This window comes from Nomascus leucogenys, chromosome 10 (genome assembly GCF_006542625.1).
Source record: "Nomascus leucogenys isolate Asia chromosome 10, Asia_NLE_v1, whole genome shotgun sequence".
Classification (NCBI taxonomy): domain Eukaryota; kingdom Metazoa; phylum Chordata; class Mammalia; order Primates; family Hylobatidae; genus Nomascus; species Nomascus leucogenys.
The window spans coordinates 36,497,259-36,604,204 of NC_044390.1; the positions used below are offsets into that span (position 1 = coordinate 36,497,259).

At 41.4% G+C, this 106,946-nt stretch overlaps 2 protein-coding genes and 1 pseudogene across 5 annotated transcripts; all 3 read right to left on the reverse strand.

The window, feature by feature from the left end:
• Positions 1–20,987: 20,987 nt before the first annotated feature.
• On the reverse strand, positions 20,988–41,180 carry SLC35E3 (solute carrier family 35 member E3). Its single transcript, XM_003259792.4, has 5 exons — positions 40,507–41,180; positions 39,269–39,379; positions 35,126–35,284; positions 27,734–27,816; positions 20,988–22,288 (listed from the first exon to the last, which is right to left on the reverse strand). The coding sequence occupies exons 1-5, from the start codon at positions 40,906–40,908 to the stop codon at positions 22,102–22,104; spliced, it is 942 nt and encodes a 313-aa protein (XP_003259840.1). The 5' UTR covers positions 40,909–41,180; the 3' UTR covers positions 20,988–22,101.
• Positions 41,181–44,598: 3,418 nt separating this feature from the next.
• NUP107 (nucleoporin 107) lies at positions 44,599–102,970 on the reverse strand. 4 transcript variants are annotated; one of them, XM_030820016.1, is made up of 28 exons: positions 102,848–102,970; positions 100,895–100,986; positions 100,032–100,118; positions 98,909–99,024; positions 97,545–97,689; positions 92,752–92,855; positions 88,809–88,936; positions 87,028–87,076; positions 80,200–80,271; positions 79,099–79,187; positions 75,206–75,284; positions 73,259–73,372; positions 69,334–69,424; positions 69,111–69,187; positions 67,594–67,653; positions 66,466–66,611; positions 66,303–66,351; positions 62,374–62,443; positions 61,551–61,669; positions 60,781–60,819; positions 56,278–56,428; positions 55,819–55,931; positions 54,472–54,574; positions 53,603–53,763; positions 52,385–52,510; positions 51,875–51,988; positions 45,294–45,461; positions 44,599–44,923 (listed from the first exon to the last, which is right to left on the reverse strand). In XM_030820016.1, exons 1-28 carry the CDS (start codon positions 102,853–102,855, stop codon positions 44,816–44,818), a joined length of 2,778 nt encoding a protein of 925 aa, XP_030675876.1. In that variant the 5' UTR covers positions 102,856–102,970; the 3' UTR covers positions 44,599–44,815. The 4 variants fall into 4 exon arrangements, with proteins under 4 accessions (XP_030675876.1, XP_030675880.1, XP_030675877.1 ...); XM_030820020.1 differs by having other exon boundaries at positions 92,752–92,823; positions 102,848–102,959; XM_030820017.1 differs by having other exon boundaries at positions 98,909–99,052; positions 102,848–102,949.
• Positions 82,441–84,017, reverse strand: LOC105738354 (annotated as a pseudogene).
• Positions 102,971–106,946: the final 3,976 nt, after the last annotated feature.

The following is a 106,946-nucleotide window of genomic DNA, read 5'->3' on the forward strand; positions in this document are numbered from 1 at the left end:
TGTGAGCCACCGCGCCCAGCCAATAATCATAATTTTTAAAAGAAACTGTCCCAGCTACTCAGGAGGCTGAAGTAGGAGGATCAGTTGAGCCAGGGAGTTCGAGGTTGCAGTGAGCCGTGATGGTGCCACTGCACTCCAGCCTCGGTGACAGCAAGACCTTGTTTCAAAAAACAAAACAAAACAAAAACTATAGTTCCTTTTTTTTTTGTTTTGAGACAGAGTCTCACTCTGTCACCCAGGCACATGCCACCGCGCCTGACTAATTTGTTTTTTTTGTATTTTTAGTAGAGACGGGGTTGCACCATATTGATCAGGCTGGTCTCAAACTCTTGACTTCAGGTGATCCACCCGCTTCGGCCTCACAAAGTGCTGGGATTACAGGCGTTAGCCACCGTGCCCAGCCCAAAAACTATAGTTCTTACAGTGGAAGGTGGAAGGAGTTGCAATTGAAAATAATTAGATGTTCTAAGCAGCATGTTGATAAAGGTGGGGAAACCAAGCTGTGTGTACTTAGAAATGGGAGAAGACTAGTAATCATTAACTAGAGAGGTCTACTGATCTCTAGGGCCTCACTCATCCAGCAGAGGTTTAGGTGGCAAGCATAAGGTTAAAAATCCCAGGCCTTTCCAGAAGACTGGTGAGTCACACGGACGGGTGGACCAAGAACTGTTGGACATTTAGTTGCTTTCCCATTTTTTTGCTATTATCAATAATGTTGTTTCTCGGCATGATGGTGCACACCTACTTAGGAGACTGAGGCAAGAGGATTGCTTTAGCCCAGGAGCTGGAGGTTGCAGTGAGCTATACTCGCACCACTGCACTCCAGCCTGGGCAACACAGCAAGACCCTGTCTCTAAAAATGATAATAATAATGCTGTGATAAACTTCTCTGCACAAAAATCTTTATGCAGGGCTGGACGTGGTGGCTTACACCTGTAATCCCAGTACTTCAGGTGGCTGAGGCCAGAGAATCACTTGAGACCAAGAGCTCAAGACTAGCCTGGGCAACAGAGATCTTGTCTTTACAAAAAAATTAAAAGAAAAACTTAGGCAGACTCAGTGTCATAAGCCTGTAGTCTCAGCTACTCAGAAGATGGCTTGACCATGGAAGATGGCTTGACCATGGAAGATGGCTTGACCATGGAAGTTTGAGGCTGCAATGAGCTATGATTTTTCCACTGCACTCCAGCCAGGGTGACAGTGAGACCCCATCTACAAAGAAAATCTTTTTGCACATCTTTACTTTCTTAGGATAAACTCCTGAAAGTGGATTTTCTGGGTTACAGGGCATGAGCATTTTTATGGCTGTGCAATTTATGGTCTCTTGATGAATGTAAGAGGGTACTTGTTTTCCCATACCCTCGACAGGACTAAATTTGGGAAAACATGGATTTATAGGTCTCTATGAAAATTAAAATGTTTCCCAATTTTATATGTTTAAAAATTTCAGTTAAAACAATTTCAATCCATTGGAAAGAGCTGTAGAAAACGGAATTTTTAGTAAAAGGAATTTGCTTTGTGTTGTACTTCAGCGAGTGCTGGGTCTTTTTTTTGTATTAATATTCCTGAGTTGAAGTAGAAGTGTTCATCAATGCTTTAACTTGTGGGCTTAATGGAGAGGTGTGATACAAGGAAAAAGGGGTGGTGGAAAATATTTTTTAAAAAAATTTAACAGGCCGGTTGTGATGGCTCACACCTGTAATCCAAGCACTTTGGGAAGCCGAGGCAGGTGGATCACTTGAGGTCAGGAGTTCGAGACCAGCTGGCCAACATGGTGAAACCCCGTGCCTACTAAAAATACAAAAATTAGCCAGGCATGGTGACTCTCCCTGTAATCCCAGCTACTTGGGAGGCTGGGGCAGAAGAATTACTTGAACCAGGGAGGAGGAGTTTACAGTGAGCCAAGATCGTGCCACTACGTTAACAGTCTGGGTGACAGAGCGAAATTCCGTCTCAAAAAAAAAAAAAAAGGAACATGGTAAGAAATCAAGGCGAAAGGAACAAACATGGGAAAGGAAAATGATGGGAAAGCAGGTGGGCCCGGACTCTGGCCGCCACACGGGCTTTTGCCTGGACTTGCCGATTTTCCTGTGTCATTGCTGTCCCATGTTTTCAGTTCACAAGTTGAGCAACTGCAGCTTCCTTTATCATTAGAAGAGGAAATGAAAGAGCAAGGGTACAAGTAATTACTAGGGCCAGCACAGAATGTTTTTTGTTTGGTTTTTTTTTTTTTTTTTTAGCCTGGCTTGTTTTGTTTTTTTAGAGGGAAAACTCATGTGTCGCAACTTGTTCAATCACCAGGATTTTAGTCCTCTGACCTTCAGACGTTAGTCATTCCTTCCTCTTAAATAGTTCCCTCCCTAGTTTTTGAACTGGTCTTTGGGTTAAACACAACAGGGCCCTTCTGACCTCTCAGAAAAGTCTGAGAAATAAATTCAAATTCTAATAAGCAGCATTTCTGAATGTTAAAAATGTGTATGAATTGGCTACATATTTTATATGTTTGGTTCTCTCAGGATCTTTCCTATTTAGTGAAATTCACTGAGCTAAAATGTAATGTTAAATACTTACGAGAGGCTTTGGTTATAAAATGACTGAAGAGGAATTTCTCTATAAATAGGTTTAGGTTTAGGAAACCTGCAATAGCAGTGGCTCCACCTAAGGACCAGAAAATGACACAGTCTAACTGTGATGTTTTCAAGCTCAGAGGCGGTCATTGACTTTAAAAGTAAAGCAATATGGTTTTTATCTCTCACCGCCTTACTTAAAAGTGATGCAGATAACTTAAAAAGTGATTTAAAAACATAAATTCAGCACATAAAACACATAATCCATGAAACACAGCACATAAAAGTATGATAGAAAATTATTTAATAATTTTAAAAAGTAAATTGTAGTTATTCTTAAAAGAAGACTAGAGTCTTTGCCATAGTTAAAAAGTAAGTAAGGTTAGGCTGGGCGCAGTGGCTCATGCCCGTAATCCCAGCACTTTGGGAGCCCAAGGTGGGCGGATCACGAGGTCAGGAGTTCGAGACCAGCCTGGCCAATATGGTGAAACCCCATCTCTACTAAAAATAAAAAAATTAGCCGGGCGTGGTGGCGGGTGCCTGTAGTCCCAGCTACTTGGAAGGCTGAGGCAGGAGAATCGCTTGAATCTGGGAGGTGGAGGTTGCAGTGAGCCGAGATCGTGCCACTGCACTCCAGCCTGGGTGACAGAGCGAGACTACGTTTCAAAAAATAAAATGAAAAGTAAGTAAGGTTAAAAAGAAAGAAAAGTAAACTAGAGTCCAGACCAAACTAGACCAGAACTTTTCTAACAAAATTGAAAACAGTTATTTAGCTGAGTGTGGAAAGGTAAATCCTATGCATCATGTCACAAGTACACACATCATTGCCAGGCGGGATGGCTCAGGCCTGTAATCCCAGTGCTTTGGGAGGCTGAGGCAGGAGGATTGCTGGAGCCCAGGAGGGTGGCTTGAGACTGCAATGAGCTGTGATTGTGCCACTGCACTCCAACCTGGGGGTCAGAGACCCTGTCTCAAAAAATAAAAAAAACAAAAAAACCCCGCAACAACAACAAAAAAGAAGTTCACCATCAACCAGTTTATTGATTTACCACCACTATCCTCTTGGCCAAGTATGAAAATATTTTAAGCATGAATTCGGCTGTGACCCTTAATTCATTAATTAATTCATTTACTTTTAGAGATAGGGTCTCGCTATGTTGGCGAGGTTGGAGTGCAATGTCTATTCGAGGCATGACTGTAGTGCACTACATCCTTGAACTCCTGGGCTGAAGCGATCCTCCTACCTCAGCCTTTCAAGTAGCTGGCACCACAGGCTCACACCATCATACCCAGCAATTCATATATTTAACGAATATTTACTGGCAGAGTGCAAGGCATTTAAAATATAGCCTGATTAAAACATATATAACCTTTGCCTTTTTTGAGCTTGCAGTATGGTAAAGGAGAAATACAAGAAGCAAATAAATATATAATTGCAAACTGGGATGAGGCATTAGAAGGAAAAGAACTGAGTTCCTAAAAGAGAGACTAGCAAGGCTGATCTTGCTAGTCTGAAATCTGACTGAGATACCATGAGTAATGATCACTTGATTACTCAGAGAACTGCAGCATTTTGGTACAGCTGGTGGTATGTCAATATTTTCTTGTTCATATCTGTGTCCTTGCATAACCTTTTAATATTTGGCCATGCTCTTTGGCCTCTCAATTGAAAGCTCTGTGGTGAAAGGCACTGTCTTCCACTTCTTCCTAATTTTCAGAGTATAATACAGGGTGCTGTATGCAGGACACACGCTCCTGACTGAATAAAAGACTATTTCTTTGAGTCTAATTAGTTGGGAAAGTCCCCTTGGTTAGATTGCTTTGCCTAAGAATTTTGTATTCCTAGCATCTCAGAGTGCCTGACAGCCGGGTGCAGTGGCTCATGCCTGTAATCCCAGCACTTTGGGAGGCTAAGGTGGGCAGATCATCTGTGGTCAGGAGTTTGAGACCAGCCTGGCCAACATGGTGAAACCCCATCTCTATTAAAAATACAAAAATTAGCCGGGCATGTTTGTAGGTACCTGTAATCCCAGCTACTTGGGAGGCTGAGACAGGAGAATCACTTGAACCCAGGAGGCGGAGGTAGCAGTGAGTTGAGATCACACCACTGCACTCCAGCCTGAGTGACAGAGCGAGACTATCTAAAAAAAAGAAAAGAGTGCGTAACATAATCAGTGCTCAATAAATATCTGTGGAATAGTGAATAAAAGACCAAATGGATGATTAATTTTTTCACTATACTGACATACCTATTTTATTTCATTTGGGATGAGGTCTTACTGTGTCAGCCAGGCTGGAGTGCAGTGGCACGATCATGGCTCACTGCATCCTTGACCTCTCCAGGCTCAGGTGATCCTCCCACCTCAACCTCCTGAGTAGCTGGGACCACAAGTGCATGCCACCATGCCCAGGTAATTTTTGTATTTTTTGTAGAGACAGGATTTTGCCATGTTGCCCAGGCTGGTCTTGAACTTTTGGGCTCAAGTGACCTTCCCATTTTAGCCTCCCAAAGTGCTGGGATTACAGGTGTGCGCCACTGCGCCCAGCTGATATGCCTGTTTTTGTGTCCGGTTAAATCACTCATTTAATCATTTATTCAACAGATAATTATTGAACACATACTAAGAACCAGGCATTGTGCCAGTACTGGGGATACAAAGGTAAACAGAAACAGACAAGATCCTGCCCTTGTGGAACTTATACTCTAGTAAGTACTTTAAAGTCAGAGGTAGACTATTGATCAAGCAGATATAGTACCCTTTTTGGTGTCGAGAGAGAAAAGGAATGTGTCCATACCTTAATGCAACCATATAATTCCCAGCATTTAGAGCAGGGCTCCTTCATGAGCAGAAGGTACAGTCTGTAATTAGGGCTGAGATGCAGGTGGCTACGCCCTGGACTAGGGTTAGTCTCCTGGGTTTAGTCTCTTAGAAAGCAATGTGGTTTGCAGTTCTGTTGCAATCCAGACGATGGAATGCCTACCACGAACGAGCAAGCCCGACCTCAAGCGATAGAGACCTTTTGAGCTAAGTTCCGTCCTTCACCCAGTGCCTGTGGATTGGAATGGTTGGAGTGGGTGAGAGCGGCCTGAGAGGAAGCAAAGCCGTGGAGATGCCACAATGTTAAGATTAAAGAGAAGGATCAGCACAAACACCTCAAGAATGTGACGTGGTGGGTGGTCTTATTTTCCTTGTTCCAGAGAAGGTTGCATTTTCCCACCAAAGCTGACAGCTGGGTTCCCTCACCCGTGAGGGTGATTGATGTTTATTCTTAGAGACAGAATTACATTCTTCTTGCCTGTCTGTGTAGATCTGACAATAGCCATCATACCCTTGTAACCCCCTTTTCGGACCATAATGGAAGTTAGAAAAGTCACACAATATCCAACCTATATAAAGGAACTTGTCACAGAGTGGACTGTTCAGTTCCACAGTTCATTGTTGTTTGTTTATAACTCAATTAGAATAAGACAGAGGCTCAAAAAGAAGCAATGCATCTATGACTGCTCAAATTGAGAGAGAAACTTTTCAGGGGAATTCTTCACAAACTCCTTTTCACTGAGCTTATGGCTACTGTTCCTCCCTCAAATGATAGATTCCAACGAGGTGTCAGAATGGCTTTGATAGCTTCCAGTTCCCCAGACCTAAGGCAAAGAGGGATAAATAAGATCACACACACACACACACACACACACACACACACACACACACACTTTTATATGCATTAACGAGGCAGTTTTAATCCATTGAGTGATTTTCTCTAAAAGAGGCTTTAAAGATTATGAGTGTAGGTTCTGTGGCTGCACTGCACTGGTATTCTAGCTCTGACACCAGTTTCTGTAAAATGGGTTGTTGCAATTAATATCATTTTTAATGATAATAACATGGAATCCTCACTGAAGGCAGTTTTTTTTGTTCTTTTTGTTTGTTTGTTTGTTTGTTTTTCTGAAACGGAGTCTCGCTCTGTCGCCCAGGCTGGAGTGCAGTGGCGCGATCTCAGCTCTCTGCAACCTCCGCCTCCCAGGTTCAAGCAATTCCTCTGCCTCAGCCTTCTGAGTAGCTAGGATTACAGGCATGCACCATCATGGCCAGCTAATTTTGTATTTTTAGTAGAGATGGAGTTTCACCATGTTGGCCAGGCTGGTCTCGAGCTCTTGACCTCAGGTGATCCAACCGCCTCGGCCTCCCAAAGATTACAGGCGTGAGCCACGGCCCCCAGCCTTGAAGGCGTTTTAAGGGCCGTAAAAATCCTGTTGTTATCTAGCCTGACTGCTCTCATTCTTGTTTTCCAAATGCCAAGATCATTCCTGCCTCAGACTTTTTTCCTTGTTGTGTCATCTTTCCAGAAACTTCTTCCTAGTTTTGTGCATGGCAGACCTAGGTTTTCATCCTTGAGCTTTGGGCTCAGATGTCACTTCCTTAGGGAAGTCTTTCAAAAGCCGCACCCCCCCGACCCCCCAACCCCTAGTTTATCCATCACATTCCCTTTGTTTATTTTCTTCATGGACCCGATCATACTCTGAAGTCATCTTAGTCATTTCTCTACTTGTTAAATGTTTGTCTTCTTAAGCTCCATGAGGGCAGGGACCTTGTGATCTTGTTTACCATGACATCCTAAAAGCTTAGGGCAGCCGTTCCCAAAGTGTAGTTCATGGACCCCCAAAAAGGTCTCATGAGGTCAGAGCTCTCATAATAAAAGATTTTACTTGCTTTTTGCACTTTTTGGACCTTTGCATGATGGCACAAAAGCAATGGCAGGTAAAACTGTTGTTACCTTGGCATGAATCAAAGCCGTGGCACCAGTTGTATTAGCAGTCATTGTTCATCACTATGTACTCAACAGTTTAAAAAGCCAGTTTTTCTTAAAATTCACTGAAGAACGTCCTTGAAGCAGTCATAGTTATTAATTTTATTTAGTCTTGATCCTTGAGTGCACATCTTTTTAGTACTCTGTATGATACAATGGAAAGCACATATAAGCACTTCTGCACACCAAAGTATATACATTGGTTATCTCAAGAATAACCTTTCTAGAGATTGAATTCTGTGCTGCAGTATACTGCTTTTTTCATGGAACACCATTTTTTCTTGAAAGAACAACAGTAAACTATGGACAAGAGCATAGAACTAAAGACTTGGATATGAGAATTATCAGCTTAGAGACGATAAGGACAATGTCTAAACTGTGTGCAACACTGCTTTACCCACTGGGGACAGATAAGTTTTTTGCTCTCACAGAGCTACTAAGAGAATAAAGAAAGAGTAGAGGTCAGAATCATGGTTTGTTGAATATTTGAAGCTGAGAGGCTTCGAGGAGAAAGGTAGGAATGAAACAACTTTAGAAAACATAGTAATGAGGCCGGGTATGGTGATTCACTCCTATAATCCCAGCACTTTGGGAGGCCGAAGCAGGCAGATCGCCTGAGCTCAGGAGTTCAGGATGAGCCTAGGCAACATGGAGAAACCCCATCTCTACCAAAAGAAATACAAAAAATTAACCTGGCATGGTGGCGCATGCCTGTGGTGCCAGCTACTTGGAAGGTTGAGGTGGCAGGATCACTTGAGCCTGGGAGGTAGAGATTGCAGTGAACCGAGATCATGCCACTGCACCCCATTTTGGGCAACGGAGTGAGACCTTGTCTCAAAAAAAGAAGGCAAGGCAAGGCAAGACAGGGCAGGGCAAGGCAGGGCAAGGCAGGGCAAGGCAGGGCAAGGCAAGGCAACACATTAATGAAAGAAACATCTCTGTAGCACAGTATTTGTTTATTATTAGCAAAACAGAATAGTCATGGGATCGCCAAGCTAAAATGTAGAAACAATCCTGTTATAACTGTAGCTATAAAGGTTTTATTCAGCAAACTGATTGTACTTATACAAATAAAGGATCTTGTTTTTTCCCTTTTTGAGAGAATCTTCAGCATGGGAACATTCAGAATTAATTGCCCAGTGCCAATATGACAGATATTCCTAATTACAAATACCTTGCCAAATTTACAATGAGAATGATGATTAATTTGTGTCACATATATTTTTTTATTCATTCCCAATTTAAGTTTACGTCACAATCACAAATCTTATACTTTCAAAAATAATGCTCTTAATAAACTCATCCTGAATTTTTCTTCCCCAAAGACATCCACACCAACCACAGCATAAACAAGACTTTCCCACTTTTCCCCTTACTGCTGTGAGTAGCATTCATTCAGTGTCAGCCCCAGGTCTGCCTCTGTTCCCTGTGAATCAATGCTCTGTCTAAAAGGCAGGCGTTGGAGGAAACAGACCTCCTTGTCATAGACTGAAGGGCAGCAAACTACATTCCTTCAGCCTTAGGCCTGATGGAGAAAATGCTTCAAATCACGAGAGATAAGGCTCTCAGAAAAGCATGCGGACATTTTAAAAAATCTTGACTAAAAAGTGTGACTAGCCGGGCATGGTGGCTCATGCCTATAATGCCAACTCTGGGAGGCCGAGGCAGGCAGATCACCTGAGGTCAGGAGTTCAAGACCAGCCTGATCAACATGGAGAAACCCTGTCTCTACTAAAAATACAAAATTAGCCAGGCATAGTGGTGCATGCCTATAATCCTAGCTACTTGGGTGGCTGAGGCAGGAGAATCGCTTGAACCCAGCAGGCGGAGGTTGCGGTGAGCCCAGATCATGCCATTGCACTCCAGCCTGGGCAACAAGAGTGAAACTCCGTCTCAAAAAAAAAAAAAAAAAAAAAAAAAAAGTGTGACTAGGCCAGGCAGGACGGCTCATGCCTGTAATCCCAGCACTTTGAGAGGCCAAGGCAGGCAGATCTCTTGAGCTGAAGGTTTCAAGACCAGACAGGGCAACATGGTGAAACCCCGTCTCTACAAACAAAATATAAAAAAATTAGCCAGGTGTGGTGGTGCATGCCTGTAGTCCCAGCTACTTGGGAGGCTGAGGCAGGAGTATCACTTCAGCCTGGGAGGTCGAGGCTGCAGTGAGCCATGTTTGTGACACTGCACTCCAGCTTGGGTGACAAAGTGAGACCCTGTCTCAAAAAAATACAAAATAAATTAAAAAGCTTGATTTTAGAAATTGTTAAGATTTAAAAATAAAAATTTTGAGCAAATTTCAATAAAAAAATAACTGGTCTGGGATAACCAGATATCCTGCATTTTAGAAATAATATTAGAAACTGGGGCCAGGGAAATGGCTTAAAATGTCCTCTTCATCCCTCCCTCTATGCTTCACAGCATAACCCTATTTATCTACTTATTTTTAATTTAATTTAATTTTACTTTTAGAGTCAGGGTCTCACTTTGTTGCCCAGGCTGGAGTGCAGTGGCACAGTCATGGCTCACTATAACCTCAAACTCTTGGGCTCAGGCAATCCTCTGCCTCATCTTCCCAAGTAGCTGGGATTACAGGTGTCTACCACCATGCCCGGCTAATTTTATAAAATTTTTTATAGAGACGGGGCTCTTGCTGTGTTGCTCAGGTCTTGAACTCCTGGCCTCAAGTGCACCTCCTGCCTTGGCCTCCCAAAACACTAGGATTACAGATGCAGGCCACTGTACCTGGCCCGCATATTTATTAATCACATTTTATTCATTCATTCATTTAACTTTCCTGGAAGTTTTGCAAATGGCTTCCTCAATTCCCCCTTGGTAAGCTTTTTTCCTTCTCAAACCATGCTTATATCCTTTCTGGCTCCAGCCACATATTTTGGGTCAGACAGTCTAGTCCTAGCACTGTACTTTTAATATCACCTGGAGTGACTTCAGAGACGTCTTTGAAGCCACAAGACCGTCTGGTTCAATACCAATATTTTGAAATCTAATGACTCACTATTCTAGAACATTCTCAACATTAAATTTCTTAAACATGGTTTAAATACTTTTTAAATTTAAATCAATGTACAGAAAACAAAAATCTTTTCATTTAAAATGTACCAAATATAGCCACACATGGTAGGGCATACCTATAGTCCCAGTTACTCAGGTGGCTGAGGCAGGAGGATTACTTGAGCCGAGGAGTTCAGGGCTGCAGTGCACTAGGATTGTGCCTGCAAAAAGCCACTGCACTCCAGCGTCGGCCACAGAGAAAGACCTAGTTTTTTGTTTTGTTTTTGTTTTTGAGACAGTCTTGTTCTGTCACCCAGGCTGGAATGCAGTCTGGAGTGCAGTGGCTCATTGCAACCTCCACCTCCTGGGTTCAAGCGATTCTCCTGCTTCAGCCTCCCAAGTAGCTGGGATTACAGGGGCACGCCACCATGCCCAGCTAACTTCTGTATTTTTAGTAGAGATGGAGTTTTGCCATGCTGGCCAGGCTGGTCTCAAACTCCTGGGCTCAAGTGATTCACCTACCTTGGCTTCCCAAAGTGCTGTGATTACAGGCGTGAGCCACTGCATCCAGCCACAAGACTCAGTTTCTTTTCTTTCTTTTTTGGAGATGGAGTTTTGCTCTTTTGTCCAGGCTGGAGTGAAGTGGTGTGACCATGGTTCACTGCAACCTCTGCTCCCCCAGTTCAAGCAATTCTTCTGCCTCAGCCTCCCAAGTAGCTGGGATTATAGGCACCCACTACTACGCCCAGCTAATTTTTGTATTTTTAGTAGAGACGAGGTTTCGCCATGTTGACTAGGCTGGTCTCAAACTCCTGACCTCAGGTGATCCACCCGCTTCGGCCTTGCAAAGTGCTGGGATTACAGGCGTGAGTCACCACGCCTGGCCCCAAGACCCTGTTTCTAAAAAACAAAATAAAAAATAAATCTTCCAACTATTTATAATATGACCTCTGTTCATCTTTACTGTTATAAACATTCCTCAGGTACTTGAAAGGAGTGTGTGTTCTATGCTTGTTGAGTACAGATAACCTATTAGACAAGGTTACTAACTTTCCTGTTGCCTGCTCTATCATCTCTACTAGAAGTATTTAAAATCCAATTTTCCTTTTAATTTTCATGCTGTTTTCTGGGTTGTTCCTGATTGCTATGTTCGTGGTGGATTGTTCTTTAAAAAAAAAAAATCTTGATCCTATTGATACTTTTTGCCTCAAATTCTATTTTGTCTGCTATTGATATTACTACCCCAAATCCCCTACCCCGCCCTTTTTTTGAGACAGGATCTCACTCTGTCACTCAGGCTGGAGTGCAGTTCACCATCACAGTGGCTCATTGCAGCCTCGACCTCCCTGGGCTTGGGTGATCCTCCCACCTCAGCCTCCCGAGTAGCTGGGATCACAGGCACATACCACCATACCTGGCTAATTTTTGTACTTTATAGAGTTGGGGTTTCACCATGTTGGCCAGGCTGGTCTCAAACTCCTGATCTCAAGTGATCCGTCCACCTTGGCCTCCCAAAGTGCTTGGATTATAGGCATGAGCCACCACACCCAGCCGGCAGCAAACTGTTTATGGACTGGCACTGGGGCCCAGACCCTACCTTGAGTGGTACTGGTCTAGAGGACTTATTAATTGCATGATCTAGGAGTAGTTCATAAATTCTGTGATGGTCATTCTTTGAGTGAACTCCGTTTCTAGCAGATTCTAGATAAGCAGCATGACTTCCTCTGATTCTCTGACACCTGAGGGTGGGGAAATTCAGACTGTCCCACTTGGGTTGTGCATCTTCACACTGGGGAAGAGGGTGAGGCCAAAGTTGTGTTGGGAGATACATAATGAAATTCAAGAGCTCCATGGTAACAGCCCTTGTCTTTCCTCTCTGGGGCCACACAGTGCAGCGTGGGGAGAGGAGTGGACAGAAGGAATGTCAGCGTTTCCTTGGCAAAATCTCTTGAGTTTCAGAACAGCAGTGAGATTTTGGAGGTATGAGAGAGTCACGGGTTTGACATCCCTATGAGGAATGCTATTTGAGTACAAGCAGTGGATGTCCTCATGATGTTATGATTTCAGAAAAATAGCCCTGTGCTTGGCTGAAAAGTTCTGCATTCAATAACTCCATGCCAATAAGCAGCCATTTCCTCCCAGCACACAGTTGCTCACCCATGTCCATGGTTCTATGGTCCTATGGCACTGGGAGGCCTCTGATGCAGCTGTCTCCCACTATGGTCTTAGGAAGTTCCTGAAACATTATTAGAGTGAGTTTTTCCTAGATCTACTTACTGAATACCTGTTGAACTTTCACACTGACGGCCAGTTCCAAGACTTAAGCGTGACCTTGCAACCATTGGTGATAGTGCTTTCTTGATCTGCTGACTCAACTTGAAGCAGAACTGGGGGTACTACTAGGAATGAGGGGTGACTAGGGCTGGAGCTGGGGCAAGGGGTATATATTGGGTAACTGAGGATGACCAGTGTCAGAGAGCACAAAGACGATGGTGAAGGGCAGGTAGGCCACCTCCCACTTGGTGGGAAAGTCTGTTCCTGGCTGGAACTGGTTCATTCATTCCAAGCCAGCAATAGCTCCAGGTTTGGACGCCATTTATGAATCTACATGCCACCAGACCAGTCCCTATCTTCCACATACCCCACTCTCTGGAGTTTGGAAAAATGGCAGGGGTGGGGCTAGCTACTAGTCTTTTTTTTTTTTTATTTTGAGACAGTTTCATTCTGTCATCCAGGCTGGAGTGCAGTGGCATGATCTCAGCTCACTGCAACCTCCGCCTCCTGGGTTCAAGCGATTCTCGTGCCTTAGCTTTCAGAGCAGCTGGGACTACAGGTGCACACCATCACAGCCGGCTAATTTTTCTTTTTTTTTTTTTTTTTGAGACAGAGTCTCACTCTGTCTCCCAGGCTGGAGTGCAGTGACATGATCTCGGCTCACTGCAACCTATGTCACCAGGGTTCATGTGAGTCTCCTGCCTCAGCCTCCTGAGTGAGTAGCTGGGATTACAGGCGCCCGCCACCACGTCCAACTAATTTTTGTATTTTTAGTAGAGATTGGGTTTCACCATGTTGGCCAGGCTGGTCTCCAACTCCTGACCTCAACTGATCCACCTGCCTTGGCCTCCCAAAGCGCTGGGATTACAGGCGTGAATCACCATGCCTGGCCTTTTTTTTTTTTTTTTTTTTTTTCTTGAGACAGAGTTTTGCTCTTGTCACCCAGGCTGGAGTGTAATGGCGCGATCTTGGCTCACTGAAACCTCTGCCTCCCAGGTTCAAGCGATTCTCCTGCCTCAGCCTCCTGAGCAGCTGGGATTACAGGCACATGCCACCATGCCCGGCTAATTTTTGTATTTTTTTTTTTTTTTTGAGATGGAGTCTCGCTCTGTCGCCCAGGCTGGAGTGCAGTGGTGCAATCTCGGCTCACTGCAAGCTCCGCCTCCTGGGTTCACGCCATTCTCCTGCCTCAGCCTCTCCGAGTAGCTGGGACTACAGGCGCCCGCCACCACGCCCGGCTAATTTTTTTGTGTGTGTGTTTTTTTAGTAGAGACGGGGTTTCACCGTGGTCTCGATCTCCTGACCTCGTGATCCGCCTGCCTCAGCCTCCCAAAGTGCTGGGATTACAAGCGTGAGCCACCGCAACCAGCCAATTTTTGTATTTTTAATAGAGACGGGGTTTCACCATGTTGGCCAGGATGGTCTCCAACTCCTGATCTCAAGTGATCCTCCTGCCTTGGCCTCCCAAAGTGCTGGGATTACAGGTGTGAGCTACCAAGTCTGGCCCCCCCTTTTTTTTTTTTTTTTTTGAGACAGAGTTTCACTCGTCACCCAGGCTGGAGTGTAATGGCGTGATTTCAGCTTACTGCAACCTCTGCCTCTCGGGTTCAAGCCATTCTCCTGCCTCAGCCTCCTGAGCAGCTGGGATTACAGGCACATGCCACCATGCCCGGCTAATTTTTGTATTTTTAGTAGAGACCGGGTTTCACCATGTTGGCCAGGCTGGTCTCGAACTCCTGACCTCAGGTGATGCATCTGCCTCAGCCTCCCAAAGTGCTGGGATTACAGGCATGAGCCACCACACCAGGCCCTATTTTTATTTTTAACCAGTGCTGTAGTTTGAATATTTGTCTCCTCCAAAACTCATCTGGAAACATCCCCAATGTGGCAATATTGAGAGATGGCGCCTTTAAGAGGTGATTGGGTCATGAGGGCTCTGCCCAGTGAGACTGGTGGCTTTATAAGAAGAGAAAGAGAGACTTGAGCTATCGTGCTCAAGCCCCTCACCATGTGAGGCCCTCTGCCACCCTGGGACTCTGCAGAGAGTTCCCAGGAACAAGAAGTCTCTCACCAGATGCGGCCCCTGTACCTTGGACTTCTCAGCCTCCATTACTGTAAGAAATAAGTTCCTTTTCTTTATAAATGACTCAGTTTCAGGTATTCTGTTCTATGCAACAGAAAATGGACTAAGACAACGAGTTCACTTAGTTGTTGCTTCCTGATTTCCAAAGTCCAACAGACAGAGCAGGTCCTCCATTCTTGCCCCTTTTTACCCCAAATGCTCATTGGCATTCTTGCAGCTACAAGTAATAATTAAAAGTGGCTAAGCCAGGCTGGCGTGGTTGCTCACGCCTGTAATATCAGCACTTTGGGAGGCTGAGGCAGGAAGATCACTTGAACCCAGGAGTGAGACCAGCCGGGGCAACATAGCAACACCCTGTCTCTAATTATTATTATTTTTTTAAGTGAGTAAGCCAAATAGGGGTTTACTTTTCATCTAGAACAAGAAGCCATGTTGGCCAGGCTGGTCTCAAACTCCTGGGCTCAAGTGATACACCCACCTCAGCCTCCCAAAGTGTTGGGATTATGCGTCAGCCACCGCACCCGGCCACAAGACCCAATTTCTTTCTTTTTTTTTTTTTTTTAAAGAGATAGGGCATCTAATGGCATTGTTTTAGCTGCTCAACACTTTTTTTTTTTGCTTGTTTTTGTTTGTTTGTTTTGTTTGTTTTTGAGACAGGGTCTCCCTCTGTTGCCCAGCATATAGTGCAGTGGCATGATCATGGCTCACTGCAGCCTCGACCTCCCAGGATCAGGCAATCCTCCTGCTTCAGCTTCTTGAGTAGCTGAGACCACAGTGCACGCCAATATACCTAATTTTTCTTTTTTTTTTGAGACGGAGTTTCACTCTTGTTGCCCAGGCTGAAGTGCAATGGCGTGGTCTCAGCTCACCGCAACCTCTGCCTCCCTGGTTCAAGCGATTCTCCTGTCTCAGCCTGTGGAGTAGCTGGGATTACAGGCATGCGCCACCACGCCCGGCTAATTTTGTATTTTTAGTAGAGACAGGGTTTCTCCATGTTGGTCAGGCTGGTCTCGAACTCCTGACCTCAGGTGATCCACCCACCTCGGCCTTCCAAGGTGCTGGGATTACAGGTGTGAACCACCAGACCTGGCCACCTGACTACTTTTTAAGTTATTCACAGAGAACAGGTTTTGCCATGTTGCCCAGGCTGGTCTCAAACTCCTGGGCTCAAATGATCCTCCTCCCTCGGCCTCCCAAAGTGCTGGGGTTACAGGTGTGCCACTGTGCCTGGTCAGCTCGCCACTTTCAGATCTGGCTCTCTTCACCTCTCTTTTATAGTCATAAGCTGATTAGCACAATTCCAGACATCTGCAGCTACATTTAAGGAAGGAGGTGGTAATAGACACTACCAGCCACATCTGTCCCTTTTAATCAGGATACCCTAGAAATCCTCAGCAGACTTTGAATTATGTGCCATTGGTAAGATGTCATATGATCATCCCTCTACAAGGCAACAAGGTAAAAAGAGAATTCAGCATTTCTAGCCTCTAGAGTGGAGATGAACAAAGAATAGGAATGGGCGTTTGCTTAGGAAACCAACTGTGCCTTACGACATTTTTGCACTTTTTTCTGTATAATTTTGTGTTAAATCATATAAAAATGCTGATCCTAACAAATATGGTCAATGAGTCACACCATAATTCTCTAAGAACTCCAGTCCAAAAAGGTTAATCTTGCTTTTTAACTCCAGGCGTGGTGTTTCACAGCTGTAATTCTAGCACTTTGGGAGGCAGAAGCAAGAGGATCACTTGAGGCCAGGAGTTGGAGACCAGCCTGGCAACATAGCAAGACACCGTCTCTACAAAAAATAAAATTATCTGGGCCTGTTGGTGCACACCTGTAGTCCCAGCTACTCAGAAGGCTGAGGTGGGAGGATCACTTGAGCCTAGGAATTCGAGGCTGCAGTGAGCTGTGATTGCACCACTGCACTCCAGCCTGGGTGACAGAGGGAGAACCCATCTCTAAAACAAAACAAAATAAAATAAAAACAAAACAAAACTCCAAGCAGAGAAAGACTTGAAGAGTCAGATGAGTCTGATGATTCTTAAAGGAAATCCTTATTGAGATTCCAGGAGATTCCATCTCCTCAATAGAGTAATTGATTTTGAGCCTCCCATCTCCTGAATTAAGGCCCACCCATCCCTATCCTGCACTGAACTGTAGACTCTTTTTTATTTCCTTACAAAAGTTTATTCTTAAATGTACAACAGACTCCAAGACGACACTTTATTGTAGCTATAGGTGGCAAAAGATGTTATGGCAGAGAATCCAGGTGTTTAAATAGGAATGTAGTCAAGGGTCACTGCCCCAAGCACAGATAACAAAATTTATTTTTTGCCAGATTTCTTTAATTCCACCTGTGGCTGGCAGGGGCTGGTGGCCGGGGGGGGGGGGGGGGGGGGGGGCTTTCACTTTTAGCTCCTCTTTTTGTTTCTGCTTGAACGTCCCATCTTCCTTATCCACCCCCTTGACCTGCTTCTCGAGCTTTCTCAGGGCTTCTTGCCACCTTTGCAGCTGTACATGGCACCTGCCATAGGGCTCTAATTTTAAACTGAGAAAAGGAGAATTGAGAAAACAGGAAACTGACTTTTTTTGGGGGGAGAGTAAGACAAACAGGAAAAGGAAAATGAAGACATGTGGTTGATACAGATCGTTGGATTTCAAAAGGAAAAGTCTATGGATAACTGAAAAAAATAAATGTTTAGAAATGCATAGTCTTGGCTGGTTAAATAAATATCCATGCTTGTTCTTGTGGCATAGTAGTTATGAGACATTTTTAGTTAAATGCAAAAATGTGAATTACTATAGTTTGAGCGATATGCTGCTTTCCAAATTAAAAGAAGCATAACAAAAACATTCCCCAAATACTCATAAATAATTCATTGAATTGGCAATAATTCACCTCCTAATGACTTCATATGAAGTATAAAGTAACTTGGATACATCAGAAGAAATCCTATCTTTTAATATAAGAAAGTAATATGATTACATTAAATGTGTCTCATATAAGTTATAAAAATGGTTATCTATGAGTAAAGAAATGCTTGTGAACAAAAAAAATTGATCTTATAAAGGTCAAACAGGCCGGGCCCAGTGGCTCACACCTGTAATCCCAGCACTTTGGGAGGCTGAGGCGGGCGGATCACCTGAGGTCAGGAGTTCAAGACCAGCCTGGTCAACATGGTGAAACCCTGTCTCTACAAAAATACAAAAAATTAGCCGGGCATGATGGTGGGTGCCTGTAGTCTCAGCTACTCGGGAGGCAGAGGCGGGAGAATCGCTTGAATCCGGGAAGAGGAGGTTGCAGTGAACTGAGATTGAGCCACAGCAACCAAGCCTGGGAGACAGAGGAAACTCTGTCTCAAAAAATAAAATAAAAAAATAAAAATAAAAAAAAAGGTCAAACAAACCAAACCCTTCTGATTAATTTATTCAAATCTGCTTTTATTATAAGCAAATGAGAAATTATAATTTTAATCTGAAAAAGCAGAATCAGGGGATTTTGGAGCTGGACAGTCCCCTGGAAATTATTTGGATCAAAGCCCTCATTTTATAGGTGAAGAAACTGAGAAGTAAGATTCGAGCAACTTGCCCAAAGGCTTTGCCAAAGGCTATACCAGTGAATGGCAGAGTCTGGACTGGAAGTCCCAGTGCTGCTATCCAGGCTAGAGACCTGTTCCACTGCATGCTACTAGCTCCTGGGCTGAGACCGGCCTTTTGCTTGGCAGGTTTCTTTCTTTCGAAACTATTAATTATTGTATTTTTTGTAGAGACAGGGTTTCGCCATGATGCCCAGGCTGGTCTTGAACTTCTGAGCTCAAGAGATCCACCCGCCTTGGCCTCTCAGTGTTGGGATTACAGGCATAAGCCACAGTGCCCGGCCTATTTTCCTCCCGCCTCTTTGTTCCTTCTCTGTTTCTTTTGCAGCATGATGTTCTATCATCGTATACCAGAGTTCCTCAACTTCAGTTATAGTCTGTTCTTTCTTTATGCTATCTTCTTCAGCAAGCTCATCTTGGTCTGTTTTCTTCCTTGTCAGGCAAACCCCAGAAACTCCTGTTTTATCTCCACTCCAACTAAACATATTCCTGAGTTCTGGGCCTCTATAAACTGATTATTTGATTAACATTTTTTTTTATTTTTTTTTTTCTGAGATAGAGTCTCTGTCACCCAGGCTGGAGTGCAGTGGTGCAATCTCAGCTCACTGCAGCTTCTGCCTCCCAGATTCAAGTGATTCTCCTGCCTCAGCCTCCTAAGTAGCTGGGATTACAGGCATGCACCACCACACACAGCTAATTTTTGTATTTTTAGTAGAGATGGGGTTTCACCATGTTGGCCAGGCTGGTCTCAAACTCCTGATCTCAAGTGATCTGCCTGCCTCAGCCTCCCAAAGTGCTGGGATTACAAGCCTGAGCCACCATGCCTGGCCAACATCTTTAATTGGATATCTCAGTATCAAGAAGGCCCATAATTTTCCTCTGCCTCATCCCTCTCCTCAGTCCTCTTCTTGTGTTTCCCAGTTCAGAGAATGGCACCATTTTCTATCAAGCTGTGCAAATCAGACATGTGTGATTTGTTGTTGTTGTTGAGATAGGTTCTCACTCTGTCACCCAGGCTAGAGTGCAGTGGCGTGATCATGGCGCACTGAAGCCTCAACCTCCTGGGCTCAGGAGATCCTCCCACCTCAGCCTCCTGAGTAGCTGGGACCACAGGCCCACACCACCATGCCCAGCTAATTTTGTATTCTTTGTAGAGATGGGGTTTCATCATGTTGCCCAGGCTGGTCTCGAACTCCTGCACTCAAGCAATACACCCGCCTCGGCCTCCCAAAGTGCTGGGATTACAGGCATGAGCCACCGCGCCCAGCTGAAGTGTGATCCTTAACTTCACCCCTTCTCATGCCCTCCATTTCCAATCCATCTCCAGTCCAGTTGATTCCAGCTACTCAATTCTCTTGAATATTTCCACTTATCTCATTCCACTACCTTTCAAGCTACCACCATCTCTAACTACAGTCATCTCCCAACTAACTGGTCTCCTGGCATCTCTCTGGTTCTCCTCCATAGCCTCCAGGTATTGTAGGGCCTGAGGCCTATCTACCTTCCCAGGTGCATGACACACCATATCTCCCCACTCCCAAATTTAGTCTCCAGACTCCATCCTTTTTACAGTTCTTTAAAATCATCACAATTCCTTCAACCACTGGGCATTTGTATGTGCTATTCCCTCTTTCCAGAATGCAATACCCTCCCTCTGCCTAGCTAGCTAACTTCTATATATCTGACTGCAGCTCAAACTTTCTTCATGGACTCCCTCCACAAGTGCCAAGCTTGGGCCAGATTATTTTGTTACGTGCTCACAGAACCATGTTCCCTTTAGCATTCATTGAGTTTGCTGCTTAATTATTCTTGTCTTGTCTTGTTTTTGTTTAATTAGTCCTATCTCTAATACTAGACAAATGTTCCTTAAGGTCATAGGAAATATAGGACTGTCTCTGCATAAAAACTGTTTTATATCCATAATGCCTAGGACAGTACCTGGCACACAGTATATGCTCAATTAATTTTTGTTGAATGAATGCAATTATCATTATATTCCTGATATCAGCAGGTATAATCCAGTTTAAGTTTGGGAACAGAAAGACAAAATGGACCACATCTAATAAATCCGGTCTTTCTTTTATTATTTGTTTATTTTTGAGACACAGTTTTGCTCTTGTTGCCCAGCTAATTTACCAATATAAAATGCTCAATATAAAACAGCTAACAAACAAGTTCAATTCCATTTATAGTCTTTTCTTTGGGCCATTTAAACATAGGGCTTTTTTTTTTTGAGATGGAGTTTCACTCTTGTTGCCCAGGCTGGAGAGCAATGGCATGATCTCGGCTCACCGCAACCTCTGCCTCCTGGGTTCAAGCGATTCTCCTGCCTCAGCCTCCCGAGTAGCTGGGATTACAGGCATGCGCCACCACGCCTGGCTAATTTTGTATTTTTAGTAGAGACGGGGTTTCTCCATGTTGGTCAGACTAGTCTTGAACTCCCAACCTCAGGTGATCTGCCCGCCTCAACCTTGCAAAGTGCTGGGATTACAGGTGTGAACCTCTGAGATTGGCTGCCATTTTGTTTTTTAACTCCATATAGTTTCTATAGTTCACTGAAAACTCAAAAGAGATGACCTATAAATGTATGAATAATGTATGATTTCTTACATCAATTTTCTACTAGAAAAAAATCATACTTTTAGAATTGGATTTTGTCTTAGTCATCTTTATTACACTTTATAAATGAGATTTCATTTATATAAATCAGGAAGCTAAACTAAAATAGAAACACTAGATTTAAATTCTGATTTGAATACTCTGATCAAAATAACAAATCTCACACTGGGAAACCATCTATCAGCAAGCAGAGAGCTACTGTGTGTCCTTCCTTAGAAGAGTATGAACACTGAGAACCCACAGCACATTTGCAGCACAGTAACAGCAATTCCTCTGTCATTATCACAGAACTTTAATTTTCATGTACTTTGCTGGGACCAACCAAACCATCCCATATATATATATCCACATATATATGGGATGGTATATACATACACATGTATATGTGTGTGTATATATATGTATACACACACACATACATACATATATATATGGAGAGAGAGAGAGAGACAGAGTCTTGCTCTGTCACCCAGGCTGGAGTGCAGTGGTGCGATCTTGGCTCATTGCAACCTCTGCCTCCCAGGCTTAAGTGATTCTCATGTCTCAGCCTCTCAAGTAGCTGGGATTACAGGTGTGCACCACCACACCAGGCTAACCATCCCATACATTTTATACAATCATTTTTAAAAAGAAGCATGAACCATTTTGGTTTTAGAGAATTAATTTTTTTAAAAAAAGAGACTCTTAAAAAAAGTCATTATATGAATAAAATTTCCTTTGTGTTAATTCTGACAAATCATTCCATCATTGAATCAGTCACCAATTTTTTTTTTTTTTTTTTGAAACGGAGTTTCGCTCTTGTTGCCCAGGCTGGAGAGCAATGGTACAATCTCGGCTCACTGCAACCTCCGCCTCTCGGGTTCAAGCGATTCTCCTGCCTCAGTCTCCCGAGTAGCTGGGATTACAGGCATGTGCCACCATGCCTGGCTAATTTTGTATTATTAGTTGAGACGGGGTTTCTCCATGTTGGTCAGGCTGGTCTCGAACTCCCAACCTCAGGTGATCCGTTGGCCTTGGCCTCCCAAAGTGCTGGGATTACAGGCATGAGCTACCGTGCCTGGCCCAGTTTTTTTTTTTTAATAGCTTGCACACTTAACAATATTTTTTATCTTCTTGGGACAACATTCTTTTCTCCACAAAAACCCAATTAAGGACGTTGTGCCAGTTTACTCTTACTTCCTTCCTGTTCACTGAGCTTAAAGTGGGTATAGGCAAGAATGCCAAATAATGTACATAAAATGCCAAGGGCCTGATTAATGGACAGTGGATCCTTAAATAAAACGTATCCTCCAAATAAAGTAATGCAGAACTTGAAGTGTCCGAACATGTTATAGCTGAGGTTTTTGGATAAGGATAAAAAGGAATAACAAGATAGATGTTACATTTAAACACACACTCTCACACTGCATAAAACAACCCAAAAGCAGCCCATCCCATGTAAAGAACAATGGGACCAGGCATGGCAGATCATGCCTGTAATCCCAGCACTTTGGGAAGCTGAGGTGGTGGATCACTTGAGGCTGGGAATTTGAGACCAGCCTGGCCATCATGGTGAAACCCTGTCTCTACAAAAAATACAAAAATTAGCTGGGCATGGTGGCGCATGCCTTCAATCCCAGCTACTCGGGAGCCTGAGGCACGAGAATCGCTTAAACCCAGGAGGTGGAGGTTGCAGTGAGCCAAGAATGCACAACTGCACTCCAGTCCAGGCGACAGAACAAGACTGTCTAAAAAAAGAGAATAATGGGAACTTCTTAGTTTCTTCAGGTAGGTTTTAGCGATTGATTAATCAGAGACACAAGACTGCCTCAACCATTCCTACTGACCTCCAAAAAAGAAAAGGGTTACAATATAAAAGGAAAGACATTCAAACAAGGTCCAGGGAAGGTATTTTGTACAGCAATTTATAATTATGTTTTACAGTGGTGTTTCCTTGGGAAATGAAGTGAGATATATAAGGTACCAAAGAGCTAACTTGAGTTTAGGAGGGAAAAGGGGGAGAGAGAGGGAGTAATACTGAGCACCAACTATACACCAAACACCATGCTGGGCGATTTACATGAAATCGTCGAAGTTAGGCATCATGTTTACCTTCACTGGAGGCTCACTCTTCCTATTTACGGTTGTAGAGGCTCAGAGATTTTAAGTAACATGCCCCAGATTACAGAGCTATTAAGCAGCAGAGTTGGAGTCCAAACATAAATGGGTCTATTTAACTCCAAAGCCCATGTTCTAATCCAAAATACTGCCAGTAACATGCCACTGGATTAAGGTTTTTCCAAATCATTGTTCATTTAAAAAGCAAACTAAATACACACATACCCCATTTAAAAATTACTTGTGGCCAGGCATGGTGGCTCATGCCTCTAATCCTAATCCCAGCACTCTGGGAGGCCAAGGTGCGTGGATCACCTGAGGTCAGGAGTTCGGGACCAGCCTGACCAACATGGAGAAACCCCGTCTCTACTAATAATACAAAATTAGCCGGGTGTGGTGGTGCATGCCTGTAATCCCAGCTACTTGGGAGGCTGAGGCAGGAGAATCGCTTGAACCTGGGAGGCAGAGGTTGCGGTGAGCCGAGATCATTGCACTCCAGCCTGGGCAACAAGAGCGAAACTCCATCTCTAACACACACACACACACACACACACACACACACACACACTTATATTTAAATATAATTATTTTTTCTATATGAGTACTTTCTTGTTCTTCAGATGTATGATGTGTGCCTATGTGCTTTTCCTAATTACAACACTAGAAACAGCCACCACTCTGTGCCTCAGTTTCCTCACTATATAAAAGGGGAACAAAATAATACCTCCCAGGGTTATTGTAAGGATTAAAAAAGTTAATATACACAAAGCTTCTAGCATATAGTAAGCACCATATGTGCTAGCTATAATAACATTACCAATAGCAGTACTTATGTATCATAAACACCTGCTTGGTGCTTGACACATTCTCTCAAATACAACCATCCAACATCATAGATCGTACTTCTTCCACTTCATACATTTCATAAGTGATCAGAGTGAGACCCTGAGAGTTCCCACACTAGTCAGGCCCACAGGGAGTGGCAGAGCTCGGTGTTCACACCTGGACCTGTCTGACCTCCAAGCCCACCTAAGCAGCCTGGAGGTTCCCACTGGGCAGCAGCAGTGCCTCAGGAGAGCACGGGCCGTGTCACCAGGTGCATGTGGTGGCTTGATCCCATGAAGGTGACTTCCTGAGACATAGAGATCTTCCCAAGGTTACTGGCAATAGTCATAATATGTTTTATTTTCAATTATGAGCTATCTTCATGTGCACTGGCTATAACACTTTAAATTTCTTTACTCCTCAGCTTCTCTTTTATTTATACTAGAAGGAGGTCAAATTTAAAGAAACTATTTATGAATCCTTTTGTAAAAACAACAGCAAAAGAGCAGTCTACATGTGGTATTTCCAGTTCTGCACTTTACTCCAGGTAGGCTGTCACCCCAGCCCTCAGAATGTTCTGGTCAAACCTAGTGCCCTCCACCTCACTCAGCCCCTCAATGGTGACCAGTCTCCTTGAACTTGGCCTGCCAGCGGCATCTGACACAGACACCGACCCCACCTCCTCCTCCTTACTCTGGTTCTGTGCCACTCTCCTCCTTCCTTCCACCTCTGACTGCTCCTTCTCATCCTCCACCTAGTTTCTCTCATCTCTCTGAATTCCAAATACTGGACTCAAACCCAACACTCAATCTTTGGACTTATTTTCTTCTACTTGTCTGCTTGGTAATCTCAAATAGTCTCACCACTTTAAGCCACAGCTTCATACTGCTGACTCCCTGTGATGCCTCCTGCTGAGATGTCACCTTTGAACCCTCAGACTTGCTTATCCAAAACTGAGCACCTGGCTGGGCATAGTGGCTCACAATTGTAATCCCAGCACTTTGGAAGGCTGAGGTGGGAAGAACGCTTGAGCCCAACAGTTGCAGTGAGCCATGATCGCGCCACTTCACTCCAGCCTGGGTGACAGAGCAAGACCCTGTCTCAAAAACAACAACAACAAAATACTCCCCAAACTGAGCACCTGATCTTCCTCCCCAGCCCCAAACCTCCTTCTGGCTATCCTATCTTAGTTGATGGCAACTCCATTCTACCAGGTGCTCAGGTCAAAAACCATGTAAATCAGCCTTGTTTTCTCTTTCTCCACATCCAACTAGGCAGCAAAACCTGTTGGCTCTTCTTAGAAATATATCCAGAATCCAATCACTTCTCACTATATCCACTGCTATCATACTGGTAGCCACTATTACTTCTAAATTAGAATATCGTAGCAGTCTCCTGAGTTTCCTGTGCCTCTTTCAGTCCAGTAGTTCTCAACCATGGGTGATTCTGCTGTGTGGACAATCTTTGGAGGCATTTTTGGTTGTCCCAACTGGGCAAAGGGTATGTATGCTACTGGCATCTGGTGGTAGAGCCCAGGCCTGCTGAAAACATCCTACAGTGTACTAAACAGGCCTGCGCTAAGAACTGTCCAGCCCAAAAAGTCAACAGCCCAGAGGTTGAGAAATCCTTCTTAAGTCTATTCTCAACACAGGATCCCTGAGTGATTCTATGATTTATTTTATTTTAAAAAACTTTTTGTAGAGACAGGGTCTTACTATGTTGCCCAGACTGGTCTCGAACTCCTGGGCTCAAGGGATCCTCCTGTCTTGGCCTTCCAAAGTGTTGGAATGACAGGCATGAGCCACTGCACCCGGCCCACTGGGTGCTTCTATTAGAATGTATGTAAAATCATGTTACTTCTCTGCTCAAAAAGCTAATGGCTTCTCATCTTACTCAGTTTAACAGTCCTTATGTAAACGCCTTACTCAATTCAGTTGTGTTACTTCTCAGCCTACCACATTCCCTCCTTTGCTCAACCTGCTCCAACCACACAGGCTTCCTTGGTTTTTTTAGGGCCTCACACCTGCTGTTGCCTCTGCCTGGAATGTTCTTTCCTCCTGATCTGCATGGAGCAACCGCATTTCCTTCAGGTCTTTACTCAAATGTTGTGTTCCCACTGAGGCCTTCCTGACTAGCCCTGCCTAGAACTTCATTGCTGTCTATGACATTTCACATTCTCTTCTCTGCTTTATTTTTACTCCTTGGCAGTTAACACTATCCAACACTGTAAATAAATATTTAATTGTTTTCTATTTCTAGTCTTCCTCACCAGAATTCAAGCCTGTGAGAGCAAAGACTTTTGTCTATGTGGTTCATTACTGTATCCCTGGTGCCTGGCACACAGTAGATGTTCAGTATATAAATATTTTTATAGCAATGAATGGTTTAGTGGGTATTCAATAAATACTTATTGAATAAATTTATGTTTTAAATCAGAACACATATTTGGATGCCTTGATTGGGTAGTATGATGTACAAATTTGGGGACTAGACTGCATGGGTTCAAATCTGGACATCCCATTTGTCAGCTGTGTGCCTTAAGTGAGTTGGTTAACCTCTCTGTGCCTCTATTTTTTCTATAAACTAAAATGACAGACTTTACCTCACAGAGCTGCTGTGAGAATTAAATGGACTAATACATACAAAATGTTTCTAACAGTGTCTGACACAAAATAAATATTTTTTTAAGTATTGGTTTTCTAAAAAACTTATCGCTGTTGTTTTTTATTGACAGTTGGCAAATATCCTACTTGTTTACTTCCTGGGGAAATTCATTCGTTGCATTTGTCTAAGGGTGGGGGCAGAGTGAAATGTGAAGAGAAACAGGATGACAAGCAGAATGGTATAAATGGACCGTTGAATTTGACCTTTAACATATAACTTCATTTCTATGTTTTATTTTATTTTTATTTTTTGGTAGAGATAGGGTCTCCCTATGTTGCCCAGGCTGGTCTCAAACTCCTGGGCTCAAGCGATCCTCCTGCCTCAGCCTCCCACAGTGTTGGAATTACAGGCCTGAGCCATGGCACCCGGCCAATGACTTCATTTCTTGACTTGAAATAATATTGAGAAAAACAGGCACACCCATATCCAAATAAGTACAAACACATATTCCATAGCCAGATGCCAGTGGCCTGAAATTATCTTTTGTTATTTGTTAACCATTCCTCTACTTTGTTACTATAAATACCTGAAAATTGTTTGAAAATCCAAACCTCCACCTCACTGTTCATTCAAAAAATATTTAATCTCACTGTCTGTAAGAAATGGTACTCTGAGTTAATTTTCGTAAGGGAAAAGGTCACCTATTACATAAGAAAATTCAGAAACATTCATGACACAAAAAGCTAACCCACTTCTTCAGTTCATATTTCTTTCTTTTTTTTTTTTTTTAAGACAGAGTCTTGCTCTGTTGCCCAGGCTGGAGTACAGTGGCATAATCTCGGCTCACTGTAACTTCCGACTCCCCAGTTCAAGCAATTCTTGTGCCTCAGCCTCCTGAGTAGCTGGGATTACAGGTGTGCACCACCTAACCCAGCTAATTTATATATTTTTTGTAGAGACCGGGTTTCACCATGTTATCCAGGCTGGTCTTGAACTCCTGGCCTTAAGCGATCCACCCGCCTCGGCCTCGTGAAGTGTTGGGATTACAGGTGTGAGCCACCACACTCGCCCCTTCAGTTCATATTTCTTTAAAATCCTTTAGTGTGTAAAGATACAGTAAAAGGCTAAAAATAACTCTCTCTACTCAATTTAGGCCGTGCAATAGTTAGTGTGAGATTCAAATAAGGTAATGAATGTAAAAGTTTTGGAAAATATAAAAGATGATGCATTTGTAAGTTATATGAAAAGGATACGTGACAGGTGAAGTGTTCCCAATGATCCAATAAATTGACAAGTTCACCATGAAAGCTATTACTCCAGATAGCAGCACCATAAGCTACAAATAAACCAAAAGAACCATTAATGCAAAGCACTGCAATCATAATCATCAAGCAAAGATACATTTCATTCGGCATTTTAAAAAATTCAAATATCAACCATTAATAAATGAGATTAGAAAGAGAGGGCCGGGCGCGGTGGCTCACGCCTGTAATCCCAGCACTTTGGGAGGCCGAAGCGGGCGGATCACGAGTTGAGGAGATCAAGACCACGGTGAAACCCCGTCTCTACTAAAAATACAAAAAATTAGCTGGGCGCAGTGGCGGGCGCCTGTAGTCCCAGCTACTTGGGAGGCTGAGGCAGGAGAATAGCATGAACCCGGAAGGCAGAGCTTGCAGTGAGCCGAGATCGCGCCACTGCACTCCAGCCTGGGTGACAGAGTGAGACTCTATCTCAAAAAAAAAAAAAAAGAGAATTTGGGAGACAGTAAGAATTGCAAGTAAAAAAGCAGAATGAACAGTGTTTAGAAAAAACATAATTTTTTCCACAAGAATCAACGAAAAATACTGCAATAACATCCTTTCTGTTATTGTGAATTTCCAGGTTCATTTTTCTTATTAATCTAAAGAAAAAGTATACATATGCATTATTATTATTGTAAATCAGACAATAAAGAAAAGCAAAAATAATATAAGGAATTCTGATAATCCCAACCACCCACACATTAACATCTTAGCATACATCCTTCGAGATCTTGTTCTTTTTCTTTTTTTTTTTTTTTTTTTGAGACGGAGTTTCACTCTGTCACCCAGGCTGGGGTGCAGTGGCACGATCTCGGCTCACTGCAACCTCCATCCTCCAGGTTCAAATGATTCTCCTTCCTCAGCCTCCTGAGTAGCTGGGACTACAGGTGCCTGCCACTGCGCTGGCTAATTTTTTGTATTTTTAGTAGAGATGGGTTTCACCATCTTGGCCAGGCTGGTCTTGAACTCCTGACCTCATGATCCACCCACCTCGGCCTCCCAAAGTGCTGGGATTACAGGCATGAGCCACTGCACCCGGCCGAGATCTTTTTCTATTAAATTGCTCATTTTTATTCTTTTTTTTTTTTTTTTTTGAGATGGAGTCTCACTCTGTCGCCTAGCCTGGAGTGCAGTGGCGCAATCTCGACTCACTGCAATCTCCGCCTCCCAGGTTCAAGTGATTCTTCTACCTCAGCCTCCCCAGTAGCTGGGATTACAGGCCCATGCCACCACACCCAGCTAATTTTTTTTGTATTTTTTGGTAGAGATGGGGTTTCACCATGTTGGCCAGGCTGGTCTCAAACTCCTGACCTCAGGTGATCTGCATGCCTTGGCCTCCCAAAATGCTGGGATTACAGGCCTGAGCCACTGCACCTGGCCTCATTTTTATTCTTATTTAACTCAATAAGCATTCATTGGATATCTACAAAGTTAGGCCAGGACTTGTGAGGAATGCAATATGTACAAAGTTCCTGCCCTCAAAGAGCTTAGAAACTACTTGAGGACATAATAAAAATCATGATGATCACAGCTTACACTTACATAACACTTATTATGCACCAATAATTGTTCTGTTTTACATATATTCATTCATTTAATTTTCACATACATCCACAAAGTAGTTGTAAAAATATTATTCCTTTTTATAGATAACTTGGCTGGGCACAGGGGGACAAATGGGTTGGACCACTATATACACATACAATGTTCTGTTCAAATCTACCCCATAATTTTATCCAAAAAGTTATAGAATCATTTTGTTTCTGAATTTAGATAAAATAATATTCATGATCTAAACTATTAAGAAGTTTAAGTTCCGAAGAAAACGTCATATTTGAAGATGCTTTTTGTCCTGTATAGGGTTTTGTTATTTTGTTTTGCTTTCTGTAAAGACAGGCTTTTACTATGTTGCCCAGGCTGTTCTCAAACACCTGGGCTCAAGTGATCCTCCCACCTTGGCCTCCCAAAGTGTTGGGATTATAGGCATGAGCCACTGTGCCCAGCCCCATGTAGGTTTTATCAGTTTTAAAATCAGTGCAGTCTTAAGAAGGCCAGAGGAACTGGATTTGTGTCCTACTTAGGTAAATACAGTAATACCTCATTTAATTTACAATAGTGAGGTCTATTAAATAGCCAACATAGAGAAATTTGCTTAGAGATTTTAAAAAGAGTTTCTAGAAATATATCTAAAATATATCATTGCTAATTTTATTGAGTTCACAGAATGCTACATACCTATTTCTTGATACTTGGCACATCATTAAAAACACAATTACTTTACTTTGTTAGGGTCTTTGTTACGGACTTTGAAGAATATAAAGAAGTTAGTTCCATGTTGAAGAGGAGTGGTAAGAGTGGGCATCCTTGTCTTGTTTCAGTTCTCAGAGGGAATGCTTTCAACTTTTCCCCATTCAGTATTATGTTGGCTGAGGGTTCATCATAGATGGCTCTTATTACATTAAGGTATGTCTTTTGTATGCCGATTTTGCCAAGGGTTTTAATCATAAAGCGATGCTGAATTTTGTCAAATGCTCTTTCTGCATCTATTGAGATGATCATGCGATTATTTATTTATTTATTTGGAGTCTCACTCTGTTGCCCAGGCTGGAGTGCAGTGGCACGATCTTGGCTCACGGCAAGCTCCGCCTTGCGGGTTTACGCCATTCTCCCGCCTCAGCCTCCCGGGTAGCTGGGACTACAGGCGCCCGCCACCGTGCCCAGCTAATTTTGTTTTTGTATTTTTAGTAGAGATGGGGTTTCACCGTGTTAGCCGGGATGGTCTCGGCTAGTCTCGATCTCCTGACCTCGTGATCCACCCGCCTCGGCCTCCCAAAGTGCTGGGATTACAGGCGTGAGCCACCGCACCCAGCCGATCATGTGATTTTTGTTTTTAATTCTGTTTACATAGTGTATCCCATTTATTGACTTTTGTATGTTAAATCATCCCCACATCCCTGGTATGAAACCCACTTGATCATGGTGGATTACTTTTTGATATGTCGTTGGATTCAGTTAGCTAGTATTTTGTTAGGGATTTTAGCATCTATGTTCATCAAGGATATTGGTCTTTAGTTTTCTTTTTTGGTTGTGTCCTTTCCTGGTTTTGGTATTAGGGTAATGCTGGCTTCATATGGAAAAAAAAAAAAGTTAGTTGACACAATGCCCTACTTTGAGTCAAGGATGCCTCCTAGGGACATTAAGGAATGAAGATGACTTTCCCTCACACTAAATGGCCTCAGCCTGCTGTGGTCTTGGTTTCTTTGCCTTTTTTTTTTTTTTTAATGGCTTTTCTGCTGCTGTCCTCATTTTAAAACCTGTTAGAAGGCTACCAAAAAAATCCTCTCTCCTTGTAGTATAAGGTCTCTAGGCTGCAATGGTTTGAAACCAGATAACCAGAATGGCTAGGACTTTTGCAAAGTGGAAATATTATCTGATAGATGGTCCAATGACCTCTACTTTAGAAAAAAGTGTATATGGTAAAATATATAAATTCGAAACAACTACTGGTCTACTTAGGGGAAGCAGAGCAGAGCACTGGAGAACACAGACTTTGGACCCAGAAGGCATGTATCCAAATTGTGGCTCTGCTTATTAGCTGTGGGATTGCGAGCCAGTTACTAACTCTCTATCTCTCGGTTTCCTTATCAGTAAAAACAGTAACAATGATGATATAGTTTGGATGTTTGTTCCCTCCAAATCTCATGTTGAAATTTGATCACCAATATTGGAAGTGAGGCCTAGTAGAAGGTGTTTGGGTTATGGGGCTGGATCCCTCATGAATGGCCTGGTGCCCTCCCCAGGGTAATGAGTGAGTTCTTGCTCTATTAGTTCTCATGAGAGCTAGTTGTTTAAAAGAGACTGGCATTTCCTCCCCCCTCTCTCTTGCTCCCTCTCTCGCCATGTGACATGCTTGCTCCCCCTTCACCTTCCACCATGACTGTAAGCTTCCTGAGGCCCTCACTAGAAGTAGGTGCCAGCACTAATGCTTCTTGTACTGTCTGCAGAACCATAAGCCAAAATAAACCTCTTTTCTTTATAAATTACTCAGTTTCAGGTATTCTTTTATAACATCATAAAATGGACTAATACAAATAGTATTAGTATAGCATCAACCTAATAAAGTTATGAAGATTAAATAAGTTAATATCTACATAGTGCTTGGAATAGTGCTGGGAAGAGACTAAGGGCTATACAGGTGCTTGATAAATTGATGCAACCAACAAAAAAAACATTCCCACTGACTGTGTTCCAAGAGTTGTGCAAACTCTTGGGGGAAGCAGGAATTCATGATAAGTAAGTTGTTATGGACTGAATGTTTGTGTCCCCCCAAAATTCCTATGTTGAAATCCTCACCTGCAATGTGATGGTATTGGGAGGTGGGGCCTTTGGGAGGTGACTATGGCATAAGGGTAGAGCCTTCATGAATGGGATTAGTCCCTATGATAAGAGATACAAGAGAGCTTGCTTCTCCTCTTCCTTGTTGTCAGATGAGGATATGGCAAGAAGACTGCCATTTATAAAGCAGGAAAAGAGCCTTCACCAAGAACCCAACCATACCAGCAGCCTGATCTCAGACTTCCAGACTTCAGAACTGTGAGAAATGAGTATTTGTTGTTTAAGCCACCCAGTCCATTGTAGTTTTGTTATAGCAGCCTGAACTGACTAAGACATAGGAGGATTATACATTCTAACTTAAGATGTCCCCAAAGCATTAGTCCCAGCTGCTTGGGAGGCTGAGGTTGGGGGGATCACTTGAGCTCAGGAGCTTGAGGCCAGCCTGGGCAACATAGCCAGACCCTGTCTCTAAAAGTCCCCAAAATACATATCCCTTGATTTGCCAATTCCACTCTTGGGACTCATTTCCATAGGAAAAAAGGTATCAGTACATGAGAACACATGATGTACAAGGATGTTTATCACAATATTGTTCACAGTGGTAAAGAACTGGGAAAAAAGTGAATATGCAGCAGGGCTATTACACAGACACTGGCTGGGCACAGCAGCTCACGCCCGTAATCCCAGCACTTTGGGAGGCGGAGGTGGGTGGATCACTTGAGGTCAGGAGGTCAAGACCAGTCTGGCCAACATGGTGAAACCCCGCCTCAACCAAAAATACAAAAAAATTAGCCAGGCGTGGTGGCGCACACCTGTAATTCCAGCTACTCGGGAGGCTGAGGCACAAGAATCACTTGAACCCAGGAGGTGGAGGTTGCAGTGAACAGAGATCACACCACTGCACTACAGCCTGGGTGACAGAGTGAAACTCTGTCTCAAAACAAAAACAACAACAACAAAACAGACCCTGAAAAGAATGCGCTGGAGAGATTTTTAGGAGATATTATTAAGTCAGAAAAGCAAGATACAGAAAAGCATATGTAATAGGATTCCACTTCTGTCAAAGAAACAGATGTGGCTGGACATGGTGGCTCATGTCTGTAATCCCAGCACTTTGGGAGGCCGAGGCGGGTGGATCACGAGGTCAAGAGATCGAGACCATCCTGGCCAAGATGGTGAAACCCTCTCTCTACTAAAAATACAAAAATTAGCTGGGCGTGGTGATGTGCGCCTGTAGTCCCAGCTACTCGGGGGTCTGAGGCAGGAGAACCGCTTGAACCCAGGAGGCGGAGTTTGCAGTGAGCTGAGAATTGCACCACTGCACTCCAGCCTGGGCAATAGAGCGAGACTCCATCTCAAAAAAAAAAAAAAAAAAGAAAAGAAATAGATGTTTAATTGGTGTGTGTGTGTGTTTATATGGATATTTACAGCATGGAGAAAAATATGGAAGAACAAGCACTTAGAAAGTTAACATGACTTCAAGGGGCACGGATTAGGGGGTAATAGAATGTGGAAGAGTGTGTGGCTAGGAAGGCTAGGGAAGAGGAATCCGCAATAAAAATAGCATCTATGATATCATTCCGTATCTAAAATTATACACACATGCATGTGTACCTATGTGTTTATACAAAAGAGATCCATGAAATGATCCTCACCAAAATGGTAAAGGTAATTACCTTAGTGTGATAGGGTTCCAGGGGCCCTTCACTGTCTTTTGTTGTTGTTGTTTTGGTTTGGTTTTTTTTTTGAGACAGGGTCTCACTCTGTTGCCCAGGCTGAAATGCAGTGGTGCTATCTTGGCTCACTGCAGCCTTGACCTCCTGGGCTCAAGTGATCCTCCCACCCCAGCCTCCCAAGTAGCTGGGACTGCAGGCATGTGCCACCATGCCTGGCTAATTTTTCGATTTTTTTTTTTTTTTTGAGACACAGTCTTGCTCTGTGGCCCAGGCTGGAGTGCAGTGGCACGATCTTGGCTCATTGCAACCTCCACCTCCCAGGTTCAAGCAAATCTCGTGCCTCAGCTTCTTGAGTAGCTGGGATTACAGGGAGCATGCCATCACACCCAGCTCCTTTTTTTTTTTTGAGACAGAGGTGTGATCTCAGCTCACTGCAACCTCCGCCTCACGGGTTCAAGTGATTTTCGTCCCTCAGCCTCCTTGAGTAGCTGGGATTATAGGTGTGCGCCACCACGCCTGGCTAATTTTTGTATTTTTAGTAGAGATGGGGTTTTGCCATGTTGGCCAGGCTGGTCTTGAACTCCTGACCTCAGGTGATTTGCCTGCCTTGGTCTCCCAGAGTGCTGGGATTACAGGCATGAGCCACCACACCCAGCCTCAGCTAATTTTTTTGCATTTTTAGTAGAGACTGGGTTTCGCCATGTTAGCCAGGCTGGTCTTGAACTCCTGAGCTCAAGTGATCCACCTGCCTCAGCCTCCCGAAGTCCTGGGATTACAGGCATGAGCCACCACACCCTGCCCATTTTTTAATTTTTTGTAGAGATGAGGTCTTCCTATGTTGCCCAGACTGGTCTAAAACTCCTGGGCTCAAACGATCTGCCCACCTCATCTTTCCAAAGTGCTGCGATTACAGGAGTGAGCCACTGTTCCTGGCCCCTTCACTTTCTTTATATTTTTACATATGTTCAAAATCGATATAGTGATTATAAAGCTATGTTTTCATTGTAAAAAAATTTAACTTAATCTAAATGTCCAAATTATTTGTGGGCTCTAGCTTGACATGGTCAGAACAGTAAACAGGCATCAGAAGACATTAATTATAGTCCTGCTTTTGCCACTGAGTAGCTGCCTCACTCTAGGCAAGTCCCTTCACCTTTGTGTGCCTCAATTTCTTCATCTGAAAAAGAATCCTTACCTTACCTCCTTATATGGTGATTATGAAGATATATGTGAAAATGGATTGGACACAGTGCTCTGAAAACTAAAAATTACATTAATAATGGAGGAGTTATTATTATACTGTTTCTTAGATATCAAATCAATTAGAACTTACCAAAGCAGAAACTGACCAAGGACCAAATATTCCTCCTTCTCCAAACACTGGCTCAAAGAAGGGCACAGCGACCAGCAACATGGCAGATGACATCGGAGCCTGGTAGTACAGCAGCTGCATTGAGTTCACTTGTAATTCATGCTGTTTGGCTCCTACCCACTGAAAATTAGGAGATAAAACATGTCTGGCACAAAAGAAATAGTATCACATAATCAAAGATGCGACAACTAGAGTCACAAAGATGGGAATGTGGGGTATAGAGTAGGGGAAGATAAAATGTCTAATTATTCTACAAGATTTCAAAGACCAGTAAGCTATATGAATGCCCTTTAAGCACCATGGATGAAAATAGCTCTATAAATTTAATTCTGATAATCTAGCTTCTTCTCAATTCTTAGAAGGAGGAGAAAAGCCCTCTATTTCCTTCTACCTGATCCTAGTAAATAGGGAAAAATAAATGCATATAAGGGCCTACAAGGATAAAAGATCTTGGGAAAATAAGGGAGAAATGGAAATTCAGGTGATTAGGAATACAGATGCAGTGTTGGACTTCATTTCTTTCTAAAAATGGCAAAATTTTAAAAATGGAAGACAGGGGCCAGGAGCAGTGGCTGACACCTGTAATCCCAGTACTTTGGGAGGCCAAGGCAGGCAGATAACCTGAGGTCAGGAGTTCGAAACAAGCCTGGCCAACATGGTGAAACCCTACCTCTACTAAAAATACAATTAGCCGGGCGTGGTGGTACGCGCCTGTGGTCCCAGCTACTCGGGAGGCTGAGCAGGAGAATCGCTTGAACCAAGGAGGCGGAGGTTGCAGTGAGCTGAGATCGTGCCACTGCACTCCAGCCTCAGTGACAGAGCGAGACTCTGTCTAAAAACAAAAAACAAAGGAAGACAGAGGTTGGGGGGACATGATGACAATGGGGCATGGGGCAGGTTAGAGATGGCTGCCAATGTATGTGGCTTGAAAAGGTATGTGGTCTTGTCAGTTGCTTTGGAAAACCCAATCAATGGTAGAAGAAATTTTCCTCTCTCTGGATGACTTTTCTGTGGATACTATTCCTCATCCCCCACCAATACACCTAGATACACTGGATAATCACTAACCCTAAAATACCATACCATTCAGTGGAAACAACATCTCAAGACCTCAAATCCCATTCGTCCACAAAATGCTTCACAAATATAACTGAAAAAGAGGCTTTGAAGAAGCTTTAACAGGACTGTTTGGCTCAGATCTGGCAAGAACAGCTAGGCTTCTGAATGACTTCTACATACTTCTTGTTCCTGTAGGTCTGGGTATCTTGTTACATAAACTCTAAGTCTATAGAAATTCATCAAGACAAAAATAGAAGAGCAGGGAATTTGAACCATACTCCTGCCAGCTTTAACTAAGAGTCCTCTGTGAATATGAAGGACAAAGAACTGATTCTTCTGCTGCCTGCTCCTCGGGGCACAGCAGCGAGCAAAAACGGATACAGAGGGTGTGTGCTCACCCCCCTTTCCTTTTGCAGCCTCTCCGGGCAGTCGCTTGTCTTCACCACAGGACTGCCTGGAACAGCAGGGGCTCTCAGGCCTCCACTGTCCCTCAATGCAGCACAGCCTGGCTCCTGCCGCCACCCCTCTAATGCTCTCCTAAGGGCACCATGACCTCCATGGCCATGTCCAGACTCCCTGTGGCCCTTCCTGTGAGCCCTCTTTGCAAAACCTGCAAGTTTTGCTTGGAAGAACTACCCTCTGGTTTGTACTCCTCCCTCATTGCCTCCTGCACTTACAGTTTTTAAGGCAGACGTCTGCCTTCCTCTTTCATCACCCTGACTGATGTCTTTTACTATTTGCTGAGATCTACTGCTCTTCCCTCATCCCTTGAGCATCCTTAACCTTATATTGGCCACAGTCTCCTGGCCATCTCTACTTATATAATCTGCAGGAACTTGTTTAAAATCAACTGGTGCCTTTCTTCTACAAATGGGCTCCTCTTGTGTGGTTCCAATAATTGATGATATAATCTCCCTCAGGGATCACAGCCTTACTTTCCTCACTCTCACAGTCAGTCAGGTTCTCCTATGTTCCCCAAAACGCCCCTGGAGTGCCTTTTAACCTTTCCCTGTCCATTCCCACTGCCCTAGCCCAGACCCTTCCTGCCTGTCCCGTGAAGTACAGGTAGGTTCCTGACTGCTCTGCCTTTCACCCTTCCTTCCCTCTTACCCACCCTTCATTGCCATCAGTTACTTTTCTAAAGACAGGGGAATGATCAAGTCAGTCCCTGTCTGAACTCCTCTCCTGGTACGTGCTCAATAAAGATACACTTCCTTAGCATGGCTTCACGACCCTGACATCTGGTCTCACCCACTCCTCAGCCTTGTCTTCTCACAATGCACCTACTGCCTAGCCTCACCAAACAAATCAAGTTCTCCAAAAATGCTCCAGACTTGCACGCATGCTGCAAGGAAGAGACCAGCTGTCCTTCCCTGCTGAGCTCATTTCTGTGTGCCATTCAATTTAAATTGTTAACTTTTCCATAAAGTCTTACCTCACCGCCCCTCTTTTAGAGCTGCCACTTCCTCCTTGGTGTTCCTCAGAACTTTCCTCCTACCTTGGGATACGTATGCTACTGTGATCAGCTGTCTCCTTGTGTTTCTACACTGCTGGACTGTAGCTGCTTTTCATCTTTGTATCCTCAAGGGTGAACATAATGCAGAAAAGATGTCTGCTGAATGAATGAATGAGTCAACCATCTTTCTACAACTCAAGCTAATAGCTGGTCACTTGTCTTTTAACTCCATTTAATGTCTCCAGCAGTATAAGAGAAACAACATAGAAATTATCCCAAGATACTGTGGGCAGATACAACTTTCTTTAAGAGGAATGTTTTGGGAATATACCTATTTTGTAATAGTACCTTTACCATTTACTGATAAGAAACTGTCCATTAATCTACAATCATTCCTTGGTCAATCTCATTTCAAATATCTACCTTAGGGATATGGAATCCTTTGATTCTAATCTATAGCAATTTTGAGACTTGTGTGAACAAAAATGGTCATAGTGACAGAGATAGTGAATACTCTGAATCCATTACGTATAAGGAGTACAATTTCTTGCTCCGTTTAATAAATTGCCTATACTAGGCAAAAACAAGTGCATTTAACAAGAAAGATGAATAGGAATGTTCACTAGCCTCTTCTTCTATTTAAACTGCTTCTCTGCCACTAGAAAATGTATTTCACTGCAGAATATGTTCAAACACTGTCTCTGACATGATCACTACTAGAATGTTTAAGATGCCAGGGCTCTATTACTGAACTCCTAAAATTTCTAACAAGAAAGCCTTAGTTTATAACCAGTGGATGTTTGTGAAAAAAGTAAAATTGGTTACACATTTTGGCTTTGATTCCCCATGCAGGCACACCCAGAATTTCCAGACCAAGGTTTTCAGTATAGAGAGAATATTGTTTCACTGTCCCCTACAGCAAGTTATTTTTTCTCCACTAAATAAGAATCAAAAACCATACTTGTTAGGATTTTATGGTAATGAAGTAAGTGAATCCATGAACACATTTTTAATGAATATCTGTTATAGGCAAGGCACTGTGCTTGCACAAATGGAAAAATATTCATTAATATAAATTACTCTATTATAGTAATAATATTATTATAATAATCTATATTAGACAAATTATTAAAAGCCAATAAACAAGTTGTAACAGCAGTATAATTTTTGAGGCAAAAACATCTAAAAATCTGAAATTTTTCATTACTGTTCAGACTTCTGGAAGTACACTCACTCCTTCGCAACAATGTTAAAAGTAAAGACTAAACAGAAAACATAACAAACTCAGGAAGTAAAAAGTCTTACTACGTATTTTGTAAAGATTTCCCAGAAAATAACTTGACCCCAAGCTGAGACTGTTAAGCATGGATATTATACACTTACAAACAGGTAGGTATTTGGTGAGCATCACACACCCAAGTTTCTCTGTCTCCTTTCTTCTCTTCACCTTGAGTCAGACAACTTATGCAATTACGCTTTCTTCCCAACAGTCTATTGTCTCTATACTGTATTTTCTAAACCTTGGAATACAGCTTCAAAATTTATGAAATCTGCTAAAAAGGCACATAAAGAAAAAAAAAATTACCAACCACTTGATAAAGGGACGTAACTAAAACACCAAGAGCAGCAAACACCATTCCAAGGAAATTAAACTTCACATCGTAATAAGAATTTAGGATTACACCTAAAGTTATAGGAATCTGTAACGAAAAAGAGGTAAATGTTGTTCAGATTAAATTCAAGAGACAAAAATTTAGTAGTCCTTTCACAATGTCTTACAAGGCTAATGATAAACACATAACTGGGAAACAATGAACCTGTATAAACGTTTTCCTTTTTGACTTGGGAAAACTGGTTGTTAATCCTATTTCCTAAACGTGAAATATGACAAATCTATATTGATAATTCACATTTAATTCCATTTTAAATTTGTGGTAAATATATTGCACTTTGCAAGAAAATACCACATGAATACAAAAGTGAGTAAATGGATCCCCAAACTAGCGTCTAAACAGCATAAGCATAAAGACCTTAAATATAAGGCCCGGCACGGTGGCTCACGCCTGTAACCCCAGCGCTTTCGGAGGCCAAGGCGGGCAGATCACCTGAGGTCAGAGTTCGAGACCAGCCTGACTAACATGGAGAAACCCCGTCTCTACTAAAAATACAAAATTAGCCGGGCGTGGTGGCTCATGCCTGTAATCCCAGCTACTCGGGAGGCTGAGGCAGGAGAATCGCTTAAACCCGGGAGGCGGAGGTTGCGGTGAGCCGAGATCGTGCCATCGCACTCCAGCCTGGGCAACAAGAGTGAAATTCCGTCTCAAAAAAAAGAAAGAAAGAAAGAAAAAAAAAATAGAAAAAGATCTTAAATATAATAAGTTACCAAGTGCTAAAATTGAGTCCACCTCCTTTTATTTAAAGATGCAGACAGCTCTGCAGTATGGTGCTGCAGACGTTTTGAGACCTACTTTATGCTAAATCTTTTCACGTTTTATCATACACGATTTGATTCCCCTGGGGGAGAAAGGCTGTTTTTCAGTTTGAGCTTTTGCAGATATTCTGATAACAATGGACTGTACCACCCAATACAGCTTTTTTTCTTATCGATCACAGCATTTAACGATTTCCATCAAATGGCAGCTACTAAAACTCACACAAGCCCACTCTTCTGGGTTGACAAGATGGCCTTTTCCCCCCTCCCCAAAATAAGCCTAAAAGTTCACATGCCCACAGATGACTCATTTGTGGATTTGTGCGTTCGAATTTCCCGGGCCAGTGCAGGAGGTGGGTCGGGAGAGCGGCGCCTTGGGAAGCTGAAGCTACTCACCAGCGTGAGCTGGATTCTGGTGGAGAAGGTTTTCTGGTAGCAGAAGGTCTGGATGGCTATGATCACCGGCGTGGTCATGGCCTTGGCCAGCTGATAGGTGCCTATGGTGTTGTTCTGCAGAGAAAGGTTAGTGAAGACCACAAAGCCACAGAAGCTGAGCGCCAGGAGGAGGAGCCTGGAGGGCGGCAGACTTTTGGGGGCAAAGATGTCCAGCTTCTGGCAGATATACAAGCCCAGCCAGGTGACCACGAAGTGCACCAGGGTCAGGCTCATGTTGGGGAAGCCGTGGTGCACATAAATCCATTTGTTGAGGAACACAATGCAGATGGACACCAGCAGGTTGAACAGGAGCCCTGCGGCGATTCGCCCGTGGCCCCGCACTCGGTCCACCAGCGATGCCATGATCCCCGCGAAGCCGGGGCCGTCTAGCCTCCGAAGGGGCGCCCGGCCTGTCTCCGGCTGCCCTTCTCCTCCACCGCCGCGTCCTCGCAGACGCCGACCTCACCGTCTGACCCAGGAGTGGCATGCACAGATCAACCCCGGGCGAGTAGCACTATTAACAGAGGACACACGCCCCGCCGCCGCCCTGTAAGCCAGCTAGGACGCGGCAGCACGTCCCACGCCTCGCCCATCTCCGCCAGCAGCCACGTGACTCGGGGCTCCCGTACTTCCGCCCCCGAGCCGCGGGCGAACGGCCGCTACCCTGCGCAGGCGCGCTGAGCCTTGGGCGCGCGACGCTTGCGTCTTTGGGTCCTATCCTCTGGGTCCCCGACCCCCTTGGTCACCTAACGCCTACCTGACTGGACCAATCTAGGACCCCTTTCTTGAGTTTTGTTTCCTGTGTGTCATTGACCCGATTTGCTAGACAACTTCTCTCTGGCTGTGCAGATACTGTTAGCCAATTTTACGTATTAAATGCTGAGCAAATTTAGCCCTCGCCAGAGAGGGGAAAGAACTTATTGAAAGCATACTTTTATTTTTTATTTTTGGAAAAAGACATTCAAAATTTACTTTCCAACAGACAGCATCATCGGGTATAACTACAAGGGTTTTTCCTTAGATCACACATTCACAAAGCATTATTAGCTCAACTGTGAGAAAATGTGTTCTCTAAAGATGTCCCCTTGACAATGTAAACAAGTGCTACTGTGTTCACTTACAACTGGAGAAAAAAACGCACAACCTGGCAAAACTGTATATATATACAGCTGTCTCTAGGGGTGCATATAAATATATATATATACGTTTTGGATCAGGTCAGGTGCAATGACTAAGAGATACAACTTTGAGTAAAGTCTTGATCGACATTGCAGTAAGGTCCTTCACACAGAAGTCAAGTTCTTCCTTTCTCCTTCCTCCTTAAGTCGATAAAGAAAGATTATATATTGTAGATATTACAGGTACAAAAGGTGATTTTTAAAAAAGGAATCACAAAAACATCTTGAATGTCCAGCTGTTCCTGCCAATACGTCAATTCTTAGTTTTAAGACAGAGTCTAGGATTAATTCAGCAGTCTTAAAATTAAAAAGAGAGAGACTGTGGTACAAAAAACATAAAATAAATGAGGAAGTAGGGCATGGTGGCATGGGCCTGTAGTCCCAGGTATTTGAGAGACTGACGTGGGAGGATTGCTTGAGCCCAGGAGTTTGAAGCCAGGCTGGGCAACATAGTGAGACCCCCATCTCTAAATTAAATAAATAAATGAGGTAGGGAAATTAAAACTCTCACACCCAGGACATGCCTGTTCCAACTTTGTAGCCTTCATGCAATACTCAAGGAAAAAGTCTTCATAATTCCTTGGCATAAGTCACACCAAGAAAAGTTTTTAAAAATTAGTATGTGAACCTGTGATAGGAAACACGCCCTTCCCTGAGTTTCTTCCCTAGAATGAAAACCCAGTTCTTCAAGACTAGGCACTGAGGAACTAAATTAAGTTGCCTGAAATTTCCCATTCAGGTGCCCACCACTTCTGGTGTTCAGGAAGACAGAGGCATTTGGGAATTTTAAGGAGCACATTGGCACTCTTGGGGCTCCAACTGAACTATATTTAAATAAGCAGCAAAACACACATTGACTCCCTAAGGGCTCAAAGGAGTCCAACTGGCCGGGTGCAGTGGCTCATGCCTGTAATCCCAGCACTTTGAGGGATCGAGGCGAGTGGATCACTTGAGGTCAAGAGTTTGAGACCCGCCTGGCCAACATGGCGAAACCCCGTCTCTACTAAAAATACAAAAATTAGCCAGGCATGGTGGCAGGCGCCTGTAATCCCAGCTACTAGGGAGGCTGAGGCAGGAGAATCACTTGAACCCAGGAGACGGAGGTTTGCAGTGAGATATCATGCCGCTGCACTCCGGCCTGGGAGACAGAGCAAGACCCTGTCTCAAAAATAAATAAATAAATAAATAAAAATTAAAAACGAGTCCATGTGAGGGCATCCTAATTAAGAGTCTAAGGTTAAAGGAATTTTGTAATTCCACAACCTTAGTGGGTTTCTGTTGTTGTTTTTAAAGTACATTCAAAAAACAAGGCACAACAAAAGATGAATACAGAGTGGGGGGCATGCAAAACAAGTTCCTAAATAGATGACAGACCTTGTCCATTTACCCACATATGGTTACGATGGAAGCATACAATATTCCTCCTCCTCATTTAGGCTAAGTAGTTTTCCACTGTTGTTCAACAAATAGGTAACAGTCTTTGGAAATAGTCACCCTAGGTTGTACAAAGTTTCTATATATATAGTTTGTTGCAAGTAACAAAACTCACTTATTTCCCCTCCCCACCCCAAATCTAGTCTGTATTTGTTTTGGTATGAATTTTTTGTTTTTATTTTTTGCAAAGCAGCATAGCAATAATCATGATTACAGGACTGCATGAGCTGTAAAAATCGTTTGCCTATTAGTAGGAATAAAGAAAACAGGAAGACAAGATGAATTCTTTAGAGAAACAACAATAAAAAAAAGCACATAATGTAGAGCTGATCAAATTCTATGATCCCATCTCAGGCTTCCCAAACCAGCTGTCTCTAGGGGTGGCATCTATAAATACGTATTCAAGAAATTCCTTAGATGATTAGCAAGTTTGGGGAATTACTGTTTTCTATTAGAATCACATTCTTTTAGTTGTCTCCTGTTTATAAGCCCTACACTCTAGCCTATTTGGTGTATTTGTTGGTTCATAATAATGCCCAGCATTTATCATTTCTTGCTCATACTGATTTCTTAATCTATAGAGCCTCATCCTTCTTGTGTCACTCTTTGCCTTTGCAAATTCACTGCATTACTCAAACCCCAACCCAATACTACTTCCAGAGAGTCTTTTCAGCTGGAGATAGGTTCTTCCTGCTCAGACTACTTGTAATTCTTTTTTTTTTTTGGAGACAGTGTTTCACTCTGTCCCCAAGGCTGGAGTGCAGTGGCGTGATCTCGGCTCACTGTAACCTCTGCCTCCCAGGTTCAAGAGATTCTCATGCCTCAGCCTCCCCTGAGTAGCTGGGATTACAGGTGCCTGCCACCGTGCCCAGCTAATTTTTGTAATTTTTTAGTAGATTCGGAGTTTCACCATGTTGGCCAGGCTGGTCTCAAACTCCTGACGACAGGTGATCTGCCTGCCTCGGCCTCCCGAAGTGCTGAAGTTACAGACGTGAGCCACTGCACCCAGCTACTACTTGTATTTTTAAATGACACCTTTTAAATGTACTTATAGTATTTCCCCTATTAGAAGAGCTGGATCTGTAATCTCCAATATATTCAGTGCTTACTGTGTCCCAGGTACTACACTAAGTCTTTATATTCTCTTATTTTGATAGGAAGTTTGCTAAATGAAAGCTAAACTAGAAATGTCTTCAAAATAACTAAAATAATAATAGCATGTTATGTTAGAAAATTCTTGTTATAGTCATCTTCTTAATTTTTATATTCAAAAATACTAAATTTTATGATAAATAAAAAATTACATACCTAGCTTAAAAATAAATCTACTTTCCATCATCTTTATGATTTTAAAATATCAGAATGCTTATGATTACAGAAAAAACTAGAATAGAAAATTTAATTTTCTTATTACATGATAAAGAGACAATCCTGGAATTTTTAAAAACAGAAAATTTTATTTTTTATATAGTTTTATTAATAAGCACACAGAGAAACGCTGATATACCTACATGTTCAAAGTGTCACGATAATATTCTGAAAAGTACAAAATTCAAATGTTTAAATTTTACATGGTAATGCAAAAGAAAAAATTACTAATAACATGTATATTTTATTAAAAATTTATCATGAAAATTAGTGAGATTACAAAGATTAAACTATAACTGAATTTCGTACCCTAATGGGTCAAGTCCCTGGTCTAGGAGCATTAGAGAGGACTCTCTTAGCTTCTGCAGCAACTTCCTTAGCTCTTCCTTAGAAAATACCTGATTTTTAAAAAGAGAAATAAGAATGAGAACAAAGACAAGTAGACAAGTATGAACTTAGTTACCTAATCAATCTGATTAGCTTCATATAAGAAGAAATTCCTCTTTAAGATTTAGGTAGCCAGAGGCTAGTAAATTAGAGTGGTTCAGGAATTTCAAGGCGAATTCTCAGAGTCAGTCTATATATTTCTAACTGCTTACAAATATATACACATTTTGGGAAAAAAGTACAAACATTAAAACATTAAAACTGGACTATTTAAGAAAATCTAAGAACAATTACAAATGTAAACATATCTTCACAAAATTAATATTACTACAGAGCATATCAAATTATTAACATTTAAAACTACAATGCTCTAGAACTTACCAGGTACAGTTTGTGGCGCTCAGAGGATACCATATCTGCTAACTGTAGGCATTCCTGATACTGACCAGTACTGTGCAATATTGTATGAAGCAGAAAACACAACATCGGCAGACAAAGTTTTCTCAGTAAAACCATTTGATGTGTTCTTTCATGGTCTTCTTCAGCATCCTACAAACAGACATCAATAAATCATTTTAACAATTTAAGCTAAAGATCCTTACAAAAAGAAAAGCCAGGTACTGAATCAAACCCAGAATGTAATTGGTAGACAAAATTTAACAGCAAAAAGTATGAAGATGAACAAAGTAGACTACAGAGAGGTCAGAGGTATGACAGTGAAAATAAAATGCTTCTGCATTTGTATTTCTAATAAACTTACTGTGTCCTGAATAAAAACATGCATAAAAAGAATGAATTAGAAACAGTATCATTAGAGCAAAAATTAGAACAGAAAACAATCACCACTCCCTTGGATGTTTACACATATAAATAAAGATAGCTCTAAGGAGGCCTGAGGGGACACAACAGACTGACAGCAATGACTGTTGCTGGGAAAAAGATGATGTGGGGAGGGGCACACAGGGAGGGTCAACTTCATTGCAGGCTACTTTGCTTATAAACAAGGAAAATGGAATTTATAATTTCCTTATATAATTTTTAAAAACAGAAAAACAGAACCTATAGATTTGAATAATACAATTAATGAGTCAGAACAGATATATGAGGAAAACAAGCAGAAAAAACAATTGGCATTCCTTTATACATACATGGATCTTTCTTAAAATCGATGCGAACAGTAAAAGTACAGAAAAAAGAGTAAACCTCTTATGCCCACTACATTTACTTACAACAAATTTGAAAATTAAAATAATTAAAAAGTAACCAACCACATAATTTCTTTTTCTTTTCTTTTTTAACCTTTTTCTTCTTTTCTGAGACAGCGTCTCACTGTCACCCAGTCTGGAATGCAGTGGTGCAATCATGGCTCTCTGAAGCCTTGATCTCCGGGCTCAAGCAATCCTCCTACCTCAGCCTCCCAAGTAGCTAAGAACCACAGGCATGTGCCACCATGCCCAGCTAATTTTTTTATTAAAAAAAAATAATAATTTTATTATTTGTAGAGATGAGGTCTCCCTATGTTGCCCAAGCTGGTATCAAACTCTTGGGCTCAAGTGATTCTCCTGCCTCAGCCTCCCAAAGTGCTGGGATTACAGAAATGACACACTACAGTTTCTGAAATAATCTTAAAAATAGGAAGGAAATCAATAGCACTAATAGTGTAGAAAAAAAAAAAAACAGGACAAGCTAAAATAATAACTGCTCCTTTGAAAAGCCTAATGGAATATCAAAAAATATCTTCATGTGAGAGGCTATATTAAATTGCTAAAACATTTTTCAAATGGACATGTAAGTGGAGGGGTTAATCAACAACAAAGTATAATCTGGTAATTATACCAAAGAGTAATTGTACTAATTTGGGCTAATTTAGGTCAGGTTTCCAAACACAGGAAAAATTACTATCAATATTTTGGTCCTGTTTGAAGCATAAATACTTAAAAGCAAATATTAAAGTGCTTCTTTACAAGGGAAGCACCTTTATTTCTTTTCTCAAATAGATACTTGCTACCTTCAGAGGTGGATTTAAAATGCTTCAAGGTTTTACTTGTAATTCATATTAGTGATCCCAACCTAGAACCCAGTAAGAATAAGAGGACTGCTTCTTTCTGGACCTTTCCATTTGTGCTCCAATATAGTCTTTCTGTCTACAGAGGCCGGGTGCCCCTGGCTTCTGACTCCTTGTTGCCTGAAAAGCAGCAGGTTACTTTCTTATCTCATAGGATGGACCCAGACTTGCTTTTCCTAAATCCTGTTGCTGCCATAATATCAGAGTGTGCTGCAGGCAATCTCTTCTGCTAATTATAATGAATTCCGATACTAGCGGGCGGGCTGCCAGCAACTATCCAGGGTAATGGCTGACAGACCCAGCAAATTGCTACAAGGAAAAGCAAATAAACAGCTCTGCTACAACTGAAGACATTTTTCTCATCTGAATGAACAAAAGCTTTGAAATAGCCCATAAATATGTAAAACAGATGGATTATTTCCACTAGGGATATTTCCACTTTTTTTTTTTTGAGACGGAGTCCTGCTCTGTCGCCCAGGCTGGAGTAAAGTGGCGCAATCTCAGCTCACTGCAAGCTCCACCTCCCGGGTTCACGCAATTCTCCTGCCTCAGCCTCCCGAGTAGCTGGGACTACAGGTGCCTGCCACCACGCCCGGCTAATTTTTTGTATTTTTAGTAGAGACGGGGTTTCACTGTGTTAGCCAGGATGGTCTCGATTTCCTGACCTCGTGATCCGTCCACCTCAGCCTCCCAAAGTGCTGAGATTACAGGCGTGAGCCACCGCGCCCCCCCATATCGTGCCTTATATGTGAGAAAAACTCATTACCTAATATGTGTTGATAGCAAGAGTTGATTGGTACTGATATTACAGCTATTCCTAATCTGAAGACAGTATATTCACCTCAGTAATGCAGTATCATTCATTTACCAAGTACCACTGAAAGCCTCCCATCTGCTCAGCATTATTTTAAGTGCCAAACTCAAAGAAATAAAGAAAACAAGGTTACTCCTTTCATGAAGGTTATATTCTAATGAGGGTAGACATACAAAAAGCAAATAAATTAATATGTTTTATATCAGATTGTGCTAAGTGCTATGAAGAAAACTAATGTAGGATATGGAGATTAAAAGGGACAGGTGTGTGTGTGTGTGTGTACACATGCCTACATGCTATTTTAAATAGGGTGGTTGGGTTGGGGAGAGGTTCTTGAAAGAGATGACATTTGAGCAGCTGCTGAAAGAAGTACAAAGTCATCCATGCACATATCTTGGTGAAGGAGCATTCTAGGCAGAGGGGAACCAATGAAGAGGCCCAGAAGACTAGGATATAGTGACGGGAGAGCAGTAGGACACAAGATTAGGGGGTTAGTTTAAAAAAAAAAAAGAACAAATGTATGTACACTCTTGTACATCAAGAAAAGAAAGACAGATTTTATTCCAAGTGCAATAAGAAGGCATCAGAAAGTTCTGGGTAAGAGAGTCGCATGTATTTTATTCTGAAAGGGTCACTAGTCCATCGTATAAGGAACGATTGTATAAAGAACAGTGAGAAGCCAGGGAAGAGGCTTGGACTAGAATGTGCTAGAGGTAGAAGTAGTGAAAGGTAGGTAAAGATGACCTACCTGCTCCATTCTCTCTGCCATCCCTCTGTGCCACCAGCCCCAACACTAAGGGGACTATTCCAGTTATTTAAAAACTTGAGGGGTAGCTATACGAAAACAGCACATAATGCTAGGGCTATTGCGTACAGCCGTGCCTTGTACAAGGGTGGCTGGCCGAACAAGTCAGTGGGGCTGAAATCTAGGCTGTGTTCTGTCTTACATGTCGTGTGCACTTGCCACGGAACCTATCTATGTAAGGGAAGGGAATTCCAATTTTTTTTTTTTTTTTGAGACAGAGTCTCCCTCTGTTGCCCAGGCTGGAGTGCAGTGGCACAATGTCGGCTCACTGAAACCTCCGCCTCCCTGAGTTCAATCGATTCTCCTGCCTCCACCTCCCTAGTAGCTGGGATTACAGGTGCGAGCCACCACACCCGGCAAATTTTTTGTATTTTTATTTTTATTTTTTTTTGAGACAGAGTCTCGCTCTGTTGCCAGGCTGGAGTGCAGTGGCGCGATCTCGGCTCACTGCAACCTCTGCCTCCCAGGTTCAAGTGATTCTTCTGCCTCAGCCTCCCAAGTAGCTGGGACTACAGGCACGTGCCACCATGCCTGGCTAGTTTTCTGTATTTTTAGTAGAGACAAGGTTTCGCCATATTGGCCAGGATGATCTTGATCTCCTGATATTGTGATCCACCAGCCTTGGCCTCCCAAAGTGCTGAGATTACAGGCGTGAGCCACCGTGCCCGGCCAATTTTTTGTATTTTTAGTAGAGACAGCGTTTCACCATATTGGCCAGGCTGGTCTCGAATTCCTGCCCTCATGTGATCCGCCCTCCTCAGCCTCCCAAAGTGCTGGGATTATAGGGATGAGCCACCACTCCCAGCTAGAATTACAATTTTCTAATTCACATACAAGTGACACGTGTTAGCAGGGGCCTTGAACAGTGCCCTACGTCATTGACTGTGTAAGAGTATTAGGCTCAACAAAGGTGATTAAAATGTTATTAATCATTTAACTGTTCAAGAAATCTCTTTTCTGGATTAGTTTTAAAGAAATAATTGAGACTGAATATTGATTTTAAAATCCCTGAGGAAACAAAATGGTGTATCATTCATTGCCTTCCATCTCAACTCCATTTTTTTTTTTTTTTTTTTTTGAGACAGGGTCTCATTCTGTCACCTAGGCTGAAGTGCAGTGGCATGATCTTGGCTCGCTGCAACCTCTGCCTCCTGGGTTCAGGCCATTCTCCTGCCTCACTAGTAGCTGGGACTACAGGCATGCACCACCACACCGGGCTAATTTTTTTGTATTTTTAGTAGAAACGGGGTTTCACCATGTTGTCCAGGCTGGTCTCAAGCTCCTGACCTCAGGTGATCCACCCACCTCAGCCTCTCAAAGTGCTAGGAGTACAGGCATGAGCCACCACACTTGGCCTCTACTCCAATTTTATGAGACCCCCAGACTATTTTGTAGCTTTCACTACCTAATCTACTTAATTAATAATTAGAATAGCAAAGATGTATGTATAAATAAAGCATTGAAGTCTTTTCAAAATTTAAGTGACACTTAATTAGCATTTTACAACATTAAAATTTTATCTTCAAGAGAATCAGCATGAATCAGATGAGAAAGGTTTTGCCAGAGGAACCTGCGGAAGGTTTAAAATGAGTCAAAGGAGTTCTATTACGAACGTTAGGATAAAAAGTGGAGACTTGGCTGGGCACAGTGGCTCACGCCTGTAATCCCAGGCACTTTGGGAGGCCAAGGCAGGTGGGTTACCTGAGGTTGGGAGTTCGAGACCAGCCTGACCAACATGGTGAGATCCCATCTCTACTAAAAGTACAAAAATTAGCTGGGCGTGGTGGTGGATGCCTGTAATCCCAGCTATTTGGGAGGCTGAGGCAAGAGAATCTGGGAGGTGAGCCAAGATTGTCCCATTGCACTCCAGCCTGGGTGACAAGAGCAAAACTCTTTCTCAAAAAAAAAAAAAAAAGGTGGCAACACAGTGACTCATGCCTGTAATCCCAGCACTTTGGGAGGCCAAGGTGGGAGGACAGCTTGAGGCTAGAAGTTCAAGACCAGCTTGGGCAACACAGCAAGATCCTGTGTCAAAAAAAAAAAAAAGGCCAGGCATGGTGGTGTGTGCTTGTTGTCCTTGCTACTGGGGAAGCTGAGGCAGAAGGACTGCTTGAGCCCAGAAGTTTGAGGCTGCAGTGAGCTATGATCAAGCCACTGTCCTCCAGCCTGGTGATAGAGCAAGACCTTGTCTCTAAAACAAAAAAAGAAAAAATAAAGTGGAGACATTTAAGATAATTACTCCATCAGTAATAGTGGCAAATAGGGGCTCAAATTTAGTTCGCTGTCCTGCCTCTATTCTTTTTCCTCCTGGTCAGAGAAGAGAGGCTAAAAAAACTGCAGCAGCTAAAATTAAAGAAAAAGTACTAAATAGATGAGGGTATGAAGAATGGCAAAAGGAAAGATACCAAGAGCCCTTATTGTTTTCTTTGTTCAAAATAACACATCGAATATCCAAGAAGCCAGCATTTCCAGTTCTCAGATAGCTCATCAGGTCTACAGAGGATAAACTAAGCTACTCACTGTTTCCGTCATGCACCAGGGTCAGGCTACAATGTCTTTCCCTTATATGACTTATTATCTCAGTATCCTTCCTTTCTCCCATCTCAGCTCATCCAAATTCTACCAGTATGTTCAAGATTCAGTCAAATGCTATACATTTCAAGCATACGTTCCAGTTCCCTTTCAGGTGGAAACAATCTTTTCTTTTCCTGGACTCAGAAAATACTTGACCGGTGCCTTTCTTATGGCACTTAATACTTCTGTAACTGGTTCTCAACACAGGCTATATAGTATATTAAAGCACTCCAGGTGATTAAAAAAACAAAAATAAACCCCAGCCCTACCTCAGACCAATTACACCAGAATCTCTGGGAGTGGAACCCTGTAGTATTTTTAAAAAGTTTGCCAGGTCATTAAAATGGACAGCCCAGAGGTGAGAGCCCCTACCTTAGCTATGCCTTACTGATACTACTCGAGTTATCTTTATATCTGTAAATGGAGTGATATACATGTATAATTAAATTTTTAGGTCCAGAATTTTTTAAAAATTAGATTTTTGTATCCTGTGTGAACATAGTAAATGTGAACTAATAGTTTATCCAAGAATCAAATATTCCTATTCCCTAGCTAGTATTTTCAGTTTAGCTTAAAATATGGGATTTAGCTATATCTACAATTATGTAAAATCTGTAGATGCTCCCATTTAGAGACAGAACATTTAAAAAAAAGAACATGGTGAGTGTTTTGGTTTTTGGCTATAAACAATGCACACAGCTTACCTCTCTAACATCCACCATCCACCCTCCATCAACAAACAACAAGACGTTATACATTTTCTCCTTCACATCAGCAGTTAGGGCATCCAAATGCCCTTTCCAAATACCAAAATCCATCTGCAAAACAACACAAGGCAGACATATAATGGATAAAACCCAATAAATAATGTATTTGGAAAATACAGACAGGAACATACATATAGAACATCATTCTAAAGAGTTGACGTTTCAGTCTGCCAAGTACAAAAATAAGTATCAACAAACTACAGTTAAGTAAAACGCTAAAATGTTAACTTTGTAAATGAATGCTCATGTCACCTGAAGGCATTTTTCATGTTTGGTTAATTACCTACAGAAAAGTAACTAAACAGATTGCATCTTCCAAAGCAGGACATTAACAGGAAGATTACCTGCTATGATCGAAAGATAGTTGCTGAAGAAATGATCTCTTTAAATATACAACATACATTTATAAGATGCAGTAGGCACATCCCAGATCCATATTTAACTTACTTCATATTTCTTTTCTTTGTGTTCATGAGCCACTTTCTCAGTAAAAGTTGGTTGAGGTATCAAAGTAGGTTTCTGTGGAACTGAATTCATATGCTTAAACCACTCATTAAAGGTTTCATGGGCTTCCTAAAATGTAAAATAAAAAAACCAAAATATAAAATAACAAAAGTTTTCACTTTTATCGTTTCACCAACATTTTTAACATTTGAGTCTTGAAATAATTTTGCAGCATCAAGAAATAAAACTGTTCAATATATATTTTTTTGCCTCCAAAAACTCATATCATGAATAAATGTTTTGTCAAGTGACAAACAAGGTATATATATTGTGTTTTCTGGCATATTCTCCGATCTGAGCACCCTGATCGTATATGTATCTTGACATTTATCGCTGTGTAACATATGCATGTGTACTTGTCTTCTTAACTAGCCTATTAGTTTTTAGAGGGCAAGGATAGGGTGCTATCCACAGATTTGGCCCTACTACCTAACCCACTGTAATTACATAATTATTTATTGAATAAAATTTTTTTGTTTGTTTTTGAGACAGGACCTTGCTCTGTCACCAGGCTGGAGTGCATGATCTAATGAAGACAAGGCATGATCTCCGCTCACTGCAGCCTCAACTCCCTGGGCTCATGTGATCCTCCCACCTCAGCCTCTCAAGTAGCTAGGACTACAAGTACATGCTATCATGCCTGGCTAATTTTGTTTTTATTTTTTTGTAGAGATGCAGGGGTCTCACTGTGTTGCTCAGGCCAGTCTTGAACTCCCAGGCTCAAGCGATCCTTCTGCCTTGGCATCCCGAAGTGTTGGGATTATAGGCGTGAGTCACCGCATCTGGCCTTGAATGAATTTTGAATGAGTATGCTGCTATTTTAGTCATAACAAACCTAGAGCATCTTGCTTTTTCTCAGTTATTGAAAAAAGCAGAAATTTAAAGCTGAGACATGCATCACAAAATCTTAAGAAAACATAACTTCCAGACATCATAGACACTATCTACCATGTGAGATGATCTTAGTTGGTTGGCATTGATTAGAGAATCATGCTAAGACAAGGTCATGATGTCAGTCCCCTCGTGGGTGAGTCAGCACTATAGTCACAAGAGAGGTAAGATGAACCAACACTACTTCTAGAAAAAAGTTCAAACTCTGAGAGTGAATCCGAAAAATCATCATGAAGATAGGCACATCTGTGGCTTTCTTTACAGTCTCACCAAATAAGCTCTGATGCACAAATGTTCTCGGATAGCATTATCATCTTCAGCAGGAAGTGGACTTTCCATTCCTTGTTCCTCCCACTGATTATAGATTTCTGCTATAGAATCCTGAGGAATTTTCACAAATACTTCTTTTGCAGCTTCATGCTTTTTTGATGCTGTGAAAAAAGATACACAATTTTGAATGCCTATGGACTTCTCTGTAATGGTTTCTAAAGGAGTTAAATCACTGGTTTACCAATTTTACAGTGACCTGTAACTATTTCCGGGCCCAAGGCACTCTGTTAAAGGTCTTGGTGATCTTTCTACCTGATAGACTGGCTTTTTCCTATCTCAGTGTGATACTATCACAAAAGGACACATCAAATGCAGTTACTTTTACATACTTCTATGTCTTAAAGCAATTCATTTTTCAAAGTTGGATAGCCTTGAGATTATTTGCAAAATTGATTAGGACAATGAAAATTCACCATTAAAATATATTTTGTTTCATAATACTAGGTTTGATAGATAAAGAGTGGCTGGTTTTCTCCTCTGTATGGAAGGATCAAAAACAAAAAACAACCCCCCCCCATTCAAAAATACACGAATTTGAACAAAAACGTTTTAAAAAAGAATAAAAAGTCTGGGTGTGGTGGCTCATGCCTATAATCCCAGCACTTCAGGAGGCCAAGGTGGGAGGATTGCTTCAGGCCAGGAGTTCGAGACCTGCCTAGGCAACATAGCGAGACCCCATCTCTAGAAAAATTTTGTTTAAAATTAGGTGGGTGTGGTGGTGGATGCCCATAGTCCCAGCTACTTGGGAGGCTGAGGTAGGAAGAAGAATGGAGCCCAGGAGTTTGAAGCTGCATAAAAATATACCATACCCAAGAATTTTCTCATAATTGCATTGCCTTGTTTCAGTGCTTCTGCCCTCTGCGCTGGGTCAAATACCAACCAGTCAATTACATCAATTTTTAAACGATCCTCCTATTTATTAAAGGGGAAAAAAAGAAAAAGGAACATCAGGGTTGTTTTTTTTTTAAAGATATTCTACAAATTAGTAGAATTAACTTATACCTGTACTTCCAGTAAACGTCATTTTCTCTCAAGTTATACAAAATTATGAAAGCATCTAACTTTCCTTAGTGTATTTTCATATTTAAGAGCTCTCTATCAAATTATAGAAAATACTGCTGGGCATGCTGGCTCACACCTGTAATCCCAGCACTTTGGGAGGCCCAAGCGAGTGGATCTCTTGAGCTCATGAGTTCGAGACCAGCCTGGACAACATGGCAAAACCCCTTCTCTACAAAGAATACAAAAAATTAGCCAGGCATGGTGGCACATGCCTGTAATCCCAGCTACTTGGGAGACTGAGGGAGGGTGGCTTGAGCCTAGAAGGTGAAGGTTGCAGTGAGCAGAGATAGCGCCACTGCACTCCAGCCTTGGTAACAGAGCTAGACCTTGTTGTCTCAAGAAAATAAAAATAAAAATAAATTATAGAAAAAACTTACTGGATTATTAATCTGGAATTATATATTGCATGCCTCACCAACTTAACCATGTGATTCCTTTAAATGCTACTCTAGGCCGGGCGCGGTGGCTCACGCTTGTAATCCCAGCACTTTGGGAGGCCGAGGCGGGGCGGATCACGAGGTCAGGAGATCGAGACCATCCTGGCTAACACGGTGAAACCCCGTCTCTACTAAAAATACAAAAAATTAGCCGGGCATGGTGGCGGGCGCCTGTAGTCCCAGCTACTCGGAGAGGCTGAGGCAGGAGAATGGCGTGAACCCGGATGGCAGAGCTTGCAGTGAGCCAAGATTGCGCCACTACACTGCAGCCTGGGTGACAGAGCGAGACTCCGTCTCAAAAAAAAAAAAAAAAAATGCTACTCTAAAATAGTTTTCTTAGATATAACTTTCTATTCCTTTCTGAAAATATGAGTAAGCAAGCTACATAAGTTAGTGATTAATCAAGTATTTAAAACAACCTGATGAGCAACAAGCCAAAGCTGAGATTTTTTCTATTAAAGAAGCTCCTTTAATATACTACTATAAGTAATCCTTTACATAAGACTTTACATTTAAAAGGTCTGGGCTGACAAAGAAACATTCTTTAAAAAGAAAAACTAATAGAACTTCTTTTACAAAGGCAGAAGTTCACCAAGGAATAACATAAAAGATTATTAGAAGTTATACAAATCTCTGCCCCCCCCCATCCCAAATTACCTCAGTAGTGCCAGTATCTAGGGCTGGGGCCAGGTCATGATGACTAAATTCACCATTATCTTTCTTTCGAATATTCTCAACTACAGTTTTTGTTATTGTTGCAACATCCAAATCTAAATAATTTTTTGAAGCGACAAAAAACAAAGATTAATCACTGATACTAATATTCTCTAAATAGTCATAATGATTCAGTAAATTTGGAACAGTAATTCCTTAAAAATAAAATATGTAAAATATGAAAGATATTTATATAAAAGAAAATGCCAGAATTAAAAGATATTTTACATATGAGTTACAGCATAAGTAACTTTAGTCCTAAAACAGAAATTCCCTGAAAATTTTATTCCTTTTTTCCCCTCAACAGAAGTAAGATTTAAAACTATAAGGACAAACGTTACTACAGCCAAAATGAATATTTGCCAAGAAAGGCCAAAAGACAAAGTTTTCAACCATTTTTACCTGCTTCTTTAGCCAACTCCAGGCAACGGTGGCGCTGTTCAAATTCCGTAACACTTTCCAAAAATAATGCATACTGGGCAACAGCTAGGTCTTGAGGCAAATGACAGGTATAAAATGCTATAAGATTTGTATGTTTCTCTCTTATTAAAAGCTAAAAAATAGAAAAAGATCAAAGTATGTCAATAATAAAATAAAAAGTATACTTCAAAATTTCAAATGTATTCAGGAGAGGTTCATACAGATGTGGATTTATGTTGCTAAACAGAATAATTTTATTTTATATTTATTTGTTTGAGACAGGGTCTCACTCTGTCACTCGGGCTGGGGTATAGTGGCATGATCATGGCTCACTGCAACCTGTCTCCTGGGCTCAGGTGATCCTCCCACCTCAACCTCCCGAGTAGGTGGGACTACAGGCACATGCCACTATGCCCTGCTAATTTTTTGTATTTTTTTAGTAGAGATGGGTTTTCACTATGCTGCCCAGGCTGGTCTCAAACTCCTGGGCTCAAGTGATCTGCCCACCTTGGCCTCCTGAAGTGCTGGGATTACAGGCATGGGCCCCTGTGTCCAGCCCAGAATAATTTTAAATTCCAAAAAGTGAGTACAGTTGGCTCTTAAACTGCACAGGTTTGAACCGTGGATTTTTTTCAATAAATATATTGGAAAATTGGCTGGGTATGGTGGCTTGCGCCTGTAATTCCAGTACTTTGGGAGGCTGAGGCAGAAGTATCACTTGAGACCAGGCCTGGTAGCTCTTGCCTGTAATCCCAGCACTTTGGGAGGCTGAGGCAGGCGGATCACCTAAGGCCAGGAGTTCAAGACCAGCCTGGCCAACAAGACGAAACCCCGTCTCTACTAAAAATACAAAAATTAGCCAGGCCATCAGAGAAATGCAAATCAAAACCACAGTGAGATACCATCTCACACCAGTTAGAATGGCCATCATTAAAAAATCAGGAAACAACAGGTGCTGGAGAGGATGTGGAGAAATAGGAACACTTTTACACTGTTGGTGGGACTGTAAACTAGTTCAACCATTGTGGAAGTCAGTGTGGCGATTCCTCAGGGATCTCGAACTAGAAATACCATTTGACCCAGCCATCCCATTACTGGGTATATACCCAAAGGACTATAAATCATGCTGCTATAAAGACACATGCACACGTATGTTTATTGCGGCACTATTCACAATAGCAAAGAGTTGGAACCAACCCAAATGTCCAACAACGATAGACTGGATTAAGAAAATGTGGCACATATACACCATGGAATACTATGCAGCCATAAAAAATGATGAGTTCATGTCCTTTGTAGGGACATGGATGAAACTGGAAAACATCATTCTCAGTAAACTATCGCAAGGACAAAAAACCAAACACCGCATGTTCTCACTCATAGGTGGGAATTGAACAATGAGAACTCATGGACACAGGAAGGGGATCATCACACTCCGGGGACTGTTATGGGGTGGGGGGAGGGGGGAGGGACAGGATTAGGAGATACACCTAATGCTAAATGACGAGTTAATGGGTGCAGGAAATCAACATGGCACATGGATACATATGTAACAAACCTGCACATTGTGCACATGTACCCTAAAACCCTAAAGTATAATAAAAAAAAAAAAAAAAAAAAAAAAATTAGCCAGGCATGGTGGCACATGCCTGTAATCTCAGCTACTCGGGAGGCTGAGGCAGGAGAATCACTTGAACCTGGGAGGCGGGGTGCAGTGAGCTGAGATCATTCCACTGCACTCCACATTCCAGCCTGGGCGACAGTGAGACTCTCTCTCAAAAAAAAAAAAAGTAGTATCACCTAAGGCCAGGAGTTTGAGATTAGCCTGGCCAACATAGCGAGACCCAGTCTCTATAAAAAAAATAAAAAATAAGTTTGCTGGCCATGGTGGCATGTGTCTATAATACCAGCTACTTGGGAGGTTGAGGGGAAAAGACTGTTTGAGCCCAGAAGTCTGAGGTTACAATGGGCTATGATCTAGCCAGTGAACTCTAGCCTGAGTGACAGAACAATATCCTATCTCTAAATAAATAAATATATTAATTTAAAAAAATATATATATATTAGAACATTTTTTGGAGATTTGTGACAATTTGAAAAGTATTCACGCTTGAACCCAAGAGGCGGAGGGTACAGTGAGCTGAGATTGTGCCACTGTACTCCAGCCTGGGCGAGAGAGTGAGACTCCATCTCAAAAAAAAAAAAAAAAGACTCACAAACAAATTAATAGCCTAGAAATACTGAGTAAATTAAGAAAAAGCTAGGTAGGCCAGTGGCTCACACCTGTAATCCCAGCACTTTGGAAGGCCGAGGCTGCTGGATCACCTGAGGTCAGGAATTTGAGACCAGCCTGGCCAACGTGGTGAAACCCTGTCTCTACTAAAAATACAAAATTAGCCAGGCATGGTGGTGCAAGCCTGTAATACCAGCTACTTGGGAGGCTGAGGCCAGAGAATCGCTTGACCCTGGTGAGGCAGAGATTCTGGTCTACTTTATCACTTACTACTATAAAATATACATGAATCTATTATAAAAAGTTAAAATTTATCAAAATGTACACACATTTACAGACCATACACTGTGGTCTAGAGAAATGTAAACAAGCATACAGATGCAGTATTAAATCATAACTGCATACAACTAACTGTAGTAGATACTATGCTACTGTAATAATTTTATAGCCACTTCCTGCCACTACTGGGGTGAGCTCAAGTGCTGTGAGTATCCATTTAAAATGCCGTGTGACGCTAATCATCTCTGAAGAGCCGTTGGTCTCTTCAGTTGCATACTGCAATAAAAAGTAATCTTTCCCAGGTCTCGTGTTTTTTTAGTGCAATACTATAAACCCTTAATAACACCATAGGAGCCATACAAAGTGCCAGTAGTGATACTGGAAGTTCTCCCAAGAAGCAGAGAAAAGTCATGAGATTACAAGAAAAAGGTGAATTGCTTGGTATACTGTAGATTGAGGTCTGTAACTGTGGTTGTCCATTTCAAACAGACAATTCATCTTGTAAACAGACAACATAAACTTACAGTTTTAACAGGTACAGTATAGTACTATAAATGTAGTTTCTCTTCCTTATGATTTTTATTATTCTTTCAACTTTTAAAAGTTATTTATTAATTTTTAAACTTAAAAAAAAAAAAGACAGGTCCAGGCCGGGTGTGGTGGTTCACGCCTGTAATCCCAGCACTTTGGAAGACCGAGGTGGGTGGATCATGAGGTCAGGTGTTCAAGATCAGCCTGGCCAACATAGTGAAAACCCATCTCTACTAAAAATACAAACAATTAGCCAGGCATGGTGGTGGACACCTTTAATCCCAGCTACTTGGGAGGCTGAGGCAGGAGAACCGCTTGAACCTGGGAGGTGGAGGCTGCAGTGAGCCAAGATGGTGCCACTGCACTCCAGCCTGGGTGACAGTGCAAGACTCTCTCTCAAAAAAAAAAAAGACAGGTTTTCGCTGTTTCCCAGGCTAGTCTTGAACTCCTGGGCTCAAGCGATCCACCCACCTCTGCTTCCCAAAGTGCTGGGATTACAGGTGCAAGCCACCATACCCAGCCTGATTTTTTTTTTTTTTTTTTTTTTTGAGATGGTCTCACTCTGTCACCCAGCTGGAGGGCAGTGGCGAGATCATAGCTCACTGCAACCTCCAACTCCTGGGCTCACTCAATCTTCCTGCCTCAGCCTCCCGAGTAGCTGGGTTTACAGATATGAACCACTGTGCCCGGCTAATTTAAAAAAATTTTTTGTAGTAGAGAGAGGGGTCTCCTTATGTTGCCCAGGCTGATCTCAAACTTCTGGACTCAAGCAGTCCTCTCACCTCTGCCTCCCAAAGTGTTGGGATTACAGGTATAAGCCACCTCGCCGAGCCCCTTATGATTTTCTTAGCAATGTTTTCTTTTCTCTAACTTACATTATCGTAAGAATACAGTACAGTTGAGCTTTGAACAACATGGGATTGAACTGTGCAGGTCCACTTCTGCACAAATTTTTTTCAACTCAACTTAGAAAATACAGTATTATCTGGATGTGAAATCTGCAAATATGGAAGGCTGATTTTTCGTATATGCAGGTTCTGCAGGGCCAACTGTGGGACATGAGTATACACAGATTTTGTTATATGTGGGGGTCCTGGAGCCAATCCGCCAAGTATACTGAGGGATGACTGTATATAATGATGTAATATACAAAATGTGTTAACTGTGTGTTTATGTTATTGGTATGATTTCTGGCCAGCAGTAGGGATCAGTAGTTAGGTTTTTGGGGAGTCAAAAGTTATAGTGAATTTTTGATTGTGCGGGGCGGTGGGGGTTGTTTTCCTAATCCCTGCATTATTCAAAGGTCAACTGTGCTGATAATTAAAATATCTCTTATGGATTCTGATGCTTTCTTACCATTGAGAATTAAAATAGCATCATTCTGAGTTTTGTTTTCATTAAAATAGTAAAAAACAATCAGGTTGTAGGTTCTCAAAGTTTACCTGTATGTATGTCTTTAAAACTTCAATAGAAACTTCTTCCTTCATAGGAAAAAAAAGACATAATTATAAATACACTGCTTATATGAAAGTAATAAAATTTTTAATACAAATTCCATTATTAAATAATTTAATAATTGCAATGTTTACCACTGAGCAGTAACTATACACCAAGCTAAGTGCTTACCAAAGTTCATCTACTGCCTGATTTAACCTTACCATAACTCTTTTTGGGTAGTTACTATTATTGTTCACATTTTACAGAGGATGAAATTAAGACCAAGGGAAGTTTTATTTACCCAGAGTTACACAGATAGAAGCTGTTGAATAAGGGTATATACTCAGGACTCTTACTCCAAAGCCCAAGATTTCAACTACTGTATCATTCACTTTCTACATGTACTCTGACCAAAATGTTATCTTCTTTTTTAGAAAAAAAGCAACAAAACAACAACCAACGAAGTTTTAAAATCTCACATAGCACTCACTTTGTTTAGTTAGCTTAGCTGGTTGATTTAAAGCTGGGTACAGACAAGGATAAAGTTATGAATTTATTAAAAACCAGTTAACCAACAGCATTCTGTGGCCACAGACTAGAACCCTAAAGGGGCACTCTCAGTGAGTTATCATTGAGTGACTATACAAGACTATATGGAAGACTTTTGAATCCTTATCACCATTTCTAGAAAACAATAACAAAACAAGTAGTGTTTTCTTGACAATAGGTTTATAGCATCAACATTACAGAGAAGAAATTGTTCATTTTTATATACCTTGGTCTGTAGTCCCAGGGTACGGAAAAACAAAATAAGGTGAGTCATAAAGCGAAGGAGGTGTCCAGGTAGATTGTTTCTGCTTTTGGAAAGCCATTTGCTAAACTCATCCATCAAACCTTCAAGCCATCAAAGCGAAGATTCAACAATAGGAATAAAATCAAAAGAAAAAAATAAACATTACCAAGAACATTTACTTCACTCCTATAGTGCTTTCAAGTCACTGTTTCATAATTAATAGCAATGATATAACTCTACACACTCTTTGAAACAGTTTGGGTTCAATCCAAACTTTATTTTATAAAAACCAAATGAAAGGTCACCTCTGACATAAAGTAATAAACAGTTGCATTCAAATAGATTAATATTTATCAAGATTAAAAGACATGGTAAGTCATATGCATTGTTTGGATAACTTTAAAAAATCACTATAAGGCAATGAAGAACTCATAAAGAGTAAAATAAAACTGGCTGGGTGCAGTCGCTCATGCCTGCAATCCCATGTCTATAACATATAGCACTTTGGGAGGCCAAGGAGGGAAGATCACCGGACATCAGGAGTTGGAGACCAGCCTGGCCACCATAGCGAAACCCCCGTCTCTACTAAAAATAAAAAAATTAGCCAGGTGTAGCAGTGTGCACCTGTAATCCCAGCTACTCAGGAAGCTGAGACTGGAGGATCTTGTGAACCCAGGAGACGGAGGTTGCAGTGAGCTAAGATTGCGACACTGCACTCCAGTCTGGGCGACAGGGTGAGACTTTGTCTCAAAAAAAATAAAACAAAACAAAAAAAAAAAAAATGTAAAATAAAACCATATCTTACCATCGATGTCTCCCAGGATAAGAAACTTTTGAACTATATGATAATGTTCTTGATTCTCTTCCAGAACTCTCTGAAAAAAAAGTTTTTAATTTTCCATAAATCTTCTAGTGGTCATTCTGTAGTATATATTCATTGTTAAACTAAAAATGTTAAACTTTTGAAGGAACATATAGAAAGAAAAAGCTGGAAATGAAGGGCCTTAGAAAGATCAAAACAAAATAAAACATGGAAAGGATACTGCCTTTGGAATATACTCACAGGTTACAAATCCAGAACTGAAAAGCATCTTTGAAAGTAGAGACCTATGTTATAACAATTTAATCTCTCAATGGTATTAAACTTTTATTCTCATATTTTATTCCTATTTACCTTGGCACTACACATGGTGGACCAGAAAGGAAGAACTCATGTGACCTAAGCAAAATAAACTATTAAGATTTCTTTCAACATAAGCAGCAGTACATGAAAGCATTCTTTGAGTATTCTCTTCTGTACATGGCACCAAGGGTGAAAAAAAACAAAATAGTGATCAGGTACAGAGTAGAGAAAACCTTTTCTAACTTATTTGCAACTTGATTTTTTGAAGAATATAATTCATTTTTTGTTGTCAAACATTTTAAATTTTATTTAGTTGGCTGTCTAAATTTTCTTTCAGCATTTATTCATTTTTACATTCAAACCTTTGCTCTATCTGGAATTTATTTTAGTTACATAGCATGAAGTAGGATCTAGCTTTGTTTTCTTCTGGACGGAAAGCCAATTATGCCAGCACCATTTATTTAAATAAACCATCCCTTTCCCACTGAAATGAAAGGTCACCTCTGACATCTGTTAAGTTCTCATATATACTTGGATCTAGTTTGGACTTTGTGTTCCACTCATCTATTTATTTTCATGTCAGTTCTATACTGTTTTGTTGTATCTTCATATTAAGTGTTATTATTGAGTAAGGCAAGTACCCTCTAACTACTTTTTTTGCTTTTTTTGAGTGTGGTTTTCTTTGTTTGTTTGTTTCTGAGAAAGAGTCTCACTTTGTTGCCCAGGCTGGAGTACAGTGGTGCAATCACGGCTCACTGCAGCCTCCACCTCCCTGGGCTCAGGTGATCCTCCCACCTCAGCCTCCTGAGAAGCTGGGACTACAGGAGCATGCCACCACACCCGGCTAATTTTAAAAAATTTTTTTTTTTTTTTTTTTTTTGAGACGGAGTCTCGCTCTGTCGCCCAGGCTGGAGTGCAGTGGCGCGATCTCGGCTCACTGCAAGCTCTGCCTCCCGGGTTCACGCCATTCTCCTGCCTCAGCCTCTCCAAGTAGCTGGGACTACAGGCGCCCGCCACCACGCCCAGCTAATTTTTTGTATTTTTAGTAGAGACGGGGTTTCACCGTGGTCTCGATCTCCTGACCTCGTGATCCGCCCGCCTCGGCCTCCCAAAGTGCTGGGATTACAAGCGTGAGCCACCGCGCCCGGCCTTTTAAAATTTTTTTGTAGAGATGGGGTTTTGCCATGTTGTCCATGCTGGTCTCGAACTCCTGAGCTCAAGTGATCCTACTGCTTCAGCCTCCAAAACTGCTGGGACTAGAGGTGTGCGCCACCAAACCCAGCCGATTGTTCTTTTTCAAAATGCTCTTGCCATTCTCAATTATTCTTTTACTTGACAAAATTTTCTGTCCAGAAGTAATATCCCAAAGCATTAGGTTTTTATGCTAATTTTGGAATGAGTGACATTTATATTAAATGCCCTCATCGAGGAACATGATATATCTATTTATTTATGTCTTATTTTATGTCCTTCAGTAAGATTCTATAGTTTTTTAAATGAAGGGCTTGAAACCCTGGATTAATTTTTTATTCCTAGATCTCTTTAGTTTTGGTCACTCATTTAAATGGAACTTTTGGGGAGGGGGTACTAAATCCTTTTCTAAATAGTTATAACAAGTACAGAAAGACTTGACTTTAAAAAAAAACTTTGTCTTGTATCTGGCTACTTAAACAAATTCTCTTATTAATTCTAGTAACTTACTGAGCTTTAAGTTTCTAGACTAATATTTTTATCATATGTAAATGTTCTTCCCTTTCTAGTATTTATATCTGTTCCTTAATTTTCTTGTTTTATTTCATTAGCTAGAATATCCAAAATAATAGACTGGTAATAAACACTTGACAGAAAAAGCATTAATTTCCTTACTATATCAAGTGCTCCTATATAATAATAAGAAAAATATAAAACCCCACAGAAAAATAGCTGAAAGATAGAACAAAAAATTCGCAAATGGTCAATAAACATAAGGAAACATGCTCAGCCTTACGAATAGACAAGAAAATGTGAGTAGAATAGCAAGTTCCTATTTCCCACCTACTCTGATGGATTGGCAAAACATAAAAAGTGTGACAGTTGAGGCTGGTGAGAATGTATAATTCAATAAATTACTTGTGGAAGTATGAATTAACTGCCACAACCAAGTAATAAATTATTTTTCCATTTCCATTTTTTTTTTTTTTTGAGACGGAGTTTCGCTCTTGTTGCTCAGGCTAGAGTGCAACGTTGCGATCTTGGCTCACTGCAACCTCTACCTCCTGGGTTCAAGCGATTCTCCTGCCTCAGCCTCCCAAGTAGCTGGGATTACAGGCATGCAGTATCCATTTCAAAATGTTTCTTTACCTACCTACCAACCTATTTAATTTTTCTTTTTTCTTTGAGACAGGGCCTTGCCCTGTTGCCCAGGCTGGGGTGCAATAGTGCAATGACAAGTCACTGAAGCCACGACCTCCTGGGCTCCAGTGCAGTAGTACAATCACAGCTCACTGAAGCCACAATCCTCCCACTTCAGCCTCTGAAAGAGCTGGGACTACAAGTGGGTGCACCACCATACCCAGCTAATTTTTTTTTTTTAGAGACGAAGTTTTGCTATGCTGCCCAAACTGGTCTAAACTCCTGGCCTCAAGTGATCCTCCCATCTTGGCCTCCCAAGTGCTGGGATTACAGATGTGAGCTACCATACCTGGCCTTTTTATTTATTTTTATTGTTATACAACCTGATGTCTTCAGAGAATTCATTCAGAAACACTGTATGTATGTATATACAATGTATAAAGCATATACTTATTTATACTCCTTAACCTGGTAACCCTGCTTTCAGGAAACTTATCCCAAAGAAACAGAAGGACTAGTAGCTAAGTACACACACATGTAACTTCATTACAGCACTAGAAATAACCTAAACATTACCCAAAGGGGAATGATTAAAATAAATCATACATTATTCTAAAGAACATTATGTATTTATTAAAAAGAATAAGGTTAAGTGAAAATGAATAAACTAACTTGGAGATTATCATTAAATGAAAAAATCAAGCTGTAGAGTAATATATGTAGTACAATGTGAAAAACACAAAAATCAAAATTCTAAATTGGAATATCTACGTTATTCACACATATTTGTAAGATCATGGAGAGAAATATAGAAGGATACATATCAGTATGTTTTATCATCTCAGGGGAATAACCATAAAGGGGCAGAAATTACTATAAAGGTTTTATTTATATATTCTTAAATTATTTTATTGTTACAAGTACATACAACATTACTACAGTTGTTTAAGCATTTTTAAAAGAATATAACTTTTAGAAAATATTAGATTTTAAGATCTAGGAAAATAAAGTCTTAATTTTCCATAATGTGTTTTAAATTTTAAAAAAGGAATAAATGTAGCTTACGTGCATATACTTAGATGAAATTAATCCGAAACAAAAAACTAAAAATGATGTATCATTTATGTAATTAAGTTTCTTCCTTTCAAAGAATGATTCTTATTTTAATAGGTGAGAAAAAGAAGGGAGAAAGTTCCACCTTTTTCCTTTCAGCTACAGTGCACAACAGAATGACATTGTTTCCTATTCCAGATATCTAACATATTCCTATTAACATTTACCTTTTTATCAGTAGCTTGAAGTTCCTCAAAAACCTTTTCTAAGGTCCAGCTTCAAAAGAAACAACGGGAAAAGAATGTTAATAATATGAAAAAGGGCTGTAAAATGAAACATCAAAGAGCATGCTACAAATCACCATGACTCAAAGCAATCCAACAAACTCACTTTGCTTCCAGATATTCTCTAGGGAGTTCTTCAGTTTCATCCAGAGTTGCTACTGATGTCTGGATCTCCTGTTCTACCAGACTGTCCACCATCACCCGGAAGTAGGCCCAAACTGTGTCTTCCCAGGTGTCACAGACAGGAAGCAGCTTTTTCCCCATTACAAAACAGAAACATATAGACATATTCAACAGAAAAGAAATGAAAAGCAATTACATCCAATGACACAGACTATAAAATCACTTTATAATGATATAAAACACGGCAGATTTTAAAAAATTATGCCAAATAACCTTTCCCCCGCCAACTACATCTTTTTTTTTTTTTTTTTTTTTTTTTTTTGAGACGGAGTCTTGCCCTGTCACCCAGGCTGGAGTGCAGTGGTGCAATCTCGGCTCACTGCAAGCTCCGCCTCCCGGGTTCACGCCATTCTCCTGCCTCAGCCTCTCCGAGTAGCTGGGACTACAGGCACCCGCCACCACGCCCGGCTAATTTTTTTTTTTTTTTTTTGTATTTTTAGTAGAGACGGGGTTTCACCGTGGTCTCGATCTCCTGACCTCATGATCCGCCCGCCTCGGCCTCCCAAAGTGCTGGGATTACAAGCGTGAGCCACCGCGCCCGGCCAACATCTTCTAAGATGTTTGAACTGTTCAGATTTTTTCATACTGTTAACAACAACATCAGTTTTCCAGGCTGATATAACATTTCAACTGATTAATATAGTATCCCTAAAGATAGCTATAATATGTAGGGAGTAGTGGGTTGTGAGAAAACATGCATATGTAAGACAACCCAAGGACTCACTGTGCCTTTCTGGCACATTTCTGCATACAGCTATGAGTATTTTAAGTCATCGATAAATGTGTGTTGGAGTTAAATTTACAATTCTTAGTTAAACACTGAAATCTGATTTCATTCATTAAAATACCATGCATGTTATGGGATACATCAAATTAAGCAGAACAAGTCACTATCTGATACATGATTATCTCTATCATTGCTACACTTAAGTATGTATATACTTAAGTATATATACTTAAGTTTATATTTGTTATATACAATTGTGAGAATATTTTATGTATTCAATTTTACTCCACAGAAAAAATTTAAACATTAAAACAGATTGCATACCTGCTTAAGATTCCCACTTAAAGCTGCATAAATTGCTCTCTCGTATCTATTAAAAAGCTCCTAAAACACAATGAATATAAACAAATTTGAAATATTGTTTTTCTTAGTATGTCAATTTTCCTCATAATGTGGAGTCTTGCAATCTCTTCTAGACTGAACCTATTCACTTGATAGCTTTTAAACTTCAGTGAAAGATCTAGTGGGGGTAATAACAAGGAAGAACTTCAGTGTGATGAAATAATAAATGCTGAAATCTAGATGAAAAAGTAAAACATTTAAATGTCAAATATCGGGTGAAAGCAGATCCAACTCTAGTGGATGCTTTGAATATTTAAAATCAAATTTTATTCCAGATATAATCTATATAGTTATTTACTCCTAGAATGTTTCTCAATACCTGACATTCTCTGATACTGACCTGATACCCTCTGACACTGACCTATGTACGACATCAAAACAAGGCATGCATTAGTTTGCATCGAATTCCTACATAGAACTAATTCCCCATTTTACTTTTGGGATCCTGTTAATGGTATTTCCAGTTTTCTTATCATCCAAACAAGAGACTTCAGAGACTCTTACTGCATAACTGAGTCCACCTCTGCCTTCTGTTTCTAATCACTGGTCCTGACCAGTGTCTCTCCCTTCCTTTCCATTACCATCAATACTATCCTAGGAAAGACCCTTATGACTTAGTGTCCAAATAATTCTGACAGGCTCCTAATGACTTTCTCAGGCTTTTGTCCATCTAATTTTAAGTATATTTTTCTACTGCCATGCTGATCTTCTTAAAAACACTTCTGCCATGTGCCCTAAAGCTTCTACCACCCTGACAGCCAATTCCACAAGCAAACTTCAGGCCTTTTTCAAGGTAAAGTGTCATATTTATTGTAGTATTTATGTATTTTTTAAACTGTTTGACAGACCTAAAACTGTGCTACCATTTTTATTAACTTTTTATCATTTTATGTATCACTAATGAAGTTTTTGAGTATTTTTCTCTTAACTCCATTTTCCTGTAAGTCCTGTGGGGTTTTTGCACAATGTTGCACATTGTGGTGACTTTGAATACCTATGTCGTGTTACAACAGAACTGTATTTCCTTTATGAGCATTCTACTCCAACCTAGTAGACCCACCTTACTTTGAGTTTCCCAATCTATGTATCCTACCTAGAATTCCTTCCTCTTGTTTTTCATTCTCAACAACGCAAATCCTACTAAGTTTTAAAAGTTCAATTCAATTCTTTCCTCAGGGAAGCCAGCTTTAAGCTTTAGTCCAGTACTTTTTCTCTAAATTCATTTGGTACCTCCTTTACATTTCTGTCTTATATCAGTGTTTAATTCTTAGTACATAGTGTTTTAATAATTCTGATAAGTAGTTAAGCCTATTCCTCAATTTAATTAGAAATTCTCTGAAAACCAGTTTTACACTACTTTCAATGTTTCATAGCCCCTGAATAGGCTTTCAATTAATTGGGGTTAAAAACAGCATCACTGAATATTTTATTTATCTTACATCTTCTGCCATTCTCCAGCAACTTATTTTCCAAATGCGTCTATATGGATTCCCTTCAACAGGTTCTAATTCTGTTCCTATAAAACAGTAAAAGAAAATTTTTGGTTTAAAATGAAACCTTATTACAATCCTTTCTAAAAAGAGAAGCTATAGTTCACAAAGATTGGCATTTAGAGCGAAATGCCTTTGTCCTCAACTGTCAGAATAAAATCTACTAAAATACCTCCATTAACATTAGGGTCATGGTACAGCTTCCAGCCCTCAAGTGTTGCAGCTCTCCATGCTTGACCACAGCGTTTACAGAGTCGTTGTGCCTTAGGAAACAAGAAAGAGCAGTCAGTCCAATAACCAGGATGCTTTATAGTAAAGTATAACCAATATATGACAAGCTTAGATAACTTACGGAACAAATGTTACAAGGGATGGATGCAGGCAGTTAATAATGGAATTCTGGCCGGGTACGGTGGCTCACGCCTGTAATCCCAACACTTTGGGAGGCCAAGGTGAGTGCATCACCTGAGGTCAGGAGTTCCAGATCAGCCTGGCCAACATGGTGAAACCCCATCTCTACTAAAAACAGAGAAACTAGCTAGGGGCAGTGGTGGGCACCTGTAATCCCAGCTACTCGGGAGGCTGAGGCAGGAGCATCGCTTGAACCCAGGAGGCACAGGTTGCAGTGAGCGGAAATTGCACCACTGCACTCCAGCCTGGGTGACAGAGTGAGACCCTGTCTCAAAAAATAAATAAATAAATAAATAATGGTATTCTATTTTTAAAACATATACATGTCTTTCTGTGGCCTCTGCGTTTATTTTTCTTTCATTTTAAAATTTTTTTTCTAGAGACAGAGTCTCATTATATTGCCCAGGCTGGTCTTGAACTTCCGGACTGAAGGGTTCCCCCTGCCTCAGCTTCCCAACGTGTTGGGATTACAGGTGTGAGCCACCATACCTGGCCCTGTTTTTATTTCTAAAAAATCCCTTTTCTGTTTGACTTTAGGCTTAACAACAGGTTCCCATGGCACCCACTGGCATTTAATTCTGCTAGAAACAAATGGGGTTAAAGAGGTTGATGATCTCTGATTTATGAAAAACTATTACAAAAACAGTCTCTAATGACAAGGCTGTTACTGCTCATTTACTCCACTGATGATACTGCATGTTCAACTTGACCAATAAGTCAGTAAGTCAATGTGTTTATATATCAGTAAGGTAAATACATGTTTTTGTTCCATCATCCCTTTAGGGAATCACCTTTTCCCCATTCTTAGCTCCTATGTTTTAGATAGGCCTGATCCCATTCCAGAAATCTAAGGTTAGGGATGTGAGCTAACAAGATTCACCACCAGGACTCTTGCTGGAGATACTGGGAAAGAAAATATACTCCTTTTACTGAGATTGCTAGCTGGCAAGAGGATGTAAGCTGGGAGCTTCTCGTATCCATCTCTGACACAACATGGGGAGTAGCTTTCTGGGAATGAAGGCACAGAGAGGAGGGTAGAGCTATGGGTCTTGGAAACAGACAGTATCCTAGTGATATCTTTGGAGTTCCTGGATCCTGCTGAAAGCCAGATATACCTTCTATACTTCTCACTTCCATGAGCCAATCAATTCTCCTCTTGTAAGCATAAAGTAACTTAGGTTGGGTTTCTATCACTTGAACCCAGAAAGCCTGATTGATACAACTAGTTAAAGAATATCATACCCCTAACATCATTCTGAACTTACAGCCTTTAAAATCTATGAGAGCTATGTAGGAATTAACATGGAAAACTGTTTTGATATGGTATCTTAAAAAGGCAGGATAAAAACTCAATATAGAATATTGAAAACATTATGCTAAGTGAAATAAGATAGTCACAAAAGCACATTGTATGATTCCACCTATACAACATAGAGACTGTAAGTAGATTAGAGGTTACAGGGGCTGAGGGAAGAACAGAATGAGGCGTTACTGCATATAATGGTTACAGTTTGTATTTGGGTTGATGAAAAAGTTTTAGAAACAGACAGTGGTGATGGGTTCCCAATACTGTTAATGTAATGAATGCCATGAACCGCACACTTAAATGATTAAAATGGCACATTTTTTATATAATATAATAATATATATTATACAATTCACAAAATGAATAATGTAATATACCAAAACCACTGAATGATGTCACTTGAAATGGGTGAATTATATGGTATGTAAATTTTATTTCAAATTACTATTAAAAAAGAGGGAAAAAACTTGAATGTATAGTATGACTGCAACTATCTTAAAAAGGAAGATAAAAGAAAAAGGGCTATAAGTAAATACAAAACGCTCACTATCTGTGGTTTTATAAAGCTAGTGAGACCTTGAGAATTTCTATTTTTTGAGCCTTCAATAATATGATTGCATTTTTGTTTTTTAAAATAAATCCCATGGCCGGGTGCGGTGGCTCACACCTGTAATCCTAGCACTTTGGGAGGCTGAGGTAGGTGGATTGCCTGAGCTCAGGAGTTTGAGACCAGCCTGGACAACAAGGTGAAACCCTGTCTTTACTAAAATGCAAAAAATTAGCTGGGTGTGGAGGCGTGTGCCTGTAGTCCAAGCTACTTGGGAGGCTGAGGCAGGAGAATTGCTTGAACCCAGGAGGTGGAGGTTGCAGTGAGCCGAGATCGCGCCACTGCACTCCAGCCTGGGTGACAGAGCGAGACTCTGTCTCTACAGAAAATAAATAATAAAATAAATTCCTCGTTTACCATAGTAATTTCTAGTATCTTGCACATTATCTAGCAGAGTGGCTGGGACTTATATATTTTCTGAATAAACAAATATTGGTATCAACTTCTTTTTTAATTTAAAATATTTTAATAATAGAGACAGGGTCTTGCTATGGTGCCCAAGCTGGTCTCAAACTCTTGGTATCAAGTGATCCTCCTGCCTTGGTCTCCCAAAAATGCTGAAATTACAGGCATGAGTCACTGTGCCTGGCCAACTTCTTCTCTTAATAAAAAAATAAGAATGATGCTTAATAAACTAAGATTTATTACTGTAAGAAATTATTACTGTAAAAAATTACATAAGAAATTAATATATGCTTATGGTTGATAACATAGAAGAGAACAACACTTTGAACTGACATAGAATCTGTCTAAAGACCATTGCAAAAAGTACTGTAAACCAAGTACAACATAATACTGAAGCCAAACTCCTATACATTACACTGTCTCACCTAAAGAGCCATCTGGTAAACTGTCCAATTAGATATTTATCATTCTACATATAAGATATTAACTATCACCCACATTTTTAAAAGGTAAGGTTAAAAGGAAGAAGTTTGAGGGCCACTGTAGCCTTCAAGTGCCTAAATAGTATCACCTAGAATTAGGGTTAGGTTTATTCTAAACTCTGAAAAATCAGAATTAGAAATAATGAAGATTAGGTCAGGTGCAGTGGCTCATGCCTGCAATCCCAGCACTTTGGGAGGCCAACGCAGGAAGATCACCTGAGCCTAGGTGTTCATGATCAGCCTGGATAACATAGTAAGACTCCGTCTGTATAAAAAATAAAAAAGTTAGTTGGGCATAGTGGCATGTACCTGTAGTCCCAGTTACTCAGGAGGCTGAGGCAGGGCTTGAGCCCGGGAGGTAAGGACTGCAGTGGGCCGTGATTATATCACTGCATTCCAGCCTAGGCGACAGTGAGATCCCATCTCAAAAAAAAAAAAAGAAAGAAAGAAAAAGAAAAAAAAATGAATGGAGATTGGGTCAGGCGCAGTGTCTCATGCCTGTAATCCCAACAGTTTTTAAGGCCAAGGCGGGAGGATCACTTTAGGCCAGAAGTTCGAGATTAGGCTGGGCAACATGGCAAGACACTGTCTCAAAAAAAACAAAAACAAAAACAAAAATCCCAAACGGAACAAAAAAATAAATAATGGGGATATATCTAGAGTATGCAGTGCGATATGGGGAAGAAAAGTATGACTTGTTATAAATAATTTTCTATTAATTAGAGTTCTACAAACTAGATCTCAAGTTACATGTGCCTTATCACGGGAAATGTTCGAACAGGAAGTTAGATCTAGCAATACCATGAATGGAATTACTGCATTAAGAAGGCATACTAGGCAGCCACAAAAATCTCTTCCAACTCAAAGAGTCTATGACATGACTGACCTCTTCTGTCATTCCAGCACGGATTAGAGTGAAGAGATATTTGAGTAATCTAACTTCATCTTCTCTATCCAGATCATCAAGGGGCATTTTCTGTCTTATGGGAGCATCAGGGTCCTGTAAGAAGAAAAAAAAAGTCATCATCAACCATAAATCCTTTGTACTTACATGCATTTTACACATCATCAAGAGATGATAAACCTATCCTGAGTTTATATACAAATAAATTCATTTTTTCTTTTTTCTTTTCCGAGACGGAGTCTTGTTCTGTCACCCAGACTGGAGTGCAGTGGCACCATCTCAGCACACCACAACCTCCACCTCCTCTGTTCAAGCAATTCTCCTGCCTCGGCCTCCGGAGCAGCTGGGATTATAGGTGCACACCACCACGCCCAGCTATTTTTTGTATTTTTAGTAGAGACGGGGTTTCACCATGTTGGCCAGGTTGGTCTCGAACTCCTGACCTCATGATCCACCCACCTCGGCCACCCAAAGTGCTGGGATTACAGGCCTGAACCACTGCGCCTGGCTGAAATAAATTGTTTCAATTTAATTAAGTAAAAAAGGGAATGAAGCTGTCACAAGATTACAAGTGTTCCAAATAGCTACACAGTTGTCTGCTTCCCTACTTAAAACATACTCAGTTGGCCCACAAAGGTCATGCCTCAGTCAGGCAAGGCAGAAATACTACTAGCCTATCCCAGCCCAGGTAACACTAGAAGATGACTTGAGTTTCACTCTGTCATAGCAGCTACATGGTCAAGTCTAAACAGAATTAGACCTAGATGGAAGAACACAAGGCAAAAACCTTCTGTTCTGTGACTACAAAGTGTTTACCTGGTACTTTTTGAGAACATATGGGAAGAGGGACTATTAAGACCTATTTTGGGATTAATGCCATATAAAACACACCAATGCCTGATAAAAAAAATTTGAACAGATTTCTAATAAATAAGTACAAATCTCCCAAAACAGTTATTTCTACCTACCTTTTTTCATGTGCTTCTAAGCATTTAGGATAACATATTGTTCTCACTTTAGCAGCAAACATCACACATGATCTACATGATGGATTTCCAATGGAAAACAATTTTAATGTGACTTAAGAAATAAGTAATTCTTACTCCACATGTTACTTAGTGTATGGTAATATGAATATCAATTCAGAAAATGGAATACATAACAGATCAATTTGCTACTTTCATAAATATTTTGCAAACATATAATTCAATTTTGGAACATGGTCTCTTTCTGGCAAAAGGAAATCATCACTTTCCAGCTGGTAAGATTAAATGATTTTCAGCTGTTGCCTGCTACAATGTAATTTAGCTATAATCAATTTTAAGCTGTTAAGAGTAGTTTCCAAACAATTTTCTTTTTCTTTCTCCCAAACAATTTCCATCAAAAACCACTTTGTTACTAAACAGAATTCTAGAAGTTTTTTTCAATTGTTACTTATTTCTCTTTTCACTATAAACATTTCACATGCCCTACCTGTCATAAAGCTTCATTCCTTTGTTTCTAGAATAATTCAGCTTCAGTTCTTTTCAAATCCACTGTTATTCCTACTACTCATATCCTAGAATAACCGTTCTAACCTCAAACCAATAAGGCTTTAGTTTTTTTTCACTTGCTTTCAACATAAAAGAGCTTTCACAGGTCAGTCACTACCTTATATAGGCAGAGTCAAATCTTAAAACCAAAATTAATTTGTTTTTAATGCTGGCAAGTTAAGTATACTTTCCACAACTTACTACTTACAATTCAAAGGCCACGGATATGTTTCAATATATTCCATCAGATTCCAATGCAACTTAGTTGTTTTAGAGTAAAATGTTAGTGTGTGCAAACCTTTAGAAGAGCAAAACAAAGATCCACGAGAAAAAATTCTCAGCCTGCAAAAAAAATCAGTTAACTCTGAAGGCAACTTTCATTTCAAAGAACATTTACCAATTCAGTGACAAGCGGACGAACACTTCCAACATAAGACGTCAGCTGCCGTTGTTTTAAGGTATGTAGAGTATTTTCCCTGAAAGAAATAATAAGTACCAAATTTTTTTAAGGGGTAATTTTAATAGGTCTATTTTTAAAAAATCAAATCAAGTCAAAGGAAGAAAGACAGACTACAATCCCAGAAAAAACATGCAAAAATCCTTAATACAGAAGTACATTTTAGCTCAGATGACTAATTATGTTGAGGGCTTTTTCATGTCCTTAATTGGCCATTCATCTATCTGGTTTTGTGAAGTATCAGTTCAAAATTTTGCCCTTTTTACTAGGATTATCTTTTTACTATTGAGTTATAGTTCTTTATGAACTACACATCCCAGTCTGTGGCTTGCTCCCATTTATTTTCTAAATGGTGGTTTTTTTTTTTTTTTTTGGAGACAGGGTCTCACTCTGTCGCCGAGGCTAAAGTGCAGTGGCACAATCCTGACTCACTGCAGCCTCGACCTCCTGGGCTCAAGTGATCCTCCCATTTCAGTCTCCTGAGTAGCTGGGACTACAGACACGCGCCACCATGCCCTGCTAACATTTTAATATTTTTGTAGAGATGGGTTCTCACTATGTTCCCCTGGCTGGTCTTGAACTCCCGGCCTCAAGTAATCCTTCTGCCTCAGCCTTCCAAAGTGCTAGGATTACAGGTGTGAGCCACCACGCCTGGCCAATGGTGTTTTTTTAATGATACATTTTTAATTTTGATAAAGTCAAACCAATTTTTTTTCCCTGATTATTGCTTTCTAAGATACATCTATCTATTCTCAAGTTATTAGGAGATCTTCCTATGCTTTTCTTTAAAAGCTTTATGGTTTTTAGCGTCTACATTTAGGACTATGACACATCTTGAATTAATTGTTGGGTATGGAGTGAGGGAGCCGTCAAGGTTAATCTTCTTTCTCATAGATATCATTTTTCTGCAGTTTGTAAAAAAGGCATTCCATTTCCTGCTGGATTGCTTTGATGTCCTTGTTGAAAACCAAATGACCGTATCAGTGTGAATCTGTTGTGGGGTTCTCTGTTCTGTTCCACTGATCAGCAAAAAAAAGGAGATTAACTCATTAAAAATTGTAAAAACCCAACAGGGCATTTTAACTAAAAAAAAAAAAGAAAAAAAACAAACAAACTTATTTTCTGAAAATGAAAACTTCCTTTCAGAAAAAAATCACATCCACTTAAGATTTAATTTTTAGGCCGGGCACGGTGGCTCACACTTGTAATCCCAGCACTTTGGGAGGCCGAGGCGGGCGGATCACGAGGTCAGGAGATCGAGACCACGGTGAAACCCCGTCTCTACTAAAAATACAAAAAATTAGCCGGGCGTGGTGGCGGGCGCCTGTAGTCCCAGCTACTCGGAGAGGCTGAGGCAGGAGAATGGCGTGAACCCAGGAGGCGGAGCTTGCAGTGAGCCAAGATCACGCCACTGCACTCCAGCCTGGGCGACAGAGCGAGACTCCATCTCAAAAAAAAAAAAAAAGATTTAATTTTTAACAGATGCTTAGTGGCAGTAATTTCCTAGCTAAACAGAGAAAATATATAATTGACTTACAGACTTTGTACACGTTACTGAATTCAAAGGCAATCTGACCTTTTTTTTTTTTTTTTTTTATGGAGTTTTGCTCTTTTTACCCAGGCTGGAGTGCAATGGTGCGATCTTGGCTCACTGGTGCCCGCCACCACACCTGGCTAATTTTTGTATTTTTAGTAGAGATGCGGTTTCACCATGTTGGCCAGACTGCTCTTGAACTCCTGATCTCAGGTGATCTATCTGCCTTGGCCTCCCGAAGTGCTAGGATTACAGGCGTGAGCCACTGGGCCTGGCCGCAATCTGACCTTTTAAAAATCTTTTGCAAGTCTTAAACCGTGCCCGGCCACAATCTGACCTTTTAAAAATCTTTTGCAAGTCTTAAAATAAACTGTCCCTTTAACTTAGGGGAGCTTTCTGGCTTCAAGGGCCTATAAGAATTTAGAAGTACTGAAGAGTGTAAGCAAAAGCGAGACAAAGCAAAACAAACCCACACAAGTAGCTGAAAACAGGACATTAGTGTCTTCTTGACAATCAGAAGATCATCTTCTGATATGATCAATAATCTTATTAAGAAAAAAGCAGGCAGATGATTGTTTGAAAACATAAATTGGACCATGTCATTCTTCTATTCTCAAGGTTTCCCATCACATTTAGAATAAAGTCCAGAATAGTTACATTGGCCTGCCTGTAAAAGCCCTATATCTGGCTTCCTCCAATCTTGTTTTCTACCATTCTTTTCCTTGCTGTGTTCCCACTGGCTTCTTTGTGCAAACACTTTACGTTCTCTGGGTCATTACAGTTTGTTTTCCTGCTCAGAATAGTTAACCCCCAGATTTCTGCATGGCTGGCCGCCTTTATTTCATAAAAGTCTCCTACTACCTTAGAAAAGCCTTCTCTGGCCACCTCTTCAATTTAAAGTAGGACTCCCTGCCCTATCTATCCATTAATTCTAATCCTTTTTTTTTTTTTTTTTTTTTTGAGCCGGAGTCTTGCTCTGTCACCCAGGCTGGAGTGCAGTGGCGCGATCTCAGCTCACTGTAAGCTCCGCCTCCCAGGTTCAAGCTCATGTCACATCAGCATTTAAATACAGAATTCAGGATCTCCTACTTTAAAAACAATCTCCCTTCTGAGTTACTTTTATTTTATTTTATTTTATTTATTTATTGAGACAGAGTCTCACTCTGTCACCCAGGTTGGAGTGCAGTGGCGCAATCTCGGCTCACTGCAACCTCTGCCTCCTGGGTTCAAGCGATTCTCCTGCCTCGGCCTCCCAAGTAGCTGGGACTACAGGCGCCCGCCACCATGCCTGGGTAATTTTTTGTATTTTTAGTAGAGACGGGTTTCACCGCATTAGCCAGGATGGTCTCGATCTCCTGACTTCGTGATCCACCCGCCTTGGCCTCCCAAAGTGCTGGGATTACAGGTGTGAGCCACAGCGCCGAGCCTCTAACTCATTTTTTCCCCCAAAGCTCAGAATACCCAACAGAATATACATTCGTCTCTTGGTATCCATAGGGGATTGGTTCTGGGACCCTACTCAGATACCAAAATACAAGGATGCTCAGATCCTTTACATAAAATGTTGTATTATTTTTATATAACTTATGCATGTTCTCCCATATACTTTATATCATTTCAATTACTTAGAATACCTAATACAATGTAAATGTTACGCAAATAACTGTTATACTATATTTTTAAATTTGTATTACTTTTTTATCTTGTTATATTTATTGTTTTATTCCAGTTATTTCTTTTCTGTTCTTTTTTTTTTAAGACAGCCTGCTCTGTTGCCCAGGCTGGAGTGCGGTGGCGTGAACTCAGCTCACTGCAACCTCCGCCTCCTGGATTTAAGCGATTCTCCTGCCTCAGCCTCGCAAGGAGCTGGGATTACAGGTGCGTGTCACCAGACCTGGCTAATTTTTGTATTTTTTAGCAGAGACAGGGTTTTACCATGTTGGTCAGGCTAGTCTCAAACTCCTGACCTTGTGATCCACCCGCCTCGGCCTCCCAAAGTGCTGGGATTACAGGCGTGAGCCAACACACCCAGCTTGTTTTATTCCAATTATTTCTGATCTGCAGTTTGTTCAATCCATGGATGCAAAACCCACAAATTCAGAGGGCCAACTGTATATTTGCAAATTAGCTACCTAACTCTCTTAAACAATTATAAATTCCATAAAGGCAAAGCCTTTGTTTTGCTCACACACTGAACAAAGTAGTGTGAACAAAGTAAAAACTGAATAATAACTTATTGAAAGATGAATGAACAACATCAACATTGAGTGACCTCAAGAATTAAAGTTTGGTAACTTACCAATATACTGATTTTGCATAAAACTCAATATTATCAGAAAATTCTCCAATTTCATCTTTGGCAATACTCTCTAACCAATCTACCACCAGCTAAGAAAGAAAGAAAAAAATAAATTAGTGTTAACTACCAAATCTATTCGTGTTTTATTTGTAGTGGCACTACTACCCTTAATTCAAACAGTTTCAGATTTTTTTTTTTTTTTTTTTTTTTTTTGAGACGGAGTCTCACTCTGTCGCCCAGGCTGAGTGCAGTGGCATAATCTCAGCTCACTGCAAGCTCCGCCTCCTGGGTTCACGTCATTCTCCTGCCTCAGCCTCCCGAGTCGCTGGGACTGCAGGCACCTGCCACCACACCCGACTAATTTTTTTTGTATTTTTAGTAGAGATGAGGTTTCACTGTTAGCCAGGATGGTCTCGATCTCCTGACCTCGTGATCCACCTGCCTCGGCCTCCCAAAGTGCTGGGATTATAGGCATGAAGTTTCTGATTTTAAAAATATCAAGTAACAATTTTTCCAAACACTGTTTTTACTTTTTTAAGATAAATAAATATTATGGCAAAAGAATAAAATTTTCTATAGGAATAATTGTTTTTAACAGGGTATTCCTGAAAATACTAGGGCTATTACTTAAAAATCAAAGAATAGGCCGGGCGCGGTGGCTCACGCTTGTAATCCCAGCATTTTGGGAGGCCGAGGCGGGCGGATCACGAGGTCAGGAGATCGAGACCACGGTGAAACCCCGTCTCTACTAAAAATACAAAAAATTAGCCAGGCGTGGTGGCGGGCGCCTGTAGTCCCAGCTACTCGGAGAGGCTGAGGCAGGAGAATGGCGTGAACCCGGGAGGCGGAGCTTGCAGTGAGCCGAGATCGCGCCACTGCACTCCAGCCTGGGCGACAGAGCGAGACTCCGTCTCAAAAAAAAAAAAAAAAAAAAAAAATCAAAGAATAAGGTTTCTAATTCCTTTCAATTGCAAATAAAAAGATCAAGTAGAAAAAAAATTCAGAAAATAGTTTTAAGTTAAAAAATACTTCAGTACTTTGCATGTCATTAACCTTTTCTCCATGTTTCATAAAAAAAAATTTTTTAAATTCTAGTCATACCTGACTTTGTCGAACAAGTGAATCCCTCTGAAATAACACTTCCACGACTGTTTTTTCACTGGCATTAAGAGCCTATTATGAAAAATATTTAAAGGATAAACAGAACGAAAAGAATATGCTGTAAGAAATATTATTTTAACAGAAAGATAAAAAGCCAGTATGAAACAAGTACAGTTAATCATCTATACATAAACATTTTACCACATAGTAAATCTGTATATTCATCATTGAAAAGTATCTATTGTGTAAATTCCAAACTGCTACATCAATTGCAGCTGCTCTTACCTCGTATTTTGATTCTTTACACTTGAAATTTAAAATTCCATTTTCCCAGAGATGGTGTTTTGGGGAAAAATAAACACAAAATAAAACAAACAAAAAACTTTAATAGGCCAGGCATGGTGGCTCACACCTGTAATCCCAGCACTTTGGGAGGCCGAAGCAGGCAGATCACCTGAGGTCAGGAGTTCGAGACCAGTCTGGCCAAAATGGTGAATCCCCATCTCTACTAAAAATACAAAAATTAGCTGGGCGTGGTGATGAAAGCCTGTAATCCCAGCTACTCGGAGGCTAAGGCACGAGAATCACTTGAACCCAGGAGGCAGAGCTTGCAGTGAGCTGAGATCACACCACTGCACTCCAGCCTGGGTGACAGAGCGAGACTCCATCCCAAAATAAAATTTAAAAAAAACTGTAATAAAGGGCTGAATACAGCCATGTTACATGTTAGAAACTAAACATTTAAAAACTTTAAAATCCTTTATAGTCTATACAGAAGTTGATAATAAAAGCTAACAGCAATCCAAGGCTCTTACAACTGACTTTAAAAGACAATTTAATGCAAATATTAGCAAGTAATACTAAGCAGTATATTAAAAGGATAATATATTGTGACCAGTTCAAGAATGGGTCAAATTAATTAATTAATCCATTTTATCCATGGGTTAAAGGAGAAAAGCTACATGGACTTCTTGACAGGTACCAGAATATTTCATAAAAATATCTTCATAAATTTTACCTTGCCATTTTGATGTAAAAAATATATATATCTTCATAAATTAGAAGTAGACTAACTGAAACCTCTAGCAAACATACAGTCGTCCCTTGGTATCCATGGGGGATTGGTTCCAGGACACCTCGTGGATACCAAAATCTGTGGATGTTCAAGGCCCTTATATAAAATGTTGTAGTATATTTTATTTAATTATTTATTTATTTTTTGAGACAGAGTCTTACTCTATCACCCAGGCTGGAGTGTAGTGGGCCTGATCTCAGCTCATTGCAGCCTCTGCCTCCTGGGCTCAAGTGATTCTCATGCCTCAGCCTCCCAAGAAGAAGGGAGGTGCTTGCCACTACACCTGGGTAATTTTTGTATTTTTAGTAGAGACGGGTTTCACCATGTTGGCCAGACTGATCTCAAATTCCTGGCCTCAAGCAATCTACCTGCCTCGGCCTCCCAAAGTGCTGGGATTGCAGGCATGAGCCACCTCATCCAGCCAAAATGCTGTAGTATATTTTAAATCATCTCTATTGGACCTGGCTGTGATAAAAAAGAATAATGAACAACAACAACAAAATCATCTCTAGATTATGTATAATATCTAATATAATGTAAATGCTACATATGTAAATAGTTGTTATATTACTTAGGGAATAAAGATAAAAAACATCTGCACATATTCAGTACAAACCCAACGATCTTTTGAGACAGGGTCTCACTCTGTCACCCAGGCTGGAGTGCAGTAGCACAATTACAGCTCACCTCATTCTTGACCTCCTGGGCACAAGCGATCCTCCCATCTCAGCCTCACATGTAGATGGGACTAGGCATGCACCACCATGCTCAGCTAAGTTTGTCACTTTTTGCAGAGACAGGGTCTTGCTATCTCGCCCAGGCTAAAGTGAGCTATCTTGAACTCTGGGCTAAAGTGAGCCTTCCACCTTGGCCTCCCAAAGTGTTGGGATTACCAGCATGAGCCTCCACACCTGGACCATTTTTTTTTCTTTTTTGATAGTTGGCAGAGCTAGCTGAGGTTTTATTTTGGAAAAAAAAAAATTGAATTGTTTTGTAGCTGTAGGCATGGGCAAGGGGGGTACCCCAGGCGGTAAACTCCCCCCACGGGTGGGCAGAGGGCTAGGGCTGAGCCTCAGGTGGGTCTCCTGTTCCCTGTGCTCCTCTGGACAGCAGCCTCTCTGGGGCAGCCACAGAAGGGGTAGGCTAGGAGGGGCTGTCACGGCTGTTCACTTGGTCAGTACATCAGAGGACTCGGACACCAGCTTTCCATCGTGGGTCTCAATCTTCACAATCACAGCCCTGGTGGAGCTGGTGCAGCTGAAGGAACTAGAGCCCGCACCAGAGCCAAAGCTGGAGCCCAGGCTTTGTGAGGCCCCCATAGGCCAAGCTCAAACCACCTGCATAGCCGCTGGTGGTCTTCGTATGGATACTCATGTTCTGCATCCCAGACTCCAGCCGGCTCTCCTCGTCCTCCAGCAGCTTCCTTTAAGTGGTGATCTCGATGTCCAAGGCCAGCTTGAAGTTCATCAGCTCCTGGTTCTCCCGCAGCTGCCATGCCATGTCCTGCTTGGCCCACCTGCCTCCAGCTTGGAGAGCTTGGGGTTGGCATCCTTAACTGCCAGCTCCCCGTGCTGCTCAGCATCTGCGATGGCAGCCTCCAGGGAAGCCCTCTGGCCTTTGAGGCCCTCAATCTCATCCTGGAGCCGACTGATGTTCCTGTTCATCTTGGAGATCTCAGTCTTTGTGGGCCACGGGTCATCCCATGCTTCCAAGCCAGCTCCTCATATTTGATCTCATGCTCTCAGCCTCGGCCTGGCTGTGGTTGGCGATCTCCTCGTACTGCGCCTTGACCTCAGCAATGATGCTGTCCATGTCCAGGGATGATGCTGTCCATGTCCAGGGAGCGACTGTTATCAATGGACAGCACCACAGACGTGTCGGAGATCTAGGACTGCAGCTCCTGGATCTCCTCTTCATACAGTTGCCTAAGGAAGTTGATCTCTTCAGTAAGCCCTTCCAGGTGAGACTTCAGATCTACCTTGTTCTTGTAAGCTTCATCCACATCCTTCTTGATGAGGACAAATTCATTCTCCATCTCTGTATGCTTTTTGATCTCATCCTCGTACTTGTTCTTGAAGTCCTCCACCAGCTCCTGCATGTTATCAAGCTCCACCTCCAGCTTCAGCTTCTCTTGGCCCAGAGTGTCCAGCTGCCAGCAGAAGGTTGTTGATGTAGCTCTCGAACGTGTTGTCCATGTTGCTCTGAGCCGTCTTCTGCTGCTGCAGGGGCCCCCACTAAGTCTCCAGCATCTTGTTCTGCTGCTCCAAGAACCGTACCTTGTTGATGAAGGAGGCAAACTTGTTGTTGAGGGTCTTGATCTGCTCCTTCATCTGGGTGCACACAGCTTGGATGTTGGGGTCCACCTCCAGGTTAAGGGGGCTCAGCAGGCTCTGGTTGACCGTGACTGCAATGATGCCTCCCATACCGCTGGCCCCACCAAAGTCTCCACCCAGGCTACCCCAGAAGCTGCTGCTGCCCATTCGGGAGAAGCTCGAGGAGCTGATGCAGGCACTGGGCCCACACATGTAGGAACGGCTACTGAAGGCCCCGGGGCCAGAGTTGGACACCTTGAAGGACTTCTTGGTCACTCTGATGGACATGGTGGAGGCAGGAGTGAAGGCAGGCAGGCTGAGCTAGGCGAAGATTCGAGAAGCAGCAGAGAAGCTGCTTCTTGGTGATTCTTTTTTTTTTTTTTTTAAAGAATACTTTTGATCTGCGATTGGTTAAATTCACGGATGTGGAACCCACATATAAGGAATTTCAGCTGACTACACTAAACTTTAGTAAAGTGAGATACTACCTTTAAAATCCAGAAGATGAAGAGTAAGAGTCCATTATTATTCAACTTTACTTTGAAAATTCTAACTAACATAATAAAACCAGGAAAAGAATTAAGTTAGCAATAAGTATGGAAAAACAGTCGAAGTCATCACTACTTGTAGATAACAGAATTGCCTGGAAAACCAGAGGAAGCCTATTAAAACTAGTAAGTGAGCTCACTAAATAGCCAAATATGACAGTCTTCCTAGATGTGCATTTGGAATGAAGTATTTGTGGGATAAACAAATTAAAAGATTGGAAAGATATTAAAAAATATTTTAAGTGAAAAAGTAGCCTTGGAGTTTGAGACCAGCCTGGGCAACATGGTAAGACACCCCGTATTTATAAAATACAAAAAAGAAATTAGCGGCCGGGCGCGGTGGCTCACGCTTGTAATCCCAGCACTTTGGGAGGCCAAGGCGGGCGGATCATGAGGTCAGGACATTGAGACCACGGTGAAACCTCGTCTCTACTAAATATACAAAAAATTAGCCGGGTGTGGTGGCGGGCGCCTGTAGTCCCAGCTACTCGGAGAGGCTGAGGCAGGAGAATGGCATGAACCTGGGAGGCGGAGCTTGCAGTGAGCCGAGATCGCGCCACTGCACTCCAACCTGGATGACAGAGCAAGACTCCGTCTCCAAAAAAAAAAAAAAAAAAAAAAAAAAAAAGAAATTAGCCAGGGATGGTGGTACACACCTGTAGTCCTAGCTACTTGGGAGGCTGAGGCAGGAGGCTCACTTGAGCCCAAGAGTTCGAGGCTGCAGTGAACTATGATCATGCCACCACACTCTGGCCTGGGAGACAAAGTGAGACCATGTCCCCGCCATGCTGGCCACCCCAAAAGAAAGAAAAAGAAACAAAAGGAAAAAAAAGCAGTCTAACAGATACACATAAAATATTTATTATAAATATACATTATCTCCTTTTTTAACTATATATACTTGCTTCAAATATGAATTACTTTTGGGCGAGGCACGGTGGCTCATGTCTGTAATCTCAGCACTTTGGGAGGCCAAAACAGGTGGATCACTTGAAGCTAGGAGTTCAGGACCAGCCTGGACAACATGGTTAAAACCCTGTCTCTACTAAAAGTACAAAAATTAGCCGGGTGTGGTGGTGCATGCCTGTAATCCCAGCTACTAGGGAGACCGAGGCATGAGAATTGCTTGAACCCGGGAGGTGGAGGTTGGAGTGAGCTGAGATCACGCCACTGCACTCCAGCCTGGGCAATAGAGCAAGACCCTATCTCTTAAAAAAAAAAGAATTACTTTTAAAAACAGAAAATATAAAGAAGTTACAACCCCAAAAAGGCATCTGATCTTGGTGGTTTAATGGGCATATATGTGTACATATTTTTTCAAAACAGATACAGCTGGTTCATTTTGGAAACAAGTCTCATCCAGAAATGTTATTTGCTGCATTTAAAAAACATCTGAGGCTATTTGCATGTTTCTTCCCCAAACCCTCAATCCAGCCAAGTCCAGTTTTACCACCCAAGGTCCTTTCAGGATCCCAGGCCTGGAGGCTGTAGAAGACAGCATTGAATCCTAAGGGCAAAAGAATGGTGTTTACTTGTCCAGACTTTCTCTCACACACACATATATGTATGAAGAAAAACATTCACAGCATTTTTTTAAAATTATTTTTTAGAAACGGGATCTCACTCTGTTGCCCAGGCTAGAGTGCAGTAGTGTGACTGTAGCTCACTGTAGCCTTGAACTCCTGGGCTCAAGTGATCCTCTGGCCTTAGTCTGACAAGTTGCTGGGACCACAGGCATGTGCCTCTACACCAAACTATTTACTGCATTATTAATGGCTACAGCAAAAGTACCAGTAACAACCTAAATATGTCCAGCTGAATGTCTCAGAAAATTACAGTACATTTATACTCTGACATACTATGAAAAAATATGGTAAAACCTACATGAATTTTAAAAAATCTAAGAAATATTAATTTTAAAACTCTCAGTATAAGCCAGGCACAGTGGCTCACACCTGTAATCCCAGCACTGTGGGAGGCTGAGGTGGGCAGATCACAAGGTCAGGAGATCGAGACCAGCCTGGTCAATACGGTGAAACCCCATCTCTACTAAAAATACAAAAATCAGCCAGGCGTGGTGGCACAAGCCTGTAGTCCCAGCTACTCGGGAGGCTGAGGCAGAAGAATCACTTGAACCCAGGAGGCGGAGGTTGCAGTGAGCCATGATCGTGCCACTGCACTCCAGCCTGAGCGACAGAGTGAAACTCCGTTTCAAAAAAAAAAAAAAACTCTCAGTATAATGTATAAATGAAATCATATTACATGTTAAAAAACAAATGTGTGTGTGTATATACAAGTATGTGCGTGTATGTTCATATATATGTATGTATCTATAAAGATGCATAGAAAAATGTCTGGTAGGATACATACCATGACTGTCACACTAAATAGTCAGTGGGATAAAAAGGGACTTTTACCTTTAACTCTCTAATATAAATCAATATTTGATTATTTTATGAGATTGAACCTTTTATTTACTTGTACAATTTTTAAAAAATGAAGAAACTCAAGATGGAAGGCTGAAAATAAAATCCTGGCTGGGCGCAGTGGCTCATGCCTGTAATCCCACCACTTTAGGAGGCCAAGGTGGGTGGATCACCTGAGGTCAGGAGTTCGAGACCAGCTTGGCCAACATGATGAAACCCTGTTTTCTATTAAAAATACAAAAAATTAGCTGGGCATGGTGGGGCACGCCTGTAATCCCAGCTACTCAGGAAGCTGAGGCAGGAGAATCACTTGAACCTGGGAGGTGGAGGTTGCAGTGAGCCGAGATCACGCCATTGCCCTCCAGCTTGGGCAACAAGAGCAAAACTCCATCTCAAAAAAAAAAAAAAATCCTGTTAGTAACATTTTAATTTGTATGTATTTATAAAGGAAAAAACATAAAACTTACAGTAACTGCAAATACACTTTCCTCTTCTAATGCAGACTGTATTCTGTCTCTGGGGAAAAAATAAGATAAAATAAAAAAGCCTTACTTCACACGAATATAATGCACGCACCACTGAGCATCTGAGAGAAGGAAAATTTGGCTAACTTCTTTTTAAAAATTTTTTATTATTTATTTTTTCAAATATGTATATCTGTATTTTTGTAAACAAAAATGGGACAACAGGCTGGGCACACTGGCTCATACCTGTAATCCCAGCACTTTGGGAGGCTGAGACAGGCAGATCACTTGAGGTCAGGAGTTTAAGACCAGCCTGGCCAACAACAGAGTGAAACCCTGTCTCTACTAAAAATAAAAAAATTAGGCCAGGTACGGTGGGTCACGCCTATAATCTCAGGACTTTGGGAGGCCAAGGCGGGTGGCTCACCTGAGGTCAGGAGTTTGAGATCAGCATGGCCAACATGGCAAAACCCTGTCTCTACTAAAAATATAAAAATTAGCCGAGTGTGTTGGCATGCGCCTGTAATCCCAGCTACTTGGGAGGCTGAGACAGGAGAATTGCTTAAACCTGGGAGGCGGAGGTTGCAGTGAGCTGAGATCACACCACTGCATTCCAGCCTGGGCAACAGAGCGAGACTCCATCTCAAACATAAAAACAAAATAAAAATACAAAAATTAGCTAGGCATGGTGGCCAGCATCTGTAATACCAGCTATTCAGGAGGCTGAGGCAGGAGAATCGCTTGAACCTCAGAGGCGGAGGTTGCAGTGAATCAAGGTTGTGCCACTGCACTCAACCTGAGCAACAGAGTGAGACTCTTTTTCAAAAACAAAACAAATGGCGGAGGGGACATCATTTATATATTAATATGAAATCCAGTTTTCATATAACAATATGTCATGAATATCTTTCCATGTCAATGAATATACACAAATGGTAATTTATTTATTTATTTTTTTTGAGATGGAGTCTCACTCTGTCACCCAGGCTGGAGTGCAGTAGCACAGTCTCGGCTCGCAACCTCTGCCTCCAAGGTTCAAGCGATTCTCCTGCCTCAGCCTCCCAAGTAGCTGGGATTATAGGTGTCCACCACCATGCCTGGCTAATTTTTATATTTTTAGTAGAGACAGCATTCTACTATGTTGGCCAGGCTGGTTTTGAACTCCTGACCTCAAGTGATCCACCCACCTTAGCCTCCCAAAGTGCTGGGATTACAGGCATGAGCCACCGTGCCCAGCCCACAAGTGGTAATTTAAAATGGCTGCAAGTTATTCTGGTTCTAAAAGAGCTGCTGTAATTCATTTAACCAGTTCCTTAGTAGTAGTTTTTAATTTTTTGAGATTGAAAAGTTTTATTCATATGTGGTTGTATATATTTCTCATTATTTTCTTAGGTTAAATTTCTAGGCATAAAATTCCTAGATTCAAGGATATGCACATGGTATAATCTTTGCCTTCTGGAAAATTTGGTTAACTTCTTTCAAACTTCCATATTACATGAAGTCTAACTTTCAGCTCTTTTCTTAACTTAGCCTAAGTATTGCACTATTTTTAGTACTTTCCTTAAGTCTTTACACACATCCAATTTTGGTAACTACCAGCTTTATGATCTGATATCTTCCTCTTCCCTCTTGACTCACTCTTGACAACTAAGGTATTCGAAATGATAAGCATCAAAAATAGCAAAATCTATTTCCAAGCATGACCTACCCTAACTTTTAAATTAATTTGCCTGTTGGTTTATTACCTTATGTTTATTTCACTTATGAATGCCAGACGCCATTACCTATACAAAGAAGCCAGCAGCCTCCACGTGACCATCTCCTGTTGAAGAAGCCAGAGCATACTGGCTGTTTTTGAAAATTTTTGAAGTCCAGGTGTTGCTCGACTCACTATTTTACTCAGTATATTCACCTGAATAAAAAACACAGACGTAAAGAGGTTAATTTTCTACAATTTTGAGTCATTGATAAGTTTGTATTTGAACAGAGTGCTAAAATAATTGTATTTAATAAGTATATATTATAAAATTGCCTTCTCTATTTTGTCTTTTTAAATTAAATGTAATGTAATGATCCCACTAGAAATGGATCTAATTTGGAACAAGATGTGTTTATCTGAGTATATATATATAAGTCTAACATACTCTTGATTTCAGATCCAACAGTGGCAGTGATGGATATATTTTTTTCTCCCTGTATATCTACCCAGAGGATAAGTTAAATCAAACCTATACCTGAAAAAATCATAAGCCAACATTTTAGCAATTAAAATTTTAAAAGTTATCTTAAAATTATGTTTGAAAAATTTATATCAGGTAACTAATCAAGAAAGATATTTTCCCAAGATTGGCACCAAAAACATTATCATTTCTAAACAAAACACCAAAGTCCTTCCTCATTCCAAAATAGTGGTCTTAAACCTTTTCAGAGGCTGGGCGCGGTGACTCATGCTTGTAATCCCAGCACTTTGGGAGGCCGAGGCAGGTGGATTGCTTGAGGTCGGGAGTTTGAGACCAGCCTGGCCAACATGGTGAAACCCCATCTCTACTAAAAATATAAAAAATTAGCCAGGCATGGTGGTGTGTGCCTGTAATCCCAGCTACTCAGGAGGCTAAGGCAGGAGAATCACTTGAACCCACGAGGCAGAGGTTGCAGTGAGCAGAGATCCTGCCACTGTACTCCAGCTGGGGCGACAGAGTGAGACTCTGTCTGGGGAGAAAAAAAACAAAAACGAAAACAAAAACAAAAAAACCTTTTCAGGACTGAGGCACATGTGAAAATCTAATAAAAGGCATGAATGATCCCCCCTAGAAACATCCACACAATTGTTTATCAGGACGTTTAACAACCCAGGGTAAAGAAAATCTTTCTCAAAGGTTATTAACAGTACCTCATTATCTTGTCAAGACGAATTAAGGAACAAGATTGCTCTCATTCAGAACACGACAATGGGTTTTCCCACCCCTTAATAAGTATTCACAAAGTAATGTTACTACTGTCTTAAGACTAGTACTTCATAAAAGTGTTATCTGTACTTCATTCATTACATTCTCAGTTGAATCCTGACTCCAGTGATTCACTAAGTGTTATTTAATGAAGCTACTGCATTTATAATAGAACAATTCAGAGGTCAATTATTGAAACACTAAATGATAAAAAGTTGTCTATTACTATTATTTCAATCATTACTGAATGCAGTATTTTCTTGAAGTCTTTTCCTCTTTCTAAAAATAGACTTCTTTAGTGTAGTTTTATTTTATTTTATTTTATTTTATTTTGAGATGGAGGAGTCTCACTCTGTTGCCTAGGCTGGAGTGCAGTGGCAGAAATCTCGGCTCGCGGCAACCTCCGCCTCCCGGGTTCAAGCGATTTTCCCACCTCAGCCTCCTGAGTAGCTGGGATTACAGGTGCCCACCACCACACTCGACTAATTTTTTTGTATTTTTAGTACAGATGAGGTTTCACCATATTGGCCAGGCTGGTGTTGAACTCCTGACCTAAGGTAATCTACCTGTCTCAGCCTCCCAAAGTGCTGAGATTACAGGTGTGAGCCACTGCGCCTGGCCTAGCTTTAGATTCACAGCAAAATGGGGCAGAAAGCAGAGTACCCAAATATCTCTTCCCCCACACAATCCCAGCCTCCCTCACCATCAATATCTAACACTAGAATGGTATATCTGTTACAACTGAGGAACCTATATTGACACATCATTATCCCCCAAAGTCCTTAGTTTACATTAGGATTCATTCTTGGTGGTGTACATGCAATGAATTATGACAAATGTATACTGACATTTGTCCCCCATTATAGCATAAAGAGTAGTTTCACTGCCTTAAAAATCCTGTGTTCTACCTATTCATTGCTCCCTCCCAACTAACTCCTGGCAACCGATGATCTTGTCACTGTTTCCAAGTTTTGCCTTTTCCAGAATGTCATATAGTTGTAATCATATAATATGTAGCCTTTTCAAATTGGCTTCTTTCACTTAGCAATATGCATTTAAGGTTCCTCCATGTTTTTTCAAGGCTTGATAGCCAGTTTCTTTTCAGCACTGAATAATGTTTCACTGCTCAGATGTACCAGTTTATTCATTCGCCCACTGAAGGATATCTTGGTTGCTTTCAAGTTGTTATGAATAAAACTGTAGAAAACGTCTGTGTAGGTTTTTGTGTACACAGTTTTCAACTCACCTGGGTAAATATCAAGGAATGAGTTTGCTGGATCATATGACAATAGTATGTTTAGTTTTGTATGAAACTGCAGACTGTCTTCCAAAGTAGCTACAGCTGTTTGCACTTCCACCAGCAATGAATGATAGTTCCTGTTGCTCCACATCCTCTCCAGCATTTGGTGGTGTCTTTTGGATCTTCACCATTCTATTTCTTTTTTTGTTTTTGCAGAGATGGGGTTTTGCTATGCTGCCCAGGCTGGTCTTGAACTCCTGGCCTCAAGTGATCCTCCTGCCTCAGCCTCCCAAAGTGTTGGGATTACTGGTGGGAGCCACAGCACTGGCCTGGATCTTCATCATTCTAATAGGTATGTTGTAGTATCTCATTATTTTAATTTGCAATTCTCTAATGACATATGACGTGAAGCATCTTTTTTTTTTTTTTTTTTTTTTTTTGAGGCAGAGTCTCACTCTATCGCCCGGGCTGGAGTGCAGTGGCTCAATCTTGGTTCACTGCAACTTATGCCTCCCAGGTTCAAGCGATTCTCCTGCCTCAGGCTCCTGAGTAGCTGGGATTACAGGTGCCCGCCACCACACCTGGCTAATTTTGTATTTTAATAGAGACAGGGTTTCACAATGTTGGCCAGGCTGGTCTCGAACTCCTGACCTGCAGTGATCCGCCCACCTTGGCCTCCCAAAGTGCTAGGATTACAGGCATGAGTCACCGCGCCTGGCCAAATCATTTTTCATATGCTTATTTGCCATCTGTATATCTTCTTTGGTGAGGTGCCTGTTCCCATCTTTTGTTCATTTTTTAACTAGATTGTTCATTTTCTTATTGTTGAGTTTTATTTTGTTTAATTTCCAGAATAAATGTGCAGGATGTGCAGGTTTGTTACTCAGGTAAACGTGTGCCATGGTGGTTTGCTGTACCTGCTGACCCATCAACTAGGTATTAAACCCAGCATACATTAGGCATTCTTCCTGATGCTTTCCCTCCCCACACTCCCACTTTATTGTTGAGTTCTAAATGTTCCTCGTATATTTTGGATTTTCCTTGAGACAGGGTCTACTCTGTCACCCTGGCTAGAGTGCAGTGGTGTGATCATGGCTCACTGTAGCCTCAAACTCTGCAGCTCATGCAATCCTCCCACCTGAGCCTCCCAAGTAGCTAGAACCACAGGTGCATAGCACCATGCTTGGCAAATGTATTTCTTGTAGAGACAAGGCCTTCCCATGTTGCCCAGGCTGGTCTTGAACTGCTGGGTTCAAGTGATCCTTCAGCTTTAGCCTCCCAAAGCATTGGGATTACAGATGTGAGCCATTGCATCTGGCTGGATTTTCCTTTTTTAAAGCAGCAGAATCCTTTTTCTCCCAAAGAAATCTTGTATGGGCCCTCAATATGTAAAATGCAGGAATGCTCTAGTTGACTTTCCCTCCATTCCTGCCACTGTTCCCCTAAGACATCTCCCTTAAACACTATGAAAATTAGGTTAATGCTGTTTATAAAAACTAAAAATACTGAAGTTTGACTAACGATGGAGTGAAATTCGCTTACCTGACTACCACAGATGTTTTCATACTCTTCCACAAGATCAAAAACTGTACTCGAAGAGTGCTTCAGAAAAGACTGCAGGAAATCAGAAAACATACTCATGGATGCTAGAACACACCAAAAAAAAAAAAAAAAGGAATAAAGAAAAGTTAAGTGACATACTTCTAGGTAATTCTGTTTGTTTGAAAATGTATTTATTTATTTATTTATTTATTTTTTGAGATGGAGTTTCACTCTTGTTGTCCAGGGTGGAGTGCAATGGCATGGTCTCAGCTCACTGCAACCTCCACCTCCCAGGTTCAAGTGATCCTCCTGCCTCAGCCTCCCAACTAGCTGAGATTACAGGCGTGCATCACCATGCCCGGCTAATTTTTGTATTTTTAGTAGAGATGCGGTTTCACCATATTGGCCAGGCTGGTCTCAAACTCCTGACCTCAGGTGATCTGCCCACCTCAGCCTCCCAAAGTGCTGGCATTACAGGTGTGAGCCACCGCACCCAGCCTGTTTGCAAATTTAAATGGCTACAAGTCTTTTATAAATTCACTGCTTTTTTTTTTTTTTTTTTTTTGAGACAGAGTCTCGCTCTGTCACCCAGGCTGGAGTGCAGTGGCGCAATCTCAGCTCACTGCAACCTCCACCTCCCACATTCAAGCAGTTCTCCTGCCTCAGCCTCCCGAGTAGCTGGGACTACAGGCACGTGCCACCATGCCCGGCCAACTTGTATTTTTAGTAGAGATGAGGTTTCACTGTGTTAGCCAGGATGGTCTTGATTTCCTGACCTTGTGATCCACCCACCATGGCCTCCCAAAGTGCTGGGATTACAGGCGTGAGCCACCACATCCGGCCTTAAATTTTTTTTTAATTGGCAAGATACACATAATATAAAATTTATCTTAATTATTTTTCTTTTTTTTTTTTTTTTTTAAGAGAGGGGGATCTTGCTCTGTCACCTAGGTTGGAGTACAGTGGTGCAATCATGGCTCACTATAGCCTCAAACTCCTAGGTTCAAGTGATCCTCCCACCTCAGCTTCCCCAGTAGCTGGGACTATAGGTATATACCAGCCACCACGCCCAGCTAATTTTTTATTAGTCTATAGAGACAGGGTCTTGCTAACTCCTGTCTCAGCATCCCAAAGTGGTAGGATTAAAGGCATGAGCCACTATCCCTGGCTTAATCATTTTTAAGTGTATAGTTCAGTGTCAGTAAGTACATTCACATTGTTGTGCTACCATCACCACTATGTATCCACAGAACTATTTTCATCTTGTAATACTGAAACTCTGTACTTAATAAACATCAACTCCCCACTCCCCACTTACCCCAGCCCCTGACAACCATCCGTCTACTTTCTGCCTCTGCACGTGTTGACTATTCTAAATATCTCATTAAGTAGAACCATAGAGTATTGCCCTTTTATGACTGGTTTATTTCACTTAGCATAATGTTCTCAAGGTTCATCCATGTTGCAGCATGTGTCAGAATGTCCTTCATTTTTGGCTGAATAATATCCCATTGCATGTATACATCACATTTTGTTCCCCCCATTCATCTATCAACAGGTACTTGGCTTGCTTCTACCTTTTGGCTACTACGAATCATGCTATGAACATGCATATACAAATATCTCTTTGTGACTCTGCTTTCCAATCTTTTGGATATATACCCAGAGGCAGGTTTGCTGGATCATATGGTAATTCTGTTTTTAATTTTTTGAGGAACTGCCATACTGTTTTTTTTGAGGAACTGCCATACTGTTTTCCAAAGCAGCTGTACTATTTTACATTCCAACCAATAGTGCACAAGGATTTGAATTTCTCCACATTGTTGTCAATACTTGTTATTTTCTGGGTTTTTGTTGTTGTTGTTGGTTGGTTTGTTTTTTAGTAGCCATACTAATGGGTGTAAGGCAGTATCTCGTAACTCACTGTAGTTCTGATTTGGATTTTCCTAACGATTAGTGACATTTGAGTGTATTTTCATGTGCTTACTGGTAATTTGTGAATCTTCTTTAGAAAAGTGTCTATTCTATTTCTTTTTCTTTCTTTCTTTATTTTTTGAGACGAAGTTTCGCTCTTGTTGCCCAGGCTGGAGGTGCAACGGCACGATCTCGGCTCACCGCAACCTCTGCCTCCCGGGCTCAAGCGAGTCTCCTGCCTCAGTCTCCCGAGTAGCTGGGATTACAGGCATTCACCACCATGCCCGGCTAATTTTGTATTTTTAGTAGAGACAGGGTTTCTCCATGTTGGTCAGGCTGGTCTCGAACTCCCAACCTCAGGTGATCCACCTGCCTCAGCCTCCCAAATTGCTTGTCGTCCAGCCTCTGTCTATTCTATTTCTTTGCTCATTTTTAAATTGGGTTGATTTTTTTGTTGTTGAGTTGTAGCAGTTTTTATACATTTTGGATATTAACCCCTAATCAGATATATGATTTGCAAATATTTTCTCTCATTCTGTGGGTTGCCTTTTCACTTTGCTGATTGTATCCTTTCATGCACAAAAGTTTAAAATTTTGATGTAGCCCAATTTATCTATTTTTTCTTTTGATACCTAAAGGTCTTTTGAGATCTCAAAGATATGCTATTTTATAAACAATTACTTAAGAAATTGAGCCAGATTTAAAAATATCTGAATTATATTTTAAGCACACCATTACAAAGTGGTGGTGAAAGTTTTAATACATACTAAATGGCATGTTCCACTCTGGGAAAATACAAGCACTTGGCCTAAGTAGAAAGTATTTTGAGTCACTTAATACAAGTACCTATTTTTGACAGATACTACAAGAAAGTAGTAGTTACCAAAGTGTTAAGAGTAGGGCTCTGGAGCTAAACTGCTTAGTTTCAAATCCTGGTACCACTACTTCCTAGCCAGGTGGTTTGAGGTAAGTTACTTAACCACTTTGAGCAGTAGTTTCCTTTTCTCTAAAATGGGAATAATTATTGTAACTATTTAATGGACCACCATAAGGATTACATGAGTTAATGCTTGTACAGTGGTCATAACACTATCTGAAAAAAAAATAACAGTATTAGGGTCCAGGAGAAAACAAAACACATCAACAATGTTAGATTAAGAACTAAACCTAAAGAAAGAGATGCTCTTTCAACAGCACAAATAAGAAAAAAATTACAATATGAGACTTGTCTAATAACATAACAGGCTGCTATTTACATTAAAAGATAAAATGGCAAGATGCCGCTCAGATTGAGAACCAAGGTGAGGTTCTCAACCTTCTAGTGATACTGTATCAAATACCATAGCCACAACCATAACTAATTAGCTTAAGGAAAAATATATTATAGACAGAAGACCACATGAAGACACAGGACAAAGACAGCCATCTGTAAGCCAAGAGAAGAGGCTTCAGAGAAAACCAAGCCTGCCAAGACCTTTACCTCAGACATCTAGCCTCCAGAATTGTGAGAAAATAAATTTATGTTGTTGCCTATAATCCCAGCACTTTGAGAGGCTGAGGTAGTAGGATCACTTGTGTCCAGGAGTTTGAGACCAGCCTGGGCTGGTCTTTGTAGACCCTGTCTCTACAAAGAAATAAAAAATTAGGCTGGGCACGGTGGCTTACACCTGTAATCTCAGCACTTTGGGAGGCTGAGGAGGAAGGATCACTTGAGGTCAGGAGTTTGAGATCAGCCTGGCCAACATGGTGAAACCTCTCTCTACTAAAAATACAAAAATTAGCCAGGCGTGGTGGTGGGCACCTGTAATCTCAGCTACTCGGGAGACTGAGGCAGAAAAATCACTTGAATACAGCAGGTAGAGGTTGCAGTGAGCCGAGATTGCACCACTGCACTCCAGTCTGGGCAACAGAGTGAGACTCCGTCTAAAAAAATAAATAAATAAATAAAAAATTAACTGGTGGCCAGGCGCAGTGGCTCACACCTGTAATCCCAGCACTTTGGGAGGCCAAGGCAGGTGGATCACACGCGGTCAGGAGTTTGAGACCAGCCTGGCCAACTTGGCGAAACCCCATTTCTACTAAAAATACAAAAATTAGCCAGGTGTGGTAGCAGGTGCCTGTAGTCCCAGCTACTCAGGAGACTGAGGCAGGAGAATCACTTAAACCTGGGAGGCGGAGGTTGCAGTGAACCAAGATCCCATCACTGCACTCCAGTCTGGGTGACAGAGAGAGACTCCATCTCAAAAAAAAAAAAAAAAAAATTAGCTGGGCATGGTGGTACACGCCTGCAGTCTCAACTACTCAGGAGGCTGAGGCTGCAGAATTGCGTACGCCTGGGAGGTTAAGGCTGCCGTGAGCCATGATTGTGCCACTGCATTTAGCCTGGGTGACAGAGTGATATTTTTTTTTTTTTTAGACAGAGTCTCGCTCTGTAGCCCAGGCTGGAGTGCAATGGCACAATCTCAGCTCACTGCAAACTCCACCTCCCAGGTTCAAGCGATTCTCCTGCCTCAGCCTCTCAAGTAGCTGGGATTACAGGTGTGCGCCACCATACCCAACTAATTTTTGTATTTTTAGTAGAGACGAGGTTTCACCATGTTGGCCAGGCTGGTCTTGAACTCCTGACCTCGTGATCTGCCTGCCTTGGCCTCTCAAAGTGCTAGGATTATAGGCGTGAGCCACCGCGCCCAGCAACAGAGTGAGATTCTTGTCTCAAAAAACACACACACACAAATCTGTTGTTTAAGCTACTCTCTCAAGAATAAAAGCCAGAAAGAAAGAAAAGAAAAACATAATGATGTTCAGAAACAGGAAGAAATGGTTTCCTTGATCTTAGTAAAGTGAAAAGCTACTTGTCACAAAGCTCAATGCCATTTTACCAGCTTCTCCAGGATCATCCTCACGTAACATAACAGCACTGATAGTTACATCTTCTGTTATACTGTGGGGCTCTGTGTTTGTGAAGAGCCCGGAACGCTGTGATGAAAATGCAGCTGCCCAGTTACTGTCATCCAGATTAGTAACCTTAAAAAAAAACAAAAAAGTAAAAATACAGAAAAGTGATGGAGTTATTGTCACTGAGTGGATACTTTAAAAACAAATAAGGTTTCTAAAAATTATATGTATGTATGCATCTTTTTTTTTTTTTTCCTTCTTGAGATAAGGTCTGGATCTGTTGCCCAGGCTGGAGTTCAGGTGGCACAATCATGGCTCAATGCAACCTTTGCCTCTCAGGCTCAAGCCATCTTCCCACTTCAGCCTCCCAGGTAGCTGGGACTACAGGCAAGTGCCACCACGCCTGGCTAATTTTTGTATTTTTAGTAGGGATGGGGTTTCACCATGTTGGCCAGGCTGGTCTCAAACTCCTGGCCTCATGTGATCCACCTGCCTCAGCCTCCCAAAATGCTGGGATTACAGATGTGAGCCACCATGCCCGGCTACTATAGTGTATTTTTAATACTTATGTGAAGTCATTCTGCATCATAGCTTACATAACATTTCTTTTGCTATTGTCAATACTGTTCCATAGTGATTCCTAAAGAGTATCTCATCTACTTTTTCCAATTTTCTCTTTTATCCCCCTTTAATACATTTTATCTCTTCCTTATGATATTCTTCATTGTTACCCTCTGATTCCTACTCTTGTATGCTTCAAAACAGGGATCAGATTTTATAGCCATCAGCAACCAACCACAGCATGTATTTCTTCTGGTCAGCAAACTGACAGATTAAAACATCTGCATCTAAAGGTTGCTGGTGTCACAGTTTCCATCTGTGATATCAGATGCATAAGGTTTTCAGTTTTTTTAATGTCTAATTAATTATTTCAATCCATATAACCTAAAGTTACTGTTATGATGATTCTGACTCAATATTTGTTAAAAGGCTTTTACATCAAATATCATACTTTTATGAAAAGGGAGAAATTCTTTTTTCTCTTTTTTTTTTCTTTTGCAATCACAGGTCACTGCAACCTCTGTCTCCTGGGTTCAAGCAATTCTCACACCTCAGCCTCCCGAGTAGCTGGGATTACAGGTGTAAGCCACCATTCCCAGCTGATTTTTTTATTGTTAGTAGAGACAGGGTTTCATCATGCTAGGCAGGCTAGTCTCAAACTCCTGACCTCTGGGAGGCCAAGGCGGGAGAATCACTTGAGGTCAGGAGTTCAGGGAGTGCTGAGATTACAGATGTGAGCCACCACACTCTACCCAAAAGGAGTTCTTAGCCCTATTTTTCTACATACCATGGAGAGATTTCCAAAGAACCCTGAAGACTGTGTAAGTCGGGGAGACCTCCCTCCTGTTCCAAGAATGCAGGAAATATCTGGCTGCCTTAGTAAGCTTCGGCTTGTTGGGGTAACTATAAACAAAAGGTTGGTAGAAAGAAACTAAAGTGCGTGAGTATTCATTATCAAAACAAAGTAAGCAAACAAACAATGAAGAATACATTTTTCAGTTTTCCATTAGACTCTAACCAAATAAATACTTTAAATGTTAACATTTCCATGATACAAGGATTTAACTTATTTTTCTAAATTTGAGCTGTAGGTACTACTGAGCCTAAGAGGAAAAATTTTACTGCAATTACAGATGCTTTCATTATAGCATAACTGAGCAGTTAAAGACACTAATCAGTCAACGGATTCTTCATATTTTAATTTTATAAGGCATACCGAGGCAGTGCAGTGTAGTGGGCATAAACTTTGGAGTAAACAGATCATTGTTTGAATCCCAGTTCCATTATTTACATACTCTTTTTTTGTTCTGAGACAGAAAAAAAAGAGTATGTAAATAATGGAACTGGGATTTTTTTTTTTTTTGCTCTGTCACCCCGGCTGGAGTACAGTGGCACAATCTCAGCTCACTGCAACCTCTGCCTCCCGGGTTCAAGCAATTCTCCTGCCTCAGCCTCCTGAGTAGCTGGGATTACAGGCATGTGCCATGACGCCAGCTAATTTTTGTATTTTTAGTAGAGACAGGGTTTCGCCATGTTGGCCAAGCTAGTCTTGAACTCCTGGCCTTAAGTGATCTGCCCACCTTGGCCTCCCAAAGTGTTGAGATTATAGGCATGGGCCACTGCATCCAGCCTATTTACATACTTATTGCCTATATTAATTAACTTCTCTAAGTCTCACTTTCAGTTTTGGTAAAACAGAGCTAACAATACCCATGTCATAGTTACCGTGTGTTTATGTAAAGTACAGTACCTTGTACATGGCAAGAGTTCAAACAAATAATAACTGCAATCATTATTATTAGTGCTTATTGATATTGTAACCAAATACTATACTTATTATGTTACAATAAATGTTAGTTGCAATTATAATTACCATTATTATTAAATGCTTTAAAAGCAAAAAATCTTACAAGGCTGTCGAAATGAGCTAGGAGTTCGAGGGATAACCTGGTTTCTTGGTGTAGTATTACCAAAATTTTCATCTTGAGATGCTTGAACTGTACAATGAGTTAAGAAAAGTTTTCCATGTAGAAAAGAGATCATTAAAATGTGAATTAACCATCTTTTTACTATACAAATTATATGAGTACATTTTTCAAGAACAAGGTATTTTAGGGCTACCATTTTTCAATGCAAAGGGTAAATAACTCATTGCTTCTGCCATTTAAATTCTCAGATGTCAGTCTTAGATAACTACACACTGAACTAAATGTTTTTAGTCAGTTTTCAAATAATAAAAAGAAATCTAATCTCAGCAGAAGCTGTCAGCAGTAAGAAATATCTTTATTTTTAGGGAAATATGATCTCATTAAATTTTTGCATTATATTTACCAAATGACAGCTCTGTGGAGTGAAAAAAAATTTCTACAGGATTTTATTATAGCTATCATTTAATACTGTTATAAAAAGAAAATTCTACAACACTGATTCCAAACACGTTACATTTTTTTTTTTTTTTTGAGACGGAGTCTCGCTCTGTCTCCCAGGCTGGAGTGCAGTGGCGCAATCTCGGCTCACTGCAAGCTCCGCCTCCTGGGTTCCCGCCATTCTCCTGCCTCAGCCTCTCCGAGTAGCTGGGACTACAGGCGCCCGCCACCACGCCCGGCTAATTTTTTTTTGTATTTTTAGTAGAGCCAGGGTTTCACCGTGGTCTCGATCTCCTGACCTCGTGATCCGCCCTCCTCGGCCTCCCAAAGTGCTGAGATTACAAGCGTGAGCCACCGCGCCCGGCCTGTTACAATTTTTATAATGATGCTTAAATCACAAAGGATACTTAAAACTCTTTTTTGAGCACTCTGTTTCCGTGCAGTCCGTGTCACCTCCGCCTCCCGGATTACAGGGGATGATATATCTCCAAAGCCACTCCTAAAGTAGTATAATCAAGCTCATATAAGTGAAACGAGAATATAGCATTTATAAAGAATTTTATCATCACAGCTGGAGTAAAGGACCCTGAGTAAGTTAAGGTACAGGTCATTCTAGTAGCCAAGTCTTAGATCTTTTGCTGAGAATGCACTCCTGGCTCCAAATCCTGCTTATTCTTCAAAGCCTTACTCAAATCTTACCTGCACAAAGACTTCTCTGACTTTCTAGTACTCACTATGTTATTTTCTCCTAAGGAATTATTTCAACACTTGGAATCTATATTACAACACTGTTTTAGATAATTGCTTCATAAAAGTGAATCTTATTTCCCTTGTTGGATTGAGGAGTTACCTAACTGCAGGAATTCTCTCTTAAAAGACTTTCTGCAGTCTCCAAAATGCTTTAAACCATGGGTACTATTAAAAAACAAACAAACAACAACAACAAACAGAGCTTGTGAGATAGAAGGGTAAGTAAAAGAATTCTGGTAAATTGGAGCAAAATGACCCTTCAAGTTACTTCAACCCAGGAGGTCTCCAGTCCCATAACAACACTCCCTGTCAGTTTCACTCAAAGGTCTACTAAATTGTGTGGACTAAAAGGCCTGTGTTTAAGACAAGAATCTAATATGCTTTTCCTCCACTTAAAACCTTCAGATATTCCTTCAGCAGGAAAAGTATGGGAAACAACCACATAGGAACAATTTTAAACGTTTAACAATTAAAATTAAAAACAAACACAAAAACCTTCAGATAGCTCTCTCTGGTTTATAGAAGTACAAATTTCCTAAAATGATATTTACAATATGACCCCAGTTTAGGGGTTCAGTCTTCTATTCAGCCACAAACATCACTTTAAACATATACTGCATGTGACCACTGAGCTACATGTACTTTTTTTTCATATCCTAGCACCTTTGAATATGTTTCTTTTACAAAGACCTACATTTGTCCCCTTGAGCACCTGGTCAACAACTACTTATTCCTCAAAGAGCCTCAGGTAGGCTGGAGACACACAGATGCAGGTTGGCAATTTGGTTCTTGCATTTATTAGCTTCCTAACTTTCAGCAAGTTCCTTAACCTCTTTTAGTCTCAGTGTTATATATGAAAAATGGATAACAGTACCTATCCTCATAGGATTGTTCTTGTTCTGAAGATTAAATAAGCTAATAATATATATTCAAAGCCTTTAGAACAATGGCAGTCACATAGTAGGTACTCAATGTTTGGAGTACGAATAATGTACTATTATTATTCAAAGACCAGCTAGAAAGTTACCTTCTTTGAGAGGTCTTCCTGATAGTTACAGTGACAGGGAGACTTGATCGCCCCCAAACACTTACCACTTTACACTGCTTGGTTGTCTCCATTATAAAACTAATTCCCCGAGGGTAAGGATCTTGAATAACTGATCTTTGTTGCAGGCGGCTAGCACAGTACCCAGATCATAGAGGGAACTCAGTATCCGACGCTGGCACTTGTAATCAGAAAGTCTGCGCTGAGATCCCAGTATCTTCACTGACTGGCTTTGTGATCTCAGGCTCGTCACTTAGCATTTCGAACGCCGGGCTACCTACCCCGCCCACCCCAGGAGCGAACAGTGTTGCTGCCACACAGCGCCGAATATATCGCAGAACGTAGTGGGAATATAAGGGACCATTATGATCTGTACCCCACCCCGACCCAGGCCAAGCGGCCTTTTCCCCATTTGTAGCCAAATTTCCCGGCATGGGGAAGGAATCTTAGGGGAAGCACCCGGGACCTCCTTGGATTCTTCTGGGAGTCTAATTTCACCTATTTCGTTTCGCCAACAGGCGAGAGGGGCAAGACTTCGGGCTCAGCTGCCACCATCAGAACTGACCTGTCCATGGCTAAAGCCTTTTCCACACAGAACCAACGCTGGCTCCAGTTTAGCTACCGCATTTTAGCCTTCCCGCTCTCCGGAAGCAAGCCCTTCGACCCGGAAGCAGTCTCTCCCTAAAACAGCCCCACAGAAAAGGGGTAGGGGAGAAGAAACAACGTTCCATCTAGCGCATGCGCGACTTCAGCCTACAGGTTCAGGCCCGGTGGGCGCAGGCGCAAAAGTTTGCCAATGTGTGCCTGGCTGGACCAGACAGGACCGGGGGCGGGACCTGGTTGCGTTCAGCTCAGACGCCTTGCGGCCGCTTTGCCTGACCAACGTCTGTGGGCGTGGAACAGGCCCTGGGTTCTCCTACTGGGAAAAATGAAGTACGTTGATAGTCTGGAAAAATGTGAAGTCATTTCCTGGTATTCTTTGTCAGAAAGCAACTGTTCTTGGAATTCAGATGCGTGGGCTCTGCCCCATACCTCGGGGATCTCTATCTCCCTCCCTACACTCAGTCCTTTGTTCTGTAGCCCCCTGCAGTTTTTGAAACTATTTTCCATAACTGCTATTTGTTCTTTACTTGGTATTCTTTCCTATTAAGGAGAAAAAGTTCACCTGTATTAAAAAGTAGAAAGGCAAGTGTAAAATATGATGGTATTGCCCTCTATTTCAAAGTGCCGTCTAGGCAAAAAGTGGTATATTTTGGTCTTGAAGGAGTCAGTCACATTTTTGTTTCGGTTTTTGTTTTTTCCAGTTTGAAAGTAGTGACTGGCTATTAACTGACCAGATTACAAAAATAACGTTAGGTGCTTCAGTTTATCCGTTTAATAAGCCTGTTGATATGGTCTTTTCTGTTGCTGGCATTTATACATTTTATTAATACAAAATAGGTAGTCCTTCATTCTCCCTCGTGGAGAAGATAATTTGAAGGATCACAGGAACTTGAGTTTTTCAACAGCATAGATCTCATGAATCAGATTCTTCAGTCAGATGATGCCATATTTATCAAGAAATCTAGCAATCAAAGAGTTATCTGTTAAGGTAATTTGTTTATTGGTTTTGCCATAACCAATTTGTAGATCAGTTCATTTATTGATGTCAGGTTCAGGTACTCCATGCGATATGGTTCCACAATCCTCAGCATGTTAACTGAAGCCTTGTTGAGTTTAACAAAGGTGCCATTGAAGATCTGGGGAAAGTGAAGAAGTTGCGACAGACTTGGACTCACACCATTGATACATTTGATCCTTAAGGCAAGTGACAATTTGGGCTTCACAGGTATATAGAAATTGCCAGCTTTTCTTGCCATATATTCCTTGTGACAGTGCTGAACTTTTTTTTTTTCTTCTTGCTTGCTATTTTTTGGACTTGATTTTTAAAATTATGTTTCCTTCCTTCCTTCCTTCTTTGTTTTTTGTTTTTTGAGACAGGGTCTTGTTCTATTGTCCCGGCTCAAGTGCAGTGGCACAGTCACGGCTCACTGCAGCCTTGACCTCCTGGGCTCCAGCAATCCTCCTACCTCAGCCTCCCTAGTACCTGAGGTTGCTGGGACCACAGGCACGCACCACCATGCCTGACCTCCTCCCCTCCCCAGTTTTTTAAAAATATTTTGGAGAAACGGGGTCTTATGTTGTTGCCCAGGCTGGTCTCAAACTCTTGGGCTCAAGCCATCCTCTTACCTGAGTCTCCCAAAGTGCTGGGATTACAGGGGTTAGCCACCACATCCGACAGTGCTTGGCTTTTTCGTAGATGTAGCTTTCTCCTTGCTTTTCTTTTTCTTTTTTTTTTGAGATGGAGTCTCATTCCATTGCCCAGGCTGGAGTGCAGTGGTGCCATCTCAGCTCACTGCAACCTCTGCCTCCTGGGTTCAAGCGATTCTCCTGCCTCAGCCTCCTGAGTAGCTGGGATTACAGGTGCCTGCCACCATGCCCAGCTAATTTTTATGTTTTTAGTAGCGATGGGGTTTCACCATGTTGTCCAGGCTGGTCTTGAACTCCTGACCTCAGGTAATTCACCTGCCTCAGCCTCCCAAAGTGCTGGGATTACAGGTATGAGCCACTGTGCCTGGCCTTCTCCTTTCTTTTCAAAGCATTTTATGGGCAAACTTCTTTCTCAGGCACTTGACCTTTAGCTCTGTGAAATTCCTTCACGTGTTTTATTTTTATTTTTTTGAGACAAAGTCTTGCCCTTTTGCCCAGGCTGGAGTGCAGTGATGCAATCTTGGCTCACTGCAACCTCTGCCTTCCCGGTTCAAGCAATTCTCCTACATTAGCCTCCCAAGTAGCTGGGATTACAGGCGTGCACCACCATGCCCGGCTAATTTTTGTATTTTTAGTAGAGACAGGGTTTCACCATGCTGGCCAGGCTGGTCTCAAACTCCTGACCTCATGATCCACCCGCCTCGGCCTCACAAAGTGCTGGGATTACAGGCGTGAACCACAGTGCCCAGCCTTCCCTCACATTTTTAAAGGGTTTCTGGCACAGCAGAAATCTTCTTTTTCTTGTCTTCAATATCCTCCATGGTTTCAGCTGGGAAAGAGGAAATCAGTGGAAGTTTTGCCTTAGGCATTTATGTTCTGCTGTAATTCTGGGAAGCATAGTTCCCCAGAAGGCCTCTTCATACCTTATTATCCCCTCTCAGACAACATGGCATTTTGATAAAAACATTGCTTTGGGCTCCATCTAGGCTCAACCTCCCTGCACCTGCAGATTCCTTATCTGTAGAATGGAGAAAACAATACCTTTGTCAGGGGGTGTTGTGAGGGAGTCCCTGTCTCTAAAATAAATTTTAAAAATTAGCCAGGTGTGGTGACATGTGCCTGTGGTCCCAGCTACTTGGGAGGCTGAGGCAGGAGGATCACTTGATCCTGGCAGGCCGAGGCTGCAATGAGCTATGATCATGCCACTGCACTCTAGCCTGGGTGACAAAGTGAGACACTGTCTCAAAAAAAAAAAAAAAAAAAAAAAAAAAAAAACAGAGACATCAACTGTACTCTGTACATAGCAGGTCATTGAAATGTTACTTTTCTCCTTTAATAACCTTTCCGAAGAATTACGCCCTGGCATGGTCTCATTCTCCCAACCTCCTAATTTTCCTATACAAAAGTTCACTTTTTCTTATGGAAAGTGAAATGTAGTCCTAATGATTTTTGTCAGTGCTGGGGCAAGTTTATTCAAAGTGTGATCTGTGGTTCATGTTCTTGCTCTGTGTCCCTCAGCAATTGAATTCCAATGAGTTTTATTCATGTAATATACTTGAAGTGTACTTGAGGTGATTGACCATGAAGCACACAATAAAAAAGAAGAGCAGTTTGGGGCAAAAAAAATAGCCCTGTGTTCAGTTCATACGCAAAGATGGAAAACTTTTTGGAAAGTGCACTGCATTTCACTTTTGACACATTTAATTAGTAGGCATGAACACCATAGCACCCCTGCCAAAATTTCAAAACATATTCATTTCATTACCTTAAAAGGATGTGGAATAAATTTCTTATGTGGTGTATATTGTATACATGGTAGCTTTATGTTTAGTATTCTTGGTTGCAATGACAGAAATTGACTATGGTTAACTTAAACAAAAGGGAATTTACTGGAAGCACATCAGGAGCTCTTGGAATTGTTAAGAAACTGGAGAAAAGGTCTGGGAAAGCACAGCTCCTCAGGAGCTTAAGGCCAGGAAGCGTCTTTCCCAAAGACACTCAAACTCCAACTGTTAGGCTCCGGAGCATCCTTCACCTCCCTTATCCCCAACAGCTGAGGCATCAAATATCATTATTTGTACCCCCACCGCCCCCCCCCATTTTTTTTTTTTTTGAAACAGGCTCTTTGGGCCGGGTGCATTGGCTCACGCCTGTAATCCCAGCACTTTGCGAGGCCAAGGCGGGCGACTCACGAGGTCAGTGGTTCGAGATCATCCTGGCCAACATGGTGAAACTCCATCTCTTCTAAAAATACAAAAATTAGCCAGGCATGGTGACGGACCCCTGTAATCCCAGCTATTCTGGAGGCTGAGGCAAGAGAATCACTTGAACCCAGGAGGTGGAGGTTGCAGTGAGCCGAGACCGCACCGTTGCACTCCAGCCTGGGCGAGAGAGCGACAATCCGTCTCAAAAAA

Coding starts and splice junctions, on each gene's coding strand:
- NUP107 (XM_030820016.1), bottom strand. Junction 92,856..97,544: donor GGATGATCCTGGAGAAGCTG/GTAAAATGGCAT, acceptor GGTGTGTTCTAG/CATCCATGAGTATGTTTTCT. Junction 53,764..54,471: donor AATTATGAGAAAATTCTTGG/GTATGGTATATT, acceptor CTTTTTTCACAG/CATCAAAAAAGCATGAAGCT.
- SLC35E3 (XM_003259792.4), bottom strand. CDS start 40,908: ATGGCATCGCTGGTGGACCGAGTGCGGGGCCACGGGCGAATCGCCGCA. Junction 35,285..39,268: donor TTACGTCCCTTTATCAAGTG/GTTGGTAATTTT, acceptor CCTAATTTTCAG/TGGGTAGGAGCCAAACAGCA. Junction 22,289..27,733: donor GGGAACACTTCACCTGTCAC/GTATCCTTTTCA, acceptor CAAAAACCTCAG/CTATAACATGTTCGGACACT.